The following is a 144179-nucleotide window of genomic DNA, read 5'->3' on the forward strand; positions in this document are numbered from 1 at the left end:
CCATCTAGGATAGTGTAAGAGGAAGAATAGTGTAAGAGGAAGATAGTGTAAGAGGAAGAATTTCACTCCCATGTGACAATGATGAGGAAGCGCCCCCCATGCTCACCCCACCACTTTCCCTCCCAGAGCAATGTCAGAAGAGGCCTGCTGAAGAAAAAGATTTAATTAAGATACAGAAGTTCGTGACAAAATACTAAAAATGTCCAGATTTCAATTTAAAAATCACACATTATACAAAACACCAAGAAAATCTTAATTTGAATGAGAAAAATAAGCCAACATACACCAACACTGAGATGACACAGTTGTTGGACTTATCTGAAAGGCAATCTAAAGCAGCCATCGGAAAAATGCTTCAGTGAGCAATTATGAACATGCTTGCAACAATTGGAAAAAATTGAAAGTCTCAGTAAAGAAATAGAAGGTATAAAGTAGAGCCAAATTGAAATGTTAGAACTAAAAAATGTTATAAGTAAGATAAAAACTCAATGGATAGGTTCAACAGAATAATGGAGAGGACAAAGGAAAGAATGAGCTTGAAGGTAGGACAGTAGAAATTACCCAATCTGAACAACAGAGAGAAAATAAGGAGGGAAAAATAAACAGACCCTTGGAGACCTGTGGGTCTATAACAGAAGATCTAACATTTGTCACTGGACACAGGAAAAGGAGGAAGATGGTAGGGATAAAAAAATATTCAAAGAAATAATGGCTGAATATTTCCAAAATTTGGGGAAAGACTTGAACTTACAGACTCAAGAAGGTGAGCAAATTCCAAACAGGATGAATTCAAAGAAATCTATCAAGACACATCACACTCAAACTTCTGAAAACCAAAGTCAAGGGGAGAGTATTGAAAGCACTGACAGAGAAAAGACATGTTATCTACAGGAGAAAAGTAATTCCAATGACAATGGATTTCTCATCAGAAACTATGGGAGACAGAAGGAATTAGAACATTTTTCAAGTGCTGAGATAAAAGAATTATCAGCACAGAATTTTATATCTAGTGAAAATATGCTTCTAAATGAAAAGAAAATGAAACTTTCCCAAAGAAATGAAAACTAAAAGGATTTGTCACTACAGACCTATTTCAAAAGAATGGCTAAAGAAAGTTCTTGAAACAGAAAGGAAAGGACTTTTTAAAAGAACCTTCAAACATCTGGAAGGAAGAAGAAAAAACAAAAAGATCTAAAAATCTTAATACATTCAACAGTCTTCCCTCTCTCGAGTTTTCTAAATTGTGCTTGATGATTAAAGCAAAAATTATAACAATTTTTGATGTGGTTCTCAGTATAGGTAGAAAAATATTTAAGGCAATTACATTGTAAACAGGGGAGGGTAAAAGGTAGTTAAAAGCAGATAAGAGTTCTATGCTTTATTCAAACTGGTAAAGTGTTGACATCAGTTGACTTTGATAAGTTACATGTGTATGATATCACGCTTACAGCAACCACCAAAAATCTGTATCAAAAGATACATAAAAAATGCTACAGATAAATCAAAATGAAATTCTAAAACCTGTTGAAGTAATCCATAGGAAGGCAGGAGAAAGAATAGAGAAGTAAAAAACTGAAAGAACAAAAGAGATAAAAAGAAATAAAATAGCTATCTTAAGTCCTAACATAGCAATAAGTACATTAAATGTAAATGGCTTATGATTCCATTTATATAACATTCTTCAAATGACAAAATTAAAGAGATGGAGAACAGATTAGTAGTTGTCAAGGTTTAAGGAAGGTGGGAAGAGGTGAGTGGTGGGAACTATAAAAGGGTAGCCCAAGAGGATTTTGTGGTGATGTTATGTGTATCTTGATCTGAGTGGTGGTCACATGAATCTACACATGTGATAAAATGGCATATAACTGCACACACACACCATACCACTGTCAACTTTCTGGCTTTGATACTGTAGTATCATTATGTAAAATACAGCCAGTGGAAGGAAATGGGTGAAGGAGACAAGGGACCTCTCTGTACTATCTTTGCAACTTACTGTGAAACTATAATTATTTCAAAGTAAAAAAGTTTGTTTGTTTGTTTGTTTGTTTTGTTTTTGGTTTTGTTTTTTTGAGAGGGAGTCTCGCTCTGTTGCCTAGGCTGGAGTGCTGTGGTGCAATCTCGGCTCACTGCAACCTCTGCCTCTTGGGTTCAAGCGATTCTCCTGCCTCAGCCTCCCGACTAGCTGGGACTACAGGCACCCGCCACCACACCTGGCTAATTGTTTGTATTTTTAGTACAGATGGGGTTTCCCTATGTTGGCCAGGCTGGTCTTGTACTCCTGACCTTGTGATCTGCCCGCCTCGGCCTCCCAAAGTGCCAGGATTACAGGCTTGAGCCACCACACCCAGCCTGTTTGTTTTTAAAGTTAGTACAGAAAATAGAGGCAAGTAAGGGAGCTTGTGTTTGTACCCTGGCTCAAAATCCAGTAAGTAAGGATTGAGAGTGAAACTTTGAACACTTATAATTCCCTTTAGGTTTAATTTGAGTTTATTTTTAAAAACTTGAATAGAGAATGGGGCATTCAGTGCCTTCCCTTCACTGCTAAGCACTTGAAGTTGCTTGTAGTAAAAAAATAAAAATTTCTCACAGGCCAGTGGGCTGCCTCTGAGTCTGACCGGATCAAACCCCAGAACATCATCATGCACAAAGATTTAACCACCAGCTAAATGTATCATCATAGCTATTCAATGCTGGGGTAGTGGAGAGGGTGAAAAGGGGGATTAAGAGTGTGCCACATTTTTCACACAAGAAATACTCCATTTTCTTATGACTGAGCATGTTCTCATGCTCTGTCAACGACAATATTCAGCCCTGAGATTTAGTTTTGGATGATAAAACCACCAACACTTTACAAAGCTAGTTTTTCCATTGCAAGAACATGGAAATTCGATTACCTTCTGAGAATGAAAAACAATGAGCTCAACTCTGTGGCTAAAATTGTTTGAGAACATCCATGAGTAATCATATAATCTTGTGTGGCAATGGGGCATGCATAAATTGCATTCATATCTAATCAATTACACTGTCTTGCCTGAAGAAAGAGTGCTAATGAAAGGCCCAGTAATAAAAAGAAAGTCCAAGCAGCATGAATTTGTCAATGTTTGCCCAGAACTGTACAAGAGACATAGACACTGCGTCTCAGTTAACCAGCCCTACCCTGACCCTTTGCCCTCTGGATCTGTCATATTACCTGTCTTCTCACTTTTCAGCCATGACAGATGGCTCCCTCTTCTGTTCCCATGCATCTTTCCCTTAATAAACTATCAGTACTTCTAAGGAGAGACCTCAAGCTGCTTCCATTCATTCCTACCCATATATTGGTGAAGTAGGCTTTTCTTTCTGTTTTTTGGGTAAAAGCTATTTTACTCCATAAACAAAAATAAGGCCAGAAATTACAATGACTTAAGTAAAAGAGAAGGCAAGTCCAGCACTGAGTTGTGCAATTGGAGGAGATGCTCTGCTCCAAGAACCCAGGTTTCCTCCTTTCTATTGCTCTGCCATCCTCAGTCTGGGTCTTGCCAAGTCAGTGTTACAGCCTGTGGTAAAGGGAATGATGGATGAAGAAATACTTGTCCAATGTTCTAAGTCTATATCAAAGCCCCCAACTGGCACAACTACTCACCTCCTGACACATGGATTTACCTGGCTATACGGCAGTTGATAAAATGCAGTCTCTAGCTCTATAGCTGGGCTATGATGAATGCAAGAATAAAAGAGACACTAGATATGGAGGAGACAGTAGTTTTTCTATATTTTCTAGATCACCACCATTTCCCTAGAGAGACCTTGCTTCCAACTCAGAAATTTATCTGTGTCCTGTCATGTTGAAAAAGTTATGCATACCAGTAAGTCCGGTAAGTCAGTACAGATAGAGCACAGTCTTAGGACACAGGTGGCATCAATCAGCCAGCCAACCAGAAACGCTCTATATATTTTTGTAGTTTTCACAAAACATTAATAGAAAAAACAACCAATCTAGCAGGTGAAGGATGGATGGAGCTTCCAGTGTAGGCTTTCCTGCTATTGATTCCATGTCCCTTTACATTCCTCTGAGATCTTCTTTTCTAAAATTCAGGGGTTAACTTTTCTCTCCCTGTTTTCCAGCTCTTGTCTTCCCTTCATGAAGTAGTGAAGGAAGACGGCAAGGTTGAATAAAAGAGGGGAGGGCCACAGGGGCAGAAGAAAATTACAGTACAAGAACAAAATTAATAGCAAAATTAGCAGCATATTCTTCATTCATCTTTATACTCTCAGAACCTGGAATAATGCCTGGCATATAGTAGGTCTCAATAATTATTTCTTGAACTGAATTATGTATCATGAGAGAAAAGGCAATTCTGAATTAATCTTCTCAATACCAAACAGGAGATTTTGATCACTAGCCATGGCTATGAGATCCCGCCAGGTATTTAGTAACAAAGCTTTTGCTCCGGAAACCTCAAGTACAAATCAACCAGACACTGAAATAACACAGATCAGGACTCAGCTTGCATCTATGTTCCAAATAAAAGATAAGCTGTTTCCTTTAGACAAATAAACCACTTTAAGTTTACTATGTTATTGTATCAACAACAAATAACATGTTGATGGCCAAGGAGAAACATGTAACTCTTGTTTATTTAAATAATCCATTCACTTCGCACAGATTTCTGATGAAGTTAAATAGATCTCATTTATCCCTCAATTTGTTTCTGACAGACTTCTAAAAATGTTTGCCCATTTTTACTTTAAGGGCTTTTTGTGAGTTTTTCATATAAACTCAATGACTTTCATCTCTTAAAGACTTTTTTTAAAATTAATTGGAGGCAACCTCCCTGGATATACTTGGTCTTAATCAGTTCAGGACTTATCAGACTTCTTTCCTTTCACAAAACGATTCCATTTTCTAAATAATAAGAACTTTCAAAGAAACCTTTACATAGCTTTTCTGGATATGTAATACATAGCACAAAATATTACATCATAAATCAGAGCCAACATTTTTTTGCCCTTTATACTTTACAAATCACCCTTTACCTTCATTATCTGACAATTTTTCACAACCTCATGAGGTACTTTTATTATCAAAATTTTATAGATGAGGAAATTTGAGCTCAGAAATTGGCCTTCAGTGACACAATCAAGATCCAAACTCAGGTCCTCTGACTCCAAATCGCTACACTTTAAAATTTCCCCCTTTTGTGCTTTGTTTACAAAACCTTCTTCCTTCTGTGCTTTTGTTTGTCATTAAAAGTCAAAATTGGCTATGGACGTCCTCCCATAAGCTGTGAAATATATTAAGAACAAAAGGACCCTTTCAAAATCAGTCCAGAGACATTTGAGAATGACTTGGAGTGTTGTCAGCATAGAGGATACTAATTTTTGCCTGCTGCAACATGTGGTGAGAAGTATCATTAGTGATAAGGGCTGACTCTGGTCTTCTACTCCACAGCCTCCCAGTTTCTGCTCCCAGATAATATAAAATGAAGCCATGCTTTTATTTTTAATCCAAATCTCTGATTACAGAGATTTGCACCATTAATATGCTATCCCATCTCCCTAATTATATTTATAGTCTCAAAAATATGTTAGCACAATGACAGGTGAAGATGATCTTCTAAGAATTAGGAATTAAAAGGTGAAAGTAACAGGTTAGGATCTAATGTAGATTATTTAAGGATAGAATTCAAATTTTTCATTCCAACACTAAAATTTGTTTCTCTCTGTGATTCATAGTAGTAGACAGGAAGAGGTTACATGGTTAAAATTTTTAAAGATTTAAAAGACTCCTGCTAGGACAGTCACAAGTTTTATATACTGGTCACTTTATAGGAATAGTTTGATCCCTATCAGACATAGTTACAGAAGGAGGTCTGGAAAGAAGGAAATGGAGAACCATCATAGAGAAGGGATTTTTGTATTTTAAGAATATTTGTTCCTATTGGGTGACCCTTTGTCAAGAAGTGAGTTCTTCCTTAGGAATCACTGGAGTAGATGCCTTTTCTCCCAAATCATTGTTCCTTTTATAAACTTATCAGATCCTTTTTAGCATCTCCAGTATGCCAGACTGTGTGTTAAATGATGAGAATACAATAATGAATAAAATGTGGCCCCTGCCCTCAAAGATTTTGATCCCTGGAGGAGTAGGGATGGAGTAAAATTTAGGTGTGATAAGGGTCAATTTCAGTACATTGTGACCATGGAAAGGGTCCCGCTCAAAGCCTCCATGACAAAACCCATCCAGGCTTGGAGGATCAGGAAAGACGTCCTAAAGGAGTAATTCCTGAAGTGAGTCCTGAATTAGGAATCAGGAAACTGAGCACAGATTGGATACATCAAATATATTTTCAGAGAGCAGTGGGTTTGAAGGAAGATGAGGAAGCTCAAAGCCAAAGCCTTTCACTTACACAGGTCCTTTCCAAGACCCTGAAATATGTTCCCATGGCCATGATTTTTCCAAAATTTGCAAAAGTAAGATATCATAGTTCCAACAGATTAAGAATCTTTTCCCTTTCTACTCTGACATTCCCTCCATCACCCATCCTCTTCAGTCAGGTGTGTTGGAGTGGCCACAGGCATTTTGTAGAAGCTGAGTTGGGGATACTTTTAATTTGCATTGAGTTGGATAAATGTATTTATTTACAGTGTCTTTCTTGTATCTCTTCTAGTCCCCCACATACTTCCATGCCAACAAACACGTTTTCTAACCATATGACCCTGAGTCCTCCCACCTGTATGTTCCCCCTCCCCCAAGCTCTCCTAAACAAACTCTGCTATAGGAAAGGCTGAACTATTTTTCTGTTCTTTCTATAAAGAATAATATTACCCAACTGTTATGTCACGAAGAGTCAGTTACAGAGTATGCAGGGAACAATATAGAAAAAATTATGATGGAGGGTGTATTCAGAATATAATTAATAAAACTAGTATGCTTTTGAAATGTTGTGATACTTAGGGTATTTGTCAGGCTTTTTTTTTAACTTGCTATTTGTTGTAATTTTTTCTTATTCTAAATAGATACACACAACTATACCTAATTTTGTACTTGTAATTGTCTATTTCTTTTCTTAAAGAGGACCCTGCAAATTGTATAAGCTTTAGGATCTATCAAATCGGGGCTACCTCTGTCGGAAACATAAGTTACCTACACTTGAACTCCTGGCCCCAAGCAATTCTCCTGCCTTGTCCTCCCAATGTGCTGGGATTACAGGCATGAGCCACTGTAAGCAGTTTGGAGATTTCTCAAAGAACTTAAAATAGAGATACCATTTGACACAGCAACCCCGTTACTGGATATATACCCAAAGGAAAATAGATCATTCTACCAAAAAGACACATGCACCCATATGTTCATCGCCGTACTATTCACAATAGCAAAGACATGGAATCAGCCTAGGTGTCCATCAACAGTGGATTGGATAAAGAAAATATGTTGCATATACACCAAGGAATACTACATAGCCATAAAAAGGAATGAAATCATGTCCTTTGCAGCAACGTGGATGGAGCTGGAGGCCATAATTCTAAGGGAATTAATGCAGGAGCAGAAAATCAAACACCACATATTCTCACTTATAAGTGAGAGCTGAACATTGAGAAAACATGACATAAACATGGGAAAAATAAATACTGAGGACTGCTAGAGAAGGGAATTGGGGAGAGGGATGTGAGTTGAAAAACTGCCTGTTGGGTACTATGCCCACTATCTGGGTGCAGTATACCCATGTAACAAAACTGCACATGTACCCCTTGTATCTAAAATAAAAGTTGAAATTAAAAAAAAATAATAATAAATTGCCTGCATAGTATCCATCAGGCTGGTTAGAATAGAGAAACGTGTAGCCAGGAGTTACCATGGCAGCCAGCATGAATGTAAAGATGTGTCCAATGGGGATCCTAGAGAAAGATGGACTAGGTTTGAATCTGTAATACAGCATCTTCTCTATCTCTCTTTTCTCTGACTTGAAAGGGAAACCAACCATGTATCTGTAGGGGTTCTGGGACTGTAGCTCAAAGCAGCTAGCTCCAAACCCTAAATTCCTTTGAAGTCAGTCTCTTATGAAAGACCATTGGGAAAATTCTGGGACCCTCCAACATCATTGAGTAATGATGTATTTTTCTCTCTTTCTCACAAGAAAAATTAAGGTTAATAGACTGTTGCCATTGTTCTTGAGTAATTATAATAGGAGTAATAATTTTAATATTAGCAATGTTATTTTATCTCTTGCCTTGGTCCACTCTCCAACATTCATCTACTTGGGAGAAGGTTAGGACTTGCTGGAGTAGCCATAAAAAGACAAACATTGAATTAAAATTCCATTTCTGACATTAAAAAATAGGATTTTGCTGCAAGACCAGGAAGACTTGCAAGCAGGCTATTGAGAGAAGACTTCCAAAATTCCTTTAGCTTGAACTTTAGCCTCTCAAAGCCCAAGCCTGGAGGCATCAGTGCATAGTTTTCTCAGCCTGATTTCCACCTAAGGCTTGACCAGAGTTAGAAGTAGGAGGAAGAAAAATACAACTTTGGGGAAAAATCACCCTTTCATCCTAGAGTGATGATAGGAAGGAAGAGACAAGATAAGGATCCAACGGCATCCATATACATCCTGTGGACGGAAGATGAAGGAGGGGCAGTGCTTTGGACTGAGCAATACTGAGGACAGAGCAGTCCATCACCAGCCTGGTCTATAGCCCCATCAAAGTAAACTGGGTGGTACAGAATGGGGAGGCAGAGAGAAGGATTTGGGGTCAATGTTTCTGGGCCATCCGTGGCTTTCGTTGGAGGAGCCTTGGCAAGACAATAGCTGAGAGCCTTCATTGAAGGGTTTGCTATGGTAGAAGTTTGAGTGATAGTCACAGAGAATCACCAGATAGATCTACGGCACCTGCAGGAGCAATGGAGAGGTCAAGATAGCCTCAGAGTTATGACTAGCAATGCAGCAATCTAGAAGTTACCCCAACCTCAGACTCCAGACTCAAATGCCATCAGAGTATAGGTGGACAAGGGATATCACCTCAGAGACCAGAGGAGAAGAGGCCTTGAGGCATGAGATGTCAACTGTTTTCCACTATCGTAAGCATGCTTGGGCAGGTAATGGAGAGGCTATGTATACCACAGAAAGACTTAATACTACCTGAAAGTCCTGCTTTAAATTATTAAAATTATTGAATCAGACTAGGCTCAAGCCAGATTATACATTTAGCTAATAATGTTTCCCACTCACCATGAGTAGGGTCAGGAAAAGTATAGATTAGTTACAGGTAAAATAAAAATATGCTTCCCCCTCACATCCAGTTTGGGGTATGGTTGACTTTTGCCACCATGCAACACAAATGACTCCCAGATTTTGTGAACATGTAGAAAATACCTTTGCTGCCTTGTTCATACCCCCTCAACCTACTCTGGAGGTCACAGGCAGACAGTTCCCAGGCCTGTGGATATCTTCCTATGTCTCTTTGCTTGATGGCATTCAAACAGCCATGAAATCATGCTCAGTTTGAGTAGGGCAGGACAGGCTAAGAGCTGGTACCTGAGGAGCAACACTGAGCCAGCGAGGAACTGGTGTTTGTGCTTAATAACCCAGCTTTCTCTCCCCTCAGTGGGACAATTCTAACTTATGTTCTTGTGGCTGCTATGAAAATACAGCCCTCATATCTCCACCCCTGCATCTGCTTTGCAATGACAGAGTCTCCCAGATGGCTGTTCTGCTGTGCGGAGATTATGTCTGTGGGTCAGATATTCCATAAGCCCTGGCTAGTGGTGCTATCTGAGGTTCTGTGGGCTGGAAAGGCAAATCCATACCTGGAATATGTATCTGTCCCTGTGAGGGCAAAGCACTGGCCTTTTCAGAATAGAAGGCTCCAATATAGTTGTCTTACACTGAGATGGTCTCTTGGAGCAGTAGGGATATATCAGAGACTCAGCCTTGCTCACTGTTGCTTGCAGGTTGGATATGCAGAGGCAGAAGGAGCTAGTGGTTTGGTAAGTGAGTGTCACTTGTTGGGCCCACATGTAACTTTGTGCCACTGGCCACTCCATTCATGTGTACAAAGTGTCAGTTCTGGAGGGACTGATAGCAAAGGCTGGCTTATGTCAATTAGCTGAGTCATTTTGTCTACTGGGTATTCTGCATGTCTTCCATGGAGGATGCTTTCTGGCAGATGTTTACATATAAAGCAAAATCTTTACACTTCATGCCCACTGCATACATCCACCCACAGTCTGTACCCCAGACCTCTTTGTCCTTAGTTTTCAGCCCTTTTCATTCCAGGCCCCTGACCAGACATCAAAGCCATTGACCATGAACTAAGAACCTGCATGCGTTTTCACCTCAGGCCACTTCTCCTTCCACACAGAGTGGATGGCCAGATGCATTGCTCACAGCTTCACCCATTGAGAAGATTGTCCCCTTCTCCACCGTCTTTCAAGACCACCCTTGAATGTGGCTATAATGCAGCTGCTTGTACTCATGTACCAACCTGCCGTGAACTAAGCTCGGCCTTATCCCTCCTCTGTCAGCTGGTTTTATGGGGCATTCTTGACCCAATATATGTGAGCTGGTACAACTGAGGCAGTGACATGGGAGTCTGGGCTACCTGCTGAGACAGATAGATACTCAAGCCCACAGATCCTGCTCAGGCTTTATCCTGAACATACCACTTCCATCTTCCAATAAATAAATGCTGTGTTTGTCTGACTTTGTGACTTAGGGAGGTCCAACAGAATTCACCTCATAATGGACAGTTCCACTGCTACGGTCACTTGATGCTCCATACTTAAGTATTCTGTCTTTACCAGGGCAATAGAACAGATGCTGTTTCTCAAAAGGCATCATCCTTTGCTGTAGATGGAAAGGTTGTGATTCTCTCCCCGAAGCTGCCATAAGCTGCATGCTGGGTCTTTTCCCATCACGGGAACCTCCAGCACCACAGAGACTGCTCTATCGTATGGCCAAAATGGTAGGGCTGCTTGCTCAGCAATTTTGGCTTGCTGCACAGCCCCTTTCTGTTCTAGACCTAAAGCTGGCAGCTTCATTAAGTGAACTGGAGTAGTATTGCTAGTTTGTGGAATACTCCAGATTCCAAAGAGGTCTGATAGCTGCTGTATTCCCTTCTTTGTGGTAGAAGACAGATGATGCATTGATTTGCCTTTTACTTTGGAGGTCATGTCCCTTAGCCCTGCACCCCTAAAAACTTCAATGAAGTGACAGTTTTTCTGAATCTTCATAAAGTTCATTACTCATTCTCTGCAGCTCATGTGTCTTAGAAGGCTTCAAGCAAATGAGTCACTTTTGCTTGTCTTGTGTGAATAGCATGAGGTCATCCACATTGTATATTAGTGGTTATCTATGGGATATTCAGATTATACATATCTCTTATGAATATATCATGACACAAGACAGGAGACCTAACATATCCCTGAGGCAAAACCCTGCAACTTCAGCCATATGATCCAACAGATCTTATGAATATTGCTGTCTGTTCTACATGAATGCAAAGTCTTTCTGATCCTCTTTTCTAATTGGAATAGAAAACAGCACATATGTCAAATCGATGGCTACATACCAGGGATTTAAAGGCTTATTAATCTTTTCTAGCTACAACACATGTCTGGCACAGCACCTGCAACTGGGGCTACTACTAGGCTATGCCTTCAGTGAATGGGTTATGCCAGTGAAGTCATTCATTCTCCATGATCCATCTGGTTTCTGCAGGAGCCAGACTAGCATATTAAATGGACACCTGATGATTACCACCACTCCTGCATCCTGCAGCTTTTTAACGGTGGCCCTAACCTCTGCCATGCCACAGAGGATGTAACATTGCTTTTGATTTACTAGCTAGGCCAGGGTCATGGGCAGTTTCATAGGTATCTACTTATACTTCCTCACTGTAATAGCTCTTACCCTACAAGCAAATGACCCAATGTCAGGGTTATTCCAACTGCCCAGTATATCAGTTTTAATTATACACTCTAGGACTGGAGAAACGGCCACTAGGTGGGTTCCTGAACCTATTGAGTCCACTGGGAGCCACATTTTCGCCAGGACTCCATATTACCTGGCTCCCCTAAGCTCCCTTTCTAACACAGGGGCCATAATGTGCTTTAGGTCTTCAGCTAACTATGTTGACTCAGACCCTCTGTCCATTAGTCCTAAAAAAAATCTGGGTACCTCTATTTTCACAGTGTACAGTCATCTAATAATAGCTATAAATCCCTTTGGGAGGAAACTCAAAGAATCATCATAATTTATATCTGCCGTGGCATCCTAGGGCCCTGTCTCCTAGAAAGCTGACCTCCTCTTCAGCAAACGAGCTTCTGATCTGAAAATTGGCTCAGGTCCAGGATCATGACATTTTACTGGGTGACCACCCTCAGTCAGTGTCCTGCTCTTCCGTTAATTTGTTCTTTCTTTCTTTTTCTTTTTGGTCGTAGATGTTTAGCAGCATCTTTGTTGGCTATTCGTCTATCTTGCTCACACGGATGCTAAGCTCTTTTAACCATTTCCACGATTCCTTCTGTGTCAACCTCCTTGCCTGTCATTATGGTAATTGTGGGCTCCTGCCTTCTGGTGGTTGAGTGCTGTACCGGATATTTGTTATCTGGGGACTATATCATTCCCATAGCTATTAAAAACTCGGTGATTACCTCTACTACCATCAGCCTGCAGAGGATAGCCACCACTGAACTTCTCACTCATGCTGGTGGCCTCTCACCTGTGCATGCCTGGCAGCCTTCATGCAAGGTATGTCCTCTGGACCCTCCTGTGAAGCATACTCTTCTAGTGCATCTTCTGGTCTTACAGAATATATCCATGTCAGGATTCTCACTTTCCTCAACCTCTTTGTTTCTTCCTCTGTGCTCTTTCAGGGCAACTTAGGCACTTCTGCTTCATTCAACATTAGCTATCACTTTTTCTGAGCTTCTAAGAGCCACCCTAGCAGCAAGTTTATCCCATTCTCTGGGGTTCTTTCTGGGATGTTAAAGCCTATGTCCAAAGAAAGTGCCCCCATATGAATGAATTCTTGTTTATGCAGTTTTACAGCTCTCTTGATCAAGTACTCTCAAAATTCAATCTCAATGATACTGCATTTGCTTCTGCTGGCACGTGCTAGCTAATTCATGAAAATTCCTAGGTAGAGAGTTTCTGTCCATCTGTTTCAGGCTCAGCATACTCCCTATTGGGTTATGGTGGCTTTTAACCCTAGTTATCTGCCTGACAGCCAGCATAAGAGACTGGGGAAGCTCCTGAGGAGGGCATTTGCTGCCTTGCCGAAAAGAGGCCTCTGCAGTGTCTTCCACTGCATTGAAATGCTAGCTCTTGCTAGGTATGAATGAACCACCTCTGCAGGCTCTGAGGATATGCAGAGGTCTGCAGAACCCATGCCCTCAAAACCTTCATTCAGATGTCCCTATCCCATGTTTCAGTGTCCCAAAGTTCTCCTAACCAGGATCGTAACTTTAAAACAACAGATCTTCCTTAACTTAGCATTCATATGTCCTTTGATCCCTGTAACTCTATCAGAACTTCAGTCTGTTCAGCTGTGTGTGCTTTCTACTGCTAAAGATGAGTGATTCTTTGTAAGCTACCAAAAAGGCTTTCTGGTTCTCACATTTAGCCTTTTACTACTTGTCAATAACCTTCTGTTTTTCATGCTCTTTGAGGTATCAGTATAATTTAGCAGTCTCCAGCCAACTCCACTGTCATTGCAGGCATTTTTCCCCAGATCTTTCAAATACCTGAATGGTTGCACCCACAGTGGTGACCTCTTCCACTAGGACATTTTTCCATGTCACCATTGGTGACATTGTTAGTAAATGAGCTGCCACTTTGTGCCTGGGACTACCCAGGCCCCAGTTACCATTCAGGATGGCATCCTCTTTGTCCAGTGAGTATGAGTATGCCAGTCCTGAGGCCTCATTTTACTGTCTGTCTTCTTGGACAGCTTTCAGTACCACTGTGTTCATTTAGATTATTTAGGAAGTAGACGATAACATGGGATTACATTTGTAAGAGACTTGTTGTGGGAAATGCCCCTGAGGGAAAAGGCTGCATTCATGCTGAAGTCACAGTTCACACACATTAGCTCCTAGCCAATGACTAAAAGCAGCTAGAACACTGAAGCAAAGCCCGTTTCTGAGAGATGTGGATCTCCTCTGGCAGATGGCTTTGGCCCCATGCTTCTTATTGGCTGGACTGAACTTTTCTTAGAACTGCACTGTAGTCTGAGAGTCATCCTGTGTGATCCTCTTTACTTCTCCTTGTCTTTCACAGGGGACACCTCCATTGTGGTCTGATCGCTCTCCCCACCTCCACCCGCTACATTTCTTTTCCGCCTCAGAGGCATTTGTTCTACCAAATCTCTTGCACATCTGATGCTGTCTTGGAGCCTGTTTCTTGCAGGACCCAGCTAACACATAGTCTCTCAGATGAACCCTGATAGGTTTGTCTCACTTGCCCTAATGGTGACTTGATTATTAACACATACTTTATTAACATTTCTGTCTCCACTGCTTAACTTTCCAACTGTCTTACATGTTTCCCAGGACCTCCTTCCAAATAAAATACTGGCACCCAAATGCTTGTCTCAGAGGCAGATTTTAGAGAAACCCAGACAAAGACAATCTCTCCCTTAAAGATAGCTACTTAAAGAGAACAAGAACAAGTAATTTCTGCAAATGGTTATTTGTTAAAATCTTTTTTATTTTAGTGGATTTTTTTCTTCTTTGTGCTTCTTTTAGAGTTATGATAAGTTATTATTGGATGTCATTTAAGGTGACATCCTTAAATCTTCTGCCTTCTAGCAAGTTCAAACAGAGACATAACCCCCCTACCTTTTAAAACCACTGCCTTGCCACACCCATGGCCTTGTCTGCAGGTTGTGGCAAACCCTTCTGAGCTCCTTCAAAGACCAAGGAACTATGTCTGCTCAGCCATCCAAACCATTTCAATTTGCAAATAAATCCTACCTTTGGTAAAAAGCAGGGTGGTCTGTAGCTCTTGAAATCATGAAGCTTCTACTTTATTGTGAATAAAAGAATCTAGTTAAGATGTAGCTTGGAAGTATGTGGAATAAATGATTATTTTTCACACATATTTCATCCTTAAAATTCTTGAAGGTCTTTCATTTTAATATAGTGTTTCTTTTTTAATAGGAAAAATATCCAAAAGATCACCAATTAAAATTGATATTTCAGAAAATATGCTTTGTTTCCCTAAGACTTCATCTTTTCCCTCAAACACTAATGCATATCCCAGCTTGAGAATTGTGGTTTTGTGTTGGAAAGATTCCCTTGCCCCAAGACCTTTTCTCTGGGGCCCAAAGAGAAAGTGAATTCTTGCCAGGAGATATATGAATGCACATATAAATATAAATATATGCAGGATATAAACTCTCCTTTGTTCAAGGAAGTTTCCAAAGATATATATGTGTGTGTGTATATATATATATATGAAATCAAAATGATGAGAAAAATGGAAAAAAGGGAATAATAAAGCCAGCAGTGAAGTGAGTCTGTGAAATGTATATTTCCAAGACTTATGCACCGGCATGAACAGCAATAGAAAAAGAGAAAATTTAATCAAACCCAGGGCAGCACAAAATGTGAGGGGATAATAGAGAAGAGATTCTCAATAACAACCTAGAGAAAAAGTACTTTTCTGAACAAAAAAAAGTGGTCACAAAAACTTCTAATAAACTTTCCACAGTTAAGATAGCAAATCCCATTTGATAAAAGGCCTTGATGTTAAATAAATATAGAGCACTCTCAAAGTCGCTATTAGTCTCACTAATGAACTCTCAACTAAAGCCCTACTTTCTGCTACTGTCCTTAGAAAAAAACACTTGAACCTGGTTGAACTGATTAATCATCTGTTTCTTCTTTGGTACCTGATGAAAGATGGGTCCATAATCGAATAAGTATTACCCGGTTTGGGATCTTGAAAGTGTCATATTTGATTGGTCCACCTCTCCCTTTACCCACTGGGATGAGTGGTGGGAGGTGGTTCCATCTTGGCAGTAGAACAGCAATGCCAGTGTTCTACAGAACTGGCACCTGTACAGGGATGCTGAGCTCATTGTGGTGCCAACTTTGCATGCCCCACTACCTTTGTCCCTAATTACAATTTGCCTTTAGCTACTCATTTATAATACAGTGTCCTGAAACACTGAAGCATAACAAGTTTCAGGAGAAATTCTGGCAGGAGTACAGATTGGCTTTCTGTGGTATATACAATAACCCAGGGGTGGCAGGTGAGGCTGTTAGAAGGATGAAAAATCCAGCAGTGTCTTTGTCAGTCTTTCTGTCAGGAAAAGACAGTGGCTGCTCAAGGCAAAACACATTAATCATTTATAGAGAGACTCAAATTCCGTCTTCTCGTCTCATAAAATGGCAGCAGAACCTACCCAATTACTTAGGCTGAAAAATCTAGGAGTCATGATCCTTTTTCATTTTTTCTCCCTCATACACCATATCCAAACCACAAGCATGTCCTGTCTTCTGTATCTCTGAAATCACTCTGAGTCCAAGCCCTTCTCTTTGCCTTTGCAGATCTCACCATGATACAAGCACTATCCGTTCTTATCAGTCTACTAGAACTACCTTCTCAATGGTTACTCTGATTCTTTCTCTTGCTCCCTTAGGATACATCTTCCTCATCTTCTGCTAGTTATCTTTTTGAAATGTAAATTGGATCAAGTCACTCCTCTGCTTAAGAACCTAATGCCTTTCAAATAATATCTATAGTTCTCACCGTGGTTTACAGTGCTCTGCAAAAATCTCACTTCTGCCCTACTTGCTGAATTCATCTTCTGCCCCCATTTTTGCCATATTCTAGACATACAGGGGTTTTTCCCAAGATTTTCCCCATTTCATAGGCTTTGCACTTTCTATTGCCTCTGCCCAGATCTTCCCATCTAGAAATTTATTCAAAGATTGCTTCTTTGCCCAAGATTTTATTGATACACTTGTCCAGAATAATTTTATATTACATTATCCTCTTTTATTATCTCTATAACCCTTACCACTAACTGAAATCAACTTACTTATTTATTTGCATTTATTTTCTGTCTCTTCTCTATTTTTCTGTCTAGAAAGTAGACTTCAACAGGCCAAGTTTTTAGTTCCAAAGCAGCCTGGATCAGCGCTTGAGACATGATAGGCACCCGAAACACATTTGTTGAATGGATGTATGAATAAATGAATGAATGAATCAACTAATCAACTGGAACTCTGTTTTTGATTCTCTGACAGAAAAAAAAACCCTATCATCTTTAATTTCAAAGGTCTAACATGGTGATTAGAGTAGCAATGTGATATTTCTGGGACAAGTCCTTTAGGGGTAAAATTCTAGTGACAGATGAAATCATTCAGATAATTTGAAGGAAAGAATGAAGTTTCAGTCAGACTCCCATAACAGGATAGAACCTTTCATGGACTAACAGGAACATGCTTATGTACCTCCAGGATCAGAGCCTGGGATGGAAAAAATGATATAAATGAGTCCTTTCCTCCTCCTGATGCTTGCCCTAATCTGACTCTACAGAAGAGGAGACATGGGTGGATTCTCTAGGAAACAGATTCTGAGATAGAGTTGGGCATCACTATGGTCTAAATGTTTGTGTCCACCAAAAATTCAAATGTTGAAGCCTAATTACCCATGTGATTATGTTTAGGAAATGGGGACTTTGGGAGGTGATTAGGCCATCAGGGTGGAGCACTCATGAATGGGATTAGAAAGTCTTACAAAAGAGGCCCAGATTGCTGCCTGGCCTCTCCCACCAGGGAGGGACACAACCTGAAGGCACCATCTTTGAACCAGAGAGCAGCCCTCACCAGAAACCAAATCTGCCAGTGCCTTGATTTTGGACTTCCCGGCTCCCAGAACTATGAGAATTAAGTTCTTGTTGTTTATACGCCACCTAGTTTAAGGTATGTTTTTATAGCAGCCAGAAAAGACTAGGGTAAATATGTGGGAGGTTTATTAAGGAGTGCTATTGGGATCAACACCTGCAGAAGGGAAGAGAAGAAAGAATTGTGTGGGGGGAGAAGTTGAGCTGTGATTCAGTTTCGTTGGAGACCGCAGCCAACCCTAAAGGGAGTTTTGAAGCTGGACTGACCCTTCAGGGTTGTCCTGAAGGATAAGGAAGCCAAGATTTTATATTTCTACTTGGAGCAGTCATTAAATGTGAGCTGCTCTGGAAAGGGGCACAACTTTGGGCCAAACAGCCCTCTCGAGCAGAGGTAATCCCCATAAGGGATGCTGGGTATCCCAGCCAGTAGCATTCCCAGCAGCTGGGAGGGTCAGTCAGTCATCTCTATGGTGGAATCTAGGTGATGCACCACTATGTCCATCAGAGACCCAAATCCCAGAAAGGACTGAACTTAATCCTCTCTCACCAGGCACAGAAGGAATGAAGAATTTCTGCTCCCTGCTTTGAACCAACATTACAGAGACACATAGCAGTCTGGGGACATCCTAAAATATGACATTTAGCAGCTACTTTTATTTTTTTTTAAACTTTTGTTTTTCTTTAAGAATATAGATGGAATTCTTCTTACCTTTCATTTTCAGAAGTATCATCCCCCGCAACTTTATTGAGATTGACAAATAAAAATTGTACATACTTAAGAAGTACAACGTTTCGATGTATGCATCACAGTTAAGCTAATTAACGTCCGTCACCTCACATAGTTAGTGTGTGTGCATGTTGGTGTGTGTGTTAAGAACACACACCTAAGATCTATTCTTTCAGCAAATTTCAAATATACAAAATATTATTTCTAAACTGTAGTTACTATACTATATATTAGGTCTCCAGTACTTATTCATCTTAAAACTGAAAGGGCTGGAGGCCGAGGCCAGCAGATCACAAGGTCAGGAGTTCGAGACCAGACTGGCCAACACAGTGAAACCCTGTCTCTACTAAAAATACAAAAATTAGCGGGGCGTGGTGGCAGGCGCCTGTAATTCCAGCTACTAAGGAGGCTGAGGCAGGAGAATCAATTGAACCTGGGAGGCGGAGGTTGTAGTCAGTCAAGATCACATCACTGCACTCCAGCCTGGGTGACAGAACTAGACTCCATCTCAAAAAAGCAACAACAACAACAAAAAGAAAACTGAAAGGGCTGGATGATAGGGAAAATGGGGAGATTTGGGTCAAAGGGTACAAACTTCCAGCAGCTGCTTTTAAAAAGAGAGGTTTTGTTCTTACTTTGTTTTTGGTTGCTGTTGATTTTGTTTATTTTAGCTTGTTTGTTTTCCCTTTAGGACATAGAAAGCATTTTCTCTTTGCTGTTTCAGACTGTAGCTAAGCTCTTTTCAATCTAAATCCATGTCTTTAAAATTGAGTCTTCTCATTAAAATGACTCTCTTCCATCCATACTAAGCTAGGTTACTTCAGGTTCTCTAGGACACAAAAGAGTGTATCTAAAAGGAATACTTTCTCTAAACTCAGGAATGACCAAACTAGTTACAGGAGTCGACCTGAGAAAATCTATGATGAATATACTTCTAAAGTTCTGATAAAAGGAAGTAATTAAATCAACCTGCCTTACTCATATTATTTGCTCTGCTCTTTTTCTTAAATTCACTCTTATGTCTCTGACAATTTCTATTTCTTTGGACCTCAAACTGTAATGTGTTTTAGAATAAGCTGGTATGCTTTGGAAAACAGATTGTTGGACCCCATTCCCCATAGAGTCAGAAGATTCAAGTGGGACCCAGGAATCTGCATTTTAGAAAACACCCCAAGGCCGGGCGCGGTGGCTCATGCCTGTAATCCCAGCACTTTGGGAGGCCGAGGCAGGTGGATCACGAGGTCAGGAGATCGAGATCATCCTGGCTAACATGGTGAAACTCCTTCTCTACTAAAAATACAAAAATTAGCCAGGCATGGGGGGCGCGCCTGTAGTCCCAGCTACTCAAGAGGCTGAGGCAGAAGAATTGCTTGAACCCGGGAGGCAGAGGTTGCAGTGAGCTGAGATCACTCTGCTGCACTCCAGCCTGGGCAACAGAGCAAGACTCCATCTCAAAAAAAAAAAAAAAAAAGAAAAGAAAAGAAAGAAAAGAAAAGAGAAGAAAACACCCCAGATGATTTCGGAAGCAGGTGGCCCAGAGACCACACTTTGAGAATCACTAATTGCTTTCATAGGCTGGCAAACACTATTTTACTAATAAGACAACACTCTCAGTGATGTATTCTTATAAGCAATAAAAATAATGTAATTTGAGCAATAGCTTAAAGACAAGGCTTTTGCCTTTCACAACTCCTGGGGACTCCATTCACAAAAACACAGTGGAGTTATGCTCCAGAGGTCCCGTTCATGTTGTATTCTCTCCCCTGAGAATGGTGCTGCTAGATTGGTACAAGAGGTGGCTCCGTCAAAGAAAATACAAACATCTCAGTATCATTTAAATGTCTGCATCTTCACTCAACTGCTGCAAACACTGGTTTCTTTTTATGTAGAGAACGGCAACTATGTTTCTCTCATCAGTAAAGTTACAAGCCTTTTTTCCCAGTTCCAGGTGTAGCCCATTCCCCGATACACTCCAGGAAATCTTTTATCTCCACCCCACCCCATTCACACCACGTTACCCAGTACATAAACTCTTCCCAATTTCTCTCCAAAGGCACCTTGAACCCTGCTGCCATCTTTCCCGGATGAGTTGAGCCTCTCCTTTAATGGAGGTGTGAAGAAATTATTTGTATTTTCTTTCTTTTAAGCTATTCACTCGAAAGTTTCTCAGTTACAGACTGTTTCCTCTAACTGGCAACCTCTAGCTTCTTTGATGGGTCAAGCTCTTTAGAATATTTGTAAACCATCAAACAAAACACGACATGTTATGAATAAGGTTACACAGTTTTACCACAATTACAATGTGCCCAACCTAAGGAAACTGTTTCCTGCCTAGGGTTAGGTCAAGAAAGGAACCATATTCACATTTGCTATGAAAAACTCCATTCTGAAGAGCAGCTGTGTAAATTAATCTCTCTTTTGGTCAAACAAAGAGACTTTGTATTTGTACAAACAGATTTTTAGAAGATATGATTGTGTATTTGAAATACATCAGATACTGTACCAAATGTGCTACTTGCATGAACTCATTTAATTCTTATTAAAAACCAGAAAAGAAGTAGCATTAGTCTGCCCAGTCTACAGATGAGGAAACTGAGAAACGGTTACTTTTTGGAAATCACATAGCAAGTAATTGGCGGGGGCCACAATTTGTACGCAGATCTGTATGATTCCAGAATCATAATTAACCACAAAATTATACTTTCTAGAACAAGAATGCAGCCTATATTGTGAGATTTTGTTTTCAGGTATCACAAGGTTTCACCTGCCCCTAAGATATCTTTTCTCAGTCTTGCTTTTAAAAATTGATGTTATTATACAAATTACTTGAGTTGGGACCATATTATTAGATAGCCATCACTAAAGCAGAAATATAGCCTGAGAGCAACCAGGCTTTTTCCCCCTTTACACACAAGCACCACTAGAAAACATTCCTGGAATAGTTTAGGAAATAAATCGGTCTAATCCTGAAATGCAGAGAATCAGAGGCCTCAGGAAAGGGGATTTAGGATTACTGGTCAACTTTGATTAGGAAATGAAAGGAAAGTTCTGAAGATTAAATCATTGATTAAATTTCACCGAACATCTCTGGGCAGCTATAATTAGCAAACATGATTTTAGAAGTAGAATTAGAGGAAGGGACACATAATGTCAAGTCAGGAGATGTGCTGCCCAGGACACATTTAGCTTACTTTACCATTTTACTTCCTTCTTCACAGTCTTCTTTCTAATTGGACATTCAGAAAGGAACATGTCATGCACAGCTTCAAGCTTTCCGATGGGTTGCCAGTGAGCCTCTTTCTCCAGATTTGGCAATTAAATGCTTAGTGAATACTTAAAATGTGTCCCCACCCTCTCGTAGACTAGTCCCCCATCGCACTTTATCCCCTATGCTGCTGCTCCAGTGCTCACAACATTATCTGAAACCATATCCTATTATGTTGTATTAAATTATGTTTTACCATGTTATTTATTTATTTATTTATTATATGTCTCTCTGGAGAGTAGATTCCATGAGAAATAGCTTCATCAACTTTGTTCACCCCTGCATTACTAACTTGTAAAATGGTCCCTGAAATATAGTAGCCACTCAATACACATTTGTTAAATGAATGAATCAGCTATGGTATGGACTGCTGTGAGAGGTATTGAGGGAGTTAATATATAGCATTATTTAGTGCTTACTGTCTCCTAGGCCTGTTCCACACAGTTCACATCGATTAACTGCTTTAATATTCATTACCTTTCTATGAGATAGATATCATTACTAGCCTCATTTTACAGATAAAGAAAGTGAAGTACAGAGAAGTTAGGTAACTTGCTCAGTGTTGCACACCTAGAAAGTGTCAAAGCCACACTGGAACGCAGATCATCTGGCTTCAGGGTTCTGTTAAACTTTATGATAAAATAAGACAAGACACTACCGATTTGAGAAGAAAAGTCTTGCCCACACAAAAAAATAAAGAAGTTCACAGTGAATAACAAATGAAGGTTTAATCAATACGTTTTCTAAGGCTGAGAGGAGAGAAGGTTCCCAGAAGACCAAAGTTGCCGAGGAAGGGCTCATAAAGAATCCGAGATTTCGACTGGTTCTTGAATAATGTTTTGGCTAGTGATGAAGGTATCTTATCACTGAAGCCCCAGTGATTACAGTAAAAAAAAAAAAAAAAAGCAAGTTCCAGTAAAGACATAAGGGATCCATGATTCTATGACACACAGACATCTTTTTGAAGGTTCTGTTGGCCTTGGCTTTAATATATTTACTGATGTTTATAAGAAAGCAGGGAAATGAGAGAACAAAGAGTAAGGGCATGATGATGTCATTCTTCTGAGATGGTTCTGGAGAGGATGGCATTGCTTCTGGGACACCAGTAGCCCAGAAGTCAGGAATTCCCCCTGGAGAAAGCAGGATTATCCAGAAACAATCACTCTGCCTCCCCACTCTGTCTTCCGCAATGAGAATTGAGCTACTGATACCAGAGTGTTTAGAAAGTCAGAGCTTTCTTAATAAAGACTCCTCTGCACTGGATGGGAATTTCCCCAGTGAAGTCTAAGTTTCAATACCTGATTCCCCACTGATTGCTGTGATGATTATCAGGATGTCAAAAGATTGGCATTCCTGTCACTGAGAACTGGGTTGCTCATTTTCTCCTGAGTTGGGGTCTTCAAAGTCATCTTAAGCACTGCAGGGTTTCAACGAGCTGGAAAATGTGTGAGAAAACAACATCCAAGTCGTGGCTCCCATTTTTGACATCTGCATTCAAGACTGGGCCACAGGACTCCAGTGGTGGTTCTTTCAATCCCTTCTATTCATCAGGGCAGCAGGATTCGTGATTCAATGAGCTACGAATTACAATCCTTTCTCTAGAAAATTGGTTTTTGAAAGTGCCTACTGGGTATGACTAAGAGGTTTTGTGCACTGGGGTTTCAGTTGATGTTTGTATTTTTTCTTATTATGACTTGAAGGAAAAAACCAGAATCTAAAATTAGCCCTTGTTTTTTCAACTTGGAACTTCATAAACACATCAGCAGTGGGGTGTGTGTGTGTGTGTGTGTGTTTTGCAATAAGCAATATTACAATTTCTTGACATTTTCATTGCTGTTTCTTGACATATTTAGTGAGGCTTTAAAGGTTTCTTTAGACAGAAAAAAAAAAGAAAAAAAATGGCTATGTTCCAAATCACCATATGTTTCCAATTGCAAATTCAAAAGCAGAAGACAGGCCTTAACTTAAGCTGTACAGCCTTTTGTGGTGGTTATGGTGCTGGGGAGGTAGGTTGTCTTTTTACATTTAGTTATTAGAATTTCAGTGTTACCCAATGACATAAAAGGAAAATAAAGCATTTAGCAAATATTTGTTGAGTGCCATCTATGTGTAAGACACTGGGTCAGGGAGGGTGCAATCTAGTTGGGGATACAAAATATTAAAGAAAGCAAATGTTCAAAACGGGATGATAAATGGATAGCTTTCAGCCATAAGTTCTCCAGGAGATCAAAGAGTTAGGAGCTGACCTGGTAAAAGAACGATTCATAGAAGAGGTAAAATTGAGCTGAGTCTTGAAGAAGGATAATAGGACATTTCAGGTGAAAGGAACTATAGAGTCAAAGTCACAGTGATGGAGCTGTGCATGCACATTCAGATTGGTGACTGCATCTGTGAGGTTGGAACTGATGCAGTTTCATAAGAATGAGGAAGTTTCCATAAGAATGGGGAAGGAATCATGGAGAAAGATGGGAAAATCAAGTAGAAGTCACATTATGATAAACTGGAGTGACAGGCTTGGTGTACCATGATTATTGTTGTTTAGATTGTATTTAGTCCAAACAACAATTACTTGCATTGGGTACTGATTATAAGCCCCATTCTATAGATAAGGAAACTAAAGCTCATAGAGGCTAAGAAGTTGCCCAAAGTCAAATAATGAATTATTTGGTTAACCCAGATTTGAACTAAAGTCTGTTGGATTCCAACTCCTCTTAATCTTTCTAGCTTAAGTGGTTAGGCAGGCTTGAGTGATAACTGCTGTCAGCCAGTAGTTGATATTCCAGCAAGAATAATGATGTTTTTAACCAGGATGAGGAAATTAGGATGAGTAAACTAAAGAGTAGCTGCCTAGAACTAAGGTGACCAGAGGGCATGGTGGAAGTAGCAAGACCCCTAGAGCTGGCATGCTCTTGATGCATCCTCAGAAGGAACCTTATCACTTACAGCTGGAGTTCTTAGCCTCAGAGTTGGACAGTTCTTCCATATGAATGTCCCCGGCAAGCATTTATTAAAGAACAGATGCAGGGTAGGGAGTCAGAATAGTTGAGGGCACTTGGAGCCATAAAGGCCAAACATGTCCCATTTGAGTAACTGTTCTCCTCGGAGCACTTAACGATTTCTAAGACTGAGGTTCTTGAGTTGAATCAAGTTATCAAATGCTCCAAGGCACTGTAAGTCACTGAGGTGATAGGGAGCTAGGGCCTTAGAGGCCACTGTGTTTGCAGGTAACATGTATCTAATTGTAAACAGGATTGTTTCATGTTACAGAAAAACAAGGAGCTGAAGTGGCTTCATCCATAGCTAGATCCAGGTACTCAAAAAACAAATGTCATTTGTCTTTCTCCATCTCTTGGCTCTATTGTCCTCAACATTGCTTTATTCTCAGGCCAGTTCTTCAAATGGCAGCAAATATAATTAAGAGCACCTCCAGGCTTAACATCTTTCAGTCCACCTACCCCAAAGACAGGAGGGTGGTGTGATTTATGGAGTACTTCTTCCTCTAAAGAGGCAGAAAGATTCCCAACATTAGGTTCAGGACCCAACTTAAGAGTTAGGAGATGAGCCCAGCTACATCCAAACTCCATGGTAAGAGAGTGAGAAATGGATGGTTCTCCAGGGGAAATTAGGTCACTGCTACTAAAGAACAATGGTTACTGGGCAGCTGTCATAACAATGTCGTGATAATTCAACAGTGTTGAAGGCACTGTTGGTATGAAGAGTAGAGAAAGAGCAAGAAGAATAGGAAAAAGAGAGTCAGCTACATGTATAACAGAGCAGGAATGGCTTCTGGATTTCCTATTTTCTATGGTAGGCCTGAGCCTAAGAATATCTTCTCTGGTTCTGTCTCTCACAACTTCCCTGCTATTCCCCTTGTTCCAGCCTTGCGAAACACACTGGGCTCCATCACACATCCAGGCCTTTGCACCAGCTGCTCCTCTTTCTGGAATTCAGACCCACACCATCCACTCCGATATCCACCTGGTAAGTTTGTACTTTCACATCTGGAAACGTTATCTCCCAGCAGAGCATCAGACATTCTTTTCTGTCTGCTCCCATAGCAATTTAACTTTCTTCTTTTTTTTCTTTCCTCTTCCTCCTCTTCCTCTTTCTTCTTCTTTGAGTGACGATTACTTTTTGTAGGTTTGCTTGGGGAACATTAGGCCACCTTGATAGGTTCTAATAGTATATTGAATAAATTGTTTTATGATGCCATCTGTGAGGGGACAAGAAAAATGCAGCTCCTTCCTTGCAGCTGATGTGTCATAGACCCTACACATAGACATGCATACATGTGAGAATTAATATGGACCCTTCATAAAGTCCTATAGCAAGTTCTGTGACCTGATTTTCTGCTCAGTTTTCTCAGAGGCCCAACTCTGTATTCCTCATGGAGCATAAATGTCTTTTAGAGAGATATCAAAATTTAAAATTTTCTAGAACTTTTTAACAAGATTAATTTAGATTCTTTTCTTACTGCTATGGCTCAGTGCTAAGTAACCCTTTGAGTTCCCTTCTAGCCGCATTTGAAGTGACTCGATCTTCCTCACAAAAGCTGCCTAATCAGATATCATAATTTCAAAGACCATTAGGGAAGGCTTTAAAAGATGGCAGAATATTCCAGGTTCCAGGCTTGTCAGCATGAAAGTCAATAGCCACTGTTAGGTAAGCCAGCTTATTCCACACAAAAGACCACAGGCAAGCCTTCTTGGGATTAATAATTTTGCCATTACTTTTTACAATGTGGCATATTTAAAACAGGAATAGTCAGACACTTTATAACGCTACTTTATACGGCCACTGACACCCTCCCAAGCCTTACCTCTTCACTGGCCAGAACTCTCACCTTTTGTAACTTGCAAGAATTGTGACAGTGAGCTTGCCAAGCTCCCAGAATGCAGCAAGTCCTGCCCAACCAGCCTGTCGGAGAGTGAGGTGATTTATAAGCCAGAGTATGAGGGAACCAAAAATCAAAACAGAAGGGAAAGCCTCTGAGGAGGACAGCTAAAAATAGCTTTCCTTCACCATTCTGTGATACTCGGGGGCAGCCTTAGCAAATAGCCTGCTGCCTTGCTCCTGCAGAAGCCCACTCCATAGTCACAACAGGCACTGACAATCCATCAGGGCATTCCTTCTCCCAGGACCTGAGCTGGGGCTCACCATCCTTCTCATCACAGCCAAACACTTCAGGAGGCACGTGAAATGAAACCCATTGACCAGGGTTTGAATATCCCTTCCAAAACTTATGTTGAAACTTGCTGTTGGAGATTCATGTTGCATCCCTGGCAATATTGAGAGGTGTGCCTTTAAGTGGTGTTTGGATCATAAGGGCTCTGCCCTCATAAGTGAATTAATCCATTCATAGATTAATGGATTAATGGGTTATCAGGAGAAGAGAACTGATGCCTTCATAGGAGGAAGAGGGACTAGAGATAGCATGTGAGCACCCTCAACCCACTTGCCATGTGATGCCCTGCACCACTGTGGGACTCTGTAGAGTCCCCCACCAGCAAGAAGGCCCTCACCAGATGCACACTGTCAACCTTGAACTTCCCAGCCTCCATAACTGTAATAACTAAATCTCATTTCTTGTAAATTACTCAGTTCCAGGTATGTTGTTTTAAGTAACAGAAGATGGGCTAATACACAATTCTTCTCTTAGAATACTTTTCTATGGCTTTCTTTTGTGTTCTAGTATAAATTTTTCCTAGTCTAGCCAAATTTCACTGATTCTCTATTAATAATTTCTCCTCTCTAAATTCTACCTGAGACTGTTCAGCATTCCACACAACTTAGAATTGATTTGCCCTCTGTTTATGCTAAGGCTTTGCACCAAGAGTGTAAGGATCTTAATGTGCTCTTCTGCATCCATAGCTTTCACTGTACCAGCCAGATTACATATACACAAATAACTTACTGTTTGGTTTCATAAGTTTTGGATGAATAATTTAGCTGCTGAGTAAGGGGGAAGTAACTAACATTTATTTACCAATAGCTGTGTACTAGGTAGGATGCTAATTAACTGCTTTACATACATTATCTAATTTAATACTTACTGCAGAACTTTGAGGTGTTATCATCCCCATTTTTACAGGTTAAGAAACTGAAGGTCAGAGAATTTACAAAACTTAGTAGTATAAAATATACCCCAGAAGAACTAATAGACTTAGGAAGAGATGGCAGTACTCAAAGAAGCCCCTCATGAAAAATTGTGATATATAAGACAACTCCGTGTGTTCACAAATGAAACTCAGTTTACTTGATAAGTTCCATATTCTGATAATGAAAGAGAAAAGAATAGTTTAAATCAGAATTGCCATGAGGCTGGGTGGGTGGCTCATGCCTGTAATCCCAGCAATTTAGGAGGCCGAGGTGGGTGGATCATTTGAGGTCAGGAGTTCGAGACCAGTCTGACCAACACGGTGAAACCCCGAATGTACTGAAACTACAAAATTAGCTGGGCGTGGTAGTGCATGCCTGTAATCCCAGCTACTCGGGAGGCTGAGGCAATAGAATCACTTGAACCAGGGAGGTGGAGGTTGCAGTGAGCCAAGATGGCACCACTGCATTCAAGCCTGGACAACAAGAGCAAAACGCCATCTCAGAAATAAATAAATAAATAAATAAAATATAAGAATTGCCATAGAAAATTCAGGAAATGTGGCAACTGCAATAACAGAGAAATTAAAAGCTCTGTACTGTCGATGGTTAAAAATGTGCATTTTTATATGTTCATTTTTTTCCAACAAAGATGAATAATGTGCTGTTCTCAGCCTCAAAGTGCTCAAAATCTACTGAATGAGAAAGACCAGAACATAAACAGATAATTATATCACATAAGATAGATGAGGGGTAAATATACAGAGAGGATATTCAGAGACCTCAAAGAAAGAAAACTGAACCTAGTCTGGAGGGTCTGGAAGTCTTATTGGAGAAGTTGAAACTATATTTATCTTACTCGCTACTATTTCACAAATACCTAGAATGATGCCTTATTCGTAATATGTTTGGCAAGCATTTGCAGGATAGTTGAATGAACGCATGAATGAATGAGCTCTCAGTATTAATGTTCGGGAGGAATTACCCAGACAAAGAAGGAAAGCTTGGGAAAGTGGGCTCAGGGAGTGGAGCATAAATAATATTATTCCAGGTAAAGGACACTGCAGAAGCAAAGACACACAGGAAAGAAACCAGATAGCTTGGGTGGAGATTATAATTAGTCTTACATCACTGGAGCATAAAACACACAGATGAGAGTGAAACAAGATGGAGCTGGAGAAATAAGCCTGGGTCATATTCAGGGTTTATATTGGAAATCATTGACAGGAGATGCAGTGTGGGCACCAGGCTTCAGAACAGTTGCTGGTCCAGGAGACACCCAATGATGACAGGTGTTATTACCTTTTCAGATGCTTGATTATGGGAGAAAGTCTGCGGAGCTTTGCGGTGGAGCTGGGTTAGATGGAATGGGATCTTGAGCTGAAAGGGAGGAGTTGGACAGAATCCTAGACAATTCGTCTAGAGTAACCAACAGAGTCTATACACCCATAGGGAGATGTGGTCTGGAGCTCATTGAAATTCTTTTCTAATTGCTTCTCTTTCCACAGTGAAATATGAAGCCAGGTCTCCAGCTAAGAGTGAGGATGGAGTAGGAGAAGTTGGTGGTTTTTTGAGGGACAAGAAGCTATGGCGTAGTCATGTAGGAGAAAGGGAGGGTAAATCAAGCAGGGCATACAATGGGGTGGGGACAGGACTAAAACCTGCTTGAGGTTAATATTCATGAGACTAAAGTAAAGCTGATCACTACGATTTTGTGTTTTTCTCTAGCAATGTGGAGCTGCATGAGTGCTGGTGTGTAGGAGGTAGAGTGTTGGATTTAAACAAAATTGTGTTTATTCCAAGTGGGTGTGAAGTAGAAGCTAAGCCTGATGCTATAGAATTATCTATAGTGTTTCAGTTAGTCTGTATTATGAAAGGGGACTGAATAGAGAATTTCAGATCCTATCTCTTGAGTCAGTTTCATATATGCACCCGGCCACCCTGCTGCTCCTCTTTGCTCCTAAGTTTCTTGGAAATATTGTCTACATTGACTGGCTTAGTTTTCTCATTTCCCATTGAGTTTTCACCTTAGTTCTCTGGATGTTCCATTTAGTCTTCTTTGTGAATTCCTTTTCACTTGCTCATCTCTGCCTTACTTCCTACCCTTCACGTTAGCTCTGGGATATCACATCCACTCCCATGGTTTTCATTACCATATGCTTTCAGAGTGTTTCCAAATCTGTGTCTGAAGTTCATCTCTTCTAAGCTCTAACCAATCTCTCCCACTCCTTACTAGATCTAATCATTTGGATATTCTTTTTATACCACAAACCCAAATATCCTAAATAATTTATCTTTCATCCCAATATGTTCCTCTTGGAGTACTCACTATCTCAATGGTTTCACTATCCACCAGTTTGTTCTAGTTAGAAGCCTGAGAATTCACTCAATCTTCTCTCTTACCTCATCACATACATTTTATTAATCATCATGCTACCATCAATTCTACCTTCTTTATATTTGTCTAAATTTCCCAAATTGCTGGCAATGAATATGTAATCAGAAAAATATCTTAATTAATAAAAATAAATATTTTAATGTTCATTTGGATTTGGTGTTCACATCACCTCCACGTCTTTGGAAAACTTACCACAGACATTTGGCAAAATTGCATTTGTCTCTGTGGACAGCCTGAGAGCTTTTGGCGTCTGCAAAAAAGGACTAGGGACAGAGCCATGAATATTTAATCTGTTTCTTACTGAATTGTCCAAAAAGAAAAAAAAAAGCAGGAATGGAAACACCACCCACTGACCTGCCCTAGTTGCACAACTCAACATTCTCACATTTTACAGTTGGGGTCACAAAAGAAAAGTCAAAGCAAAACTATGAGTCCTTTATCTTACTTTTTCAGAGCCTTCCACAGGCTCATGGGGTGAGAATGTACCTTTCCATTTAAAGCTACTGTGCTTCATAACTTCTAGAAGCAAAGGAAGCTGAGCTGCATTCTTCGAAAATGCTGGGTAGCTGGGGCATATCAAAGGGAATTTGGAATGGTTTATGTGGTTTGAAAATTCTTGGGGGCAAAACTGCCTTCCTGTTGCTTTTGGAAACTATCATCCAGAATTGGAAAGGAGGTAAACAACAGGAACTCCTCCACCATTTGGTTTGCTTCCCCTTTGTACTTAGCTAATTATTTTATGCTAACAAGAGAGCGTGTTTCTCCATAGTTACTTTTTTTTTTTTTTTTTTTTGAGGCTTGCTGCAACCTTGGGACCCTTGGAAGATGAAAGCCAAATCAGCTCACTTTCAGTTTAGGCACAAATGAAGCTGGGTGTCTTCTGCCATACAAACCAATGAAAGTGCTTTCTCACCAGCTTCCTTCCACTCACTGCTCCATTGTTCCTAGAATGGGTGAAATTCATTTGGTATGTGATTAGCCATCATCCAAGGCTAATAGTACCATTATAAAAAGTGCAAAGTAGTGGTTGGTGGTCATACATTTAAAGTGCAGTCAGTGGCTGGGCGTGGTGGCTCACACCTGTATTTGGGAAGCCAAGGAGGGCAGATCACGAGGTCAAGACATCGAGACCATCCTGGCCAACATAGTGAAACCCCATCTCTACTAAAAATACAAAAATTAGCTGGGCGTGGTGGCACACACCACTCGGGAAGCTGAGGCAGGAGAATCGCTTGAACCAGGGAGGTGGAGTGAGCCAAGATTGCGCCACTGCACTCTAGCCTGGCAACAGAGCAAGACTCTGTCTCGATAATAATAATAATAATAAAGTGCAATCAGTAGTCATGTCTGATGTCCCCACTGCCAATTCCCAATATGTATCCGTAACAATGTATGGGAAAATCTCTCCCTTCCTTTCAGCTTCAGCAGGCCTTTGGGTGGTAATATCTTCCATTCCTCTAAATCTGCTACTTCTCTTCTATCTACTTTCTTTAGTTTGAGAATTTGTTCATTTACTGTTGTCTCTTCTTCTATTCCTTTTTCCCCTGTGGATTAATACCTGTTTCTATTCCTTTATTATTATGTAATTTTAGCAGGATTTGAGGAAGGAGAGGAGATAAACCAGTGGTATCCATCAGGGATTTTTAACCGGAATCCTTAATTAATTTTGTGCTTATGTTTTTCCACTGAACTTTTAATTCCTTCAGGGCAGAACTGGGTTGATTAATTTCTGTCCTGACCACTCTGTGCAGTGCCTAGTATTTTCAGTAATTCTTACTGAAAAAAAAAAAAGATGGAATTAATTTCTCCAAGAGTCTTTTTGCCAAGCTAATACCTAGAACAGAATGTAAGCTATATATAAAAGTTCAGACAGATAATGATTACAGAGTGGAAAATGATGTTAGGAATTGGGTCAAATATGCTTTGGGATCTACAGAAAATCCAAAATGCATTTTTCAAAATTGTGTTTTCAGAGATTTGATGCTTATCTTTGACTCATATGTACTTAGGTCTCTAAGAAAAGTTTCCTATTGCCCAGGGGTGGGGACGTGTTTATGTGCAAAATGCCTTGACCCCTGACTGACCTTCCTCTACCACCACTATCAATGCCCCACCATAGTTACATCTTCTCTGAGTTGTTCTCTGAGGGTGCCTGCCAGCCTGAACTCCTGGCTCAGGCAGTTGAGTAGGAGAAGAGGTGGGTGTTTCAGTAATTTATTTTTGCGTGCCTGATTTAAACCATCCCCTTCTCACCAAATGGGAGCTTTCAGCTATTAGAGAAGACAAGCAGCCCCTTTTGTCTCTGTACCTTTCAAGCTGCAAAGATGCCTTTCACCAGATTAAAAGATTAAGGCTTCTTCCAGAATTCCAAACCAGCTGGTTCTGAGAATTTTAAATGTGCCTGAAAAAAAGCATCTGTTCTTTCCATGTTACTTTTATCTTCCCTTTATACTAACCAACTATTCATTTATGTCCACTAAGCCTGATAAATGGAGAATCTATAGTTTATAAACTCAAAGAAGAACCCTATTCCATGCATTTATTATTTTCCTAATTTTGCTGATTTCATAAAGACTACAAAATCAGGCTTTCTATCCTTGTTTTTGAGAGGCTGCCAGCCTGACATGCTCAATGTTACTGCAGCTATCTTTCTCAGGGTGGAACATGGCATTTGCACAAGAACTTGGCTTATATATTTTGAGAAACTTAAAGCCTTGAGAGGCTTTCTTGAACTGGTGTTTTGAAACTTCCTAATGCCCCAATTAAAAAGGTTTGTAGTTTTCTCTGAGTTTTGCAGCTCAGCCTGGTGTAATCTGGATTGGGACAGTTCCAGCAGAGGAGGTCAAAAAAAGTGCAAATTCATACATAATGTATGTAGGTTTTAATAAGCATCCTTTCATACTACAGCTTCTCTTCGTGGCTTCTCATAAAACTTCACAAACCACAGGCACTAGGATTATTAATTTTTAAAAGAGTAACAGAAGGAAATGTTCAACCTTTTGCAATCTAAGTTGCTCCAGGAATTAAAATGTCTTTATATAGATGCCTCATAACAAAAATCTGTACTCCATGGCAGTAATCTCCACTAAAACCAGGTAAACTCAAACTGTATCAATTTATATAAAGCTTGAGAATTCCCAGTACCCACTTACTATTTATGAAATGAAGATAGATTAATGCCCGGTGGAAAAAGGGGTTAGAGCAACTACGTACTAACTCTAGGATGGAATAGGCAAGAAGATATCATTTAAACAAAATAGACTAGGAAAAAGAACTTTTAAGTTGATTTTGTTTAATTTTCATTTTGATTTTATTTTACTTTATTTAATTTTTGAGACTGGGTCTCGCTCTGTCATCTAGGCTGGGATGCAGAGGCACAATCATAGCTCACTACAGCCTTGACTTCCTGGGCTCAAGCAATCTGCTCACCTCAGCCTCCTGAGCAACTGGGACTACAGGCACGCATCACCATGCCTGGATTTTTTATTTTATTTTGTGTGTGTATGTGTGTAAACAGATTCTCACTATTTGCACAGGCTGGTCTCAAACTCCTGGACTCAAGCAATCCTCCTGCCTTGGCCTCCTAAAGTGCCGAGATTACAGGTGTGAGACACTGCACCTGGCTGATTTTGTTTAATTTTTATTTTATAGAATGAGAACATATAAGGTCTGAATGGAACCTTAAAGAATGAATCAAATACTCTCTATGAAATTCTCCGGGGTGGGGGGAGAGCATTAGGAAAAATAGCTAATGCATGTCACCTTAATACCTAGGTGATGGGTTGATAGGTGCAGCAAATCACCATGGCACATGTTTACCTGTGTAACAAACCTACACAACCTGCACATGTACCCTGGATCTTAAAATTAAAAAAGAAAGAAAAAAATCTCTGCTTAGTGGTATGGCACGTATTATTGATGGTTTACTTAAAACCACCTCCATCCATTCTTTCTCATTCAGGAACCCGTGGGAATATATCCCTCGGCACCATGTAGAGTCATGTCAGACTTGACGGAAAGAATTACTCTTTCCTAGGGCAATACACCTAGAGCAATGGACCTAGAGCTGGGTATAGTACTGGATGAAATTTAGAGATGTCTCCCTTTAAGTAGCAAACAAACGCATTTCATATAGAGATACAGCCATCCAGTTACTGGATCACCTCCAGGGAAAGGGAACTCAAAATAGACCACTTCATTCCTGGTAAGCTCTGAATGTTAGGAAATAGTTTCATTATAAGAAGCTGAGTATTAGTCATGAAACTTTCAGTAACAAGTCACAGCTCTTAGACTCAAATTCTCTTGATTTTTAAGAATGGAGTAATTGAGAAGTCCACCAGAGATGTTTATGCACAGCTGAATCCAGCAGTTTCAATGACCCTGGGAAGACTACCTGACCTGATGTGTGTCACACATACATCTGTCAACCAATCACTGTAGCTATGAGCATGGGGGATTCTGACCCACCAGTTCTTGGTCGAACACTCATTCCTAGGGACTGAGTAGGTAGGGAGAAAGGAATCAGCTCCCCTTGAACTATAGGACCGAACAGAATTACTATGAAATAAGACTATTTACTCAAAAAAAGGGACCCTGGATAGTAAAAAATGTTTCAATTGCCCCATATATGCACTCCCCTCACATGATGCCAATTCCTCCCATCTATGACAGGAAAGAAAGGACATGCCTCTTCTACCAAAGGAGATACTTAGCTGCCCATGTTTCCTGCATCTAGCTGTAAATTGAGGATCTCCAAATGACAAGCATTCTTTTAGTGCAGAACCAGATGTGACTCCTATGGACTTTAACCCATTACTAAGTGATGATTTATTAAAGCATTCCTCCACAGGAAAAGTGTGTTCAATATAAAGGGGAAATACAATATGACTAATTCAAACTCCCAGTTGGAAAAAGAGAGAAGTTAAGGCAACATGCAGAGATCTACATCATATCTCACATGCATGGACAGAATTAGTGAGGAATCCCCACCTGCAGTGGACTGAGACGGCCAACCCAGCATTCCCAGTTCTGCTTCTTCCTTGTCATCTGTGGCCATGTCCAAGAAGAGTGTTGTATGATTTCTCTGTGTGGAACCACCCACCTTTAGCAAATCTAACAGTTCACTTGCTAAGGGTGCAGACTTGGAGCATTATGGGCTCTTTGGATTGAGAAGTTACAGGCTTGGGGTTTTTCTGGTAGTACAACTTCCTTAAAAATTCAATCAATAAGTGGCCAATTTGCTAATAAACAGTGCCAAAGATCTTATTGATTGAGCCATGGTCTTTAAAGATTGTGAGAAATGGGAAAGTTCTTCAAAGATTATAAAAAGTTATAATTTCCTACTATAAGATTGCTATCCACTATTAGTATATATATATATATATATTCCAAATCAGCTGTCCTAGCTTGCTCTGGCATGCCTGGACAGAACTAGACAAGCCCCAGCCCATAGCGCATGCCATTCCTTATTTGGAGATGCTTCTTTAACTATCCCTGGGCAACTTCCTTTTCTTTCTTTGTTCTGTTCCCCTTACCCAGTTAAAAAAAGTTTTAAACTAATAGCCAACCAGATAAAGTGTAAAATGTGAGGTCCTATTCCAGCCAATGGAAACTGGACACAGAATAGGGTAGACTCATCAGGTTATAAATAACTTTGTCTCCTTTGTTTGGTGTGCTCTCGTGACTGGAGAGCTGTTGAGTAGCACCCTTTCTGCAGAAAGTAAAGCTTGCCTTGCTGAGAGATCATTTGTTCCCATTTTAATTCTTCTTTTTTTTTTTTTTTTGCAACATCAAAAACTTTATTCCCAACAATAATTACCCTGTTCTTAGGGTTTCTGTGTCTTAGAAATAGACCTTGCTCTTTATCATCCTTCTAGCTCTCAAAGAACCGCTTCCATTTTGTCCCTGCCTCAGAGGGACTCAAAACAATATACCAGACAAGATAAGGCACAAGTAATTTGAGTAAAATACACATCAGGTGGTCTTTGTGTATTTCTCTGGATCTTCCTGGGTCCCAATCTTATCTTCTGCTATTTTTCCCACCTCTTTGCCTGGTTCCTACTAACATTTATTTGAGGTAGAGAATTCAGATTTTCAGTCCTGTTAATAGCATGATTATATGACCCTCAGATACCTTGGATTTCTCGGCATGGACAGAAAGGTCCTCTTTTAGCAACATAATATCACAGGGAGAACTTTGCTGGGCTCAGAGTTACATGTCCATCACCGAACCTCTCCCTGTATCAGGTGGAGTATGCTGGTTAGACTGGGTCATGTGTCTGGTCCTGGGGTGCAGGAAAGAGAAAGCAAAAATCATTTTCACTGCTAGCACAGGGACATTGCCTCTTGTACCCAGCACCCCACATCCTAACTGTTTAGCCATCTACAGCACCCACGTGTAAAATGACCACACTTACCCTCAGTTACATTATACATCTGTGGCTTTCCTTCCTAAAACCTTTTTCCCCCACCTGGGGGGATGCCTGTAAAACCTGCTCGATTGGCCATCGAGCAATGTTTTTTATTTCTTTTCATAATTTTTTCATTTGTTTTTTTGCTTAAATCTAGGAGTATATTATATAATATACTCTATAAATATATAATTTATACATTTAATATATATTTAGAAGATATACTTTTTAAAACGTATAAAATTTCATGTAATTGAGTTCACTGTTTTAACTTGTCAAGATCATTTCGATCTGGATGATGTTCCTATACATTTTAGCTTTTCCTTCAATTTTGTTCCATTGATACAAGCTATAGTTTTAATAATTATGAGAATAGGAAAGATTTCAAAAATTTACAGGCATATGCTATCTTAACTTTAAAAAGTAATAGAAGGATCTCAGGAGAGGTAGGCCAATGAGATTGCTATTAATTTCTGGCAAAATTCTAAAATGAATTATTAAATAGATGTGTTGATAGCCTAAGCAAAGAAAGTGCTGATTGCTTGAAAACAGCATAAACCCCCTAAGAAAAAATATGCCAAACTAACCTAATTTTTTTCCTTCCTGGTGCTGCTAGAGACTAAGAGAGGAGAGGACTGCTGTAGACATATGCTATGCGAATTTCAGCAGGGAATTTAACAGATTCATTTCTTGCAGATGAGATAGAGAAAATGGACAAAATTATACCAGAGAAAGGCATCTCAACTAAGGGTATATTATTTAGTTGAAAGAGTATGAACCAGGGCTTCTTGTCAAAATGGTGTTGTGAGTTCCCTTCCCTGTTCAAACACAGCAAAGAAAAACAAAATATGGCATGAAAGTTAAAAAGACACAGCCTTGCTCAAAAACAAAGTAACTTCTCTGTCAACCAAAGAAAGAATAGAAGCATACAATGCCAAATGGAATACAAAGCCCATAGTTCCAAACAGAGGCAGAGACAACTGGACATTTGAGTCCTACAGGGAAAAGGAACCCCAAACCATCCGTGCATGCATATGTGGGGTGGGGGTGATGGGTGGAATATTTAATCAGTGTTTGTAAAAGTTGAATTTATAGGTTCTTTTACAAGAAAGAATAGAGCTGCTTGGAGCTAAATACCCCGAAGCAAATAACCTACTGGAGATGAGTAGAAGCTCTCTGCTGTAGATGGGGTTTTCCTTCATCCTGTCTACATCAGATTTTTGTCATTTGCCTCACATCTATAGCCTTTGGACTTCTCATCTCTGCCAAAGGTAATAGTAAAAACAAATGAATACCATTAGTTTAGAATTCCAAGCAGAAGTCAGCTGCTCAGGGCTCTGCACTTAGGTCACACCTGTTCTCCATGGCAGAAACGTGGGCCAGATGCTCCTTGAAGAAAGACTGCGACTGTGCATGTCAACCACTACTTCTCATACTGAAGCCTAGGAAGAAATGGTGAGATTTGTCTCCTGCTTGCCTGTTTCAATGCCTATTGCCTTTTACATTGCAGCTTTTCTGGGGAACTCCTATCAGTGCATGCAATATTTTCCAAGGTGATTTCTATTCAGTTACATGGTGTCTGAACCTTGTCATATGTGAGAAAATATGAATTTGTTTTAGAATTTATTCTTCTTTAACAACCACATGCTCCAGTGGGTTAACTGTGAAGGGATGAGTATCACATCTACCCTTCAACCCAAAGTTCGGCAGAAACCTGTCTGGATTCTGTGGTAAACAAAATTGTGTGGCAAGCTGGGAATTCAGTAAAAACCTGACATTCATAGAAAACCCTGAATATGCACACAGTCCACAGACAACTCCAGTAAATTATTCAAATGAATACCAAGCAGTGCTGCTGTGATCATTTGATTAAAATCCTGCTTTGAATGCTCACATATATGTTTTCTATTAGTGTGTAATTTCCAATTGCTGCAGTGAAAGGTAGCAGTCTGCTGTATGCCAGGGTGTGGGAAAGAATAAACAGTTCTGTTGTTTTGCAGTCAGAACTGGCCAGGGGAAGCTGACACCCTGCGAAATACACCCAGATCCTGCTTTCCTAGGACAGAAAAAATGACCTCTGGCCTCTCTTTGCAAACTTTAGTTAAGAGTTGGGAGTAAGAGATTCTTGACCACCAAGAAAGGTAAGTTACTCACATATGTATAGATACAATACTCTTATTTTGTGCTCTTTTTTCTCCAATCTTCAATAAATCACCTAAAATATAATAAGACTTCTGTGCAGCCCGATGGAGTAAACACTTCTGGAATAATTTTTCCTTCCCCATTTCTCCAACATCTTTCTTATGACATTTCTTTTTCCGAAATTCATTGGTCCTTGTCTGAACACCTGACTCCAACTCGCCAATGAGTCTTTTCCCTGTAGTTTTGTACTTAGGAAGGTAGAAAAGTCTGCCAGTCCTCCTGAGAGGTAGATACTGTGAGATATAAAACTCGGAAATATCATGCCCACCGCACCCCATGTTTTCAGTGATATGAACAAAAAAGAATGAAATCCCTGTGAGAAGCCCAGGCAAGAGTGAGAGAGAAAAAGAGAGAGAGATCTGATATCATATATCTCTGGTTCTAGTTGTTGTCTTGTCTAGTGACTACTGACATCCTTGTTCTTCCCATAATTTGGTTGTTAAATAATCTCTTTGATTTAATGAACAAAATTAATTCCCTTTAAATATTAATTCAAGTTTTAGTACTGTCATTGCAGCCAAAAGAGCCAACTAATACAACATTAAAATTCTTCCAGTAGGAAAATGTATTTTATCTATGATTAGATTTTCCTACGATGCAACATTTGGACCCATCAGGTAGATTTGCCAATACCACACATAGATGACAGTGCCCTTCTCAACCTTGAAAAGATTCCATTCTATAAATGCTTCAAGCAGGACATTTTCCCTGGAGGAGACTATATCAAGTTACACCTATGTGCTTCAACTCATCTACTCTTCCTTTCTCTAAATGGTCACACATCACCTAACCTAAGAAAAAATCTATCTTGGCATCATTCACTCAAAGCTGAAGAAGCAGGCAGCTGAATTAACTCGAATTTTAATCCTAAATGTCAGTGAAAGAAAAAAATGGCTTGGTAATACCTTCCAAAACAGTAATTCAGAGCCAGAGGGCTTAGGGAAAGGGCACTTCCAGGAAAACTGTATTGGAATCTCTGGAAAGGGGTGGGATAAGAGGTGCACACTTAAGAAATACTCATTTGCACTTATTTGGCCCTTCCCAATGTTTACGTTACCCCCTTCTCAAAATGAAAACCTAATTCTGTCTACAGTTTACAATTTTCTACTACCAGTCTATTTATTCCTAAAAGCAAAAATCATAGCTAGAAATGGTCTTCAATGAGAAATGTATGCCAAAGCCACTCAGAGCACAAGGGTGCTTGCCAAGGCCAGCTAAACAATGGCTTGCCAATTAAGTGGCATGATCAATTATATGTTTAAAACTCATTATCACTAATAATAAAGAACTGAAATTTATAAATTGTTTTATAAAATACAGTGGATACAAAGACATCTCATAGCACTTTTACTCATCTTCACTCTTCTATCATCTTTTTGAAGGGAAGAAAAATGTAAAGGTATTATATTTTATTAAAACACAAGAAACTGGATATAACCCTACGTAAGTCTAAGACGTAACTCTAGGAAAAGTTACATATGTGAATATCATTAATCATATCTGTTAGAAAAAAAAAGAAGGTAAGAAATTCTGAGCAAAGGGTGTGCTAGAAGAGGCCTGGACTATGGAATGATTATGTACAAAGATAATATCACATTTATAATGGTGAAAATTTGAAATCAATCTAAATAGTGAACAACAGAGGATTACTTAAATACATCATATGATGTAGATGCAAGTTTAGACATTGATTAAAATCTGTGTTCTCAAACACTAATGACATGGGAAAATGCTTATGATATACTTCGAGTAAAAATGGTATACTTTTATTATCTCTATTATAGAAAGGAAGATAAGAAAGCAAATTAGAAATATGTCAAGATGTTAGCAATGTCAGGATAGCGGGATTGTGGGAGATTTTAATTTTGATCTCCTAACTTTTTTGTATACTCCACATTTACTCTGTTGAGCATATATTATTCCTGTAAGTGGGGGTTGGTGAAAATTTGTTTAGAAAATAAGAATTAAGGACCACAAGGTTAAAATTAACAAACGGAGTGTACTGTTACCCCACAATCTGTCCACACCAAGTCGAATGTATCTGAGCAGCCAAGATGTTGGAGGAGGTAAATTGGAAGGAGCTATTGTGAAATAGCTCCACATCTTAACTGGAAATTAAGATTTTTAACTTTTCAGATTTTACTCTTTCTCTCATTTAGAGCAGGATCACTTAAAAATAGGTACTCTGTTTCTCAGACCAAAATCAAAATGATTTTGCCCTCTGACATTTACCCTTCTGATACCAATTTTTTCTGCCTTTTGGTTCTACTTTGATTCTACTTTCTCCAAAAATCAAAACAGCCACTTGCTATATTTTCTAGTTAATACTCTTTACTAAAATGGAGATAATTAAAAATGACAAAGGAGGGCCCTACACAGTGCTAAGGCTTAATGTGATACTGAGCTGACTTCTGGTGTTCCTTTCTCCAATTTCCTGCCCCTTTCTATTCTTTTCTGCACTCACCGGCTCTGTTCCCTCCACTTACCAATGATAAACTCGTTCACACTAAGGGGTAGGACTCTGTGCAGATATTTGATCACACTGCAATGCTCCTTTTCTCACTCAGTATCCTCCTGATTCTCAAGTTTCTAAACACAGCCTATTTTGCACTTCTGCTATCTGATGCTCTACTGGGATTTAGAAAAAGTTTTAAACCTGCAATTTAAAAAATGGACTTGATTCCTGGCTCCACTAACTACAAATTAGATGACCTAGAAAAATTTCTTAATTTGTTTGTATGATATTTCACTATCAAAAATGATAGTAATGTTACCCAGATCATGGATTATATTAAATAATTTATTAAATATTTTAGCACAGCACCTGGAGGATGTTCAATATATGTTGACTGAATCTAAGTCTGATTTCTGCAAAGCAATCTATGAGAGGCAACAACACAGAATATAGAGAATGTACGAGCCAGAAATTTCTGGGTTCAAATTCCTAGTTTATCACTTATTAATTATGTGAACCTGGATAAGTTTCTTAGCCACTCAACATATTAGGCTCTTAACCTGTAAACTGAGAACAATGGCATCTACCTTGCAAGTCCATTGTGAAGATTAAGTGTATTTGGAAGCAAATGCATGATGAATGCCCATTACATAGAATGCATTTAATAATAATAGCAACATTATTATTACTGTTATTCATTATTGAAGGACCAGAAGGAAAAGTATAGTTGAAGACTCTCTAAATAAAAAAAGAAAGAAAAAACAACACAAAATAAAAAAGGTTTTCAAATTTCCTTTTCTCCTAAAATTCACCCAAAAAAAGAATTCCATGCTAACATGAGTGAACGTGAAGCTATTTTCTTTCCCTCCTCCCCTGAGATGGTAGCAGAAATGGAACTGGTGAACAGGCCCAATTCAAACAAAGATAGCTACAGGAATAACACCGGGAGAGACACAAGATTTGTTTTGGCAAATAGAAGGGATTTCTGATTGTTTTGGTTTTCTTCTCTTGGAGCCAGTCAGCATCTGGCTTTGAGAACCATGGGTATGGTCACCATATGTCCCACATTTTTCTAGAGCAGTCACAATTTAAAATATTGAGTCATGTTTCCCCCTTAGGAACAGTTGTATTTGTGAGACCATGGATCTTTATTTGCAGTTCAGAAAATATGGTCATTGTCACTACAGAAGTTTGTATTTGACCGGGTAAAAGAAGAGATCACAGGAAAATGGGGGCAGGTCATGAACTACAGAAAAATAAACTGGGATTTTTTTTTTTCCTCTATATTATCACTCTCCTTACACTTAATACCAAGTGCTGGTTTGGCACTTTTCCTCTAAAAAGCAACCTAATAGGTTTCCAGGGTCATTGTGACCAATCCCACGTCTTTGAACCAAGTCAGGCAATTTTCAGGAGATTTCAGCTCCATCTAGTTTGATAATTCCCTATTGAGCGAGCAGAGCAGGGAAGGTTGTGTCAGTTATATCAACAACTAGCTAGCATTCATTAGTTTATTGAGAGACTATATGTGCCAGTACATGGCTGAGTGTTCTACATGCATTAGCTCATCTAATGCTTGCAAGAATCCTGTAAGAGGACACCATTATTCTCTCCTTATATGAAAACAGACTAAGAGAGATTAAGAAACGTGCTGAAAGTCACATGGCTGGTAAGTGACAGAGCTGGATCCAAGCCTGGTTGATCCCAGGATTTCTGAAAAGGTAGACTCATCATACATTTAAACAGAGTATTTTTCAGACAGGAAGGTTGAGGGTCAGGCCTAAAATTTCTGGGGTGACCATGCAGCTGTGGGAGTATCAGATAGGCTACTGCTCACAGAAGAGCGATTCTTCCTAGGAGTTGTTTTTCAAACTGGAAAAATCTTGGAACCAGAAATCCATTATGTGAAAGTAAGTGTGTCTGGATGGGATTACTAGAGATGTGCAAACCCGGGGGTGTTTGGGGTTTGGCTACACATTATGTTCTATTTTTCAAAGGTTCTGGGAGAGGCAAAACTCCAAACATGTTTCTGCACGGTAATTATCCACTTTGGTTTCAGATCCATGTGTGTTTCTAGAGGAATTAACAACCCTGGACCTGTTTCTTATTTTAGTGGGTGCCCCTCACATAAATATTCACAGACAGAGCAGACCTACAGGAACTGTGGAAGTCAGAGGAACCAAACTCAGCCTAGCAAGAACAGAAAAACAAAGCTAAACATGTTTAAGAATCTCCATTTACTATGGCCTTGGCTATGCAGCTAATTAGAGCAAGTCATTGGGTGGGAGAAGGAAAAAAACCCCAGCATATCGAGTGCTTACTATGAAAGCCACTGTTCTTGATACCATCCTCACCCTCAGGGAATTTTCACTAGGAAGATGATAAAGACCAGTGAATAGGTAATTTCACTACAGTGTGGTTAAAAAGACAGGGTTTCATAGAAGCACAGAGACAGCGCATTTAAAGCCAGTCTTGACGGTGTTCCAGTTACATATTGCTGTGTAACAAACTACCTCCAGAATGCAGTGGCTTGAAACAACAGCCATTTATTTATATCTGTTGGTTCATGGGTCAAGAATTTTGGCAGGGGTCAGCTAGGTAATTCTTTTCTTTCACATGGTGTTAATAAAGATCACTGGGCAATATGCAGCTAGGGGACAGATTCATCTGTAAGATCCCAGATGGCTTCAGTAACTTGTCTGTTTCCTTGCTGGGGATAATTGAATTCTACTGGTCACAAGTCTTCCCAGGTTCAACAAGAGGGGACTTAGACCCTACCTCTCAGTAGAAGGAGTGTTAAAGAATTTGTAGCTATGTTTTTAAACTGCCACAGTCATCTCTACCATCACAAATTTTTTTAATGTCTCATACATGTAAATATATTCACCTCCAACCTCCTTCAGAAGACCATCAGATTTAGGTCTGAGGTTCAGAATCTCATCATCCAAATTAAATCCAGAAGCAAATAAGTCTCCATAGGTCCAGTTCCTTCGATATGGGTCTTCTCAATCTGAATACTTATAAACCAAAGGTACACTTTTTCTATCATTCTTACAAACACCACAAATACCCAAGATATTAAAAAGAGGCAAGGCATGATACAAGGCATATGTCAGCCCCTGCTTCATGGCAATTCTGAAATTCAATCAGGAACATGTCTGTTCCTTAACTAAGACTTACTCATGCTCTCTGACTCACTGGTTCATTCTCTGGGCTCTTGGGTCCACCCTCTGAGTTATTCTAGCCTATGTTTTCAGCTGAGTAATTTTCTCTGTGTGTTTCTTGATCATGGAAGTGTAGAGATTCACATCTTCCTCTTTTTTGTACTGCTTTTGAATCTTTCAGTCTACAGTTTTAATTCCTTCAAAAAGTTGGTGGGTTTCTGTCAGTCAGTTTGTCTTCCATAATAAAATATCTGAGACTTTGTAATTTGTAAACAATAAAAATTTATTTCTTACAACAATCCTGGAGGTTGAAAAGTATAAGATCAAGTTGCAGCAGGTTTGATGTCTGGTGAGGGTGACACTCTTCACTTCAAGATGGCGTCTTGTCACTGCATCCTCACATGGTGAGGGACAGAAGGACAAAAAGGGATGAATGCTGTGCCCTCACTTGATGGAAGAGCAGAAGAGAACTAACCCACTCCCTCAAGCTCTTCTATAAGTGTTTTAATCCCATCCATGAAGGCTTCACCCTCATGATTTAATCACCCCTTAAAAGCACTGCCTCTTAATACTATCACACTGGCCATTAAGTTTCAACATATGAATTTGGGGGAAACACAGTCAAGCCATAGTAGTTTCTTATGTATCAATTTATAAAATTTATTTAATTAAACAAACAGCCACAGTCACAAATATCTTAATTCATAAGTGCTTCTCAACTTTGGGTTTCTTGTTGGGCTACTGTGAGACAATGCCCTTAAGAGTCTCAGAAACACAGCTGGGTGCGGTGGCTCATGCCTTTAATTCCAGCACTTTGGGAGATCAAGGCGGGTGGATCACTTGAGATCAGGAGTTTGAGACAAGCCTGGCCAACTTGGCAAAACCCTGTCTCTACCAAAAATACAAAAATTAACCAGACATGGTGGCAGGCACTTGTAATCCCAGCTATTAGGGAAGGTGAGGCAGAAGAATCACTTTGAACCCGGGAGGTGGAGGTTTCAGTGAGCCAAGATGGCACCACTGCACTCCAGCCTGGGTAACAGAGCAAGAATCTGTATCAAAAAAAAGAGTCTTAGAACCACAATAGTTTAATGAAGAGGGCCCACGAGACACAACCTTAAGATTCTTAGAGACCTTTTTGTTTAACTCTGAGGATCTATAAGGCATGAGACAAGGTCATCTGGTGGTGCTCATTTGGGTGACCTTTAGGATTCAGATGGCTTCACTTGCTTGTTGTTACATTGGCAGAGATTGCTGGAATGCTAGGCTTAGTTGGGACTGTTGTCCCAAGTGCCTACACATGACCTCTCCATCATGGAAGCTTCAGAGTGGCCAAATTTCTTTTTTTCTTTTCTCTCTCTCTTTTTTTTTTAGTTCTTATAAGAAAATACGAAAGAAATTTTTTTTAATTTTTTAATTTTTTAATTTCAATAGATTTTGGGGAACAGGTGGTATTTGGTTACATGAATAAGTTCTTTAGTGGTGATTTCTGAGATTCAGGTGCACCCATCACCCAAACAGTGTACACTGTAACCAATGTGTAGTCTTTTATCCCTCGCCACTCCCCACCCTTTCCCCTGAGTCCCCAAAGTCCAATGTATCATTTGTATCCTCATAGCTTAGCTCCCACATATGAATGAGAATATAAAATGTTTGGTTTTCCATTCCTGAGTTATTTCACCTAGAATAATACTCTCCAGTTTCTTCCAGGTTGCTGTGAAAAAAGTGACCAGATTTCTTACATGGCAGCTTAGAGTTTCCAGAGAAGGCATTCCAGGAAACATAGCAGAAGATGCATGGTCTTTCATAATCTAACCTCACAAGTCACATGGTGTCACTCCTACTGTTACTCTCAATGGCAGGAGTGTCAAAGAATATGAAGACGTACTTAAAACTACCAGAGCAGTCTATAGGGATGGCCTTCCGGAGAAAGGGATTTCTAAACACAGACTTGAAAAGAACAGGAATTGGGCGAAGAGATAGGGTGGATGGGGAAGGACGTTCAAGGCAAAGATGAAGGCAGAAGTAAAGCATAGACCATGAAGGATTGAAAAGGCCTTGTGGAGTTGTAGTATATGAGACTGCAGTGGAGGTGTAAGCAGCAGCCTTATGGAAAAGAGTTACCAGATTTGCTCTTACATATGGGCAAGAGAGGACTTTACTCTGGGCTGCACACTTTATTTTTTTTCTGTCAGAAAATATTTATTTATTTATTTATTCATTTATTTATTGCTTGTACTCTTTTATTATTATTATTATACTTTAAGTTCTATGGTGCATGTGCACAACGTGCAGGTTTGTTACGTATGTATACATGTGTCATGTTGGTGTGCTGCACTCCTTAACTCGTCATTTACATTAGGTATATCTCCGAATACTCTCCCCCACTCCCCGTGTGTGTCCCCATCACATGACAGGCCCTGGTGTGTGATGTTCCCCACCCTGTGTCCAAGTGTTCTCATTGTTCAATTCCCACCTATGAGTGAGAAGATGCAGTGTTTGGTTTTCTGTCCTTGCGATAGTTTGCTCAGAATGATGGTTTCCAGCTTCATCCATGTCCCTACAAAGGACATGAACTCATCATTTTTTATGGCTGCATAGTATTCCATGGTGTATATGTGCCACATTTTCTTAATCCAGTCTTATCATTGGTGGACATTTGGGTTGGTTCCAAGTCTTTGCTATTGTGAATAGTGCTGCAATAAACATATGTGTGCATGTGTCTTTATAGCAGCATGATTTATAGTCCTTTGGGTATATGCCCAGTAATGGGATGGCTGGGTCAAATGGTATTTCTAGTTCTAGATTCTTGAGGAATCGCCACACTGTCTTCCACAATGGTTGAACTAGTTTACAGTCCCACCAACAGTGTAAAAGTGTTCCCATTTCTCCATATCCTCTCCAGCACCTGTTGTTTCCTGACTTTTTAATGATCATCATTCTAACTGGTGTGAGATGGTATCTCTTTGTGGTTTTGATTTGCATTTCTCTGATGGCCAGTGATGAGGAGCATTTTTTCATGTGTCTGTTGGCTGCATAAATGTCTTCTTTTGAGAAGTGTCTGTTCATATCCTTTGCCCACTTTTTGATGGGGTTGGTTGATTTTTTCTTGTAAATTTGTTTAAGTTCTTTGTAGATTCTGGATATCAGCCCTTTGTCAGATGGATAGATTGTAAAAATTTTCTCCCATTCTGAAGGTTGCCTGTTCACTCTGATGGTAGTTTCTTTTGCTGGACTGTACACTTGAAAGAGCCCTCCTAGATACTCATTCATCCATGGCTCTCTCCTTGATATGAGGAGTCCTATACTAGAGTCAAGAAGACTTGGCCACCTAGAAATGATGTCCCTTTCTAGACTAGGACGCTGAAATAACCGAGACCCTGAAATTCCCTTGCCCAGTGACTGCACAAACCTAGGAAGTCACCAAGAGGTAGCTATTTTGGAGGACAGTAGATAGAAGTTGGACATGACAGCTGGGGTGTCCTCGTGCTGGTGTACAAGGCCCTCTGCAGTGTTAGGTAAAGAGATAAGAGATAAGGCAAGAGCTGCAGGTCTCCCAGTACTACAGTGTTCTGGCCTGGAACTCTGAGGAGCTCAAGAATTCTAAATTTGAACCAGGCCTTCTAAGCCCTTATACATTTATATTTGTCAAGGCATTCAGGTAGAGCATATTTTAAGAACAGTTTGATAGCTTGATTTATAACCTTACATATGGCATTTTGGCTCTATTTGTACTATTATCCTGGGAGCTTCAAGAGGCCTGAAGATTGTTTACACCAAACTAAGTAGTTTATATTACATCTTGAGGGCAATGTGGAATATTAAAAGATTTTAGTCAAACAAGTGTTATTGGTTTACTGATATTTCACAAGAACCCAGAAGGAAACCCATCACACTGCAGACACATAGTAAATATTTTTGAGTGAATGAATTACCATTTGAATTTTAGAAAGATCACTCTGGTGCAGTGTGGGGAATGTTTTGGAGAAGAACAGGATTGGAAATGAAGAGACTAGTTAGAAGGCTCTAGAAGTAACTCAAGATAAGAGGTGTTGATGTCCCTAACCCAGTTGTGGATATTAGGATGAATAGAATTGGAAAAACACACACACATCTACTGTTGTGTTTGTCACACTATGTTATAATATTTTTCCTATGGGCCCATCTCCCATAACAACTATGACATCCTTGAGAATAAGCCATTACTTCCTCACCACATTATTCTCAATGCCTAAAATTGGCATATGGTAGCCATTTGAAAAAGATTTATTGAATTAACTGATTAATGCGTGAAAGGATTATAATTTGTAATTCTCACAACGACCTTATGAGATTTCTTTATTTGGTTGAGAAAACTAAGTCTTGGAGAGATTAAATAACTTGGAATAAAATCTGAGCATCCACATTGTCCACAAAACCCAAAATGATCTGGCCTCTCCAACATCACCTATGCAACATTCACTCTCATTCACTCCATTCCAGCTACACTTGCTCATTTTTCCTTACCCAATGGCTATCTCACTTTTTTGGCACTTGTTTTATTTCCTCTGCTCTTTCCTTCAGCTCTTTGCTTTCCCTGGCCATTTTCACAACTTGGCTCAGATGTCACCTTTCCGGAAAGGTCTTCCCAGGCTACTCAGTATAAGACAGATCTTTCCAAACAAGAGTCAGAGTAAATCACACTCCATCCTATTACCTTATTTTACTTTCTTCATAGCTACTACACTATATGAAATGACCTTGCTTATGATGTATGATGTATTTATTGTTAGCCTTTCTTTCCCACAAGAAAATAATCTCTTTGAGGGCAGGACTTGCCTATCTCTTTAGGAACTGATACACCACCTGACACATAATAGACAATCGGTAGGTATTTAGCATCCATTAATGACTGGATGAATAAATGAATGAATGAATGATCTTGAGAACTTCATAAGGTATGGAGGCAAGATTTGAACACAGCATCATCTGATTACAGAGTCCTTGCTTCTGCCCATGCCTCTCATGCAGCTTCATGAAATCCCATAATCACAGGACCATCTGTCTTATTCACCACTATATTTCCAGCTCTAAATCAATGTGTGGCATATGATAGGTGCTTAATAAATATTTTGTGGATGAATTAAATATGAATTAACGTGACTGTTTTAAAGAACCTGCCTCATTACTTTATAATCACATGGTAAACAGGGTTACTATTACCTTGACCAGGACACCAGGAATATAGTGGGGTTTTATGACTGTTGACAAAATACACAAGACTATGATTCTAACTGTCCCAACACTGTCAAGCTGCGTTATCAGGAGACACATTAGAAACTCTTATAATTGTCCAGGCAAGAGATGATGAGAATCCGAACTAGGACTGTAGCACAGGGGATGACAAGGAGGAGCTACGGATTCAAGAAAGTGTTAGGAGTAAAACAGGCTGGGCTAGGGGATTTATTGAGTGTGGTGTGTGGGGGAAAAAAGTAGCCTTCAAGCTTCATACTGAGTGTGCAAGCCGGATTACAATGAGTTGATGGGTAGCTACATTCTGGAACATGGAATAAGTAAGGTGGGGTGGAGATTAGAATATAATTTGGGGATTCAAGGAAATGTCAACATCGAATGGGAGATAGTAGAGCATATTTGTAAATTTCTTAGAATCAGATGGGATTCAGAGCAAGAAGATACAAGAAAGAGAGATTGAATGATGGAGCAAGGCCCATAGATGCTTTGAAACTGTTTAATAGTCCCTGTGTGTACCTAAATGCATGTATGGTGTTTATCCAGGAGAAATGGTTTTTAAAATAAGGTTGCTCATTTCTTGCCTTTCCTAGGCTGCAAAGAACACACAACTAACAGGTGATATAGAATTTGAAGCTTAAAGACCAAGTCTACTCTAGGAGTTACTGTTCCAAATGCTTTTCTCAAGGAGATAAATTACCGAATTAGAAATAATGCAGGTTGGGCTCAGTGGCTCACGCCTATAATTCCAACACTTTGGGAGGCCAAGATGGAAGAATTTCCTGAGGCCAGGAGTTTAAGACCAGACTGGGCAACATAGTGAGACCCCATCTCTACACAAATAAAAATAAAAATAAATATTTACTGGGTATGATGGTGTACACCTGTAGTCCTAGCTACCAGAAAGGCTGAGACAGGAAGATTGCCTGAGCCCAGGAGTTCAAGGATGCAGTAAGCTAGGCGCAAATGCACTCCTGCCTGGGTGACAGAGCAAGACTCTGTCTTCAAAAGAAAAAAAAAAGGAAAAGAATAATGCCTTATTAAAGAGAAAGTACGGTTCTTTGAAAATTTTTTATTTCATTTTAAGAAGTTCTTGGCAGTATTAAAGTTTCTGATCTATCTTAGTCATACTAGGAACATGAATCACCACATACCTTCTTCTTGCGTGTGTGTGTGTGTCTGTGTGTTTGTATTTGTGTGTGTGTACAATCTTGAGAATCAGAACAACATTTTGGCCAAAGACTGACTGCATAAATGATGGTGGCCCCATAAGATTATAATGGAGTTGCAACATTCCTAGCACCTAGCGACACTGTAGCTTTAGTAAGATCGTAGCAGAAGGCATTACTCATGTGTTTGTGGTGATGCTCATGTAAACAAACTTACTGTGTTGCTAGTCATATAAAAGTAGAACACATACAGTTATGTATAGCATACAACACTTGATAAGGATAATAAACAACTATGTTGTTACTGGTTTATGTATTTGCTATACTGTAATTTTAATTATTATTTTAGAGTACCCTTCTTCTACTTACAAAAAAATTTAAAAAGTTAATTGTAAAACAGCCTCAGGCAAGTACTTCAGGAGATATTCTAGAAGAAGGCATTGTTATCATGGGAGATGACAGCTTCATGTATGTTAGCGCCCCTAGAGACAACCCAATGGAAAAAGATGTGAAAGTGGAAGACAGTGATGTTATTTTTAACCCTGATCCTGTGTGGGCCTATGCTAATGTGCGTGTTTGTGTCTTAGTTTTCTAACAACATCTTTTAGAAGTTAAAAAAATTTTAATACAAAGAAGCTTACAGAAAAAGGATATAAAAAGAAAATATTTTTGTACAACTACATCATATTTATGCTTTAAGTGTTATTACCAAGGAGTCAAAATTTTTTTTAAAAAATTTAAAGTTTATAAAGCAAAAAAGTCACAGTAATCTAAGGTTAATTTATTATTGAAAAAGAAAATTTAAAATATGGTACATATTTTACATGGAATATGGTACATATTGTACATGGAATACAATGCAGCCATAAAAGATAACAAGATCAAGTCCTTTGCAGGAGCGTGGTTGGAGTTGGAGGTCATTATCCTTAGCAAACTAATGCAGGAAGAGTAAACCACAAAGCACATGTCCTCACTTATAAGTGAGAGTTAAATGATGAGAACATACAGACACAAAGAGGGAACACTGGGGCCTACCTGAGGGAGGAGGATGGGAGGAGGAAGAGGAGCAGAGAAAATAAAATAACTATTGGGCACTAGGCTTAGTACCTCGGTGACTAAATAATCTGAAGAAAAGAAAAAAACCATGACACAAGTTTACCTATAAAACAAATCTGCACGTGTAGCCCTGAACCTAAAATAAAAGTTAAAAGAGAAAATTTAAAAATAAATTTTAGTATAGCCTAAGTGGACAGTGTTTATAAAGTCTGCAGTAGTATACAGTAATGTCCTAGATATTCACATTCACTCACTACTTATTCACTGACTCACCCAGGGCAACTTCCAGTCATGCAAACTCCATTCATGATAACTACCCTGTGTAAGTGTACCATTTTTGAATATTTTATACTGTATTGTAATTGAACCTTTCTATATTTAGATATGTTTAGATACACAAATACTTACCACGGTGTTACAATCGCCTGTAGTACTCAGCACAGTAACATACTATACAGGTTTGTAGCCTAGGAGCAATAAGTTATACCATGTAGCCTAGCTGTGTAGTAGGCTGTACTATCTAGGTTTGTGTAAGCACCCTCTAAGATGTTCACACAATGATGAAATCACCTAACAATGCATTTCTCAGAACGTGTCCCTGTTTTTAAGGAACGCATGACTATAGATAGATAGATAGATGATAGACTATGATAGAGATGATAGGTAGATAGATAGATGATAGATAGATAGATATATAGATAGATAGATAGAAAGTAGATAAATGAATGAACCTATCTGAAATAAAAAGACTGTAAATTAGTGTAGTTTATTAATTGGTTTACTCCTCTAGACACAGAACAGGGTAGGCAGGCACAGAAGCAGAGCCCCTCCAAGCCCAGCAGCGGTCTTTCCTGGGCACATGGCTAAGGCAGCTTGGAGCCACATCACATGCCTTTCTCCTGAACTTTCACAGGAGATTAGCTTTTGCTTCTTGGGTAACTGAATAAGTGGAAAGAAAAGATGTTTGTAACTAACACCAAAGAAAAGTCCATTTGTTCTCAAGACACTGAGTGTGTTGTTCAACCCAGTGAGTTCATGTATGCATTTTCTTGGACCCTGCAAGGGTCATAAAGGCAGCAGGGTGACAAGCCACTTGGTTCAAGTCATGCCCATTCAGGCTGCCCCCAGGGCAGTATTAACTTAGGCAGTTGCTTTTTTCCTTCTCTGGGTTTAAAAGAAAAAAGACTCAGAAGAATGTATATATGCATCTTGCTTCTTTGCTCACTTGCGCTCTCTCTCTCTCTCTCTCTCTCTCTGTCTCTCTCTCCTGCCACTGCCTTTGGGACAGTGATGACCTCAGCCTTCCTCATTCTCAATACTAACTTTTCTTTCTTATTTTGACGTTGGGGCCCAGGGGCAGTGCTGCTGGCAGAGATGAGCCCAGCTTGAAAACAGAGAGTCCTCCAGCCCCACCCTGGAGCTCAGCTCTCCCGATACCATGGGAAAATGGGGAGAGCAATAAGAGTCTCAAGGAGCCAAATCTAATCTACATACTCAGGATCAGGAATTCTAATCCTTGATTCAATCTGATTGCTGCTGAGGGTCAAAATTGTGTAAGTACTTTAAGGTGAGGCCCAGTTATGGGGAGTTCTTATCCTAATAAGGCCCCGAATCGCATACAACCAATTAGATGAGAAAAAAGAAATCTCTCTTAATCAGTCATGTGTGCAAAGATTAATGCCCAAGGATAAGTACTGCCATATTATTTATAGACTCCAAAACTGGAAACAATCCTAAATATCTACAATATGGAATTGATTAGATATATGTGTGGAACATACCTACAGTGAATTTATGCAATCATTTAAAATCATGTAGTATTGAATATTTAACAATATAGGAAAATTCTCAACATAAGAACATGTAGTGGCTAATCCCAAATTATAGAAAATATGCAATTGTTTGCAAAAGGAAAGAAAAAGGAATATGTGGTAGGAAGTTTTTTTCTACTTGATTTTAAAATTATTTTTTCAAATAGTCAACAATAAGCTTGTCTAATTTTTATAAGCAGAAAAATAATACTATGTAAAATAAATCAATCATTTCTGATTATGGTGGTTCATATGAAAAAGAACAAAGTTTAGGGGACTATTCTTGTCTAACTTCTTGGAAACCAAGTAAATCAAACAATCAGCAAGAATTTACTATGGGAAACTGAGACACTGACAAAAAATGATTTGTATAGATTTGCATGGCAAGAACAGAAGGCTCACTTTCTCTTCAAGTCAGGACCTACTTCTAGAAGAATGTCTGGCATTAGTATTTAATGCCCTAGTGTTACCAGAAGTCAATCTATTATGCTTTCTCTTTTTCTGGTATTTGCATTTAAGTCTTATCTCCAGTAAGATCCTAAAGGCTCTATCATTTGTTAAGAAACTTCAGACATTGGTAAGTATATGGAAGGTGTGTGTAACTGGTTTTATAATGACAGCATTAGATACAGATTCAGAATCCTGGGCCTTGAGCCACTGCTTTGCTAGCTTACTAAATTATCTGAACTTCAGTTGCTTCATCTGCAAGATGGGGATGATGATAACTACCTCAGCATGTGGTCCTGAAGATTTACTCATTTAATTAAAAAGTATTTACTGAGAAGCTACTTTGCACTGTGCTGGACACTTAGGGTGTAATAGTATCAATCCCTGTCCTAACACAATTTACAGTCTAGTAGGAGACATAGGCAGATACAAAGAAAATTACAAGAGTGTGGCAATTGCTATGATGGTGGCAATGCAGCACTGTAGGAATACATAAGAATGAGAACTAATCCGAAAGAAGTGGTGATATCTAAAACAAAAGACAGAGTATGGGCAGAACTTTTCTAGGCAAAGATGGGCAGAAGACAGTCCCAGGAGAATTGAAAAAATATATTCTAAGGCCTAGAAATAACAATGGATAAATAAATACGTAAATTTAATGGAAATTAAGTAGTTTTAAAGTGATTGAACACATTTATCCAAACTGTACTAGAACACATGTACCCAAACTGTACTACTTACTAAGGCCCAAATGTTATAAGACTTTGTATTAAGTTATAATATACTCAAAATTTTACTTGATGACATATAAAGATGCAAAATGTTCATTTGTCAAAATTTGCTAATAATGGGTAGTGGAAAGAGCCTATGAATACATTGAATAATGTATCCGAAGATATCTTGGTATTTCAGATTCTAAAAAAAAAAAATAAGCAACATCTTTTTAAGTTTCTTGTCATCCTGAGTCATTTTCCTTATTTTTCCTGCTTCCAAATGCCCAGAGTTAGATGATGCATGGGCCATGCCCATTTTACAGCATTGCTTTGTGGCCAGATACAACTGCACACATAAAAACACAAGGAAGACGTGGCATGGGGGCCATATTTTAGGCGTTTTGTGGCCAGGAAGCTCATTATAAAAGAACAGTGGGTTGTGACAATGGTGTGGTAGAAGGGTAATATATAGGAGTAAGAGTTCCCGGTCTCACTCTATTTTGAGGTAGTGGCACCACCCAGATATTGTATTCAGCTGTGGGTATCACACTTTAAGAGGGCTATTGAGGATCTGGAACCCGTTCACCGTCAGGATGTAGAGAAGACTTGACAGTCTCAGGAGTAATGATGGAAGTAAAAGGGCAGCTTATTTGGAGGAGATGAACATAACAAGACAGGATATCTGTCTTCAAATAGAAAAGCAACAGTCATATGAAAAGAAGCACATTTACTCTCTGTGGCTCTGAAGTGTCACAGAGAACCACAGGAGAAATACTAATGAAAAAATTTCAGCTCAGTTAAAAGGATCACTTTATAATCATGAAATCCGGCCAGAGATGGAATAAGTTATTTATAAAGGGTGAGCTCTCTATTACTGTGTAAGCAGATAATGGATAGCTTACTAAATTATCTGAACTTCAGTTGCTTCATCTGTAAGATGGGGATGATGATAACTATACCAAGATTCAATACTAACCTATAGGATATAGGTCTACCTATACTAAGATTCAATAAGATCTTAGCATCTTAGGTGATAATATAAAAAAAATTCTAGCATCATATGAATAATTAGACTATACAAACTCTAAGTTTTCTTCCCAATCAAAGATGCTGGTATATTTAGAGAAAATAATAATTACAATATCATTATTATCACAATATCATTATTTTCTCTGAATATGTCAGACAAATATACATTATATATTTGTATATTTTTATTATTTTAAAACATATTTTCTCTGAATATACCAGACAAATATATAATGTATATCATGTATATTTGTCTGGTATATTCAGAGAAAATAACAATAGCAATATCATTATTATTATCATCACCAAAAACAACAAAGATCAAAATCCATTTTACTCTCTGGAGAGAAACTGTCCAATAGAGTAGTCACTAGCCGCAAGTACTGTTGAGCACGTGAAATATACCTGATCTAATGTGAGCTATGCTGTATATGTAAACTACAGACCAGATTTAATAATTCTTTACGTAGATTACATGTTGAAATAATATTTGGAATGTATTTGAGTTAAATAAAATATACTATTAAAATTAATTTCACTTGTTTCTTTTTATTTGTTTAATGTGGTTACTAGAAACTTTAAAATTACATATGTGGCTGGCCAGAATGGAGACCATTATTCCCAGCTTGCCTCAAGTTAAAATCACTTCCCACATGCACAGTCTTGAGATAGAGCTTTTCTTAGGCTTCTCCACACTCCCTGGGGCAGGTTATGGGCCTACAGGAAAACCAGACCATGAAACCCGGTAGCCTGGGCCTTGCACCAAACCTGACTATAAACCATGTCGGGGAACAAACTGTGCTGAACTCAGAAACAAGCCCAAAGAGATCAAAAGGCTTCAATCTCTTAAAATACTCAGCTGAAATATGACCAAGAAATGCCTTCGGATTGGAATTGAACCTACCTACATATTTCCTAAAACTAGTGAACAACCGTGTCACACTGAGCCAACATTAATTGGATTTGGGAACTTGCTTGCAACCAAGTACAAAATATTTACCAATCCTGTGTATTTTGGCTTCTGGCATAGAGTCTGCTTTTATAGCAAAATGAGTAAAGTCAGCACTCTTTTCTACTAAGTAAGCATAAATGGTTGTTCACCGTTCACAAGTAGGCGGAACTGCCGTATCCACATTGAGACAACCTGAACAGATGGGGTGACCTTTTAACATGCTGTCAGACTGCGAGGCCAAAGACCTCGAGGTTGAAGAGTATGCCTCGGGAGTCAGAAGAACCTGTGTTTAAGCTGCTGTGTTTCCTGCTGACTGCTGTAGAACCCGATGCAAGTTATGTAATTCTTCTAAATCCTCAGTCTCTGCATCTATAAAGTAGACATAACACCCACTACTTCATAACTTCATATAGGTATTGCAAGGAGTTAATGATTATATGTGTGTATATATGACACTTAGTATTATGTCTTCTCATCACCCTCATTCTCATTCTCACCATTGTCCCCAATTAGACTATGAGCTCCTTAGGGTCAGGGCAGGCCTTCATTCAGTCATCATTCAACAACTGTCTATTGAGAGCTGGCTGTGTATCAGTTCTGTCCTGGGTGCTGGACATATGGAAGGGACAAGACTAGCAAAGTCTCTAAGTTGTCAGAGTTTATATTTTACTGGAAAATCATACATTAACTAGTTTGCAAATAAATACATAATTTCAGCAATAATAAGTGGTAAGAAGGAAGACAGAGCAGCATAAGGGAGCAGGGGAGGATGTGGAGGAGGATGAGGGATAGCTTCATCAGCAGCAAGCATGCCAGGGTGGCTCCTCTGCACAGGGATTTGAATGAAGTGAGGAAGAAAATATGGAGAAGGTCTGAAGGAAGCACGTTCCAGAAAAGGAAGGAGCAAGTACATAGGGGGAAAGAGCTTGGTGCTTTGAAGAATAGCAAGAATGAACAGAATTGGTGAAACAAACTGGGCAAAGTGGGAGATGTGATCAAACGGTTGGTTTTGGCAAGATGGAAATCACTGATGACCTTGATCAGAGCATTTCTAACAGAGTTTGCGATATAAATGTGACTGGTGTCAGCTAAAGGGAATATGGGAGGGAAGGAGTTAGAGACAGATATACCATATTATATAATACACTGTTTTGGAGAGCTTTGATGTAAGCAGAGGCAGAGAAATGGGTCAATAGCTAAAATGGGAGCTACTGAAGCGAGTTGTCTGTAATTGAGAATGATTCTGTAGAGAAGGAGAAACTGTCTCTGCAGGAGAGAGAGGGAATAACTTCAGGACAGCTACAGGAGCAAAGTCCTGGAGAAGATGAAAGAGGACAGGAGCCAGTTCATATGGAGAGAGCCTGGCTCCTGGTAGCAGCAGGACCTGTTTCTGCATCCAACAGAAAAACAGGCAGAATATGTGGGCTTGAATGCAGGCAAGGTTGCCAGTTAGTGGTGAGTAGATGAGAGAGGTTTGATGGCTTCCATTCTCTTAGGAGCTAAGGAGGGGCTAAGAGGGAGGAAGGGGTTGTGGAGGTCACAGTTGCCATCTTACCTCTTGCATTGAAAGTGGTGCCTATGCAAAGGCTCTCAGAAGTCTTGTTGACTATCCAAAAGAGTTTCAGCTATATGACCCACAGGAAGAGAAAACACGCACTTCCCTTCCAGCTTTCTTCCCACCTTTCCCCTGCCTTTTTATTCTCTCCTGCACCTGCTGAGCTTGGCTTATGCAGTTGTCATTTCAGCTCAGGTCAACAAGCACATAAGTGCTTGTTCCATGACATGCCTGTGCTGGGTATGGCCATATGGAGTTGAATCCATTGACATAGTTGATGCCTGCTGAGGCCACCCTCTTGTCTAGCTGTCTAAAAAGTAAGCAAAAGGTTACAATCCTGAAGATACATGCTTTGGTGAGAGTCCTAATGAGGGTGCCCTAGCCATTTGGATTATCACTGAAGAATTTTCCTGACCTGAGTCTCCATCCCTCTCCAAGTGTCTCTGCCCTTGTCTTCTCCAGCCATTGTCCTTCACTTTTAATGCCCTTCTCAGATCCCACCTCCCCAGTCAAAAGTGATCTCTCACCATCCTGAGTTTTTAAAGGACATGTCATGGTGCCTCATCCAGCTGCCCAATACCAAGTCCTTCCCTTAGGAGAGGTGTCACTGGTATCTGCAATTTGCCTCCAAGCCAGAACTGTGGATAGGAAGGTTCAGAGCTCTCCTTGCAGCTACCAACTCAGCAGAGTGTCAGGGCTGTGGGGGAAGGGTTACAGTGGGAGATGAGGGGAGGGGCCAGGGTTAGGATCCCATCCAGATTCTTCTTGTGCGGCTCTGTGGAGCTCTGCTGAGTGCTCAAGTTTCACTTAAGATGCTTGAATAAAGAACTGGAGCTGCTGTCCCGTGGGGAGGCCGTGGGCAAGGCAAACATGCTGTCTGGCACATTCACTTAAGGGAGAACAAGGGTGAGGGTTGTACGGCTGTTTTGCAGGATAAATCACCAAATCACTTGCTTGTTTTCAAGTAAGTAAAACAGGCCAGAGGTTTTGCAGAGGGTCCTGAAGCCCAGGGAGCATCATTAAAAGAGCTCTGGTATGTCTTTTGCTCAAGCCATGGCAAATACTTACTGTGTTCTCTTACGGCTATAATTTTTAAAACATGCTTGGAAAGGTCCACGCACATCCATACAATGCCATTGACAAGGGCGCATGGGTTCTTTCTGCCTCCTACCCCATGTAAGAAAGGCAGTTTAGCCTGAGCATGCTAGGGAAGATTATTTCCTCCCTTGTTCACCTTTTTCTCTCCTCCTTTGTCTTCTCCTACCTGACAAAAGAAATGCCTCAGAAGAAACCAACAGACTTGAAAGGTTAAGAATAAAAATAATATGGAAAATTTTTTTCTGAGTCAAGTTCATTTTGAGATTAGACTAAAGGTATAGACATTTGGTGTGCTGACTTTACTGGCATGATAGCCCAGGGCTGGGCGCCAAGGGTGAGCTCATGCAGTGATTTCTTTACCTACACAAGACTGCAGCTAAAAGCAAAATGCAATCCAAATCACGTCACTAAATAGGCTATGAGAGTGTGAGGCTGAGCCAGTCTTTCTTTAAAACTATAATTGCTTCTCCACCCCACACCCTTTCTCCTCATCCAAAGGCATAGGATAGGAATTTCCATGCCATTCCCGAAACATTTCAGATGAAAAAATATTTTAAGTGGTGGAACATGACAAAACTGTCTAATGGATATGAAGGTAAGTATGTAAATTATAAAATCCACTTCTATCTTGTTCTGAAACAACATAAAAATGATACGTTTCTTATCCAGATAGAAACTAAAAATCACTACTGCTGCAACATTCAAGTAATCTCCAATAAACACTTGGATCTCCCTGAACATGTACAAAGCCCATTTCAGGTGTACTAATTCCCAACCAGGATAGAAAATAGTAGATTATACTACCTGCTTCACATTGCAGTCTCCATACTGAAAGTTGACAAGTTTCTGTGATTTAAGTATCCAGAAAAATGGAAACATAAAGTGAAAGTCACATCTTTTTTCATATTCTTTTCTGCAGAAAGCCTTTGGTTGTCCTAAAATGTGCGACTTTGTTTCTCATTCTTCTCACAGCCACCTTTCTGTAGCTTGAATAAATGCTTTTGTTTTCTGAGACATATCCTGAGGGGCCTGGAAATATAAGAACCTAAGAATTTAATTTTGGGTACCTGGCATATAAGAGGTACTCCATAAATGACTGTTGGACAATGAATGTATGAATGCATGAATTGATCATCTTGGATATTTTACGATAATGACTACCTAAAATCATATAAAGGTTGCTCTCCCTGAGATAGAATACAAAATAAAAATAAAAAATAATATAAAGGTAGCATAGAAGTACCCATTCTTAGATGACAGATTAATTCTAGACCCTGAAGAGCAACATGGAAGTGTGTCCATGGTATGGGGAGCAACATAGAGGATGCCCTGCCATCTCACACACTCTCTTTTGGTGTCATTTTAAGAGTCTCAACACAGCTGCAACCATTGGCCTGACTTAACATGCCCAGTTTTCTGTCCTTAGGGGCCACATCTGAGGTCTGGTGGGAGTCAAACTTTCAGAAGAATTAAGTTTCCAATCAACATCTCAGTAGAAAAGCCTGGAGCTTCCCTTTCGTAGTCTCATGGTCTTCCCAAGTGTCTATGATAGTTTCCATTTTATCCACTGAGGCAGAGAGATGCTCGGCTGACTCTATCTCTGCCCAAGGGCTATGTCTTTCAGGAAGAAGGACAAGGCCTTGGCTAACCACCTCTGCCCTCGCCCTATAAGATCTTGATTCCCATTGGTAGAAGGAAATGCGACCATTTTCTCTGTTTAACACACTTGGGGCTCTTGGCTTGGTTACTGCACTGTCCATCCATGATGAACAAGAAAGGTCTCAGGAAGCCTGCTTAACAATGTTAATTCTGTGGATTCTCTCTTTCTCTTACCTTAATGATTCCTTGAGTGATTCCAAAGCTTCCTAGGTTGATTTTTTTAAAAAAACAAAAAGACTTATCTAGTCCAGTTGAAAAGCATAACCAATTCACTCATTGTCTCTTCCTCACATCTCCTCCATGAGCTGGGCTTGAGGAATTGGAGTGGAAAGCAAGCCTGCTTATTCCTGTTTTTTCCTACTCTGTCTCCTTAGAGATTGGGGGAAAGGGTAGTCAATATCTGGTTCCAGGACACCTTTCCTAGTTCTCTTTTCACGGCTTAAGGTGTATGGTGTTTGAGGCTGCTTGTGAGAGCAAGGAAAATGGAGCCCCTGGTGGTGGTCCCTGCCTGATGGATGAATTATTTCACTCATACTGACCATGTGGCTGGCATCCTCTGTGTGGCACAAACACTTACGCTTGGCCCCTGGAGGGTACATGTATCTAGTCCTTAAAGGGTCTGGTAGGTCTCCCCACACAGCCCAGTTTCCTCACACAATTCAGGTCTATGCATTGTTCTAATCAGGAAAGAGTCCCGTAGAGGCAGAAACTAGTTCTGAACACGTCACCATCGTGAGCTGTGGAATACAGTAGCTGAGGCAATTAGCACTGTAGTTAGAGACAGAGGTCCATTGCATTTTCACCACTTACTTAACAACTCTGAGCCTTACTTTTTCCATCTATAAATCGGGGAAAATTATGTTTATGGAGTTATAATGAGAAGGACCATAGGCTTGTGAAGTTTCACTACCTGGGTTCAAATCCCAGATCCAGCGGTTAGTTCCTACCTGTGTAATATTAGGTAGAGCTTACTTTTGAGACTGCTTTTTCATCTGTACCATGAAAATAGTATTTTTAACTCTCTTGTAAGGAAGACATAAGAATTAAATGAGTAACAATATGGAATGTTATCTGGAACAGTATGTGAGACAGGGCGTGTCTGTTATTGTTATTAAATATGCACGAAAAGTGCTTAGCTTGAAGCCTGGCTCCTGCTAGCTGTAATTACGGAGCTGAGAAGGGAATATCAAGTACTAGGCCCCTGTACTAAGGTTGGTATTAACATAGAATATGCCTCTCCTTACTCTCTTGCTTGGCTTTAAACATTTCCTTGGCCCTTGCCAATGCTCTTTCCACCATGTTCATGCCTCTTTGGATTTGTCAGCTTCCTCAGGTCTGCCTGAGAACTCAAGAGCCTGCACAAGCCCAAGCAGTGCTATTTCTGCCTTGGGAGCCAACCCCATCCACCTCCGGCTGAGTTACCAGAAATAATCCACTGTTTGCCCAGAGGGCAGACCTCTGTTTATCCCATAGTCAGACTCTAAAGGCTTCCACTCAGCAGATTTCCTCTCTGTCTGAGAGCTCAGGCCCAGTCAGTCACTGGTATTTCTGCAACATCCCCCATGTGGGATCAGACACATATCTTAGGCAACTGATTTGTCAGCAACCAGCCTTGTACTTTGAGTTGTTTTTCTAGTGTGGATATAAATTAATACCTCTTCACCCACATTCTCAGATTCAGACTTCCTTATGACCAAGAGGCCTAATAGCCTCTTCATTGTCTGAACCATGCCTGCCAGTCCCGCCTTATCTCCCCTGAACTCCAGTCAAAACAAATGACAGATACAGAAGGCACCATACTCCCCATACCTCCAGGGCTTCACAAATGCTTCCCCTCCCTCTGCACAGAACCTCCCTCCCTGCCATTACTTCCACCCCTGATGAGCTTCTATTTATCTTTCGGAATCCAGTTGAGCTTGTACTCAGTCTTTTAGAACTTACCCTCCCTGGGACCACTTCAGAGTGTTGCCTTTTATTGCTTTCCCAGTTGGGTAAGGCACTCTTCTTGACTCTCCCCTACATTGTGGCTTACGCCTATTACTATGTTATGTTTAAGTTATATTTTGTTTTTCCCACAAGACTGTGAATTCTTTACAGGCAGTTATTTATGTTGTGTAACTCTGTATCCCTACTACAGAGTCTGTAGCAATACACTTGTATAGAGTTGGTATTAAACAAAAAAATTGAACCCTGAATGAATTTTCAAGATGGCTGCCTAGGGTAGCTCTGTTGACTTGTAGCTCAAAGAACAAAAAATACAATAAAAAAAGAAACTGACCTCCACCATAGAACTCACTAATGTACACTGGATACCCAGGGAAAACAAAGTGAGCTTTCCAGCCATAGAGATGGCTCTGTGAAGAGATACACAAACCATCATGTCATGTCATTCTTTCTTCTTTCTTGATGTTTCAGGATTCCTTCTTTTATCATTTCTATTCTGTGTATATAACTTTCTTTAGCCATTCTTTTAGGGTATGTCTGCTTGTGATAAATTCTATTTGTTTTCCTTCATCTGAGAATGCCTTGATTTCTTCTTCATTTCTGAAGGATGTTTTCCCTAGATATAGAATTCTGTTTTAAAATTTTTCTTTTGGCACTTAAAAAAAGTTGTATCACTTTCTTTTCAACTTCATGATTTCTGAAGAGAAATTCTCTGGCATTTTAATTGTTTTTCCCCTGTAGGCAATGTCTCATTTTTCTCTGGTTGCTTTCAAGATGTTTTCTTTGTATTTAGTTTTCAGAAGTTTGACTATGATGTGTCTTGGCATGGATACCTTTGGGTTTATCTTGTTTGGATTTCACTCAGCTTCTTGAATCTGTAGGATTAGGAATATATTTTTCCTAAATTTGAGGAAATTTCGGTCATTATGTCTTTGACATTTTTTTCAGCCTTACATTCTTTCTCTCTTCTTCTGAGACTTCAAGGATATCCATGTTAGATATTCAGTTATAGCCTTTATGTCCCTGGGGCTCTATTTGTTTTTGTGTAATTTATTTTTCCTATTGTTCAGATTGAGTAATTAATGCCATTGTTCTATCCAAAAATTCACTGATTCATCTTTCTGCCCTTTTAATTCTACTGTTAAACCCATTCACTGAGGGTTTTTTTTTTTTTTCAGTTTTAAAATTTTTTAGTTCTAAAATTTCTACTTGATTCTTCTTTATGTCTTTTATATAATTGCTTTTACTTCTTTTTCTTTATTTTATGCATGTTTGTAACTGGTCTTTCAAGAATTTTATGATAGTTGTTTTAAAATCCTTGTCAAATAATTCCACATCTGTGTCTTCTTGGTGTTTGCATCTGTTGATTGTCTTTTTTTATTCAAGGTGTAGTTTTCCTGGTTCTTGGTATAGTAAGTGATTTTTTCAGTTAAAATCTGGACCTTTTGGGTGCTATGTCATAAGACTGCATCTTTTTTTTCGTCTTCTGATTTAACAGGCTTCCTCAGACACAGTGCTGGTGAAGTAAGCAGTTCAAATACAGCACAAAAGTAAATTTACAGCTTTGAGCGCTTAACTAGAATAAAATATCTAAAATCAATAAACAAAATTTTTGCCTTAGGAAGTTAGGAAAAGGAGAGAAAATAAATAGAAGAAAATAAATATTAAAGATAAGAACAGAAAACAAACACTATAGAAAATTAACAAAGTCAAAAGCTATTCTTTAAAAAAATCAATAAAACTCTCAAACACCTAGGTAGACAAGAAAGAAGAGAAAGAAAGAAAGAGACAGAGAGAAAGGAAGGAAGGAAGGAAAATGGAATCATCATTACCAATCTGACAGATATTAGAAGAATAATAAGAGAATACTGTAAACAGTATTAGGCCAAAAAGATGACAATTTAGACAAAACAGGTAAATTTCTTTGAAAACATAATTTATCTAAACTGACAACTAAAAGAAAAAATCTGAATAGTGATATATCTATTAAAGAAATTGAATTCATCAAAAATATTCCAAAATAAAATTTCTGGTTCCAGACAGTTTCATTAGTAAATTAATTATATTAAAATATAAGAAATAAATAACACCAATACTACTGAAACTTTTTCAGGAAATAAAGGATAAGAAAACATCATTCAAATTATTTTATGAGGCCAGTATAATTCTAACATTAAAAACTGACAAATACATTACCCCAAAAAAGGAAATTTAAAATCAAAATTCCTCATGAATATAAGCAAAAAATTATTAACAAAATAATAGAAAATCAAATCCAACAATTTATAAGAAAGTCAATATATCATGACCAAGTTTATTTTAATAAAGCACTAGCTTAATACTCAAAGAGAATTTATTCAATATAATTCACTATAGTAACAGAATGTAAGACAAAACTCATGCAATCTTTTCAATAGTTGTTAAAAAAGCAATTGACAAAAATGTAATATCAAATCATAATAATAAAAAAACTTAGTGAACAGAATATCAAGAAATTTCCTCAAACTGACAAAGATATCTACAAATTACTTATAGTTAACATCATATATAATGACAACTGAATACTTTCCACCTATACTTGAGAATAAGGCAAAGGTCTATGCTTTCACAATTTCTATTCAATATTGTCTTGGTGATCCTAGCCACTGCAATAATAAAAGAAAAGTAAATAAAAAGAAAAGTAAATAAAAACTCTCTACAATACAGTAATTAGTACACAAACTACCTGATCTGAAAAAAGGAAAAAGATTTGCATAGACATCCAAAGAAAATACATGAACAGCAAATCTACACAGTAAAACAGGCTCAGTATAGCGAAGTTCAGACCTGGGCTTCAGTCCTGAATGAAATTCCTCACAAATAAATTATCAATATTAATAGAACCTACTTCTTAAGATTTGGTGAAGGACTAAATTTAGAGTTTGAATGATACGAAGTGCTCAGAAAATGCCTATCCTATAGTAAGTTGGTTATAGTTATTGTAATTATATGGACGTCCTTGCCTGGAGATTTCACCTGGGAGAACTTCTGACAATAGTGCCTTTCCTATGGTGACACATATTGTACTTTCTAACCTATCCTAGGCGATGGGTTGGAATTGGGGGTGAGGGGGCTTCACCAGCTTGAGTCTTGACATGCTATTTTGAGCATTAAATGAAATAATCCTTGTAAAGTGCTTAGCTGTGTGCTTGGCACTCAGGCCATACTCAATAAATGTTAATTAGTGCAGATTTTCTTCCAGATGCCTAGCACAGGACAGGGTTTATAGATTGTGCTGTAAAATTATTCCTGAATAAATATATGGTATTTAAACTTAAACGTCAATGCACAAGAGAGGGTGTCTCTGGCTCTCTTGCTACAGCAACTAGTAGGACCCCCAACAGCACCCCCACCAATTCACTAGATGCTTAATAGATATTTTTTAGTTTCCTCTGAAGAGGAATAAGAAGAGAATATTAGTCGATTGTAGCCACTTGGCTGCAAATTTTCCACAGGAGCTGAGGTTAGAGGTTTAGTGGCAGTAACACTAAATGTTTCAAGCTTTCTTAGAAAACCACAATTACATTGATTACCCACTGTCAGTGGAACATTCACTGGAAGTCACACCCCTGCGAGGGACTGAGTGGTGATGAGCTTTCTTTAATCTGTCCAAAAAGTTTCCCTAGGTTTCTCTCATCAGAAACTGGCAATTGAGAAAGTGCAGCCCAGGGTTAGGGGGCTGTCTGTGGCTACAGAATGCAGTGAAGCTAAGAGGCCCATAAGGGGATTAAATCTATGACCTGCTCCTCATTAGCACAATGTTCTAGCTGAATGGGAAATAATGCAGACTCCTTGAGTGTTAGCAAATACTGACCTACTTAGATATGAGGATAAAAGCACACATTTTCCCTTGGACATCAGCACAATCTGTCTCTGGGAACTGAAAGGACAGAGAAAGCCCTTTTACAGGGAATTTCTGGGTCAATAACTCTCATCTCATGCTCCTACAGTAATTACTGGATTATGTTCCCCAATTATTCTCCTATCCAATAACTGCCTCTCTGCCTACCCACCCATGTTCCAACAAGTATTAGACAATGTGTCAGGCCATCTGAGTCTCCTATGACATCAGTCATCTTCATACAACTAGATCCCCCTGCCTAGAACATTTCCATCTCCCACCCACCCCACCATCCCCACCACCTTCACCAACACAACCTCTGCTCCTGGCCTCCACTCATCTGGCCAGCATGTGCTCATTTCTCCTGTCCCAGCAAGCTGTCCTGGAAGTCTTCAGGAATTCTGATGCCTGGATACAGATCCATCCATGTACACCTCTGCACACAGTACTCTCCCATCACAGTACTTACTGCATTGTACTTCCACGGTCTATGTTCTCTCTCCCCAATCCCCAGCACTGTAAGTGCCTAACGCAAGGACTATGTCTGGTGAAGAGGTGAATCCTATCTACTCTGTGCCTGGCCTAAAGTAGGAATTCAATAAATACTTGTTGAATGAATGGATGATGAAAGGAAATCCCAATTTTCCTTTTATATATTAAACTTCCTAAGTGATGCTAAATACGATCTGAAAATATTAAATAGTACTTACATTCAACCATCCTTAAGGGCACCCTTAAGTCTTGACATTTGCTGAAGTAGGATGAAAAAGTGTTTTAGAATCACACAGGTATGAATTTAAATTCCTAGGTGATCATTAACTACCTGTGTTTCAACTTTTCTAAATGAGAATAATAATACCTCCCTCGCAGAGTTACTTAGAAAGTAGAATAAGATAAAATACGTGAAGTTCCTGCTACTCAAAAACATTAGTATGTTATCTCTTTCTATTCTCTAATTAATGAGCTTTCTCCTGAATTTCTGTCTGCCCTATTCATTGTACACTAAATACTATATTTTAATACACACACACACACACACACACACTCTTTCAAGTTAATATATATTTACATATATACACATATGCTCTTTCCATTAACTTGTAAAATATATGTATGTGTGTATATGTGAATGTGTGTGGTGTTGTGTAGACATATATATAGATATATTTGCTTTTGTATACTTTTTTCAATTAACTTGGAAGAGTGTATGTATATGTGTGTGTGGTGTGTGCTTGTGTGTGTGTGTGTGTGTGTGTGTGTGTGTGTGGTATGTTCCTCTAGCATATCTGTTTATATATTAAACTTTATAATAGACTTTCCAGGCTTATTGTGAGAGCATTCGGGAGATAATGTAGAAAAGCACATGAGCTCCCTGTACATAGTAGGCAATAAATTCATATGTTTTCCTTCCTTCTTTCCTTTCTTTTTTTCTTCCTTCCTTGTTTTTTTATTCCTCTTAGCAGACATAGTCTCTAAATATTGATTGATTTATTAAGAGATTATATCCTTTATTCAAATTATATCCCAGTTTACCTGGCACAGAGAGGGCACCTGTCTTGGTCCATTTGGGCTGCTTTAACAAAATACCATCAACTATGTGGCTTAGAAACAACAGGAATTTATTTCTCACAGTTCTGGATGCTAGAAGTCTGAAATCAGGGTGCCAATGAGGTTGAGTTCTGATGAGGGTTGTCTTCCAGATTTGACTGCCTATTTCTTGCTGTGTCCTCACATGGTGGAGATAGTGAAGGGTCTCATTCTGGCTCTTTCATAAAGACACTCACGCCGTTCATGAGGGCTTTGCCTCCATGACCTAACAACCTCCCAAAGCTCCCACCTCCTAATACTACTATCATGAGGGTTAGGATTTCAACGTATAAATTTTGGTGGGACACAAACATTCAGACCATATCAACAGTCAGCACATAACTTATCAAATGTTTGTAGAGTAAAAACAAATAATAAAGTATTATTTTCAGCGTATCATTATTATGGATATCCACTACATTTTTAAGGATCAAAACAGCTTCTGAACAATGTGAATTCTCCTACAGTCTTTAGTCAACAATAACCACAAATATTTCCCTTCTTTAAGGAGATTTGAGGATGAGGTCCTCACATTACCTTCTCAATGAATATTGAGTGGAGCAAAGGAGGTCTTCTTTACAAGATAAACCTTATTTTGGAAATAATATTCTTACAAGAACAACATTTTTGTATCTGGAGAAGAAGCTTTGGTAATAAGATACAAGGTATGTTCAGATAATCAGATAATCTCTGAGGTCTTTTTTAGGGAAAGATGGGTCTTTGCTAAGAATAACACTATCCTGATGACAATGCAGCTTCTAAAAGGTGAGTTTAAGCTTGAGGGTGTTCCACATTGATTTTGTAAACACTGATAGAAGCATTCATATTCTGAACAAATAAATTACATTTATACAGAATAAAGAGGGACTGATAAAATCAAATCACAAAACCCAGTTGTCTTTTTTGGAGGGATGGGTGGGGGGAATAAGCATATACATTACAGAGAAGTATGATGTGGGGCTAGGAAGGAAGGAATAAAGTAAGGATGGTAAAACATTTTGACCTTGGGAATTCCTTCAAATTAATTGGTATTTTTATCAAACTAATATCTGCACATAAGAGCAAAATTTTAAAAATACTCAAAGACATAATAAAAGATAGCATAATAATAAAATAATTCATAATAAACACAATAAACATAATAAAAAAGAGCTCTAGCCCTCTTCACCTTCAAGAGGCAATCACTTTCACCTTTTCCAGCTTTTTTTAAACCTGGTATTGACCCTCACATTTCTAAGCAATATGCTTAAATGGCTGCATTTTTACTTCCACCAAATTCTTCTTTTAAAAAAAAAAACTGTATATTTCTAATAGAAAATAAATGCAGATGTACAAAATCTAGAGCAAAAGTTTGGAAATGAACTAAACATTTAGTCTAGTTCGACTAGTTAAACAAACTCTATGACTAGTTCGTTTCCATCTTTTGCTCTCACAAAAACACATTGCAATCAATATTCTTATGTATATATTACTGCACATATATTCAAATATATCAGTAGGATATATTTTTGAAAATAGAATTTGTGTCAAATATCATGTGCATTTTATATTTAATAATTGCTGTCAAATTGTCATCCACTGAGGTTATATCAATTACAATTCCATTAGAAATATTAGAACAATTTTTTCTCTACAATCTTGTCTACAGATTGTTATCACATTTTTTGATAATGGTCAATTGTCAAAGTGTTATCTTGGGTTTAATTTATATTTCTCCTACTATCTGAAAAGTTTAGCATACTTTCATATGCTTAGAAATCATTTATAGTTATTTTTGAACTATTTATTCATAAATTTGATTCTTTATGAGGATTTTTAGCTTTCCTTAAGGGAAAGAGAAATTTACACATCAGGAGAGTATCACTTTGTGATAAAAATTACAGTTTTTTTTTCTTTTTTAAGTTTTTATGTTTTTCATCTAAAAATGTTTTTAATGTAAACTTGTCATCCCTTTCTTCTAAAACTTCTACATTTTGATTCTGCTATGTATTAACTTACCAATTTTGACATTTTTTTTTTCTGACACATGGTCTCACTCCATTGCCCAGGCTAAAGTGCAGTGGCATGGATCACAGCTCACTGCAGATTGCAACCTCAAGCTCCTGGGCTCAAGTAATCGTCCTAAAACTATGGATAATTGAAGGACCAATGAAATAGAGAATGTGGCGTTTGTTGAGAAGTGAAATATGAAAGTGTCAGTAATTTCATAAAATCCATACAGCACAAGTGACATATGCTTAAGATGAGCCCTCATGACTTACTTATTGCTTACTTTTTTTAGTCTCTTTCCTAGATTAGTAAATAAAGAAAATGATTCTCACTTTCAAGATTAGCAGGAGATTTAGAACTAATGTGTATTAGTTTCTTCACCCAAAGGAGGCACTGAAAAATAATAGCTAATTCTTTTTGAATATTGGTAATGTTCTCTGAAAACACTCAGCTCGTTGCACACACTGAAGCAAGTCACAATTACTGCTAAATTATAACAATCAATGAGAAGTCTAACATGTTGCCCATGTTTCTCACACCACCATATTTTTTCCTTATTATCTCTCAGATGTTTTAACTCCCATGTTTTGATTTTATCTGTCATTTTTTTCTTGCATGCCTCTACTTTGGAGTACGTTTCTCCTTACTTTGAGTTGCTATTTCTCTGAGGGGCACCCCACTTGCCTCTACTTTTATATGTCATCCAGAAAAAATAGCTCACTGATAACAGTTATATTTTGGGTTTAAAAATAATCTTAAAATATAGAAGCTTTGCTCCCAAAGCCAGGACTGTTGGGAAAATTTCCTTTATAGTGTTCCTTTGGTGGGCATAGTCTGTCTTGAAATTCTGAAGGATACATAAATCCCTTTAGGCTTAAAGGAAATGGCTGGTCCTTAAATTCTTAATTAACCCTAAAAGGATCAATTTAATGTGGAGAAAACATCACACATTTCTCCAGGCATGCTTTTGCAGAGGCATTGGCAGCCCTAGAGGTTGTCCAATGACATAATCTCATATATGTCCAAGCAATACTTCTACACATGAATGTGGCAAAGAGGATTTTTCTTTCAGAATAAAATACAGTATAAATGTTATCCTTTATTCACTAAAACCAATATTTGCAAAGGAGTTGAAGACTTTATTTCTAAGCTTCCAAAATATTTAGATACAATGGTGAAATCTACTTAGACAATGACTGGTTCACTAAGCTAGTTTTTCTCTTCTCTACTTTGTAAAATTATCATATTTTAAGGTCTTTCTTATAAAGTAACTTTGCCAATTAACCCCAGGGAATTACACATTCCCACCTATGTTATCAGAGAACTTTTTTTCTCTGCTGTGGTATCTATGTTCATAGAGGTTTGCATAGTAACTCAGAGGAAGTGTGTGTGGTCCCTGTATAGTCTTTTCATGATGTACCAGAATCTTGGCTCATCCATCTACCAGTCAGAGACAGGTTTACTATGAAGCTAGCAAATCTCAGCCCTCATGTTCCACACACTTGCATAGGTCCCATTCAAGATGCTGAGAGGAGCTCTAGCAAAGTGTTCAGATAGCATTTGTTTTGTAAAATTTGCAAAGCTAAAATAGTCTAGTCAAAATTGACTAAAACCACTGCCTCTTATCAATCCCGTGTGCTCTCCTACACTTTCCCTATTATTAAGACGCATTAGAGTAGTCAACAGCATTTTTAATATCCAGAATAGAGGAAGTTGAGTTAGTCATATATTTACTTCCGTGTTTATGTAATTCACAGTCACTTTTATGTACAGTTATTTCTGGCTGTCCCAAGTTGTCTTCTAACAACCCTCTTAGAACCTGCTGTGCCAACTCATCTATCATGATGCAAAGGTGCAACATAAAATATATCCTGCAGTGCCTGGCATTAAAAATATGTGTAGAGTGAAGGAGAAATAGTTGGAAATATGTGGAACAGAATCTAGTCTGTGGAAAATTCTTCCATTAATCAGATATGAAAAATCATAAGCAGAAGGTCTGATTCTCATCAATACCTGGTCAAAATGGAAACTCTCTCCTGTCAGGAATATAGACAATAATGCAGCATATAAAAAGATAAATACACCTTACATTTTTTCATTTCGATGGAACTTGAGAAAATAAAACTAATCAGAATTCTTATTATCAGAATTCCTTGTAGAACACAGATCTATAGCAGTATTGTAATAGCAAGTATATGTGTATGTGACATCACATTAGTGTTGATGAAAAAAGCCAGACTCTGTAAAATATTTATTCTGAGCCAAATATGAACGATGACAGCTCAGAGTACTGTCTCAAGAGGTCCTGAGAACTTGTGCCCAAGGTGGTCAGGTTACAGCTTGGTTTTATATATTTTAGGGAGACAGAATGTATTAGTCCGTCTTCACACTGCCAATAAAGACATACCTGAGACTGGGTAATTTACAAAAGAAAGAAGTTTATTGGACTTACAGTTCCACATGGCTGGGGAGGCCTCACAATCATGGTGGAAGCCAAGGAGGAGCAAGTCACATCTTATGTGATGGCAGTAGGCAAAGAGAGAGCTTGTGCAGAGAAACTCCTGTTTTTAAAACCATCAGATCTCATGAGACCCATTCACTATCAGGAGAACAGCAGGGGAAAGACTTGCCCCCACAATTCAATCATCTCCCACGGAGTCCCTCCCATAACACATGGGAATTATGGCAGCCACGAGATGAGATTTTGGTGAGAACACAGAGCCAACCCATATCATAGAAGTTACAGGCAAAAATAAATCAATACATATAAAGTATACATACATTGGTTCAGCCTGGAAATGCAACATCTCAAAGCAGGGGGCTTTACAGATCATAGGTGTATTCAGTGGTATTCTAATTGGCAATTGGTTAAAACTCTTTGCCTAAAGAGTTGAAGTCAGCAAAAAGAAATGCTGGAGTTAAAATAAGGGGGATTGTAGAAGCCAAATTTCTCACTAGGCAGATACAGCCTCTAAGCAGGAGGCTTCAGAGATAATAGATGATAAATGATAAATGACTCTTTTTGGACTTTAACGGGTGTCAGACTCTTAGTGAAATCCTGCCTAGATCAGGAAAAGACCTAGAAAGCGAAGGAGATTCTCTGCAGAATGCAAATTTCCACTACAAGACATCGCTTTGCAGGGCCATTTCAAAACATGTCAAAGAAATATATTTTGGGGTAAAATATCTTGATTTTTTTTCTGGGTCTGCTATCTGTCATGTGATGCCATACCGGAGTCAGGTTGGAATTTGGTATCTTATTGCTACAAAGAGTCTGTTTTGTCAGTCTTATGATCTCTACTTTTATGTTAATGCTGTTTGCTGTGCCCAGACTCCAAAGAAAGGGGGCATAATGAGATGTGTCCAACCTCCCTTCCAGTCAGGCCAGAACTGATTTTTCAGGTTTCTTTGGGATCTCCTTAGCCAAAGTAGCATTCTAATTTTAATTAGAATTGAATTCTAAATTTAAAAAAATTGCTAATGTAAACCAAAAATAAAATTCTAAGTTCCTCAATTGACTGAACAAACCCCAAGGTTTAAAACAAATTTAAATGTTTTTTTTAATTTTAATAAGTGTGTACAGGAGAGACTAAATTATCTTTGTATAGAGATATATATCTTTGTATAGAAAGATATAGAAATAACATTAAAAGATGTGTCATAGGAAAAGGCAATGAATGTACATGAAGTCAAGAACCGTAAAAATAAATTATTATAAAGGACATGTCAGTTTATTAACAAAAACATTATGCTGCTTTTCAAGATTTTGTGATGTTAATGGTATTTGTCAGCTTTTTAAAGTTAATAATTTGTTGTGATCTATTTTCAACGTCAATAAATATTCGCACCCATTTCTAAATGTATTATTTATACTTTTATCTTTTTTCCTAAAATGCATACCTCAAATTCTATAAGCTTCAGGTTCCCCAAGACCTGGGTCCACCCCTGCCCCCTTCAGATGATGTCTCCTGCCATTCTGGTGCTGTGGGCTGCGTGGGTGCATGTACCAGTTCCTCCTGGCCCTTTTACCCCTCCACCCTGTCTAGTCTCGCTACAGTCTCCGAGGGGCTGCTACATATCCCCTTGGGAAGCCCTGGTCTCCTCTACTTTCCAATATTCATTCTAACCTGAGTTTTACTATTGTCACTCCCATCTTTCCTCATACCTAATGGTATCGCTTCCTTTCCTACACCTTCTCTCTCAGCCTAGGGAATCTTACTGCAAGTCAAAGGCAGGAAAACTGGCTCTCAGATTGCACAGCATTCTTCCCCAAACTATTGTTTGTGGCATACACATAAGCCCTTTCTTTCAACCTCCTCAACAAAACTCTATTTTGAATTCAAAAGCTAAGAATTGACTCCCTTGTTCTCTGGAGTTCTGCCACAGCCCTCTTTCCACAAATGCCTGAAATGGGGATTTCCCAATCAGGATGGTCAGGGAGGACAAAAGGAATCATCAGAAGAAAACCTCATCATTTAATATCAATAGATTTCCAAATACCTGAATGTTTGAAATTATGTGAATGAAACTTCTATGTGATTGATGAAACCGTTTATCTTTTAAATCAAGATGCTTAACCATCTACATAGATACATTTACAGAAATATAAAGAAGTTGGGCAAGTTACCAAAGAAAATTTCTAATAATTCTGATATTTCTGAATTAACCATGACATCCTAAGACTGATAAATGTAGCAGAATATTGTGTAATACCCTCCTTGCTTTTTCTTGAATATACTTATCTAAGCTCAAAAATTTTCAAATCTGTTCTTAGATGCTGGATTTATTTATTTTTATTTTTTGTGTGTGATTCTGGTTGTAAAAAGAATTCACATTCATGGTTGTAGTTTTAGAACAAAAGAGAACAAATAAGTACATGTGATAAGCACAAGCCTTGAGAGTCACTTGTGTGTGTAGGTCTGTATGAAATTGAAATTATGCCCTATTTATTGTATTGGCATATAAATGTTTTTTACTACATAATATTAATCAAGTAGAAGTATTATATAATAATTAACCAATTCTATCGTTTTAATATTGTTTAATTTATGACTGCTCACTTTTAAATAACACTATTATGAACTTTCTAATTTATAATTCTTTGTGTGCATTTATAATCATTTCTTTAGAATATATTCCTTGGTGATAAATTATAGTGTCAAAAGAAATAACATTTTAAGACTTTTATTATATATTTCCAAATTAGCCTCCAAATGTTATCAATTTTCAATGTGATGATGAATATGTAAGAGTATCTCTTCTCACACACTTTTAACATTAGTTATTAATACTGTCCAGATCTTTATCAGTTTGATAGATGGAAAAATAGAAAATAGTGTATCATATTTATCCTATTTGAATATCTTTGATTACTCATGCACCACATATGTAACAGTTTTCCCAAGGATAATTCTAAAAGGAAATCCACTCCATGAAGCATAAATGAATAATAGATTATGGTTCTATGTGTTACTGAGTCTTTCCATTGAGTTTTGTATTTATATGGCTAATTATTTTACATGTATTTAAGTTTTTATTTATGTAGCTAGTTATTTAAAATGTGTTTGTTTCGAGTTATTTTAAAAGATTTTTACCAGATGTTTGAGAAAGAAGATATGAACCATTATCGAACTTGGAGAGCAAAGATAGCTAATGCAACAGTGATAAAAGAAAAACTTCAGCCAAATTAAATTTAAAATAGTTTAATTGAGCAATGAACAATTCATGAATTCGGCAGCCCTCAGAATCACAGCAGATTCACAGAGATTCCAGGGGTGCCTTGTGGTCAGAACAAATTTATAGACAAAAAAGGTAAAATGACATACAGGAATCGGAAGTGAGGGACAGAAACAGTAAGATAGGTTACAACTCGGCATTTGCCCTATTTGAACACAGTTTGAACATTCAGCAGTCTATCAGTGGTTGAAGTATGGCCACTGGGATTGGCCAACACTCAGTCATTGTTACAGGTGCATACTATTAAGTTAGGTTTTCAATTTTATCTGACTATTAAGTTAGGTTACAGTTCATCCACAAAGACTCAAATATGGAAGTATGGGGTCCTTCTCAGACCATATTTAGTTTGCTTTAACAATTCCCTCCTTTTGTCATTTTCTCGGTTTTGAGAGATTGACCAAAATCTTGGCCATTGATGTTACTATCACTATCGTAAATGTACTTAAATGGTTTTGAAATCCACTGGGAAACAGTAGAACAGTGGGTTTTGAAAGAAGGGAATAAGGACTGAGTAGAGGGTACCTCCTTATGCTGGAACATCCTGTTTACAGGAGAAAAACAAAACCTGGTCTGTTCTAGAATCTATGTGTTTTCTTAAAGCCTTAGTTTGATTATGTCACATTTAGCATGAGTGACTCCATTTTAGTTTGGTTTGGTTTGTTGGGGTCTAGTGTATGAGCTCAGTCCAAAATAATGGTCTCCCATAATTTTGTTTACAAAAAAAAATCCCCGACCTGGCACGGTAGCTCAAGCCTGTAATCCCAACACTTTGGGAGGCCGAGGAGGGTGGATCACCTGAGGTCGGGAGTTCGAGACCAGCCTGACCAACATGGAGAAACCCTGTCTCTATCAAAAATACAAATTTAGCCAGTCATGGTGGTGGATGCCTGTAATCCCAGATACTCAGGAGGCTGAGGTAAGAGATTTGCTTGAGCCTGGAGGCAGAGGTTGTGGTGAGCGGAGGTTGTGCCATTGCACTCCCGCCTGGGCAACAAGAGTGAAACTCTGTCCAAAAAAAAAAAAAAACCCTTTTGGCCTTGGCCAAGTTCTCACGTAGGTGAGAGTGTGACCAAAACTTAGGGCCTTAGCGCCACTCTCAGTTACCATCATTTTGGGTTTCTGGTCTAAGCATGTGATTCATAGGTTATGGTGTCCTCATGGTCACACATTTCTTTCAGCTTTTGTCATTCCAGTTGAAAAGAAACCATTTGACATTCTAGAGATGGCTGCTTGCAAACATTTAAAACCTTTGAGAGAGTACAGTGCCCCAGAGAGACTATTATTATAACTATTGGGAGGATAATGCAAGAGTTCGGAGTATGCTCCTTACCAAGGGTCCCCATAAACCAAACCACATAAAATTAAATAGATTAAAGAATGAGCTAGATGAAGAGTCTACTCGCTTGACTAAGTGGTCTTTTCATTAATCCTCCGCAACTGAAATTGTATAATTTACATTTGATGTACTTCTCCATAGGCCACAACTGTCAGTAGCTGTGCAAGTACTTTTATGTTTAGCCAATTCTATTATTTAGCATATCTTTCACAAGAGAATTTAAAGTCTGTTGTCTGTGTATTGATGTATTGATGTGTAAATTCTACTAGAGCTTATTGTGAGGGTGACATTTCTAATTATTGCCTATTTTATTCTAAACCATGAAAAAAGGACCTAACAAATGATGTCCTTCTAGAAGAGTGAAGGTCTCCTGGCAAGGTTCTCTCTAATCCATGATGTGGGTTAAGAGGTGTTTTGACTGATTATGAGGCAACATATGTACCCCCAAAGTTTCTCACCTACATTGGGCCTTCATCTTTTATCTATTAAAGTATATGGTAATTCATGTGTAAGGCTGGCTGCAAAATCCCTCACAAATAAAAATACACCCTATAAATAAATGCACATAATAGACCCCCTTTTCATTTCTATTGTTCAGAGACATAAACAAGGAAAATATATTCAAAGATAAGTCTCTCAATAGTAGAAGTCTTGATTAGTGATCTTGGGAAAAGCAGTTTACATCAAGGATGCCATCTTCTTCTGGGGAGAAACTTTCCTGGTTAGTTTTACCTTAAGGGTTCCAATGTATGTACAGTTCTAGGAGTGTGGAGGGACCCTTCTCCATTGTGAGATTATGAACCCAAGGTTCAAGGCTCCAAAGTTTTGCTGTAGTGTGGATGGTAGAGATAGTCTTTTTCTGATGTTCTCAGAAGATCCTACCTTCAGGCTCTAGATCATGAAGGGATTGTCCTTAGTGAACCATGAAAAGATTTTTTTACTAGGTGAAAATACACTGTTGCACAATAATCTACTGTTGTAACATCAGCCCTCTTGCATGGGAAAGCTTTTATACAAACAGAAAACATGCATTGAAAATGACAATTGAATGAAATCCCTTTATAAATGTTAAATGGTCCATCAGGTAGCCAAATGTACCTGAAGCTTTGATTGTCTTCCCAGGACTATGGAACCAAACATTGGTTTTAAACTATTTCCACAATTTATGTCACCACATCAATATACTCAATTTGGGTTATTTTATCTTTTCCATGACAAGTCATGGAATGCAGAACCTTTAATAACAAAAGCTTTAAGGAATCAGGAAGGACAAGGTGGCTGTCCTGGTTCTTCATGAGTGCATGCTTAACACTAGGCTTATGTCCTCTTGAATACCAGTTGTTTCTTCAATTTAGGTGGGTTATCAGAGGTAATTTGACTTAGACCATGGAGTTCATTCAAACTGCATATTTAAACAATTTTAGTATTGACCAATTTAGCATGATAATCTAGAGTTTGATTTTGAAAGGTTTGTTAAATAACAAAATTTTAAACATTGGATATTACAAAATAGAATCTTAGGTTACTATAAGTCATTCATTTAGCCAAAACGATAGCTCAAAAATTTTTTAAAGGAAAAAACATTATTCTGATAGAGAGGAGACTCAGCTTTCCAAACAAGACCCAATGGAGATAGCATGAGGCCAACTGACTCTGTCTCCTTTCTTTCCCTTTCCCCCTTTTTCTTTTGTAGTTTACTTAAAAGGTAAATGAAAACGTTTCGTTATCTTTTAATACTACATAAAAATCCTTTTTAAAAGAGAAAACAAAATTTTATATTTCCATTGGTGTATTTGTAGTTGTAAAGCTAGTTTGTTTTTTAATAACATTTTATAAATCTATTCAGTTTAGTTAGTTTGACCATATGGTAAGATTTTTATAAACCTTTTATAACCCTTTACAATTTTTTTTTCAAAGCAGGACAATGTTGTAAGCAAACTCTGTTGTCCTTTTCTTCCAATGTCCAATTTATGGGAAAAAACTGAATAATGCCATTTAACTTTAGCCAATAGGTTCACACATAGAATTTTTATATAAACATTACACACAACACATATATAATTACACAGACAGACAGAAGAATATTACTACAGTAGTTGTAAGATTTTTCATTTGTCAATTTTTAAGTTTCTTAATTGATTATTGGCTTTAGGTTGGAGCCCTTGGAAAAAAAGGCCAGGAAAGGGGTTTCTGGTGCCTCCTGTTTTTCCCAAGGAGACCAGGCTGTTAGAGCTTGAATATCTGCTTTTAATTAAGCTGACTTTTAACCATAGCACTCTTTAATAACATCCTTTAAAAATTTTTTATTACCCAATTTTAGCCAGGCCAAACAGCCAATATTTCTGGCTGTTGAACTTTACCAAAGGTAACCTCCCAGGTGCTCAGAGAAAGGAAAACTTAAGATAGTACATGGAGGAGAAGAGACTAGACAAAGTCATGCAGATATTAAACCAAAAAGGACCTACTTCCTAAGCAGGGAATCAAACCCTGACCATCAGCGTGAAGAGTGAAAACCTTAACTACAGGACAGAGTAATATCTACTATATTTCCCAGAAGAAATCTGTAGTAGTTAATTTTGATCTTGAAAAGGGCTTTAACTACTCAAGATGATTTTTAGAGCTAACTATGACATAAAACCTAAAATTCCTGTTCTCTGGAAGGTAGAGACCAAAAGAAAGTACTGCCTCATGGTTACAAGGTCAAGCTCCTGAGGACATAAAATAAGATAGAGATAAACAGTGATTTTTACCATTCATTCAAACATTTGCACAGAGAGAGAGAAGCCAGAAACCTGACTAGTAAGAAATTCTTACCCTTTTGCTGGCACACCAGGCTTCTGGGTTCCCTTTTCCTGAGCGGCCCTAGTGACTCAGCTTGCTACACCATCTTACTGGGGCCAAGCCACATCATAAAGGAAAATTGTTCTGGCCAGAGTAAAATATGTGCGACAAAATATAGTCATTAGCTACTCTGATTAGCACCCAATGTCAAACTGGCAAGGCTCAAACTTGCCCCTGCTTGGGCCCCATCATTGTTAATCCAACCTCTGACCAGGAGTTTTAACCTGTGATCTCTGGGCAATATGGTCTCCCTGAGTAATAGAAAAGATAAGAAAGGGAAAGGAGAGTGAGAAAAGCATTGCCTGTGGCAGAGTGGGGAAGGCGAAATGATCAGGGAGGCCAGAGAAAGAGTCACCCATTGCAGTGACAGTGAAAAGTTCAGGTGGCTGCTTCTCAGTAGCAAAGGGATCTTTTCCAGCAGTCCCATCATCTCTCAAGTTTCCCCTTTTAGGGAGGGAAAAGTTCCCCATATTCCACAAACCTGTACATGTCTCATCCTGACACCCACAGCCATTGGCAAAGAATGCAAGGCAGATTCTCCCAAAGAGAATAGCAGTTGAGTTGACATGCTGTAGTGCCAAATCCATTCTTAGCCAAAACGGACTTTACTGAGAGCCCTCATTTTTTAAATGTACTTCAATGCATTGTTGTTCACTTCCACTGTAATTTATCTTTAGTAAGATTTTGCCATTTCTGTAAGATTTCGCTGCCTCCCAGGCCTAAAATATAAGCCAGAAGGAATTCAGTCTTCCAGAAATTAAGGAGCACAGTTTTACCTAAAATATTGGCTTCACACTCAGGTTCTCTTGATTAACTTAGCCAATGATTTTTTCCTACCTAAGCATGCAAGAAAAATGAAACAAAGGGGTATAACACAAAAATCCCTGTGAATTTTCAAAAGCCAAATTTTGTAACCCCTGCAATATTACTGCTTACTACCAAGTCCTTTTTGACCCAGTCAGATGTAAGAGGCCTCTGATTGGATCTAAGCCAGTTAATTCCCAGATCAAATCTGTTCCTGGACCCAATCCAGTTTCTGTAACTACTCCAAACCCAGTTTGGATTAGAAATTTGCTCAAAGAAACTTGGAGAGATGAAAACACAAATCCGTGGAGCTCAGAAATCCAAGAGGGAGCTTACCCAGGATCCCCAACTGCTCTGAGAGATCAATGGACACAAGTGGGTCATGCAGTGGTCCTGGGGGGCTGCTAGAAGTTCCACTTCGGATCCCGCTTCTGACACCAACTGACAAAAGAAAAACTTCAATTGAATTAAATTTAAAGGAGTTTAATTGAGCAATAAACGATTCGTGAATCGGGCAGCCCCCAGAATCACAACAGATCCACAGAGACTCCAGGGGTGCCTTGTGGTCAGAACAAATTTATAGACAAAAAAGGTAAAGTGACATACAGGAATCGGAAGTGAGGTATAGAAACGGTGAGATTGGTCACAGTTCAGCATTTGCCTTATTTGAATGCAGTTTGGACATCCAGCAGTCTGTGAGTGGTTGAAGTTTGGCTGCTGGGATTGGCCAACACTCAGCCATTGTTACAGGTGCATACTATTAAGTCAGGTTTTCAATTTTGTCTAACTATTAAACTAGGTTACAGTTCATCCACAAGGACTCAACTATGGAAGTAGGGAGTCCTCAGGACCCATACTTAGTTTGCTTTAACAACAGTTAAGACTACAGTTCTGGTACCCTACAATCTCCTCAGCCTGAATCCAAACTCTGCCACATAGCATTTGCAGGGCTTATGGCAATTTACTTAACCTGTCTATACTTCAGTTTATCTGCAAAAGAGAGCTGATAATAAAGACACTATCTCCTACAACTGTCATGAATATTAAATGGAATGATCATTCAAGGGAATAAGCAAACAAAAATTATTTAGTGCTATTGAACTGTGGTTTTAAAATTTGCCATGGTACTTCACTTCTCATCTATTTTGTTCTCCCATTTTAAGTATGGGAGAAAAAATTATATTATTATAAGTTTTATATTATTTTAAGTTTTATATTATATTATTATAATATATATTATACTTATATTATTATAAGTTTTAAGTGCTCAAGTTTGTTAACTTTACTAGGAATTCCAACAGTTATAACCCTTATGCCAAAAAGTTGTTTCATTGCTTATTAGTTTTTTGTGAGACATAGACTATTGAGTTGTACCACAGTTAAGTCACCTCCTACGTGAAATCATCTTTAACCACTCTTCCCTGATCCTAGCCCAACCCAGTTATAATTAATTATTTCCTCCTCTGGTTTCCCACGACACATCATTAATTCTCTCATAATAGCAGACATTGTAGCCGTATAGCCCAATTATAATTTTAAAAGTTTGTTTCCCACACACTCAGGTAGCTCTCCAAGATAGTGACTCTGTCTCACTCACTCTGTTTCCCTAGTGCCTCACAAACTTTCCAGCACATGGCATGTCAATGATGTCTAAACCATGACTGAGTGAATAATAGAGTTCCATTTGGGACACTGAGGATAAAATAACTTTGAACAGGGCCAAATGTAGGAAATGCAAAACAGATATTCATAAGCCATAGGCAGTGAACCACATGGACAAATATTTGAAACAATGACTTTTAGACATTGGACAATAGGCAGCAAAACAAATGAGGTAAGCCCTACAGATTCCCAGATGTTCACTTTGCAGACTGTGGTTCAAAGGGAAGAATCCAGAGCCTAGGAGACTCACTTAGTTGAAAAGAGGAATCAAAGAGCCCTGGAGATCTGCATAAAGGTATCCTTGAATCTTTAATTGAGTACTTAGCTGCAGACCTGAGAATGAAGCCACAAAGACTGGGGAATCACCAGAAAGCAAGAAGTCGAAAACTCCTCATAAAAAGCTGAGAATAGTTTGTGTTCTTACTAGCCAGAATGGAAAGATATTATAATACCTTGATCATTAAGTAGAATCCTCAGGACATCACCTTAGTATAAGAGCAAAATTATCCCCAGATTACAGGCTGCTCTAAAGTGGCAATTTTAAAAGCTTAAATCAAGTCTCAAAATAATAAAATTGATTTCAATACCTTAACTGGTTGTCAAAATAAAGTCTCAGCCTATTTAAAAATATGAGAAAAAAATCACACCGAACAATGTAAAATTTGTAATGTCTAGCATGCAATAAAAATATACTGGAAATGTAAAAAAGTAGAAATGTCTGACACATAACCAGGAGAAATATCATCCAATAAAAACAGACACAAAAAAGACAGAGGTGATAAAGTTAGCAGACAAGGACATAAAAACAGATATTATAAATAAACTCTACATGTTCAAGAAAATAGAGGAAAACTTGAAAGTAATGAAGAGATAAATGGAGGATAATAAAAAATGATCCAAGTAAAACTTCTAGAGAAGGCTACAATGAAAAATATATTGGGAGGCATTAACACAAAATTAGACACTAACAAAGAAATGATCGGCAAACTTGGCACATAGCAAAAAGCTATCCAAAATAAATATTAGCAACCTGTGAAACAATATCAAGCAGTTAACATACATATGATTAGAAAACAGATTTGAATTAATTGTACTCAAAGCTATTCCAAATTTGATAAAAATTATAAATGCATAGATCCAAGAACCCCAGAGTAAAAATAAACAAAACCATACCAAAGCACATCATAATCAACATACTGAAAACTAGTGATTTTTTAAAAGTCTTAAAAGCACTCAGAACTTCAGAACTTCCCTTCAAAAAACAGTTACATAGACAGGAACAAAGAGAAGAATGAATGCAAACTTTTCATTAGCTACTTATGCAAGTCAGTAGACAAATGAACAATACTTTTAAGGTATTGAAAGAAATAAACTATCAACTTAGAAATCTATTCCAAGAAAAAATATCTTTCAAAAATTAAGATAAAATAAAGAATTTATTAGATAACCAAAATCTAAGATAATTCACCACCAACAGACATGTACTGCAAAAAACATTAAAACAAGTTCTTCAAGCAAGAAGAAATGATACCAAATGCTAATTTTTATCTGCATAAAAGAACAAAAAGCACTGGAAATGATACATATGTGAGTAAACATATAAGATTTTTTCAATTTTTTAATTTCTAAAAAAGAAAATTGACTGTGTAAATATGAAGGATAATAATATATTGTTGAGTTTATAACACATGTAGAGTAAAATGTATGACAAAAACAGCATAAAAAATGAGAGAGAGAAAACAAAAGTACACTGTTGTAAGGTTCTCAGACCATTATAACATAATGGATATGTTATTTAAAGGTAGACTGTAGTAATGCAAATATACAATTTGTGAACCCTAGAGCAAGCACTAAACTAAAATAAGTAAACAAATAAATAAATGAAATAGAGATTTAACTAAGAAATCATAAGTGCATTTGAAAACGAACTATAAAAGTTACTAATTCCCAGGAACTGGAGATGGGCCCACTCACTCTGCTGCCAACACTGCCACATACACCCATTCACATGTGCCACCTACGAACCTGGAGACTGCCTTGCCCAGCCCATCACTGCCACTGCTAACATTAGCAAGTGCCACCTGGGAGCCTAAGGGTTATCCTACCACTGCTATTCCCATCACCCATGCGGGGTATGACGTCCAGGGACCTCAGGACCCACCCACACAACTGGCACACTGCTACAACTGCCAGTACACAAACAAGCTTTTTGGAGGCCCAAGAATTGGCCCACCTGGATCCAGTAACACCAGTGCCTGTATATGCCACTGAGTGGCCCTAGGTCAAGCACACTCCGCCTGCCACTGATACACTGGGGCTTGAGAACTGGCCCACTTGGCATACCTATCCCCATCAATGCCTCACGACAGCTTCTACTAACAACCTCAGCCAAGCCACTGAGGAAATCACAGATTCCTCTGATGCTATTCACAGCTGAAGAAATCATACAGAGACTACACTATTGCATGCACTCAGAATCAAAGCTAAAGTACCTTTGCCAACCAACAACTTTAACATATCTTCAGGAAAAATCCTTCTTCTATGAAAGTTAATCCAAAAACTGAAAAGAGCAATTGTTACATAAGGTGCACAAATATCAATATAAGGACAAGAGAAACATGAAAAAGCAAGAAAATATGACACCACCAAAAGATCACAATAATTCTCAGCAAGAGATTTCAATCCGGAAAAATTTACAAATTCCTAGAAAAATAATTCAAAATATTAATCTTGAAGAAGCTCTGAGAGGTCCAAGAAAATATTGAAAAACCAAATAGAAGAAAGAATCTCAGAAGTTGAAAACAGGTCTCTTAAAATGACCCAGCCAGAAAACAATTTTAAATAATGAATAAAAAAGGATGACCAAAGCCTGCATGACATATGAGACACCATAAAGTGACCAAGTATTCAAATTTTGGGGGTCCCAGAAGGCAAAGAGAAAACTAAAGGGTTAGAAAACCTATTTAACAAGATAATAGATTAAAACTTCCCAAGCCTAGCAAAAGATGTAGACATCCAGATTGAGGAAGCCCAGAGATCTTCAAAAATATACTGTTCAAAAAGGTCTTCTCAACAGCACATTGTAGTCAAAATGTCAAAAGTCAAAGACAAATAGAATTCTGAACTACAGCAAGAGAAAAGTATCTAGTCACCTGTAAATGAATCCCCATCAGGCTAACAGTAAATTTCTAGCAGAATCCTTACATGACAGGAGAGAATGGGATAATATAGTCAAAGTACTAAAAGGAAAAAAATTGTCAGTCAAGGATACTAATCTCAGCAAAATTATCCTTCATAAATAACGGAGAAAAAAAGACTTTCTCAGACAAGCAAATGTTAAGGGAATTCATCACCACTAGACCTACGAGAAATGCCTAAGAGAATCCTATGTCTGGAAGTGAAAGAAAAATATCCACCATCATAAAAACACACAACATAAAACCCATTAATAGAGCAAATATATAAACAAGGAAGAGAAAATGATAACACTACAGAAAACCACCAAACCACAGTGATAGACAAGAGGAGAGAAAGGAACAAAGTATATACAAAACAATCAGATATCAATCAACAAAATGACAGGAATAAGCCCTCACATATCAATAATAACCTTAAATAAAAATGGATTAAATTTTCCGCTCAAAAGACACAGGCTTGCAGAATGGATTAAAAAAATATGACCCACCGGGATACTCATCTCATCTGTAAGGCCACATATAGACTGAAAGTAAAGGGATGGAAAAAGATGTTCCACGCAAATAGAAACCAAAATCAAGCAGTGGTAGCTATACTTATATCAGATACAGCAGACTTTAAGCCAAAAACCATACAAAGAAACAAAGAAGGTCATAATATACTGATAAAGGGATCAATTCAGCAAGAGGATATAACAATGCTAAACATACATTCACCCAACACTGACCCTAAAGAAATGAAGATCTATGCACTTCCTGATAACAATAAAAATAATCCTCTTAAAGAAGCTTAGTGAGCTACAAAATAACACAGTCAACTAAACAAATCTTAAAAAACAATATATGAACAAATTAAAAATTTAATAAAGAGATAAAAACCCATAAAAAAAGAAATTCTGAAGCTAAAGAGCACAATAACTGAATTTTAAAATTTCATAAAGAGTCTCAATAACAGACTCAATTAAGCAGAAAAAAATAATCTTTGAGCAAAAGGCAGGACATTTGAAATTAATCGGTTGGAGGAACCAAAAGAAAACAGAATGAAAAACAGTAAAAAAAAAAAAAAAAAAAAAAAAAGCCTGTGGGACTTATGGGACAACATCAAGCAAACCAATATATGCATTATGGAAGTTCCAGATGGAACAGAGAAAGAAAAGAGGGCAGAAGCCTTTTGTAAAAAAATAATGACTAAAACTTCTAAAATCTGGAGAGAGAAATGAACACCCAGATCCATGAAGTCCGAAGAACTTCTTTATAAGAAATCATAATGGGAGTTCTTCAAGTTGAAAGAAAAGGACTCTAACAACATGAAAATATATGAAGTATATAACCCATTATAAAGGTAGGAATATAAATAGATTAAATACAAAGAGATCTTTAACAACACACATTATGATCAAATTTTCAAAAGCCAAAGACAGAGAATTTTGAAAGCACCAAGAGATAAGCAGTTCATCACATATGAGAGAACATAAGATTATCAGTAGATTTCTAAGAAACCTTGCTGGCCAGGAAACAATAGAAATGATATATTCAACATGCAAAAAGAAAAAAACATTTTAACCAAGAATACTATACCTGAAAACGCTGTCCTTCAGAATTGGAGGAGAGATTAGGACTTTCCCAGAACAACAACAAAAAGCTACAAGAGTTCATCACCACTAGGCTTGCTTTACAAGAAATGTTAAAGGGAATTCTTCAAGTTGAAATAAAAGCACTCTTAACAACATGAAAATATATGAAATATAAAGCTCATTATAAAGGTAAAAATATAGTCAAATCCTGAATACTTTAACACTGTAATGGTGGTGCATAAATCACTTTTAACTCTAGTATAAAATTAAAAGACAAATATATTAAAAATAACTGTAACTTCCTGTGTCCATGTGTTCTCATTGTTCAATTCCCACCTATGAGTGAGAACACGCGGTGTTTGGTTTTTTGTCCTTGCGATAGTTTGCTGAGAATGATGGTTTCCAGTTTCATCTATGTCCCTACAAAGGACATGAACTCATCATTTTTTATGGCTGCATAGTAATGCTAAATGACAAGTTAATGGGTGCAGCACACCAACATGGCACATGTATACATATGTAACAAACCTGCACGTTGTGCACATGTACCCTAAAACTTAAAGTATAATAATAATAAAATTAAAAAAACTATAACTACAATAATTTTAATTGATACATAATATATATAAATGGAAATTGTGACATCCAACATAAAACGTGGGAGAAGATGTTAAAGTGTAGCATTTTTGTGTACAGTTAAATTTGTTATTAGCTTAAAATAAACTGTTATAACTATAAGATGTTTTATGTAAGCCCCTTGGTAACCACAAAGAGAAAACCAGCAGTAAATACATAAAAGATAACGAGAAGAGAATAAAGCATACCATTAAAGCATAAAAATTATCAAATCATGAAGGAATACACCTAGGGAGAAAGAATAAAATGAAGAAACTACAAAACAGTCAGAAAATTAACGAAATGGCAGTAGTAAATTTTTACCTATCAATACTTACTTTAAATATGAATGAATTGAATTCTCCTATCAAAATATATACAGTATATGAATGGATTAAAAAGCAAGATCCAACTATATGCTGCCTAAAAGAGATCACTTTAGCTGTAAGGACACACATAAGCTGAAAGTGAACAGAAGGAAAAAGATATTCCATGCAAATGGTAACCAAAAGAGAGCAAGGATGGCAGTAATTGCATTAAATAAAATAGACTTTAAGTCAAAAAACTGTAAAACAAGACTAAAAAGGTTATTATATAATGATTAAGGATCAGTTTATCAAGATGATGTAACTATAAATAAATAAATACCTACTCAATATCAAAGCACTTAAATATGTAAAGCAAACACTACAGAAATGAATAGACAAACAGCATTCAATGATAGCAGGAGACTTCAATGCCTCACCTGCAACACTGAATAGATCATCCAGATAGAAAACTGATAAAGATACAGTGTTGAACAACCCTATAAATCCAATAGACATATACAAAACATTTCACCTAACTGCAGCAGGATACACATTCTTCTCAAACACACACAGAAAATTCACAAATACATGAAAACAAAGCAACACACTCCTGAACAACTAAGGGGTCAGTCAATAAAAATATCAAATAAGGAATAAAAAAACTTAATGAGATTGATATCATCATCTTGATGAGAAAGATGACAAATGAGAATGAAAATACAATATATCAAAACTGATACGATGCAGCAAAAGCAGTTTATAGGGAATTTTATAGTGATAAATGCTTACATGAGAAAAAATCTTCAATAAACAACCTAAGTTTATACTTCAAAGAAGTAGAAAAAGAAACACCAACTAAGCCCAAAGTCAGTAGAAGATAAGTATTAATAACAAAGATCAGAACAGAAATAGATCAAACAGAAAAACAATAGGAAAATTCAAAGAAACTAAAAGTTAAATTTTTTAACATAAATAATATCGATATATCTTTAGCTAGTCTAAGACAGGCAATTCAGATATATAAAATTATAAATGAAAGAGAAAACAATATACTAATACCACAGAAATGCAAAAGATCATAAAGGACTACTATGAACAATTATATGCAAACAAATTGGAAAACCTAGAAGAAATAGATAAATTCCTAGATACATACTATCCACATAGACTGAATCATGAAGAAACAGAAAATCTGAACAGAACAGTAATGAGTAAGAAGATTGAATTAGTAATCTAAAGTGTTCCATGAAAGAAAAGCCTATAACCTAGTAAATTCTATCAAACATTTAAAGAAAAAGTAATTCCAATCTTTCCTAAATTCTTCCAAAAAATTGACAAGGAAACACTTCCAAACTCATTTTTTAAGGCCAACTTTATCCTTATACTAATGCCAGTCAAGGACACTACAAGAAAAGAAAATTACAGGCCAATATCCTTGATGAACTTAGATGCAAAAATCCTCACCAAAGTACTGGGAAACAAGATTCAACAGCATATTAAAAAAAAATTTACCATGATTAAGTAGGATTTTTCCCTTGGATGCAAGGATAGTTCAACATACACAAATTAATAAATGTGATATAGCACATTAATGGAATAAGGGACAAATCCATATGATCATCTCAATAGACGTAGAAAAAAGATTGGACAAAATTCAACATCATTTCATCATAAAAACTCTTAACGGATTAGGTATATAAGGAATGTACCTCAACACAATAAAGGCCATGTATGACAAGCCCAAGCTAAAATCATACTCAAATGGTGAAAAGTTGAAAGCTTTTCCTCTAAGATCAGGAATAAGAAAAGGATGCCTTCCCTTGTCATTTCTATTAAACATTTTCAAATTCCAATGACATTTTTTATAGAAAATGAAATCCTGAATTTTTTTTTCATAGAAAATAAAATCCTGGCCGGGTACGGTGGCTCACACTTGTAATCCCAGCACCACGGGAGGCTGAGGAGGGCGGATCACAAGGTCAGGAGTTCAAGACCAGCCTGGCCAACATGGTGAAACCCCATCTCTACTAAAAATACAAAAATTAGCTGAGCATGGTGGTGCGTGCTTTTAATCCCAGCTACTCACAAGGCTGAGGCAGGAGAATTGCTTGAACGAGGACCCAGGAGGTGGAGGTTGCAGTGAGCCAAGATTATGCCACTGCACTCCAGCCTAGGATACAGAGCAAGAATCTGTCTCAAAAAAAAAAATCCTAAAATTCATAAAATTCATCTGGAATCACAAATGACTCCAAATAGTCATCTTGAGCGATCTTGAGCAAAAAGAACAAAACTAGAGGCATTGTTCTCCTAATTTCAAAATATACTACAGAGCTATAGTAATCAAAACAGCATGATACTAGAATAAAAGCAGACATATAGACCAATGGAATAGAATAGAGAGCCCAGAATAAATCCATTCATTTACAATCAATTGCTCTTTAACAAAGCTGACAAGAACACACAATGGAGAAAGGACAGTGCCTTCAATAAATGATGTCAAGAAAACTGGGTATCCATGAGGAAAATAATGAAATTAGTCCCTAATATCATACCATATACAAAAATCAACTCCAAATGGATTAAAGACTTAAATGTAAGACCTTTAAATGGGTGTATGGATAAAGAAAATACAGTGTGTATGGGTGTATACATATCACACACACACACACACACACACACACACACACACACACATACCAGAATACTATTCAGCCTTAAACAAAATAAAAAACAAAAGAAAGAAATTCTACCATTTACCACAACACGGATATTGAGGATTTTTGCATCAGATCATTATTGGGGTTCAAGATAAAAACAGTTTAACCTGTTCGTCAGAATCATGGATTCCACATTATACTCTGTGTAATACTATTAAAGATCCCCTCCGATTAAGCACCTCACTTTATACTCACTACCTGGATATTAAGGTTTTGTAGAAGCCTCTAAAATTGTGTGAAGCAAAAATTCATACAATAAGCAACGTACACGGTATTGCAGGAAAACAAAAATACCTCTGTAAAAATATCTCACTCTCACTTTAAAACTGCAGAGGACAGCCTTGAAGTCTAGAATGTCTAATTAATTTGCTTAATGTCACAAATCAAGTAAAAAATAAGAGGGAGGAGGATATGGAGAGTTTTGAGAGAAATACTGTAATTTCATTTACCGTTTTGTGTTCTGACTACAAACCCTCTTTCCTTCTTTAATGTAGTCATAGAAATATTCCCCTGCTTTCTATTTGATAGTGTGTGCCTGTTTTGTACATCCTTCTTGAATCAGGCAGTCTACTGAGATTTTCACTCAAGACTCCATATTTCTTTCTGATAACGAGCTGAATTGTTAGAGGCAAGGTGGGAGTTTCTCAAGCAAACAAATGAAATAGTTGGAAAGACCCTCACTGAGGTCACAAAGCAGGCCCTCCAGAAGATTGGTCTTTATCTCTAACCTCTTTTTGAAGATAGGCAAGAATAAAGAGTGCTTCTTAAGACAGCGTATGTGGGTATGTGGGTGGTGGCTGCAGTGGCGGCAGAGCTGCATGTCAGCATGTTGATTCAGTAGAAGTACACAAGTTTTGCCAAGGCAAAGCAGACAGAAAGGAGGCTGCTAGTTCCAGGGCGAAGCTGGAATCAGGTGCTGGAAATTTTTTCTATCCCTCGATGGGGCAAGAAAGCAGCTCTTGCCTCCTTCTTTGAATAACTACTTAACAAGTCCATTAGCAGTTGAAGTGAATACGTCTCTACATGGCTTTCTTTTCAGTGAACAAAGAATCATCCTGATTCTTGTTTCTTCCAGTGGTGAAGGCCAAGGCAGGGAGGAATTGTGAGCAGTCACTGAAACAAGTAAAGATGCCTGGCTTTATTAGTTAATTTGCAGACATTTATTAAGTATCCTAATGTACAACAAGCACACTGCACTAGGCTTCATAGAGAAGGACAAACATAACAGCAATTACTATTGCTAAATTTATTATGCATTTACATATATGAGTCACTGTGCTAATGATTTTATGTGTATTATATTTTATTAATTTTAATACAATATTTTGAGTAGGTGTTATTCACATTTCCCAGATGATAAAATAGAGACTTAAATGGAGACAAAAATATAATAAGTGACAAAGCCAGGATTGGAAACTAGTTTTGTTTAATTCCAGTGTCTAAACATTATTCTAAACGCTTTTAAAAGAGACAAAGCAGTTCCTAATCTCAAAGCAATGTTTTTTTGATTTTTTCTTTTTTTTTTTTTGATCCTTTTTTTTTTTATACTTTAAGTTTTAGGGTACATGTGCACATTGTGCAGGTTAGTTACATATGTATACATGTGCCATGCTGGTGTGCTGCACCCACTAACTCGTCATATAGCATTAGGTATATCTCCCAATGCTATCCCTCCCCCCTCCCCCAACCCGACAACAGTCCCCAGAGTGTGATGTTCCCCTTCCTGTGTCCATGTGATCTCATTGTTCAATTCCCACCTATGAGTGAGAATATGCAGTGTTTGGTTTTTTGTTCTTGCGATAGTTTACTGAGAATGATGATTTCCAATTTCATCCATGTCCCTACAAAGGACATGAACTCATCCTTTTTTATGGCTGCATAGCATTCCATGGTGTATATGTGCCACATTTTCTTAATCCAGTCTATCATTGTTGGACATTTGGGTTGGTTCCAAGTCTTTGCTATTGTGAATAATGCCGTAATAAACATACGTGTGCATGTGTCTTTATAGCAGCATGATTTATAGTCCTTTGGGTATATACCCAGTAATGGGATGGCTGGGTCAAATGGTATTTCTAGTTCTAGATCCCTGAGGAATCGCCACACTGACTTCCACAATGGTTGAACTAGTTTACAGTCCCACCAACAGTGTAAAAGTGTTCCTATTTCTCCACATCCTCTCCAGCACCTGTTGTTTCCTGACTTTTTAATGATTGCCATTCTAACTGGTGTGAGATGGTATCTCATTGTGGTTTTGATTTGCATTTCTCTGATGGCCAGTGATGATGAACATTTTTTCATGTGTTTTTTGGCTGCATAAATGTCTTCTTTTGAGAAGTGTCTGTTCATGTCCTTCGCCCACTTTTTGATGGGGTTGTTTGTTTTATTCTTGTAAACTTGTTTGAGTTCATTGTAGATTCTGGATATTAGCCCTTTGTCAGATGAGTAGGTTGTGAAAATTTTCACCCATTTTGTAGGTTGCCTGTTCACTCTGATGGTAGTTTCTTTTGCTGTGCAGAAGCTCTTTAGTTTAATTAGATCCCATTTGTCAATTTTGTCTTTTGTTGCCATTGCTTTTGGTGTTTTAGACATGAAGTCCTTGCCCATGCCTATGTCCTGAATGGTAATGCCTAGGTTTTCTTCTAGGGTTTTTATGGTTTTAGGTCTAATGTTTAAGTCTTTAATCCATCTTGAATTGATTTTTGTATAAGGTGTAAGGAAGGGATCCAGTTTCAGCTTTCTACATATGGCCAGCCAGTTTTCCCAGCACCATTTATTAAATAGGGAATCCTTTCCCCATTGCTTGTTTTTCTCAGGTTTGTCAAAGATCAGATAGTTGTAGATATGTGGCATTATTTCTGAGGGCTCTGTTCTGTTCCATTGATCTATATCTCTGTTTTGGTACCAGTACCATGCTGTTTTGGTTACTGTAGCCTTGTAGTATAGTTTGAAGTCAGGTAGAGTGATGCCTCCAGCTTTGTTCTTTTGGCTTAGGATTGACTTGGTGATGCGGGCTCTTTTTTGGTTCCATATGAACTTTAAAGTAGTTTTTTCCAATTCTGTGAAGCAAGTCATTGGTAGCTTGATGGGGATGGCATTGAATCTATAAATTACCTTGGGCAGTATGGCCATTTTCACGATATTGATTCTTCCTACCCATGAGCATGGAATGTTCTTCCATTTGTTTGTATCCTCTTTTATTTCCTTGAGCAGTGGATTGTAGTTCTCCTTGAAGAGGTCCTTCACATCCCTTGTAAGTTGGATTCCTAGGTATTTTATTCTCTTAGGAGAAGCAATTGTGAATGGGAGTTCACTCATGATTTGGCTCTCTGTTTGTCTGTTGTTGGTGTATAAGAATGCTTGTGATTTTTGTACATTGATTTTGTATCCTGAGACTTTGCTGAAGTTGCTTATCAGCTTAAGGAGATTTTGGGCTGAGACAATGGGGTTTTCTAGATATACAATCATGTCGTCTGCAAACAGGGACAATTTGACTTCCTCTTTTCCTAATTGAATACCCTTTATTTCCTTCTCCTGCCTAATTGCCCTGGCCAGAACTTCCAACACTATGTTGAATAGGAGTGGTGAGAGAGGGCATCCCTGTCTTGTGCCAGTTTTCAAAGGGAATGTTTCCAGTTTTTGCCCATTCAGTATGATATTGGCTGTGGGTTTGTCATAGATAGCTCTTATTATTTTGAAATACGTCCCATCAATACCTAATTTATTGAGAGTTTTTAGCATGAAGCGTTGTTGAATTTTTTCAAAGGCCTTTTCTGCATCTATTGAGATAATCATGTGGTTTTTGTCTTTGGCTCTTTATATGCTGGATTACATTTATTGATTTGCGTATATTGAACCAACCTTGCATCCCAGGGATGAAGCCCACTTGATCATGGTGGATAAGCTTTTTAATGTGCTGCTGGATTCATTTTGCCAGTATTTTATTAAGGATTTTTGCATTAATGTTCATCAAGGATATTCGTCTAAAATTCTCTTTTTTGGTTGTGTCTCTGCCTGGCTTTGGTATCAGAATGATGCTGGCCTCATAAAATGAGTTAGGGAGGATTCCCTCTTTTTCTATTGATTGGAATAGTTTCAGAAGGAATGGTACCAGTTCCTCCTTGTATCTCTGGTAGAATTCGGCTATGAATCCATCTGGTCCTGGACTCTTTTTGGTTGGTAAACTATTGATTATTGCCACAATTTCAGATCCTGTTATTGGTCTATTCAGAGATTCAACTTCTTCCTGGTTTAGTCTTGGGTGGGTGTATGTGTCGAGGAATTTATCCATTTCTTCTAGATTTTCTAGTTTATTTGCGTAGAGGTGTTTGTAGTATTCTCTGATGGTAGTTTGTATTTCTGTGGGATCAGTGGTCATATCCCCTTTATCATTTTTTATTGCGTCTATTTGATTCTTCTTTTTTTCTTTATTAGTCTTGCTAGCGGTCTATCAATTTTGTTGATCATTTCAAAAAACCAGCTCCTGGATTCATTAATTTTTTGAAGGGTTTTTTGTGTCTCTATTTCCTTCAGTTCTGCTCTGATTTTATTTATTTCTTGCCCTCTGCTAGCTTTTGAATGTGTTTGCTCTTGCTTTTCTAGTTCTTTTAATTGTGATGTTAGGGTGTCAATTTTGGATCTTTCCTGCTTTCTCTTGTGGGCATTTAGTGCTATAAATTTCCCTCTACACACTGCTTTGAATGCATCCCAGAGATTCTGGTATGTTGTGTCTTTGTTCTCGTTGGTTTCAAAGAACATCTTTATTTCTGCCTTCATTTCATTATGTACCCAGTAGTCGTTCAGGAGCAGGTTGTTCAGTTTCCATGTAGTTGAGCAGTTTTGAGTGAGATTCTTAATCCTGAGTTCTAGTTTGATTGCACTGTGGTCTGAGAGATAGTTTGTTATAATTTCTGTTCTTTTACATTTGCTGAGGAGAGCGTTACTTCCAAGTATGTGGTCAATTTTGGAATAGGTGTGGTGTGGTGCTGAAAAAAATGTATATTCTGTTGATTTGGGGTGGAGAGTTCTGTAGATGTCTATTAGGTCTGCTTGGTGCAGAGCTGAGTTCAATTCCTGGGTATCCTTGTTGACTTTCTGTCTCGTTGATCTGTCTAATGTTGACAGTGGGGTGTTAAAGTCTCCCATTATTAATGTGTGGGAGTCTAAGTCTCTTTGTAGGTCACTCAGGACTTGCTTTATGAATCTGGGTGCTCCTGTATTGGGTGCATATATATTTAGGATAGTTAGCTCTTCTTGTTGAATTGATCCCTTTACCATTATATAATGGCCTTCTTTGTCTCTTTTGATCTTTGTTGGTTTAAAGTCTGTTTTATGAGAGACTAGGATTGCAACCCCTGCCTTTTTTTGTTTTCCATTTGCTTGGTAGATCTTCCTCCATCCTTTTATTTTGAGCCTATGTGTGTCTCTGCACGTGAGATGGGTTTCCTGAATACAGCACACTGATGGGTCTTGACTCTTTATCCAACTTGCCAGTCTGTGTCTTTTAATTGGAGCATTTAGTCCATTTACATTTAAAGTTAATATTGTTGTGTGTGAATTTGATCCTGTCATTATGATGTTAGCTGGTTATTTTGCTCGTTAGTTGATGCAGTTTCTTCCTAGTCTCGATGGTCTTTACATTTTGGCATGATTTTGCAGCGGCTGGTACCGGTTGTTCCTTTCCATGTTTAGCGCTTCCTTCAGGAGCTCTTTTAGGGCAGGCCTGGTGGTGACAAAATCTCTCAGCATTTGCTTGTCTGTAAAGTATTTAATTTCTCCTTCACTTATGAAGCTTAGTTTGGCTGGATATGAAATTCTGGGTTGAAAATTCTTTTCTTTAAGAATGTTGAATATTGGCTCCCACTCTCTTCTGGCTTGTAGGGTTTCTGCCAAGAGATCCACTGTTAGTCTGATGGGCTTCCCTTTGTGGGTAACCCGACCTTTCTCTCTGGCTGCCCTTAACATTTTTTCCTTCATTTCAACTTTGGTGAATCTGATAATTATGTGTCTTGGAGTTGCTCTTCTCAAGGAGTATCTTTGTGGCGTTCTCCATATTTCCTGAATCTGAATGTTGGCCTGCCTTGCTAGATTGGGGAAGTTCTCCTGGATAATATCCTGCAGAGTGTTTTCCAACTTGGTTCCATTCTCCCCATAACTTTCAGGTACACCAGTCAGACGTAGATTTGGTCTTTTCACATAGTCCCATATTTCTTGGAGGCTTTGCTCGTTTCTTTTTATTCTTTTTTCTCTAAACTTCCCTTCTCGCTTCATTTCATTCATTTCATCTTCCATTGCTGATACCCTTTCTTCCAGTTGATTGCATCGGCTCCTGAGGCTTCTGCATTCTTCACGTAGTTCTCGAGCCTTGGTTTTCAGCTCCATCAGCTCCTTTAAGCACTTCTCTGTATTGGTTATTCTATTTATACATTCTTCTAAATTTTTTTCAAAGTTTTCAACTCCTTTGCCTTTGGTTTGAATGTCCTCCCATAGCTCAGAGTAATTTGATCATCTAAAGCCTTCTTCTCTCAGCTTGTCAAAGTCATTCTCCGTCCAGCTTTTTTCCGTTGCTGGTGAGGAACTGCGTTCCTTTGGAGGAGGAGAGGCGCTCTGCTTTTTAGAGTTTCCAGTTTTTCTGTTCTGTTTTTTCCCCATCTTTGTGGTTTTATCTACTTTTGGTCTTTGATGATGGTGATGTACAGATGGGTTTTTGGTGTGGATGTCCTTTCTGTTTGTTATTTTTCCTTCTAACAGACAGGACCCTCAGCTGCAGGTCTGTTGAAGTACCCTGCCGTGTGAGGTGTCAGTGTGCCCCTGCTGGGGGGTGCCTCCCAGTTAGGCTGCTCGGGGGTCAGGGGTCAGGGACCCATTTGAGGAGGCAGTCTGCCCGTTCTCAGATCTCCAGCTGCGTGCTGGGAGAACCACTGCTCTCTTCAAAGCTGTCAGACAGGGACATTTAAGTCTGCAGAGGTTACTGCTGTCTTTTTGTTTGTCTGTGCCCTTACCCCAGAGGTGGAGCCTACAGAGGCACGCAGGCCTCCTTGAGCTGTGGTGGGCTCCACCCAGTTCGAGCTTCCCGGCTGCTTTGTTTACCTAAGCACGCCTGGGCAATGGTGGGCGCCCCTCCCCCAGCCTCGCTGCCGCCTTGCAGTTTGATCTCAGACTGCTGTGCTAGCAGTCAGCGAGACTCCGTGGGCATAGGACCCTCCGAGCTAGGTGCAGGATATAATCTTGTGGTGCGCCGTTTTTTAAGCCCGTCGGAAAAGCGCAGTATTCGGGTGAGAGCGACCCGATTTTCCAGGTGCCATCCGTCACCCCTTTCTTTGACTAGGAAAGGGAACTCCCTGACCCCTTGTGCTTCCGGAGTGAGGCAATGCCTCACCCTGCTTCGGCTCGCGCACGGTGCACGCACCCACTGACCTGCGCCCACTGTCTGGCACTCTCTAGTGAGATGAACCCAGTACCTCAGATGGAAATGCAGAAATCACCCGTCTTCTGCATCGCTCATGCTGGGAGCTGTAGACCGGAGCTGTTCCTATTCCGCCATCTTGGCTCCTCCCTCGATTTTTTCTTTTTAGTATAGTTAGCTACCCACTAGATTGCCAGGCAGTCAGAATTAGCAATATACCTCAGAGTTTGAGAAAATTTTGATATTCTTTTGGTTTCCGTATCACCCTTTTCTATGAAGTTTTGAAGAGCTTCTCAGTTGTAAGGGGAATGCCACTGGTAGGGACCATCCTTTCCTCAGTTCTCCTGCATTCAGTGATTTTATGTTCAACCCATACCCTCCCCTCAGTTCACAGAAGTAGACTCAAGGGGAAGTTCCATGGATAAAATTTATGCAAGTAAGTGATTCACCATATTAGACAAGGTTGAAATTCAGAATCTAAAATGGGTTAGCTCTAAATAAGGTTGCTAAATTAAGCTCATGTCTGTTAATAGGGGCTGCCTGATAATCAGAAATGTGCTGGGCTTAGCAATAACTGTGACTAAGTTATAATGTTAGAACTACTTAGTAAATGACTGTTTTATTTATATTTGTACACATACACACATATATAATATATACATATACACTCAACATATATATGTATATACATATATTTATATATACATATATTTATATGTTGAGTATATATACTTTGTATATATTATACATATATGTATATATTTATATGTTGAGTATTTATATTACATGTATTTATACATTTATATGTTGAGTATATATACTTGAGTATATATACTTTGTATATATTATACATATATTATATATTATATATGTATATGTACATATACATATATACGTATGTACATATACACATATATACATTTATACATATACACATATATACATTTGTACATATGTATATATGTACATATGTACATATACGTATATGTACATATATACGTATACATGTACATATATGTATATATGTATATATTTATTATACATATATGTATATATTTATATATTTATTATACATATATGTATATATTTATATGTTGAGTATTTATATGTTGAGTATATATACTCAACATATAAATACATACATATATGTATAATATATACAAAGTATATATACTTGAGTATATACAAAGTATATATAATATACACTTTGTATATATACTTGTATATATACTTGAGTATATATACTTTGTATATATTATACATATATGTATATATTTATATGGTGAGTATTTGTATATATACTCAACATACAAATATACGTATATGTATGTATATATGTATATTTGTATGTTGAGTATATATAAAAATATGTATATACATATATTTATATGTTGCGTATATATACTTTGTATATATTATACATATATTTATATATTTATATGTTGAGTATATATACTTTGTATATATGTATACATATACACATATTTATATGTTGAGTATATATACTTTGTATATATTATATATGTATATAATTATATGTTGAGTATTTATATTACATGTATTTATATATTTATGTTTAGTATTTATATATACTTGAGTATATATACTTTGTATAATACATACATTATATATTTATTATATATGTATATATGTACATATACATATATACATATATACGTACGTACGTATATACATGTATATATACGTACGTACGTATATATACATGTATATATACGTATGTACATATATACATGTACATGTACATATATATGTATATATGTATATATTTATTATACATATATGTATATATTTATATGTTGAGTATTTATACTCAACATATAAATATATGTATATACATATATGTATATATTTATATGGTGAGTATTTGTATATATACTCAACATACAAATATACGTATATGTATGTATATATGTATATTTGTATGTTTAGTATATATAAAAATATGTATATACATATATATGTTGAGTATATATACTTTGTATATATGTATATATACACACATATATTTATATGTTGAGTATATATACTCTGTATATATTATATATGTATATATTTATATGTTGAGTATATATTATATATTTATATATTTATATGTTGAGTATTTATATATACTTGAGTATATATATACACATCTGTATATATTTATATGTCGAGTATATAAATACTCGACATATAAATATATAATACTCAACATATATATATGTATATACATAAATATGTATATATTTATATGTTGAGTATTTCTTTTCCAAAATGCTTGGGACCAGAAGTGTTTTAGATTTTGGATTTTTTTATATTTTGGAATATTTGCATATATATAATGAGATATATTGGGGATAGGACCCAAGCCTAAATAGGAAATTTATTTATGTTTTATATATACTTTATACACTGAAACTGAAGGTAACTTTGTATAACATTTTAAATAATCTTGTGCATGAAACGCAGTTTGTGTGCACTGAAGCATCAGAAAGCAAAGGTGTCACTCTCTCATCCACTCATCCATGTGGACAACCTGTGATTGTATGGCATCACCATCATTCTGACTGAATGTACATGCTACCAACAGCAAACATTTTTTACACTATTTACGCTTAAGTACTTAACAGTAAAAAATATGGCATATTTTTAATATAGTGAAAAAATAATATGTTGAGGATAAGTAAGTAGCATGGTAACATCGCCAGAATACCTGTGTTAGCTGTCCAACAACAAACAACACCAGGCTTTCCATCACCACCTGCGATACTGTATGTGGATTAAAAGGTTACCGTAAACTGGATTTTATTTTTGTAGATGAAAAAGAAACATCAGAAGCAGTTGAGCAACTAGGAAATGAGTCTTCTAAGAATGAGAAGTAATTCCCTGGATACTTTTAAAATGTTTCCTCTGGAGTCATGTCTTATTAATGGTTTTTGTCTTAGGGATTCCTTTTGACTTTATAAACTGACATGATTTCTTGTTCTGTTATAAATGTATGCTGTTCTAGTTTTTCAATAAGCCCATCACACATTTTCACCATGTCATCTATAGGCATTTTTTCTGCAGCATTAACAACATCTTCATCGTCTCTACTATCAGAATCACCTTGATTCAGAACCATTTCAACTATTTCACCATCTGTCAATGAGTAAACAATTGAGCATCATTATCAATGTTAATAATTTCTCTGATATCCACTTATTCCAGCTTACTGATGGACTCTGAAAGTATATTTTTTGCATATGTAAGGAGGGCAGACTTTTTTCCTCACTTGACAGATGTAATCCTTCGAAGTCACAATCTTGTTCATCATCATCACTGAGCATAGTCGCAGGCCAGGGTTGTGCCAGGCATGCACACTGTGTCTTTAGTCCCTGTGTTCCAAGCATTGGTAACAGAATATACACCATCTTTCATGTTAAACTCCTTTTGAAAACCTTCCACACCAACGCCTCTGTTCACAGTTGCTGGCATGCTATTCAAGAAAGTGTTTTTATATTTACACTTCATTGATCTAAGGATACCCTAGTCACACGGCTAAATTAATGAAGTCACATTTGGGGGAAAGTACATGGCATAAACATTTTTTTTATGATAATTCCAGCTGGAGGATGAGCAGGACAATTTTCAAAGTATAACAAAATCTTGCAGTTGTTACCCTGTCCTTCCCTGCAGTAAGCACATCCCACTGGTACAAATTGTTTGTGAAACCAATTAGAAAAGATGTCCCTGGTGATCCATGCCTTTTAGTTAGCATAATAATGGACTGGTAAAAAAAAATCATACCTTGAAAACAGCAAGGACGCAATTACCTATCACAGTAAGTTTACAAGTATATGTGCCTGCTGCATTAACACATCCCAGCTCAGTTATTCTGTCTTTGGCATCCTTAATTTCTATAGGAGCTGTTTCTTCAACTATAGTCAGTATCTTTCTGGGGCAATAACACCAAAATAGTGATGCTTCATTAGTATTATAGACTTAATCTGTCTGCAGAATTTCATTAGGGATGATCTTGGCAAACTCATCAATGAATTTCTCCACTGTTTCATAATCAGCAGACGTTTTTTCACCACAAATCTTTAAAATTTAATTCTATGTCTTTTTAAAAATTTCTGCAATCAGCCTGTTGAATATAGTTCCCTTCAATGTTCAGTTCGTTCTAATAGATCTTGCTTGTTTTATGATCAGTATACTCTTAAGTGGTATGTGTTCATCGTGACACTGATGGAGTCACTCTTTTAATACACAATCAAAATCTTCATTTTTTAGCTTTATGCAGTGTTTTTCTATTTTTCATTAACTTCTGCTAATCACTTGCAACATAAAACCTCAACAGTTTATCATTCTGTTATACGGTTGTCATTCCGACACTACACTCTTCTGTGTTTCACATTTATATTACTGTCCACTTTCTCCAACAGCTTGACTTTCTGTGCTACAGGTAAACATAAATCCTTCCTCATTTTCTCATCACTGTTAACCATAGGGGTATCTACAGGCTTATTTCAACATTTTAAACAGTATCCTTCTACTACAGAACAGAGAGTAAGCAAAAAACACAGTGAGTAACGAACATAGGTCTTGGACCCATGTGAGGCAACTTAGGGAACCTGCCATTGGTGCATCCAGCCTGCACATGTGCCATTTTATTATTCTTTGTAGTGTACTTGTGTAGAGGAATCAGGGAGGGCATAGAAAAATATATCACAGCTGAAGACGGCTGAGAGGGTCTTTTTTCCTTTGGGGATGCTGAGGAAACTGTGTACACTGTGTATTGTACACCTGTATTCTGACTGTGACCTATCACATGAAGTCAGGTCTGGAATTTTCCACTTGCAGCGTCATGTCAGCCCTCAAAAAGTCTCAGAGTTTGGAGCATTTCAGACTTCAAATTTTTGGATTAGGGATGTTAAAATATGTATAAATATTCAGGTATTTTTAGGAATCAGTCAAGCATATATCGAAACACATTTAATAATGAGTTCTAATGATCTATCCACTTGAAGCTTCCAAAGCTATCTCAATGCTTGCATTATTTTATTCACTTATTATTTATGGGGCTCTTAGGTCTTAGGCATAGTATGAAGCTTTAAAGAAACAAGTAAAAAATGTGTTGTTCCTGTCCTCAGGGATTTCACTTGCCATTTAATAGTATCTTTAAATACAAATCTCTGCTTTTCTCTTTGTCATTTTAATATAATTTGTAACACATTTTCAGTTTACTGGGACTTGCATTCTTTGCAATATATTAGACTAATTTGATACTCTGAACAAACTTTCTGATGAAAATAGCTAAAACATTATGTATGAGTGTGTGTGTGTGCGCACGTGTGTGTGTGTTTTAGACAGCGTCTCACTCTGTCACCCAGGCTGGAGTGCAGTGGTGCGATCTCAGCTCACTGCAGCCTCCACCTCCCAGGTTCAAGGGATCCTCCCACCTCAGCCTCCCAGTAGCTGGGACTACAGGTGGGTGCCACCTCGGCCAGCTAATTTTTGCTAGAGACAGGGTTTTGCCATGTTGCCCAGGCTGGTCTCGGACTCCTAGGCTCAAGCCATCCACCTGCTTCGGCCTCCCAAAGTGCTGGGGTTATAGGTGTGAGCCTGATCTGTATTCGTATATTTAGAATGTTTTAAGTACATCACTAATCTGGCAAAAAAGCATTGATATGTCAGAGCCAAAACAAAGTGATATTGGAAGATGAGAGGCAAGCAAGTGCAGAACCCAGCTTTAACCCTGAGGGAATCCACTGAACCCTGGCAAACTTGAACATATAGAAGACTATGTATGGCACATAAGAAAGTAGACAAAACCTACAGCACATGCAAAGTAGAAAGTCTAATGGTAGTCTCCCATGTAAGGCTGAGGCCCTCTGGGGATATAATTTCCTCGCAGAAGTGGACAGGAAGGAGACTTCTCTTTTCACGTTTGCACTGGGTGGAGGAGAAAGAAAATCTCTTTAAGGAATTTGGAACTATAATCTTGCCCCAAGTTCGAACTTCCTGTGTAGTCAAAAAAAAAAATTCCAATGGAAATTTTAATATAACGTGGTCCTGGATTTTAGTGCCTATGCCCAGGTGATATGAAGTCATTTAAAATCTTCCCAGAAAAAAAATTCAATTTCAACATGACCTAAAAGAATTCTATCAGGTAACAATCCAAGGGATATGAGCTAATAGCCAATAATTGCAAATACACAGGCAAACAAAGAACCATGAATAAGAACCAGCAGAAATAACATTGCAGAATCAGATAAACAAAAAACTCTTAAGTATTGGAATTATCAGATGCTAAACATAAACTAAGAATGTCTGATATGCTTGAAGGAGAGAGGTTTAAAAATATAAGCACGAAACAAGACTGTAAAAAGGATCTGAAGAGAAATAACTTGAAAATTAAAGTGACAACAAAGTAAGTGAAATTAAACATTAAATGAATTAAATAGCAGATTAGAAAGAGGTGAAGAGAGACTTGAAGAAAGGATGATCAGATCAAAGAAATTATCCAGAATGTTTCTGAAAGATACATATTGAAAATATGAAAGAAAGATTAATAAAATTAGAGGGCAGAATGAGAAGGTCCAACATACTCTAATCAGAATTCCAGAAGGAAATAACAATGAGAATGAGGAAGAAACAATATTTGAAGGGATTATAATGAAGAATTTTCCAGAAAGATGCCCACTCAGACTCAATCAGTATAAACAATAATAAATCTATATCTAAAAATATAATCATAAAATTTTAGGGCACTGAAGACAAAGGTGAGGTTTAAAAAGCAGCCCATAAGAAAAGTTTAACTTGGGTTTGGTATGTCACCTCAAAATAAACTGATAGTAAATCAAAGTTTTTCCCCAAAAAATGTTATTTTAGTAGATTTTAGTAAAGTTTTTGAATAAATGAATGAACTATAAGCAACAGATTGAAGATTCCAAAATCTGTGTTTTTAAATATCAGGTATGCAAACAAAATGAAATGCATTCTTAATGAAATTCCTGATAGCAGCATTTGACATGTTATTCACTTTGAAAATTGGATAGGAAGAAAAGCTATGTTGCTGAAATTTTGATCATGCCTGTATTGTTATAATAGATCCATAGCTAGCCTCTGAGTCTTTAAGTTCCGCACAGTGCTACCAGAATAATTTACCCTAATTATTACTTTTGTCTTGTTGCATGGCTGATTAGATACTTTCAAAGATTATGGACTTCTGAACACATCACATCAAAACACCTCCCAGAGCTATGGAACAGCAGTACTGATTAGTGGCTGCACCCCAGAGTTGGTTGGATGTGGGTTTAATTTTACACATACATGACCTGGAAAAGTTCATAATGTATTTTTAATCCTAACTTTTCTCATCTGCAAAATGGAAATAATAATAGCATTTAAAATCTGTTTTAAGGATTAAAAAATATAATGTATATATCAAGTGCTTTGCACAGCACTGGCTTGGAATAAGTTATCACTGAAGTTGGCTATTGCTATTAGATAATCATGCTAATATTAGACAATGAGTCTAAGAATCATTTTTTTTCTTCTACTGCTGTCAGCCCACATCTTTCTTTTTCTTAGACCTTGCTGAGGTCCCACAGCATCAGCCATCATGCTGAGACAAGCTGGTCATGGAGACCTTAACCCAGCAGTGCTAGAGGAATTAAAGACACACACACAGAAACATGGAGTGTGGAGTGGCAAATCAGGGGTCTCAGAGCCTTCAGAGCTGAGAGCCTTGAACAGAGATTTACCCACATATTTACTGACAGCAAGCCAGTCATAAGGTTTACTAAAAGTATTCCTTATGGGAAATAAAGGGATGAGTCGAAATAAAGGGATGGGTCCGGCTAGTTATCTACAACATGAACATGTCCTTAAGGCACAGATCACTCATCCTATTGTTTGTGGTTTAAGAATGCCTTAAGAGGTTTTCCGCCCTTGGTGGGGCCAGGTGTTCCTTGCCCTCAGTAAACCCACAACCTTCCAGCGTGGGCATCAAGGCCATCACGAGCATGTCACAATGTGGCAGAGATTTTGTTTATGGCCAGTTTTGGAGCCAGTTTATGGCCAGATTTGGGGGCCTGTTCCCAACAGCATCACCTAGAAATCTGTCAGAAATATAAATTCTTGGACGTCATCCTAGACCTACTAAATCAGAAAATCTGGAAGTGAGGGCCAGCAGTCTGAATTTTAACAAGAGCTCCAGGTAATCCTGATGCACATGAGTACCACTGTTCCAACCACTGTACCTATAGCTCAGCTATTCTCAGTGAGGAGCTTTTGTAAACATGTAGAGAAGCTTTTGGTAGTCAACAAGCTTGATGATTCCTACTGGCAATTACTGGGGGTAGGGATGCTAAAGGTCCACAAACATCCTAAACCTTCACCTTCCTCTGCACCTATTGAAATTCTGCATAATTTCTGAGGCTTGGCTCCTTCGTATTTCATCTTCTTTATCCATTTTAGCCCAGACCATTATCTCTCTTAGGACATAGCTACATGTATTATGTATAGTTAATATTATCTCATTTGCAATATTCTCAAAGAAGAAATCTATTACTTCTTTTTAGGTAGGCAGCATTAGTTTATTGTTTATTGGGCTGAGAACATAGACTAGGGAGCCAGAGTGCCTGGATATGAATCCTAGCTCTGTGACTCCTTCAGCATGTAACCTTGGGTTTTGCTACTTACCCCCTCTAAGCCTTATCTTTCTCATCTGTATAATGGGATCATAAGAGTACATACAGCAAAGGGTTGTTTTGAGGATTAAGCCTTTAGAACAGTGCTTGGCACAAAGTAAGCACTATACACGTGTTGGCTGTTATTATTTTTTCTACCCCTAAGCACATAATGTGAGGAATTTACTATTAATACATGCCTCATACATTTCACTGATTGGTCAAAGAATCTCCGAATTTATTCCCAATTCAACTTTCAAATGTTCATTAGACAACTCAAGGAAGTCATAATCACCAACTTTAAATTCAAAAAGCACTGCTCTATAGAAGGAAAAATTGGCCTATTTGTTATTGTTTCAGAACATAAGGTTTGAAACTAAAGTTTTATAAAGGGCAACAGAGCGCATTTGCCCTGTGTGTCCCTGCTATTATCTCTTCCTCCTGTTCCTTCAACAGTGGAGGTCAAGGACTTGGAAATTTGGGATCCCAGCCATCTATTTCAATTTCTTTCTACTTGAGAGATATAAATGAGAACACAATCATATTTCCAGAGCCTCTGAGATTCTATTTGATTCATGTTCTTCTTAAAGGTTTTGCTCAAAAAGAGCCTTGTTTCCTGCCAATTTCTGATGGCTGCCCTCCATTACCTGCCCTTTTGTTTCCCAGAAGCCCATAGGCCATTAGCCTAAGTATGCATCACTGGCAGGGGCCCTACATTTGGCGGCACTAAGCACAGCATGGGCAGATGAAATGCACCTTGGAGGTTGCCCATCCAAACATGGACAGCATCCAAGGCTTGAGGTGATGACATAGCCTGAGGTGGAACGAGTACATAGGGCTCTCAACAGTTATGTAATAAGGGCAGGAGGAGGATGTGGTGCATGAAAGTAAAAATGAAACATTGCACAAGTAGGCTTTGGTTTCGTGAGGAAGCCTGAGAGTAAGAAAGGTGATTTAGGCTTTATATTGCATGTGATGTTGCACCAGCAAAGGTGGCCAAAAACCAATGAGGAAGGAAAATACTGGTCTTACAGCTCTTACCAATGGCATGAAGGAAAAGAACAGAAGACTATGCCTTTTATCTATTATCTGTGAGACTCCCTAAAATTAAATTCTTACTTCACTAGGTAGTCATTTCAAGCAGCAAATTAGTTCATAAAGTAATCTGATAAATAAACATCTTGGAAAACATTTATGCCAATGGCCAACATGTATTAAGCTATGGTACCAGGACAGAAAATTCTAGAAATGTTTATTTATCTGTTGATTTTGTAGCTAAAAGGAAGAGAGAGAGGAGGAAGGATTACAACTTTGTCTCAGCCAAGACCTTCCTTGGCAGGACTGTCAGGCCTACAGGCATGTCCTTAGTTTGGCTAGTTTGTGGCTTCCATTCGATCAGTTCATCCAGGAGAGCTCTGACTGGTGAATGGAGTTGTACTGCTGAAGCTCACAAGAGAGAGATGAACAAAATCAGTGTATTTTTAAAATTATTTTAAGCTTAGAGATAAAAATGCCAAAGAGATTGATAATCACATGAGCTGATGGTATCATTTTTCTACCCAATCACAAAAATAGACAAAAAAAAATACCCTTTCACAAGGAAAACATGAAAATGGCTAATAATTGTATGAAAACATGCTGAATCTCAATTATCATCTGAGAAATGCAAACAAAACCCACAATGCCGTAAGACTACATATGTACCCGAATGGCCAAATTTTTGAAAACAACAAAAATAGACAACACCAAGTAATTGGCAATGTGGCAATGATGGATCAGTGGACCCAAATACTGCTCCTGGAAATAAAATTGTTAGAACAACTTTGGAAAACCTTGACAGTGTCTACTAAAGCTGGAAATACACGGACTCAAATCTCAGCAACTTCATTTTGATATGCAACAGATTTGAACCAAAAAACATGTACATAAATCTTCATAGCAGCATTATTCATAATAGCTAAAATTTGAAAACAATTCAAATGTTTCTCAAGAGAAGAAGGGATAAATATATAGTGGTATGACTATGGTAGAATAGTATGAAGGAATGAAAATGAACAAACCCATTACAACATACAGCACAAGGAATGACCCTCACAGACACAAAAGAGTCTGTACCACATATTTACATTCACTTCAAGTCTAAAAACAGGCAAAACTATGGTATTAGAAGTCTGAACAGTGGTTATCCTTGGTTGGAAAATAACAGGAGTTAAAAGGAGAGGATCTTAGATGCTAGTAATGTCCTTTTTCTTGAATTGAATGTGACGTGTATTCATAAAAATTAGTCAAGCTGCACACTTGAGATTTATGCATATTTCTATTTGTATGCTACACATTACTGTTTCTCAACTAGGATTGATTTTGCCTCCCAGAGGACATTTGGCTACTTCTGGAGACATTTTTGAATCTCACAACTAGAGGGTGTACTGGCATCTAGTAGACAGAGACCGTCCTGTAATGCATAGCACAACCACACAACCTCCTATGACAAAGGATTATCTACATATCAATAAAAGTAGTGTGCAGAATAAAATAGCAGCAACAGAATAATAATAATGTGTACAGCTTACACAACACTAATGTAAGATGTTCCTGATAAAAGTCGAGGTGCACTTATACTGTGTCACTCGTGCTACACAAGTCAGCAGTCCATGACGATATGTGGTAAGCCTACAACTACTGCATGCAAAGTTCTATGCAACTGTGGAAAAACCTCATACTTAATGAAGGAACAAGGGCTTAAGCCCAGGAAAAATAAATGTATTTTCATTGTATCCCAATGAGTGCCCATAAATTAATGTCTGAGAGGGAAGCAACTAGATACTTTGTTGACTTTTAAAACTCCAATATGTTGCACAGTTACTACACAGAGTAAGCACTATTTGTTGAATTTATGAATCAATAGTTCTCCCCAAGGCCGTACCAACCATAAACATCATTCTGTAATGCAATAGCCTTGCACATCTATGTCTTTCCAACTTCCCAAGCTCCAAATTTACCTGCCCTGCATCCTATCAGGTAGCCATCTAATTTTTCTGACACATTAATAAATACCAAGGTTTTAACTGTGGCAGTAGGTTTATATGCTACCAAGTTTCATAGTTGAATTTTGAAAGGGTCAACTGAAGACACAGTTTTCTAACCCAAAGAAGTAATGCTAGAAATTCTATGTACTTGTGGCAGGCCTACAAGGGAGAAATATAAAAAAGGACAAGGAGCATTTTCAGTGACACTCAAATCAAACACTGAAAAGGGTTGCCTTTGATGAGAAGTCACATTACTATGGCACTTACAACAGCAGGAAAGAATTTCAATGAGAGTATTTATGAAAACATATCACACATTCATAGGCTCTTCACACATACAAAAACATTGATATACATTTAGGTTAAAGAATGTGGAAGCAGGGGTACTAACACTGAAATGTTTAGAGATTGTTTTGACATTTCACGTGTGGTAGATACAATAGTACCCTCCACCTCCAAAAGATGGCTGATGTCTGTGCTATAATTTCTGAAACATGTCAGTATGGAGGGTTAGAAGGAAAGTGATAATTAAAGTTGCAGAAGCAATTAAGGTTGCTAATCAGCTGACTTTAAAATAGTGGCATTATCCTAGATTATCTAGGCAAACCCAATGTAATCACAAGAGTCCTTAAAAGGAGAAGAGGACGATAGAAGAGAACAAGAGAGACAGCAACATTAGAAGGATTCAGCCCAACATTGCTGGTTTTGAAGGTGGAGAAAGAGGGTCATGAGCCAAGGACTATGGGAAGCCTCTAGAAGATAGAAAAGGCAAGAAAATGAATTTGCCCTTTGGAGCCTCCAAAAGGAACACAGTCTTGCTAGCATCTTGCTTTTAGCCTAATGAGACCTATTTTGGATTTCAGACCTTCAGAACTGTTAGATAATAAATATGTTATTTTAAGCCACTAAATTTGTAATAATTTGTAACAAGAGCAATAGTAACTTATGCACTATATTGATGAATTGAGAAAAGGCCATGAGTCACTCAAGCAACTGACAATATAATTCATATTGACTTCTAAGTATAATTAAAAGGAACATATATACGTCCAAAACTACACATGCACACACACCCTTGTAATTTTTAGTCACTTCCTCATGGCATTCCTCTTCTCATTTGATCTTGTTATCAGAATTCAAGGATAAACCTGGGCCACAAGGGATTGCTTGCAGTTACCAAGAGTTAATTGAGAGATACCAGAAAGCCCACACAGGTTTTATCTACATTTCCTGGGATTAAAGTCAAATTGGGCAAATGGAGAGAGAAAAGCGTGTTTACTCTCTGGCAAAGGGGATAGCTTCAGAAGAAAGTTGTCCATTTGCTGACAAAGTTGGTAATTTGCAGATTTGCAAAACTAGGACACAAAATACACACAGGTGCAAATAAATATCTGTAAACCAAAAAAGTTAAACAAGTAATTTGAGATGGCTGGGAGAGAGCCAATTAATTAATTCCATCTCCAGGAATATTGCAAAGCCAATCTATGATCCAGGTTAAAAAGCAAAATCACACACTGGCAACAAAGGGATGGCTTAGGAAGGCAGAAATGCCTATAATCTTCATCAGCCCCATAACCCAAATCAACTCTAAATAAACATCTAACTCAAGTAAAAACATGATTACTATGTAAACACAGCTTCAAGCTACTGCCAAATAAATACACTTTCCACATAAAGCAGTGTGCCTTTCCCCAAAATCAGCTTTGGAGTAGTACTCTACCCACCCCCAATTCCCACTAGATCATAGCCCCCAAGCCCTTCATAAATGGAAATTCTGGAGGTGCCAAAGCTCTCCAGAATTTCAAGGATAGTTTTATCTCTTTTGAATAAAGTAAAAGAAAGAAACAAGTGGTACATTGAAGCAACAGTGGGATGCCAAGAACTTGAAAAAAAAAAATTAACAAAATTACTCCTATAGTTTGAATGTGTCCCCCAAAAGCGTGTGTTGGAAACTTAATCCCCAATTCAACAGTGCTGGGAGATGGGGCCTAACGGGAGTTGGTTAGGCCATGAGGGCACAGTGAATGGATTAATACTGTTATTGCAGGAGTGGGTTCATTATAAAAGGGAGAGTTTGAGTCCTTTTTGCTTTCTCTCTCTCTCTCTCTCTTTCTCTCTCAGCCCTTCTGCCTTTTACCATGGGATGATACAGCAAGAAGGTCCTCACAAGATGCTGGCCACTTGATCTTGGACTTTCCAGCCTCCAGAATTGTAAGCAATACAATTCTGCTTATTATAAATCACCCAGTCCCAGGTATTCTGTTATAACAGCAAACATGAACTAAGGCAATTACCTTCTGAGAGAAAAATAAAATGAACACACTGTCTCAAAGCTGGTTTATATAAGTTTGCTTTAAAAACTAAGACACAGGCTGGCAAGCACTAGTTATAAGCAGATTTAGAGTATAAGCATATTCAGAGAAACATACACCAATCAGAAAGGGACTGTTCAGAAAAGAAAATATTTTAAAAAAAAGATGACACAGAAGCAAATTTGGCTGTGCTCACTCAACCCCTGTCTAGAAGAGAGGGCCCCTTGGTTTGTGAAGAGTATTAGGTCTCTGTGCCAAGTGTGCACCCCTGAAAACAGATGGCTGCCTCAGTCCATCATGTTCTGATCTAACTAGACAGGCAACTTATCTAACTCTCCTGATTCTGATTACATGTCCACCATGTAACATTCTTATCACAAATGACTATAGGGAGGGAATGCACTAATCAGCAACCAAGAGCTCTTTATCTGCTTAATATACTTATATTCTCATCATAAATTCATTGATCGTTTTTCTAGTTTAATTTGAACCATGCACCATCTTTCCATCTGATTAACACTCACCCCATACGAGCTCCAGGAGCCATGGGTTCTTTGTCTTAAAGGGAAGGATTTTTGCCAACTGTTAGTTGTCTGGGAGTGGTCATAATTCTCACCAGAGCACTTGTCTTGCCCACAAAATGGTTGGGATTATTTTAGAGGCTTCTGGAACTGTCTGGGATCGTGTTTATGTGCCACTAGGTCTACTTGGTTTTGAGCTAGCTCCCATTTTTTTCTCACCAGAAACCCCAAGCCCTGCTCTTTCAAAAAACCCCGTTCTCCCATCTGCTAAGAAGCACACATTACTAAGTAAACACCAAGGAAAGAGAGACTTACTCGTGAATAGAAAATTAAAACATGAAAAAGAATGGGCTAGAAATTAAAGAGAACAGCCTAAGGAGGGCTTGTCTCATGAAGAAACAGGGAGACCAAATTACCTGAGCCCTAGTTTCTATTCCAGCTCAGCCCTGTGCAACCACCTTTGTAGCCTGGCAGAACTACTAAGGTCAGTGATGATCAAATTTTATGTGTGTCCTGGCTAATAAAAATACTAGTACTCATAACACTAGTGTTTACTTTTAATTAAATTATTTTTATCATAATGCTATTTAAATAGAAGTGCAAACATAAACCTAGGTATAAATTTCTTATGCGCACCCAACTATGAACTTACAGAACCAATATAATTCACATTACCTCTATTAATTTAATGTGACAGAGGATGTTACTTGCTGAAATAAAAATCACTCCTTTCTCTGTGACCATGGTCCTGAATGCCAGAGCAGGAATGTTTTTGGTTTGGCAGCCTATGCTACTGTGTGCTTGAGAGAACTTAATGTTCCCATCACAGTTCTTTATTTAAGTTACTGTGAAACTTTTACTCATAGCTTGCATCATGATGCCATTGGCCTTCCCTAATATATTATTTTTTTCTCTGTTCTTTTCCTTTCCACTTGAGGCCAATAAAGTTGTAAACACAAAAGCCAACTCCAACACAGAAATTATGTGGCAGTACTAAGGTAGGCATTTGATGACTTAGAATGTATTTACATTAATGTGCTAAAAGTTAAACACAAATTTAAGTTTAATTACTGTGGAGAACCTACACACGCTAGTTTAAGTAAATGGTAAATCTAGTCCCTTGACTGAGCATCATGTCAGGCTTTCACTCCCTCCTTCTAATGCACATGAAATATGTAAGACATAAAATCAATGTTTCCTTTCTGCTCTCAGCTCACAAAATGGTTGAGGCAACCTTATGCCTTTTTCTTTCATTTTGCACTCCGCAACTCTGAGCTTCTATTTGAGCAAGGTTATGTAAGTTGTCTGGGGAATATTCGTGGATCCCTCTTCTCAAGGAAAGCTGAAAACTGGAAGAGAATGAGATTTGCATCCTAGTGCCTATTCTTTAGTTTTGTAAAAGAGCAACAGCCTATCATTAATGGAGCAGAACAGCAGACAGGACTGGAAAAATTCCCCAACTGTTTATTTTTCCCTACTCATGCCTGCTAAAGCAGAACTTAAACCTCCCTTTGCATTCTACTCCATTTTCCCCTTCCCTTGGAATGTGAAGTCTACTTTTAGGATGGAAGAAAATAAACATTAAAATTTTACAAACTGGAAGCATTGGTTACAAGAGCTTCTGGCATATCTGCATCAGTTTTCCATTTAATCAAATAACTTAGGAGTGGAGTAGGGCACTAACAATGTTCCAAAAGACCAATAAGCCCTATTTCCCCAAATGCCCACTGATTAAAAATGCCACCTTTATCATATATAAATCTCCATATAAATGCAGATCAGTTGCTGAACTCCATGCTGCCACACTAATCTATCAGTCTATTCCCAGGAGCATTTAACCATTTTAAATACTATGAACAGACAGGAACTTCTAGATATGATCTCCTTGCTTTCTAATTTTTCTTTCATAATTTTTTCCCCTTTGCTCTCTACATTTTTGGAAATTTTATCATCTTCATCTTTGAGATCTATAATTTGGTCTTCAGGTCTTCTATTTAAAAATTTAGCAATCTTGATTTTTATTTATAAGAGCTGTTCTTTATTCTTCCTCCTTCATTGCAGCCTGTTTTTATTTTGAGGTGGCAATATTCTCTTAAATGTCTCTACCTATAACATTAAATGTTCTTAAAGTTCTCTTCTGTTTCCTGGGTCACTGGTTCTGATTTTTTCCTCTACCTCTAGGTTCTTTATGTTTTATCACTGCTTTTCCTCGAATATCTGGATAGTCTTAATATTTTCATTAATCTGATCTCCATTTTCTTTCAATTATTCAGAAATTCTTCTAAGTTTCTATTCATTATATCACTCTTTCTCAATTTTCAGCATTGTTATGGATGTACTGACTTCAAAGTTTCTTTTCTCTGATTATATTGAGGATTTAAGAAGACGATTCAGTTCGCCATCCTGTAATAATTTATTAATTTTTTAAAGACAAAATTCATGTCTCTTCTTTAAATAATGGTGGCAGAACATGTGGGGATTTCATACGTCATACAAGAGTGTACTTTCAACCAAATGCCGTCTGATTTCAAATGGTCACCTTTATCACATACTAAACTTCTGTACAAATGTAGGTTTATTTCTGAGCTTTGTGCCGCCTCACTAAGCTATCAATCTATTTATATATCAGTAACATTTTTTTAAATTAATTATTGGTTCGCTTACTCCCATTTGCCCAGCAGATATCCACTTGCAAATTGGAAAGGATTGTGAAAAAAAAAGAAAATGATAATACAGACTAGTAACATATCTTGAAAAATGTTTTCCTCCTTGCAAACATCGAAGAACAGAAAAGCAAGTGGTTACCTAAGATTTACAACATTTCCTTAACATTTATGATAACATGTATCCTGTCACAAAGTATATATAACAAATAGTATCTTTAATTTATCCCCAAAATAGTAATTAATGTCTCGATTAATATCTCCATTTTACAGAAAAAGAAATCAAAGCCTGGAGAACTTTGAGTTAAGTATCTTACTCAAAATTACCCAACTAGCAAATGGCAGGACTTAAACTTGGATCTCACTCCAGAACTCAGACTCTCACTGCTATACAACACGTGCCACTTTTTATTCAAGCAATGGAGCTTCTTTTTTCATGTATTAGAACGCTCTTTATTAACTAGCTTGCCCTTCTGCTCTAAATGAATTAGAAAACAAGTCCATTGCTGATTGCCACACTTGTGGAAGGCAGACCTGTATCCCGACCATGTGTGCAGAGCAATGTAATTCAAACACAATGACACCCTCCGTGAGGATAGACTCAGCTTTCTGCTGGTTGGTCTCTGCCTCTCATACCAAAAGGTCTCCAGGCCCACAGGCTACTCCTTACTACATCTACAAGATATGCCACAAGCTTAAATAGATGTTTTATATGTAGGTACATGACAAATACAATCATGCAAAAAGCGTGTATATCAGGAGACAAAAACAGACAAACAATACAGAAATGAAAATACTTATATTAACGAGGCAATCTTATGGGAAAGCATTTATTTAAAAATCTATGCTGGAATCACTGTCTTTACAGATTTTAAAAGTAATAAAATAATTTAATTCATTTAATGTATTAAATGTGGCATCCTGGATTAAAGAATAATCAAAGATTCTCCTCTAAAATGTATGTTGATTTCATTTCCCCTTTTGTCCACCCTCTATGGCCTAAGAATATGTGAAATGGCCAAAAGGAAGGAATTGAGGAACAAAGGGCCTGGGTAGTGACAACCAAAGAAACAGCTGGGGGTTAGATACCATAAAAGCAAACTGAAGGAAGGAATCAGAGAAGCGAGGGAAAAGAAAACAGTTTTTTTCTGCCTTCAACCACTCTAAGAGGTAAGGGTCATAAAACAAGAGAAGCTGCTTGAAGTAAATATAATGACCTGGGAAGGATAGGACATGAGGAGGGAAAGATGAACTAGGGAGATAAAGAATAAAGGGAAATGAAAGGATTTAAAAAGCAAACAGGAAATTCATCTAAAGAGGATAGAGAGGGAAGGATAACAGCTGAGGTTTAAGTAATACGTTGGTCAGATAGTAACATTATTATTATTTTATGCTTACATGCAGATGGGAAACATGCTCCATTTCTAAAAGCCCAAGAGAAAAGGTCACACCTTTAATTTCCAGGCTCCTATAGCTTTTCCATTCCTCATCTCCCAATGCCAGCAAAAGTTTCAAATCCAACAATACTTATGGTGATTTAATTTGGTTACAAAGACTCATGGGGTAGGAAATTTTAACTTGACATCCAAAGCTTAGGTTCCAGAAGACCAACATCTCAGACTGGCCAGTGACCCACTGGCCACACTCAAAGCAAAAATAATTATCCAGAACTTTAAAATAAGACAAGAAGAGCACTGCAAGATCTCTTGTCATCTATTAGAGAATTTTCTAACAACCCTGCTGCGAGTTATCTGATTCTCTAGGGCTGTCATTTAGTTCGACTTCATATTTATTATTAATTAGGGCTCATATTCTGTGTATAGTTGTTAATTTGTAGAAGATTGATCAATTGTGAGATATTTTTGTCCAGTGAGGATAAAAATAATAATTGCCCAGTGAAAAAGATAACCTCAGAGGCTACCATTTTATTGGCCCCCTAGGACGTGTATAGTTTTGTATGTAACTTACCAACCTTATTTGAGCATTCATTCTTTCACAAACTATATATACTTCTTTCTCTCAGAGTCTCCTTTACCAATCCTGTTGCTTTTCTCTTTGCTGGTTAAATCTTTGACACATGCTCAATATACATTTAAATATGTTTTTAAATGTTTAAAATGAATACTTTAACAATATTATCAACACTAATAACACATATTTAGCAGTATCTTACTATATATACCAGACATTTTATTAAGTACTTTGTGAACAGCATCTCATTTAATCCTCACAACAATCCATGAGTTTGGGTAAACTGAGGCCCAAAGAAAATAAGTAATTTGTCAAGATCATCCTTGAGCAGAGGAAGGATTAGAACTCTGGGATGATTTAATAGGAATTCTGTATTCTTGTTATTGCATTGTATTTTTCTGCTAAGGTACCACAGTAATGCCTACCATGGACAGGAATCTAGCAATGACGGGAGGTGCTGGAAAGTCACTGAAGCTGGAAGTTGGGTGCTCATGATGTGAGGTAGTTGGTAAAATTGGTAAAGCTTCTAGAGAACTAACATGCTGATTTTGTATAAAGGGGGGTATCATCTCCGTTTAACAGATGAGGAGACTGAAATTCTGAAAGAACTCTCTCCAAGTCACCCCACCAATAAGAAACTGAGCAAGAAAGTGGAAGCTCATCACCAGACCTCCAGCCCAGTGTATTTTCTGAGGCTCCCCCTGCTTCTGAACAGATGGTCAGTAAGTTCAGCCTCATTTGTTCCACATCTTAGTTCCAAACTGCGGCTACAGCTGCCATTATTTCCCCTTTGTCCTGGATCTATTTGGCTTTGAGATTTTTATCTTCCTGCTTTTGTCTTTGACATAATGATCAGGCAACATTTAATTTGGTCTCTGGTTCTCATTTATTTTTCTGGCACTGGTCCCAGAGATCAACTCAAAGGAACAACACACAGTCACAAGATATCAACGGCCTGATTTCTATCAGGGCTATCTGACACTAAAGTTCAACATTCCCTTCCTGACCACCACCCGCACACCCCAACAGTACAACATATGGACACAACCTTTGTAGATATGCTACCTGCTTGCCTGCAATATGAGTTTTACACCATAAAATTAGGTACAGTTAATGGTAATTATTAAACAGATGGACTACTCTAAACAGCAAATACTTAGCAAGAATTCCACTTGAAAGCAACCCCTGCCTTACCCTTTTTATACAAGAAGTCTTTTTTAGAAATAAGGAAAAGGATAGAATTTGACCCAATATCTATCTGCATGTTATTTGCCAGTTTTAGCTCCATGAATACCACCCAGCAGTACTCAATATATGTCTATTTAAGACTATCAATTGATAGTAATTAATCCAGAACCAACAAACCTATGAATTCATTCACCCTGAAATACCGAGGCATGTTATTTCCAGTAGCACTGCACTGGTTTTTGCTAGAACCCTAGCCAAGTTACTTTTCCTCTTTGTCTTTCAATGCCTTTACCTAAAGGAGGATTTTAAGTTCATAAATCTCCTCCAATTCTGACTTTTTGATTTTGTACCATATCTATGTTATCTACATTCCTGCTAATGACCTAGAGAAGAAAATGCTTTCTACTGTGTCATCCCTATACTATAGTTAGTATTAACAATTCACTTAGGAGTCTCCTAGGAGGAAAGAGCACTGAAATAAAGAAAAAGACAGGGGAATGGGGAGGAGAGTGGAATTATAAATGGATGGGAAAGAAAAGCTAACATTTATGGATTCCTGCCATATTTTAAGCATTGCGCTAGGAACTTGCACATACGTAGCCTCATTTAATTTTCATAACAATTTCAAAAAGAGGCTCTTATTGTCTCAATATGTATATATTTAAATCTGAGACTCCGAGAATGCAAAAAAACCTTGCCTCATATCACTCAACCAGTAATTGGTGACAATTTAAACCCATTGTCTGATGTCAAAGCCCATCAAGGTGTACTTTCCATCTCATCCTTGAGAATGTTCACGTATCATTAGGGTATTTTGAAGTAAGTGCTGAGAATTGGTGCCTCTGTAGTTTATTAACTTGACAAATCTAAAGGGAATTTAAATTGGTATGATGTATTTTCGTTGGTCACCTACTATGAGCCAGATGCTGTTCTGGGCACAGAATATACATCATTGTAAAAAAAAATCACATACACACACACGCACACACACACACAGTCAGTGTCCCTCCCCTCATAGAGTTCATGGTCTAGTGGAAAAAACAAACTCTAAGTAAGAAATTAAAACTTACATATGAAGAAAAGAGTTCTGACAACACAGAGGAAGGAGTTCAAAACTAGTTCTAGGAATCAAGGTTTGTTGAGGAAATAAATACCAGTTAAACTAATAACTGAAGGATGAAGAGTTAACTAAATAGATATGAAGGTGTCATTCCATGCATGGGGCACAGCATGTGTAAAGGCTTGGAGGTAAGAGCACAGTATGTTAAAGTAACTCCCACAGTCAACTGCTATGAAGAGTAGCTGGTAGATAAAGCAAGGAATTTGTTCACTGGAGAACTTGAATTTGTGTGCATATGTGCATGTGTGTCAACTCACACACGCATACTGAATGGTTTTTAAACTAGCCATAGAACAAAGATAATTCTTCTTCAAAGTAACATTTATCCAGTATTCCATCACTTAAGCAAATCAATAAAACCTATGGGTTCCCTATGAATCATCATCATCAACAACAACAAAATGTACTCATAAGTTAAAAACACAATTCTGTGAGATAAACAGACACATTTCCTAACTCTAGAAATTTAGAAACCAGTGGTTACTTCTTAGGGGTAATGTAGATGAGATATTTCCATGAAGAGATGAAGTATGAGGAGCTTCCCAAAGCCAAGAGTCCATGGTTCTATAACAAAGCCACCAGTGATCTAGGCAGAATCTGGAAAACATTCACATATTTAATATTTAAAAATCAGATTAATATATTTAAAAACTGTTCAATAAAAGGTAAATGCTCTCTGAGAGGGATCACTGACCAAAGGGTATAAGAAAACAAAGAAACGAGTGTGGAAGGTTTGGGTGAAATGGATGGGCATGGGGGAAGTCAAAATATTGGAAATTTGGGGAAAATTCTGTATATTAAGATGAAAGAAAAAATTCCATTTCCAGTAAACATGGAATAACGGAGACTAATCGTGACTATCTCTCTCTCAATAGATAGGTAGATAGAGATAGATATAGATATATGATGAACATATATATATATAGTGTGTGTGTGTGTGTGTGTGTATATATATATATATATATGTATATATATATATTTTTTTTTAAAGGAGTCTCGCTCTATTGCCAGGCTGGAGTGCAGTGGCCCGATCTTGGCTTACTGCAACCTCCACCTTCCAGGTTCAAGTGATTGTCCTGCCTCAGCCTCCCAAGTAGCTGGGATTACAGGCGTGTGCCTCCACGCCCGGCTAATTTTTGTATTTTTAGTAGAGACAGGGTTTCACCATGTTGGCCAGCATGGTCTTGATCTCTTGACCTGCTTCAGCCTCCCAAAATGCTGGTATTACAGGCATCAGCCACTGCACCTGGCCTATGTATATGTATGTGTGTATATATATATATTTGCTGTTATTGTTAAGAAGGCATTCAAGGCCAGGCGCAGTGGCTCACGCCTGTAATCCCAGCACTTTGGGAGGCTGAGGTGGGCAGATCATCTGATGTCGGGAGTTCGAGACCAGCTTGACCAACATGGAGAAACCCCATCTCTAATAAAAATACAAAATTAGCCAGGCGTGGTAGTGCATGCCTGTAATCCCAGCTACTCGGGAGGCTGAGGCAGGAGAATCGCTTGAACCTGGGAAGCAGATGTTGTGGTGAGCCAAGATTGCGCCATTGCACTCCAGCCTGGGCAACAAGAGAGAAATTCAGTCTCAAAAAAAGAAAAAAGAAAAAAAAAGAAAGAAAGCATTAAAGCATTTGACATCAGGCAAAAAAACACAGTGATCTCTAAGACACAGGAAAAAAATGAGGTAAAACCTACAATTTCCCAAGCTTATTTCCTACAGACTAATTCCAGGTTGTGGAGCAGAGAGGGGGAAACCAGGTAGAGACCAGTGTTCTCCTTGAGTTAAAGAGATAAAGCTAAGAGTCTGAGGAAGACAAGACAGTTACAGCTCTCCAAACAGAGCAAAGTTGAGGAGAAAAATTTACACAGAGCAAGAACTCAGGAAAGCTTCAGAGCATCCCTCTCCACTATTCAGCAGGGTACTTCTCAGTACATGCATATGAGGGAATCTACTTAATGTTGGAGAAAGAACCATTCAAAAGGATTAAATGGAACAGTGCACAGAAACTGTGTTCTCACCAGCCAGGCTGGAAAAACTCATAATTTATGGGCCACGTGGGAAAGTACTCAGGAAGGTCTTTCCTCAGTAGTAGGAAATAATTAGCTTTAGACTGAGTCCTAGTTCAGATCCACCTAACAAAGCATAAAAGCAAGACCTAAAAAGATCAAATTCTTAACAAGTAACTTGTAACTTCAAATGGCCTAATGTGTAGATAATTAGAGTCTTCAAAAGAGAAGGAGCATAAAGGCAAAAAAAAAATAGTTCCAGAAATAATGATCAGGAATTTTCCAAATTTGATGAAAACTATAAATCTGAGAAATTCCACAAACCCGTAGCACAAGAAACATGAAGGAAAACACACCCAAGCATATCACAATCTAATTGCTCAAAACTAGTAATAAACAAAAAATCTTAAAAGCCGCCAAAAAAAATATTGTTGTGAATCTTGCTGAACTCCCATGTATTGTACTGTGGGTCCACCAGAATTTTGTGTTCATGGGGCACTGAAAATTCTGTATGCAAATGGGATGGCAAGAATGACGGACACACATATGGCATGTATCTCCTTTGCTCATGAGCATGGTTCATTGTGCCATCAAACTTAACCTTATAAAACTCAAATTCAAAGATAAATTATTAAACATTTTCAAGACGGCAACAGCAGACTTTCTATTGTGGCTTAAGTTACTATCATTTCCTTTTGGAATACTGCAAGAGCCCACCTAACTGGTTTCTCTGCTACCACTCTTCCCAGCCCCCAACTTTATTTTAATCCTCCCAAAGCTGTTGGATTGATTGAAAGAATAATAATAAACAGATTATGTCATTCTTTTGCTCAAAATCCTCCAATATTTTCTTCATACCTGGGTATCATGCTGACCCTCTTCTAGTCCTTGACAAAGCCTACTCCCATATCAGAGTTTTGAAACTTGCTGCTCTCTCTGCCATTAGTTTCATGTGACTGCCTCTTTCTCACCATTTGGAAATCAACTCAAAACTGTATCTTCAGAATTAGTTAAATAAATTACGAAGCAAAGGAATACTATACAGGAATTTAAAGTGGAAGTGTAGATGTAGATATTGATATGTAAGAAAATTCACAACATAAGTGTAGTTTGCAAAACATTTTATATAATGGTATCCTATTTCTGTTCTAAAACAAAAATTGACCACAAGTACATACAGAAAACAATCTAAAAGAATATACAAAAAATGCAACTATTTTTAGAGATGGTGTTTCAGATGGCTTTTTCTTTTTTTTTACATTTTATGATTTTTTTTGCAATGAATATGCACATTTTATGTGATTTTTGAAAGTATAAATGAATGAAAATTTAGTACTATGAGACGTATCGCCATGAAGAACCTTGCTTGAACTACCTTAGCTAAATTAATTAATCCCTTTCTCATCACTTTTCTTTCCAAAGGAACTAATTACATATGGGTTGCAATAATAGTTGTTCATATTAATGAGCATTTACTTAGTGTCTGACATCTTGTTAGGTACTTTAGACTCATTATTTAACCCCCACAACTAACCTCACCTATGAGCTATGTATCATCATCACTGTTATTATTAGTATGATAATTCTCCTTTTACAGAGGTGGTATTCAAGGCTCAAATTATTTAGATAATTGGCCAAAAGTTGCACAAGAAGTAAACTACAGAACTGGAATTCAAACCTCTCTCAGACTGCCTCAGAAGTCTATGCTATATTGTCTCTCCTCACTCCAAGAGAGTGTTCTTGATTTTGGTTGGCACATATTTTCTCAATAAATTGATACAAAATGGAGAAGTAAGGAAATCCTCACCCCTTTTTGTCATAGTCAGAAGAACATAGGCAAGCAAGAAGGGTAATTTCAAAATTATTTAAAATTGTGATTAGAATTTCTTGAATACCATGAATAAAATGTATAGTCTGAAGCTATACTTCTTTAACATGTTTTTGTCCTCGCATCCACTATTCTTATCCCCTCCAGATAACACTCCTGCAAGACTTAGATCAAGTGCCTTTATTCCTTCCCTTTCCTCCTATTTCTCTTGATTTTCCATGAAAAAGTCCAAAAGAAATCACCTGGAAATTTGAAGTATTGAAAAGAAAAAGTTACCAAAAACACAAAATTATAAGCCATTTGAGTAGTCAGAAGGAGGTAAAAGGCAAGGAATACTCGTTCTATGAGGTTTTATGTCCATCACACAAGGCTATAACCACTATCCTGTGAGAGTTTATGACTTTTTTTTTTTAACATCGTAAGTGCATCATTTGACTCAAAAGTGTTGGGTACTACAGCATAACCTTTGAAAAATGTGTTTGGACCATAAAGCAGAGATGAGTAAAAGCCAGAGGGAGGAGAACCGACTTCACAGAGGCAGTGGGATTGGAGTTGAATCTTGTCAGTTAGATGGCATTTAGGATGAGCACAGAGAGTGAGGTGAGGTCTTCTAGAAGAACAAAGGTACCGACATGGGAACAAGCAGACTCCGGAGGTGGGCATGGACAGGTGCTAGGTTACCCACACAGTGGAGTTTTCTACAAACAGAAAAGGCAAGTACTGGAATTTATTCTTGGCTCTCTTATTACAGAGCTGATGGGCCTCCTATGTATTATCTTGGAAAGAAGGATGACAGTGTCTTTCGTCTTTAGATTTTTTTCTAAATTTGTTTTAGTTTAGAAAACTTTTCACTAAAATGTAATTGAGTACTTAGCCAGATTTCTAGTCATAGGTTAGCAGCCAAATGGACAGTAGATTAGGGAAAATATTTAAAAATAACTAGAAAACCTGCCTTGGGGTCTAATGAGTTTCCTTAAAATGAGTGAGCAGGTCACATGGCTTTATTTAACTGTAATTTTTGACATGTCTTTTTTCCCCTTTTTCTCATTTTTCATGGTAATTTCCAAGTCAACACCAACACAATGAATAAACCACTCTTTGGGATTGTTAGAGCTACAATCAACAGAAATACTGTCTGCTCCACATCTGCTTTAGAATAGCCACCTTTCAAAATATTTTTTAATCTTGCTTAACGCTCACAGGTTATCCCTAATTGTATAAAGTCTTCCTTGGCTGACATATTTAGAATTCATTTTCCAACAAATCTGAAACTATTTTCACAAACCATAACCTTATTTCTTCTAAGTGGCCTCGATGTCATTACTTTCCTTCATTACTTTCACCTTTCATTTTTTATCCAGTAAATCTCCTGACTGATTTCATATTTGAGGCTTCAATATTTTTGTTATTCCTTAAAGTCTTCGTCCTTTTATTTTTTAGGACTCTATTACACTTCTTGATTGACATAGCTTACTCGTTTGTTTCCTCATAATTTTCCTGATTTCATTCTTCAAAAACAATTATCCCAATTTTTCACTGTTGACGTCAATAGATGCTTTCATCTCTCATCTTGCATGAAGACCTCTATTTTTTTTTCTTTTTTCTAGCAATAGGTCAGAAATTGGACCTTCAAGAAGAAATAGCAAAGAAGGATCATCTTACTGTTTTAGAGAGGAGAACTATAACAAGCACTCCTAACTACCAAAGCTGCAAGGAAAAGACTCATGGGTATAGAATTTTTAGGGTGAGCTGACATCAACAACATGAGCAGCACCTATCAGAATCTTACCACAGGCCTGAGTCAGGCTTTACATGACTACTTTAATCCAGAAGGAAAAACTTCATGAAAGTAGACAGTAGTTCACACAGGATCAACAAAACGTAAATCAATTAAATAGGCCTGAGGAAAATCAATGAGGAGAATCTATGTGTGGTTATTTGTTTTAAAACATTGTTAGCAGTGTTTTTAATGTTAGTTTTTCTGATAAGCATACAAGATTTCCTTTTTATTTCTTTTTGATCTATTTCTCATGCTCAGTTTAGCAGGCTATATTTGTGCAAACTGAAAGGAAACACTCTTTGAATGTTTACTTATTCCCACTGGCCCCGAAAATTAAGTAAAAATATCCTACTGGAATTTTTAATATATATTTTAAACTAACGAATCATCGGAGAAACCTGAAGATGTTAATGACTCTGGTTCCTAGAATTCAGAAGAGTGGTTTCATTTCAGGTTAAGCTTAGAAAAGTCATAACTGACCTTTGACACAAAAGAAAGAGGTAAGATCCTACTAAAATCAGATCTTACAATTTCCAAGTTTTAATTCATCTGTAAAGAATCAAACTATACTGAAAGATGTTATCTCTGGCATAATCTATAATGATCCTACAGAAAATATGTAAGATACTAATTGCCTTGTCTACAAAAGTATTTAAAACAGTGAATGGATATTATTACAACAACCAGAATTGAGCCTCTTTACCTTTTATGGCAGTGTAATTATTTATGCAGGATTTTTAGGAATCAGTCCTTTTGCCAGTATATAAATGGACAGATCAGTTGGAAAACACAGACATGTTTGTAATGCCATGTTGGATAATAAATCCCATTTAATCAGCTATGAAGGGCCCACCATTAAGGAGCAAGGGTTGTGCTTTGTATGTGGAATCAATACCTACAAAGCCCTCTTAGGAGGTCTGTGGCTTTCAGCTGACAGTAAAGAAGGTCACTTCCTGCCAGGCCAGGAATCTTACTGAACTGGGGGATGTTGCAGAGGCAAAGTTCATTACAGTTATAGGTACTGCAGGTAAAACCTAGTGGAGAAAAACTTCTTAGTCTCTTAGCCTCAGGAAAAATGAGCTAATAATAGTAGAAACAAACATCTAAAATAATAAAGACTTGAATATGCAACCCTAGATGCTTACATTCTTTACAGAACCTCCAGGCAGAAATTAATTAGGTGAGTTTCTCTCTAGTTTTGCTGAAAATACAATAAAAGTGTTTATGATACAACAGTTCTTGCTATCTACATGTGAATAAATCAGTCCAAATATAACAGAACCTATACAATGTACTACATACAGTAACTACCACTGAATTTGGTATAATAATATATAAATCATTGTAGCATTAGTATTAGAACCATGGGTCTTTATGTAGGCAACATATTAAGCCTATGTCTAACTTCAATTAACTATAAAAACTGTAGAAAGCAATTAACTAAACAAGTTAGATTAATGCTCTTAGCACAAAACATGAAATCATCTTTTTATGTGTGTGTAAGTACACGTGTATACATGCATTATCAAGAATAATAAAAGCTTTTTGTGATGGTACAGGCAATGTTCAGGATAGTTTATCTAGAACTTGAAAATAGGGCCGAAAAAAAGACAACATATTCCTTTAATGTCCTACTAGTATCATTTTTCTGGTGCATCTGAGAGCTGTCTCAGTCTCTTGAGAAATGTAATTTTTCACTAACAATTTTTTAGGGCCCAGATGTTCTTTTACCTAACTTAGTAATCTTATTTCAGCATTCTTATTTCCACTGACTATGTAAATCCTAATTTCTCATATTCTCACTGAAGTAGCTTTGCCATTCTGAAGGCCATTTAATCACTAAAATAAAATTTTGATACATGCCAAATATCTCCTTTTTTAGAATTGTGGTAAGAACACAACATGAGCGCTACCCTGTTAACAAATTTTTAAGTATACAATAGTATTGCTAATTATAGGCAAAACATTGTTTAGTAGATCTCTAGAATATATTCATCTTGCATAGCTGAAATTTTACACCTATCAAACAGCAACTTTCTACTTCCTCCTACCACTGGCTACTGAAAACCACCATTCTACTTTCTACTTCTATGAGTTTGACTATTTTAGGTGACTCAAATAAGTGGAATTATACAGCATTTTTCCTTTTGTGACTAGTCTATTTTACTTAGCATAATATCCTCAAGGTTTATCCATATTCTTTCGAGTAACAATATTTCCTTCTTTTATAAGGCTTAAAAATATTTATATATGTGTATTACATATAATATATACATACACACACACACACACACACACACACACAACCACACTTTTTGTATTCACTCCTCAATAGATGGATATTTATTTTGTTTCTACATTTTGGCTATTGTGGATAATACTGCAATGAACATGAAAGAGCAAATACCTCTTCAAGATCCTGATTTCTAGTCTTTTGGATAAATACCCAAAAGTAGGATTACTGGATCATATGGTAGTTCTATTTTTAATTTTTTGAGGAACTTCCATATTGTTTTTAATAAATGTTATACCAATTTACATTTTCACCAACAGTTTACAAGGGTTCCAATTTCTCCACATTCTTGCCAACAACTATCTTTTTTAAAAAAATAGGCATTCTAACAGGTGAGGTGATATATCTTTGTGGTTTTGATCTGCATTCCCCTGATAATTAGTAATGTTAACATCTATTCATATACTTGGCCATTTGTATGTCTCATTTAAAGAAATATCAATTTTGATATTCGGGTCTTTTGCACATTTTTTAATTGTGTTCTTTGGTTTTCTGCTATTGAATTGTAGGAGTTCCTTATATATTTTGGATATTAATGCTTTATTAGGTATATGATTTGCAAATATTTTCTTCTATTGCTTTTTTACTTTGCTTCCTGTGCAGAAGCTTTTGAGTTTGATGCACTCCCACTTACCTATCTTGGCATTTGTTGCATGTGTGCTTTTTTTTAATCATAATTAAGAAATCACTGCCAAGACTAATGTTATGAAGCTTTTTTCCTATATTTTCTTCTAGGAGTATTTTACAGTTTCTTGTCTTTAATTCTTTAATCCACCTTGAATTAATTTTGGAGTATGATGTAAGATATTAGTCCAGTTCTGTTATTTTGCATATAGATATCCAAGTTTTCCAACATCCATTGTCAAAAGACTATCCTTTCCACATTGTGCATTCTTGTTACCTTTGTCAAACATCAGTTGACCATACATACTTGGGTTTATTTCTGGGCTCTGTATTCTGTTCCATTGGTTTATATGTCCATATTTATACCAGTGCCATACTGTGTTGAATATTTTAACTTTGTAATATATTTAGAAATCAGGAAGTGTAATGCCTCCAGCTTTGTTCTTTTATCTCGATTGTTTGGGCTATTTGGAGTCCTTTGTGGCTCCACGTGTATTGGTTTTATTTTTTCTGTTTCTGTAAATAATACCATTGGGGTTTTGATAGAAATTGTATTAAATCTGTAGACTTCTGTGGGTGGTATGGACATTTTAACATTATTATCTTCCAAACTTATGAACAAGGGATACCTATTCATTTACTTGTGTCTTCTTTAATTCCTTTAATCAATGTTTTATAGTTTTCAATGTACAAGTCTTTCACCTCCTTGATTAAGTTTATTCCTAAATATTTTATTATTTTTCATGCAAATGTAAGTGGAATTGTTTTCTTGATTTATTTTAACATAGTTTGTCATTACTACATAGAAATGCAACTGAGATTTGTATGTCGATTTTGTATCCTATAACTTTACATAATTTATTCTAATAAAGCTTTTTGTAGAGTCTGAAGGGTTTTCTCCATATAAGATAATGTCACCTGCAAACAGAGAACATTATACTTCTTCCTTTTCTATTTGGATGCTTTTGTTTCTTTTTCTTGCCTAATTGCTCTGGCTTCCAGTAATATACTGAATCAAGGTGGTTACAGTAGGCCCCCTGCCTTGTCCCTGATCTTAGAAGAAGAACTTTCAGGTTTTTACTATTGAGTATGTCATTAACTGTGGGCTTATCATATATGGCTTATATTATGTTGAGGTAATTTCCTTCTATTCCTAGTTTGTTGCATTTTTATCATGAAAGAATGTTGAATTTTCAAATGTTTTCCTGTGTCTATTGAGATAAATATGTAAGTTTCAATCTTCATTCTCTTAATGTGATGTATCACATTAATTTATTTTCATATGTTAAATTTTTCTCACATTCCAAGGATAAATCCCACTTGATCATACTATATGACCATGTCAATGTACTGTTGAATTCAGTTGCCAGTATTTTATTGATAATTTTTGCATCTTTGTTCATCAGGGATATTCTTTTCCTCAAGTGTCTTTATCTAAGTTAATGTCAGTGTAACACAAGCCTCAGAGGATAAGTTTAAAATTGTTCCCTCCTCTTCAACTTTTTGGAAGAGTTTGAGATACAATGGTGTTAATATTACTTTAAGTGTTTGGTAAAATCCAGCTGTTAAGCCATCAGGTCCTGGATTTTTCTCTGTTGATAGGTGTTTTGTTACTGAGTGGGTCTGTTCAGGTTTTCTATTTCTTTAAGATTTAGTCCTGTTAGGTTGTTTGGTTAGAAATTTATCCATTTTTTCTAAGTCACTCAATTTGTTGGTATCTAACTGTTTATACTAGTCTCTTATGATCATTTTTATTTCTGTACCATCAGTTGTAATGTCCTCTCTTTCATTTCTGATTTTATGTATTTGTGTCTTCTCTTTTTTTGTTCTAGTGAAATTTTTAAAATCTTTTTTAAAACACCAACTCTTAGTTTCATTGATTTTTTTGTGTATTATCTTTCTTTTATATTCTCTGTTTTATTTATCTCTGCTCTAATATTTATTATTTTTCCCTTCCATTAACTTTTGGCTTAGTTTTTTTTTTTCTAGTTCCTTGAGGTGTAAAGTTAAGTTATTTACTTGAGACTTTTCTTTTTTTAATGTAGGTATTTAAGCTATAAATTTCCCTCTTAGTACTGTTTTGCTACATTAAATAAGTTTAAATATGGTGTTTTTGTTTGTTTGTCTTGAGATATTTCCTAGTTTCCCTTTATATTTCTTCTTTGACCCATTGGTTGTTCAAAAGTGTGTTAATTTCCACATAACTGTGAATTTTCCAATTTTTTCTTCTGCCATTGACTTTTAGTTTAATTCCAGTGTGGTCAGAAAAGGTACTTGAGATAATTTCAATCTTTTGAAATTTTTTAAGACTTTTTTTGTGTCCAAACACATGATGTATCTTGGAGATTGTTCTGTGTGTTCTCAAGAATAATGTATTCTCCTGCTGTTGAGTGGAATGTTCTGTTTATGTCTGTTAGTTTCATTTGATTTATTGTGTTTAATTCCACTGTTTTCTTATTGACTTTGTCTCTGGGTGTTCCATCCATTGTTGAAATTTGAGTATTGAAGTCTCCTTGTATTATTGTATTACTGTTTATTTCTCCCTTCAGTTCTGTCAATGATTGCTTATATATTTAGGTGCTCTGACATTGGTTGCATATATATTTGCAATTATTATATTATCTTGATGAATTGAGCACTTTATTATCACATAAATACTTCTTCATCTCATTTTACAATTTTCTACTTAAAGTCTATTTTTTTCTTTTATAAGTATAGTCATCCTTTCTCTCTTTTGGTTACCATTTGCATGAAATATCTTTTTATATCTTGTTACTTTCTGCCTATGTGTGTCTTTAAAAATAAAGTGGGTCTCTCATAGACAGCATACAGTTGGATTTTACTCTTATCCATTCATCCACTGTATGTTTTTGATTGGAGTGTTTCGTCCATTTATACTTAAAGTAATTATTTATAGGAAAGGATTTGTTACTTCCATTTTTAAAAATTGTTTTCTGTCTTGTAGCTCTTTTTTCCTACTTTTCCTCTTTTGCTGTCTTTGTTTTTTCATTGATTTTTTTTTTTTAGTGATATGTTTTAATTTCTTCCTCTTTTTATTTTGTGTGTTCTATACACTGGGAGAGATGGAGTTTTTTCCTAATGCTAAGATACCAACACAAAGAGTTAAGGAAAATGAAGGAGTAGTAAAATATATCCCAAACAAGAAACAAGATGAAGCTTCAGAAACCAATCCTCATGATATGGAGATATAAGAATCCCCTGACAGTAAATTCAAAATAACAATTATAAAGATGATTCATGAACTCATCATGAACAAAGTAAGAATTTTAACAAAGAGATAATTTTAAAAGAAACAAATTGAAATCCTGGAGCTGAAGTATATAAAAATTGAACTATAAAATTCATGAAAAGGTTTCAACAGCAGAGTAGGTCAAGCAGAAGAAAGAATTAGTAAACCCATTTCAAATTACTCAATTGGAGGAGCAAAAAGAAAAAATAATGAAAAATAGTGAAAACATATTAAGGGACTTATTGGATGCCATCAAGTGGATATTGGTGCATTATGGATGTCCCAGAAAAAATAAAAGAAAGGGCCAAAAATTTTATTGGAAGAAACAGTGGCCAAAATTTTCCAATCTGAGAAAGAAAATTGACATCCATGTATAGGAATACCAAATGATCCCAAATAAAATAATCCCAAAGAAATCCACACTGAGATACATTATAATTGAATTGTCAAACATCAAATATAATGAGCAAATTTTGAATACAGCAAGAGAAAAGCAAATTTTTACATATAGAGGAACTTTTATAAGACTATGAGAAGATTTCTCAGCAGAAACTTTGCAGGCCAGAAGAGAGTGAGACTATATATTCAAAGTGCTGAAATAAGAAAAGAAATCTTACCAAGCAAGAATACTACACCCAGCCAAAATATCCTTTAGAAATAAAAGAGAGATAAAGAGTTTCCCAGACAAACAAAATTAAAGGATTTTGTCACCGCTAGACCTACTTTACAAGGAATGCTAAAGGGAATTATTCAAGTTGAAATGGAAGAATGCTAAACAGCAAGATGAAAACATGAAAGTATGAAAGCAAATATATAGACAAATACAGAATACTGTAATTCTGTAACTATAGATCATATATCACTTTTAATTCTAGTATAAAAGATAAAATACAAAAATATTTAAGATAATCATGGCTATAAAAAATGTTAATGGATAGACAATATATTAATAAAATATGTAAACTGTAACATCAGTTTAAAAAGTGTGGTGGGAGAAAAATAAAAATACAGAGTCGTTGTATCCCGTTGAAGTTAAGCTGGTATCAGCATAAAATAAATTGTTACAACTATAAGCTATTATATGTAAAAGTTCTATTAACCACAAAGAAAAAGATCTCTTTCGAAAAGAAGTTAATGTTTAATCATTTGAAAATTATGATTTTCCAACTTCGAATTCATATGCCATTGCTGTCTATACTTATAACTTGGCACTTTTAAAACAGCATGTTTAATTATTAGTTTTCTTATTTCTTTGTTGCTGACAGCCCGCTGGCTCATCGACGTTCTGAGCTTCTTGAGAGCAGGACTATGTGTTTCATATGCCTCTATAAACCTAAGCTTCATGTGAACTGTCTTAAATCTTGCAGGCATTTACTTTAGTCAGACCATATAGGTCGGAAGAAAGATAGATTTGCTTAGAATATCTTAAAAGAATGGAATTAATTGCAGAATTACATGTATCCTGGTGCTGGCAAGCTGCTGACATCTCATTACCACGTCTTACCATGTTTTCTTTACAACAGCTTGAAACACTCTTTTTACCGGAATTACTCCTACTTGTTAATTAGGTCTGAGCTTAAATGACCAATTCCAATGGGAAGTCTTTCTTGAACTGTTCAGACTAAGTTAGCAGTATCTGCTATGTACTCCTGCAGTACACCATACTTTTTCTATCAGAGCACTTACAACATTTTAAAAATTAATAATCTGTTCAGTTTTGGGCTCCATGTCTGTCTTGCTATTGAATCTCTAACGCCCAGCCTTGTACAATAGGCACTTAATAAATGTTTGCTGAATAAATAATTTCTCATGCTTCTACTTCTCTCTGGAACAATCACAGTCTTTCTCTCGCTACCGACTGACTTACTGTTTTTATCCTCTCTCTAGTTTTACTGAATTCATAGTATCTGCTGTTTTATAATGTCTACTCAGCCATTATCTATCCTGATACTTCTCTTTATTTTCCTTACAACTGGACACCATCCGCCATGGTCCTGATCCTTCTTCATGACTACTTTCTATCTATACTCTCGGTTTTGTATTCTGCTTGTAACAATTTTCCGGTGCAAATTCCAAATAGAGGGAATCTGGTTTCTTCACCTCTTCTCTTCATACCAGGACACATTATGGACTTTTTTAGGTGTTCACCTCTAGTCAATGGCTATAGCAGGGGGCAGAGTCACATAGAAGTAAATACAGCTGTCTAGATCCATCTTTTAGCAGGAGGTACATTTCCTTAGAAAAGATTATGGGTGTGGCAGTCACCACAATTGAAATGTGTTATACAATTGATTATCAAAGGTAACTATAATTCTTGCCAATTGGCTCCAAAAATATCCATAGTCTCAAATATACAAAAATCAGGTATTTTATCTTCTCAATATACCATCTAAAAGTGCCAGAACAAGTACTTTCTTCCTTTCAGCACCTGAGGTAATTGGCACAGAGAATTTGACTGACTGGCTGAAGATCACACAGTTAGTCCGAAACCTGTTTATTATGGCGGGGGTATTAATCTTATTAGCTGGGCCCTCTTTCACATGTTCAGTCAAGTTTCCTCTCACTTCTCAATGCCCAGAATACCTGTCCAAGTAAGCCTCAAAAGGTTCAGTTTTTATTAAGAAATTGAAAGAATGGAGATTACTGATTGAGATTCTTAAAAGTTTGGCTTGAAACTACTGTGGTTATCCTCAAGTAATACAATTCAATTCTTCCCACTCCTTCCTTTCTCAATAATAAATAACCAAGGCTATTAAGATTGAACAGAACTTCGTTTGCATTTATTTTACCTTTGACCATGAGAAGTCTCATTGAGGAGTCGCCATGGAGACTATGATGTCATAAGCAACACAATGTGCTACACTGAAGCCCCAGAGAATAAAAGTTAGGGTTTGATGGAAGCATTTTCTGGGCAAGTTTATTGCACTTAACGAGAAAATGGAAACTTGACTTGAGAAAAACATTTCTAAACATTGCACACTGCTGGAGGTCAATTGGTGTGGCCATTGAAAGCTTCACAGAGAAAAATGACTTTACAGTTTAATCACACTAACAGGCCAGAGTGAGGGAATAAAGAGAGTGTGTGACCAAGATGGCTGCTCTTTGGACAGCCTGTTCCCAAGCTGGAAATAGTCCAATTTTTGGTGGCATAGTAGAATCTATCTATCGAATTTTTCAGTCATGTTGGAAGTTTACTACATGATTAAATCAAAATAAACTGAGACTAAATAAATCAGAGTAGACGGTGCTTACCAGAGCCTTATATGCACTCAGGACCACATGAACTGTGGTCTTCTACAATGTCAAGTATCAGACACTCTTCCGTGGGCTTTCCAACTCCAATTCCTTTTTTACACTCAGTCTTTGCCACCCTGATCATTTTGGTAGCTCACCATCAGAGGTCTTTTTTCCCCCAGCAGTTATACAGACTACAGTTTTCCACAAAGAAGAAAAATAAACACAATACTAAAGGAAAAAGAAAAATGGAGAAACAAAAGAGACCTGAGGTCAGACAGCTGGGGGTGATAGAATTGAAAAGTTGCAGGCTTCAAGACTGAAATAGGTATTATAAATAGTAGATGTACAGGATGAGCAGGTATATACATGTCAAAGAATCAACATGTTCCTGATATACCCCAGGATTCTTTCAAATCTACAGGAGAGTGTTAACTTTCAATTTAAGAGTTGTAACCATAAATTCCATATGACAAGGATTTTAAAGAAGATAGAATTATATCAAAATATATTTCCTGTAATTAAAAAACTACATAAGTGAAGACCTGTTTATTTCTTACCGGTTTTAAAGTAAAATTTACATAATATAAAATTTATAATTTTAAAGTGAAAATTCAGTGGCATTTAGTACATCCACAATGTTGCACAAACACTACCTCTATCGTCTTTTGAAACATTTTTATCACCCCAAAATGAAGCCCTATATACATTAAGCTGTTACTCCCTATTCCCCCTATCCTGCAACCCTTGGCACCTGCCAATCTATCTATTTCTATGTATTTATTTATTCTGGATAATTCATGTCAGTAGCATCATACAATATGTAACCTTTTATGTCAGGCTTCTTTCACTTAGCATGTTTTTGAGGTGCATTCTTATTGTGGTACTTTATTCTTTTTGTGGCTGAATAACTTTTCATCATACTGATACCCCACAATATGTATTTATCCATTTTTTATCTATTCATCCATTGATCGGCATTAGAGTTGTTTTTACATTTTGCTATTGTGAATAGTGCTGCTATGTACAGGTAATCTTTTGAGTATATGATTTCAATTCTAGTGAGTATATACCTAGGAGTAAATTGTTGGGTCATATAATAATTCAATGTGGAACTGTTTTTCACAGTTGCTGAATCATATTACATTCCCATTAGCAATGTATGTGGATTCCAGTTTCCCCACATCCTCCCCAACATTGGCTACTTTTCATTTTTCTTTTTCTTTTGTTTTTCTCTCTCTTTTTTTTTTTTTTTTTTTTTTGAGATGGAGTCTCGCTGTGTTGCCCAGGCTGGAGTATAGTGGCACAATCTCGGCTCACTGCAACCTCTGCCTCCCGGGTTCAAGCAATTCTTCTGCCTCAGCCTCCCGAGTAGCTGGGGCTACAGGTGCGTGCCTACACCCAGCTAATTTTTGTATTTTTAGTAGATACAGGGTTTCACCATATTGGCCAGGCTGGTCTTGAACTCCTGACCTCGTGATCCACCTGCCTTGGCCTCCCAAAGTGCTGGACTTACAAGCGTAAGCCACCATGCCTGGCCCATTTTTCATTTTTTTAATAGCTATCCAAGTGGGTATTAAGTGGTAAGTCATTGTAGTTTTGATTTGCATTTTCCATAATGTTGAGCATCTTTTCATGCTTTTGTTAGTCATTTGCATAACTTTTTTGGATAAATGTCTATTCATATCCTTTGTCCATTTTAAAATTGTGTTATCTTTTTGTTGTTGAATTGTAAGAGTTCTTTATATATTTTGGATGTTAAGTCCTTATCAGATATATTATTTGCAAATATTTTGCCATTCTCTAGGTTGTCTTTTTATCTTCTTGCTAATATTCTTTGATTCACACGTTTTTAATTTTGATGAGTTCCAATTCAGCTATTTTTTTCTTTTGGTGTTTTTAGCGTCATATCATAGAAACCATTGCCAAACCCAAAGTCATAAAGATTTATGTTCTTGCTAATGAATTTTATACTTTTGCATTTCATATTTACATCATCAATTCATCTTAAGTTGATCTTTGTATATGCCATGAGGTAGAGATTCAATATTACTCTTTGCCTGTAGATATAAAGTTATCTCAGTATTATTTGTTGAAAAGCTCATTCTTCCTCCATTGAATGCTCCTGGCATCCTTATCATAAATTAATTGGCCATAGATGTAACCAAAGAGGTAAAATACTATAACATTGCTTTAAGAAATCAAAAGTTGACTTAAATAAATGAAAAGACATTTTGTGTTCATGAACTAGAATACTTAATATTATTACTATTTTTTAATTCTTTTTCTTTCCATCTTTTATTTTAGATTCAAGAGGTACATGTGAAGGTCTTTTATGTGGGTAAATTAAGTGTCTCTGTTGGGTGTACATATAGTTTTGTCACCTAGGTAATCAGCATAATACATGAGAGGTAGCTTTTCAAGCCTCACCTTCCTCCTACCCTCCACCCGTAAGCAGGGCCCGGTGTCTACTATTCCCTTCTTTGTGTCCATGTGTACTCAGTGTTTATATCCCACTAATAAGTGAGAACATATGGTATTTGGTTTTCTGTTCCTGCATTAATTCACTTTGGATAACGGCCTCCAGCTCCATCCATATTGCTGCAAAGGATATGATCGTGTTCTTTTTTATGGCTGAACATATTCCATGTACCACATTTTTTTTTATCTAGTCCACCACTGATGGGCATCTAGGTTGATTTCATGTCTTTGCTATTGCAAATAGTTCTGGACAAACATACGCGTGCATGTGTCTTTATAGTAGAATGATTTATATTCCTTTGGGTATATACCCAGTATTGGGATTGCTGGGTCAGATGGTAGTTCTATTTTAAGTTCTTTGAGAACTCTCCAGACTACTTTCCACAGTGGCTAAACTAATTTACATTTCCACCAGCAGTGTATAAGTGAATACTGGTCCCAACATAACAATAGTCTCATTGGTGATATAATGGAGAGAGACCAGAGAATCAAAAGTTACTTGCCCAAAATTATATAATTATTACCAGCAAGCTAGAGGTAGAATCCCGACCTTCCTAACTCTATCAGTGTTTTATTTTACTACACAACTCTGCTTCTGCCCTGTATCAGAAGGAAGAAGAAGGGCAGAAAAACTCTTAATTTGGGGAGTGTTGGTAAAGAGTGAGGAAAACTCTAAACTGAATATATCTTTCATGTCATTATTCTTCAAGAGTTACTGCCAAGGGGCAAGAGGTGACAGTGAGAATTAAACAGAATTTTTTGCAGTTTCATGAATTTTCCACTGGAATGCGCTGATGAACACCAGCTGTTTCATCTTCTGGGTATGTTGAGATTTTTTTTTTTTTCTGCTCAATGTTTACTGTATGCCTGCAACGTACAAGGGGATGTTGTATTCTGCTGCTTCACTGGCTCCACTGGAGTTAAATAATACTTTCCAATTTTAAATAGGGTGCATATGGGTGATATGGGAGGTATTCTCTGTTGGCAGAAACCTGTAGTTTGAAAAAAAATGAGCCAGACTGTAGGGAAGTAGGGAAGCAATCTGAAACATCTTTTTCTTCCTTCTCCTTTCTGCACGGCAGAAGTCAGGGCTACTGCCCTACAGAGCAGGCATGGCCTATGAGACGTTGCCGCTGGAGAGACACTTGTCCCCTCAGTGTCCCACCTGAGTAAGGTGTAGGAAAAGCACAGGCTTAGGAGACAAAGATATGAGTTTGAATCCCAGCTACTCTAGTGCCTAGGCATTTGACCTGAGACAAGTCACTCAGACTCCATGAGCTTTGCTTTTCTCACCTGTAAAAGGGGAATGACAACATGTATCATATAAAACTTTTATGAAAATAAGATAACATACAAATAAAATAACTATCATATACTATATTTGGAATGTAGTATATGCTCAATAAATGTTACTCTTTATTTCACTTTCTTTGGTTTCAGTTTTCCCTCCACCCTGACTGACTTAAGTAGAAAGCAGAGCTGAGTTCTAAGTACATGACATTGGGGACTCACATGATATGGCCTTTGCAGGGCACTCTCCCACTTTAGAGGTCTAGGTTGTTTGAACATCAGGAGAGCAACCCCCTCCTCAGCATAACCTGAGTCCTGACACAGCTACTTTCTATTCCTCAGCTGCCACAACTTATCACCAAAAATGGCCAAACCAACCTTTCCTTGCCCAGGCTCACTTTGTGCAGAGACCTATTGGACTTGTAAACTGTCTTTTACTCCATTGGAATAGAAATGCTTTGCTTTTGACAGCTAAATTAAAATTTTCCAATAACAAGGTTGGTAGTTTCCCTAAATGCATTGTACAGTTTAGTATTTAACTATAGATTTTTATGTTATTTCATATCTTAACTTTAGGACTTTTATCTCCTTAATCAGACTGAAAGCTGCTCAGAAGATGTCTTACATCTTCTGTATTAAATGTAAGAGATGTCTTACATTTCAGTATTCTCAAGTTGTGCCTAGCACAGTGTCTTCAAAAGATACCTTTTTACTTCACTGAGAGCCAATTTGGATAAAAGCTAAATTTAATCCACACTAAAAGAATTATTCATATAGCAGTAAGGTAAGACCAGATAGATTATTACTTTGTAGGTAATGGGAGTAATGTTAAGGATTTAAATGAGGCAAAACAAGAGCCTATCTTTACCAAAATCTTGGCAGCCAACATGATTCTCATCCACAGGACTCTTTAGTACCTCCTGTCAATGGCCCTGATTTGGCAAAAGCTGGCTCATTGGGCTAGTTATTATTTTATGCATGTACCCTCAGCCTTAAGCTATTTGAGATCAAAAACATGCTCTTTTGATCTTTGTACCCTGCCTGTCTAGCACAGTGCTGGCCACATTGTAAGTGCTTAATAAATGTTGTTGACGGCAAGTGACATATTCTACCATTGAAGTTGAGATGACATTGAGATGCCCATCAGAGCTTGGAAATAAGACTTCTCTTTGAAGGTTGAACTAGTAAATCAGTTCTGAATGGGTATGATCTGTTATCTCCAAAAAACACTTTATAGAACATTATATTCTGGAAACAGAAGATCAGAGACAGGAAAACAAATGACTGCATTTATTAAAAAAACCCTGAAACCTAATAAATTATCTCAATTAATTTATTTTAGAAACAGAATGAATATATAGACACAAGAAGTCGATGCACATGGAGCCTAGGAAAAGGCCAGAGAGCAAAAATTTGTCAATGTTGGTTCAGCATTGTCCCAAGTAGAGGAACTTAATGTAGCCACTAGAATATTCACTGATGAGGTGGCATCACTCTTCATTGAGCTGCCTCAGGGCCTGCCCTAGGGTATCTCAACTTTTATCACTGAGCTCTCACCTCCATAAAGGTAGAAACTGTCTAGTTCATCATGGTGTCCCCAGCATCTAGCCTGGTGGCTGGCATGAGACAGGTATGCAAGAAAATATTCATTGAATTAAAGAATATTCTATTTATTTAAACATTAAAATTTCATTCTCCTTTAGGTTAATTTGAAACTAAAATGAAATTATATGTCCTATGTTACTAAAATGAAATTCAAATTATTCCAAATTGAATATGCTTTGTCCATATCACACACCCTACCTCTCTCCACTGGAGCTCACTTGCTCTCCCAGGAAGGCAAGCCTTGCACTCCTTTTTCCAAATGCCTCCCAAGGTCCTTTGGTCTGGGGGCCACAGACTCAACAGTGCACCTGATTTCCTCTGAACCTCTTTTCATGAAAGAACAACTGTATTATTATAGCATTTCGTCATTTCTAAAAAGTGATGTATATATTTTCACATTTATAACATTTGTAAGCATCTTCCAACGAGCACATTTAATGTGGTATTAATTTTGTTCTCCAAAAAGTATCAATTAACCCATGGTGTAATCTAATTATCAGTAACATTTTTAAATCATAGAAATACAGCAACTCAGTTTCCTACGTACTTTAATAACAGAAACAGGGGGCATGGATGATAATTATATAAAATTCAGACACTGGAAAGGAATAGCTACTTTACAAATGAATAACTCAAATTCTGATTTACATATTCATCTCCTGTGAGTTCTGTTATCTTGATTAAGCCCCAGAGAGAATCAGTCAAGTCTGAGGCAATGAGCACATTAAGTTCCTAGTGACACGCACTCTGCTCCTCCCCACCAACCAGCAAGGCCTCTCTGGGCAACCAGGCTTCCTCCTCTCTCATCAACATCTGAGTTCAGCCTTCTTTAACCAAAGCACGATGATTTTCATTTGGCCTAAACCTCTTCTATCATAAGTAGGCGAAGTGACAGGAATTTTCCAAGGTCACCACTCTGGGGTACAATAGAGTAAGAAACTAGGTAATGTTATAGTTATTTTTTGACTCAGAATCTGCTCAATGAACATTGAAACCATGCCCTCCTACTCAAAATAAACTATCTCCAGATATGCCACCATCTACCCTTTTTCCTACTTGCCACCTGACTCCTGACACTAACATTATACCCCCAACTGCTCCAGTGATATCTGGGTGCCAATGCCATCTCATAGAGTATCCACATGCCACCTTCACTATGAATCGCTTCCTTCACATCTATTTTAGACCACAAAGCAATGGTAATTGACATCCTTTTAACTTCACACTAAAACTCCCAGTGGCACCACTTCTATTTCACTCTCTCTCCTATTTTGAATTCCTCTTTGAAAGACTTTCAAACTCACTCAAAACAGACCCTGCTGGGAGCCTGACTATCTTAATCCTCTGCAATCTCTCTACTTTAGTTAGGATGTAGACTGAGCTGCTGTTACAAAGAGACAAAATAATGGCCTAAATAAGATGAAAGTTTATTTCTGTCATGGGACAGTCCAAAGGTAAGCAGTCTGCCATCCTGAACACAAGGATGCATATATGGGTCCCAAGTGGCTGCTTCAGTTTACATCATCTCCTTGTCATTGGGATGGAGGAAAGGAACTGGGAAGATGTGAGCAAAAGTAATAACAGTCATTCTCTTTCCTCCTTCCCATGCAAAGGGTGTACATCCTGACTCCATATCCAGTGGTGTGTTCATTTCCTAGTATAATACCAGAATATTTAAAAGCCAGCTATTGTTCTCTAAAGGGCGAGGATATTTCTAGCCTTGGCAGCCTCAAAGAATATTTCTAGCTTTGGCAGCCTCTGGCTGGCTCCCTAATGTGTGGTTGCTACCGTCTATTCCATTAAGTTCTCCTTCCTCAAACAAAGACAAACCTTGAAGGCCCATCTACTTAAAAGTGCTCAAATTAACTTGAATCAGGCCAATAGCAGCAGCATCTTCTTAAAAATAATGAGAATTGGAGAAGGAACGTGTAATAAAACAGACACTAGGAAACAAATTTGTTTTATTTTTCATCTATTAGCATTTATGAATAAATGCAGATAAAGAATGATAAACAGTGCCCTGTGCTCAACACTGGGGGTAAAGGTGAATTAATAGGCATGATTCTTGTACTAGACGTCTTTCATGTCCTCTCTCCACCTTTCTCACCCTCCTCTCTGCCAGATGACATCAGTGGGTTTCCTTGCCCTCAGGTTCCCAGTAGAAATTAGGAAGGATAAAGGAAAATGAAGTAAGGGTATCTGTGAACCCGGCCCCCTCTCCGTGGAGTCAGCTTGGTTGGCTGATCTACAGCCAACTCTGCTAGCCAACCATGACACATCTCTCAAAAGGGGCTGCTCTGCCCAGGATGCTCCTCTGCACATGAATTTCTCCCTCCAGATCCAGTGACTGCCTTCTTGTGTTACCCCTAGAGACCTAGGGTGGCAATGGCCCCACTCTTACTAGTTCTAAGGTACTGAATCATCCCCTGTGGGTGTTTCTATATCTTGCCCCGACCAGTGTAACTTCCCCTAAAATTAAGCCATGCTCAAAGTGTCCTTCGATCGTGTGTCATCTTTTCCCTGCCTAATGAAGTTCCTGTTCTCAGGGAACTTACTGTCGGGTGCAAGGGGACAGACAACCAACAGACATATAATTACAAATTGTGATAAGATCCATGAAGGAAACAGAACAGGTGGTGTGAAAGAGAATAACAACTTGGGGCCTAATTTAGATAGGATGGAGATGGCATTTAACCTAAGTCCTAGAGAATGAGAAGGAGCCAGAGTGGATTCTAGGCAAGGAAGGAAGAGTTTACAGAGGCCTTGAGATAGGAGAGAGTTTAATGCTCAAGAAATTGAATATTTTCAACAAAGATGCCGAAAACACACCATAAGGAAAGGACAGTCTCTTCAATAAATGGTGCAGAGAAACGTGGATATCCACGTGCAGAAGAATAAAATTAGACTCTTAACTCACACTATCTACAAAAATCAACTGAAAATGAATGAAAGACTTAAATGTAAGACCTGAAGGTGTAAACTGCTAGAAGGCAACAGAGAAAAAGCTCCATGATCTTGGTCTGGGGGATGATTTTTTTGGATTTCACCCCAAAAGCCCAGGCAATAAAAGCAAAATTAGACAAAGGGGATTGCATCAAACTAAAAAGCTTCTGCTCAACACAGTGAAGATACAACCAACAAAATACAAAAGTATATTTGCAAATCATACATCTGATAAGGGGTTAATATTCACAATATATAAGAAATATATCTTACAACTCAATAGTAAAAAAAAACCCAATTAAAAATGGGCAAAGGACCTGAATAGACATTTCTCAAAAGAAGACATGCAAAGGGCCAACAAGTATGTGAAAATATGTTCAACATCACTAATCATCAGGGAAATGCAAATTAAAACCACAAAGGTATGTTATTTCACACCTGTTATAATGGCTGCTGTCAAAAAGACAAAAGATAACAAGTGTTGGTGATGATGTAGA

The 144179-nt window shown here is 37.5% G+C and overlaps 1 long non-coding RNA gene across 1 annotated transcript, besides 1 other annotated feature; it reads right to left on the minus strand.

Moving 5' to 3' along the window:
• Positions 9549-9843: an enhancer, noted in NCBI's record as "tiled region #12150; K562 Activating DNase matched - State 5:Enh". NCBI's record gives its function as "activates a minimal TATA promoter and a strong SV40 promoter by Sharpr-MPRA in K562 cells {active_cell/tissue: K562}" and the evidence as "EXISTENCE:reporter gene assay evidence [ECO:0000049][PMID:27701403]".
• LOC105369441 (uncharacterized) lies at positions 78346-82071 on the minus strand. Its single transcript, XR_947931.3, has 2 exons — positions 81724-82071; positions 78346-78654 (listed from the first exon to the last, which is right to left on the minus strand). It is a non-coding gene; the product is annotated as an uncharacterized LOC105369441 (long non-coding RNA).
• Between the last annotated feature and the right edge of the window lie 62108 nt (positions 82072-144179).

This window comes from Homo sapiens, chromosome 11 (genome assembly GCF_000001405.40).
Source record: "Homo sapiens chromosome 11, GRCh38.p14 Primary Assembly".
In the NCBI taxonomy this organism is placed as follows: domain Eukaryota; kingdom Metazoa; phylum Chordata; class Mammalia; order Primates; family Hominidae; genus Homo; species Homo sapiens.